This window comes from Onychomys torridus, chromosome 11 (assembly GCF_903995425.1).
Source record: "Onychomys torridus chromosome 11, mOncTor1.1, whole genome shotgun sequence".
Taxonomy (NCBI): Eukaryota; Metazoa; Chordata; class Mammalia; order Rodentia; family Cricetidae; genus Onychomys; species Onychomys torridus.
Genome location: NC_050453.1, coordinates 85425823 through 85570001, shown reverse-complemented (window position 1 = coordinate 85570001; position 144179 = coordinate 85425823). Strand labels below are relative to the sequence as shown.

The 144179-nt window shown below is 37.4% G+C and overlaps 1 pseudogene; it reads left to right on the top strand.

The window, feature by feature from the left end:
• Positions 1-140683: 140683 nt before the first annotated feature.
• LOC118593427 lies at positions 140684-141652 on the top strand (annotated as a pseudogene).
• The last annotated feature ends 2527 nt before the right edge of the window (positions 141653-144179 follow it).

Genomic DNA, 144179 nt, shown 5'->3' with positions numbered 1-144179 from the left:
CTGTATAGACATTGTTAGTTTAGTCTTCACAATGATAAACAAAATTATTTGTAGTCATTTACAAGTGATAAACTTTCACTAGAAAGAATATACAAATGAGATGCTCTGAAGTACACAGATAAACTTAGAAAATTCATTGACAAGTCTGGGATTTATGATCCCAGTGTCACTCCACCTACTTATACTCCACCATATTCCAAGGGTGGCCCCAGTGACACTTCATTGAGATTTAATTTATGAATAAACATTCCTAAGCAGTTGTGTTATCTGTCTCTTGGCATTATTTATCTCTCTATAAATTAAATAAAAATACATAATATTTTTGATGAAAACTGTATTCTTATGCATTCTTTAGGCATACTATTTATAAATATCTTCCTCATTGCATAACTCAGAGAAAACAGCAATTAAATATGTATCAAATTAAAAGTCAGTGTTTAGTAGAAGGGGAAATGGGGTGACATTTGTCAAAACATTGCAAGTTTCAGATATGCAAGGTAAAAAGCTCTAGAATTCCAATGCACAATATTTTTGTAAAGTTTATAGCACTCCAGTGTATACCTGAAATTGTTAAAATGATAGCTTTTGAATTAAATACTACACACAGACAATGCTAACTATGTAAAGTCATGGATTTGTCAAGAAGTTGTCAGTGATAATCTGTACATAATTTGTAAATACACACAAATATGAAGTTGTGTATCTTTGAGCAAATGAAACTTTATATAACACTATCTCAAGATTTTCAAAAGCATCCCTGGTTGGTGGGAAAATAGCTAGCTAAGCACAGGGAACTGAGTCCAACCCCAGAGTACAAAAAGAAAGAAGGCGAACATGATGGTGTGCTCTTGTAGTCCCATGGCCCAGAAGACTAGCAGATTCCTGGACTCATGTTCCAGGCAGCATTACCTACATGATGAGTTCAAGTAAGAAATTTTCCCTTTAAAATACAAACTAAACAGTGTCTGAGAAAGGATAACTGAGATTGTCTTCTGTATTCCACATTTGTGAACAGACATGTGCATATGTAACACCCAACACATGTACACACACAAAGCATCTAGAAAACTAAACAGCGTTTCCAGATTTGTCTCCTAATTTACTGAAACACATCAATTCACACACAAAGGTACCTCTTGTTCAATACAGATTTTCACAGTTTACACAAATCTTGATGATGTATCACAAAAAATAAATTTGTAGCACAGTAATTCTTTTTTGTTTCAGTTTTGCTAGTTGTCAACTTCCTCCTGACAAGCAGCATAGTAAAGAATTTTGAAATGTTTGGGTGATTTCACTCAATGTTCTTACTGTGTTTGACATTTTCTTTGATCACCTTGGTGGATTTTCAAACTTGAATGAGAGGAAACTGAAAAGACAGAAAGGATAAGAACTCCACAAGCGATACAATCAACTGTCAGAACAGGGATAAGAAGCTAAAATAACTTTTCTATAAACCAACTCTTATCACAGAAGATTCTAACCACATAATTCAATGGAAAATAATCTAGTATAGAAATGTTTTCTTACTGAGATTTTTAAACATTTATAACAATCAGTAAAATGAAATTATTAAATGAATTTCATATGTTATAATGCACAAATTTCTCATGAACACCACCATTAATGATAAGGGTTATTTTAATTTTGAATTTAGAGAAACTATGGCCTCAAGACATGGCAGGGAACTATAATGGGCAAATGAATCATCAAACTGGAGCTTGGGTATTGATTTAAAGGCCACCCAGCTGACTCTAGTATTTATTTATGTTACCCTTATAAAGGTCATGTCTAGAAGCTTTAGCATATTCTTTATATAAATACTTTATTCAAATAAAATGCAGCTATCTGTGAAGATAATGATGCTCATAAACTAACATTCAATAACATGCTTATAAAATAACACTCAGCTTATACTGAAAAAAGGTTATTTCAATCTTCTTGTTATATTTTTGTTTCTTTTCTTTTTTGTTTCTTTTATTTGTTGAGATTATAATAATGTAATTTACATCTTTCCTTTCCACCCTTTAAACCTATATCCCTCCTTTCTATTTCTTAAAATTCATAGCCTCTTTTTACTAAGTGTTGTTATATTCATATATTACATACTATACATTCCTAAATATATAAATTCAACCTGATCAATCTGTAGAATGTTACTTGAATACGTGTTTTCAGGGTTGACCATGTGAACAAGAACAACAGTATTAGACATCCTAACACAGACAGTAGAAAGTCCATAGGAAGCATTACTTTGTCTTTTCAATTAAAAACCTAGAGTCAGATTATCAGGGTGAGAGTCAGATTATCAGTCACTAGGAGACTTCTTACCTGCACAACATCTCAGACCAAATGAGGCAGATGCTGTCTCTATGAATCCTTAGACTGTATGGGGTCAAGGTCCTGTCTCTATCTGCCTTATATTCCTGTCTCTATCTCCCAATGCTTGGATCAAAGGCATGAGCCACCTCCACCTGGCTGTTTCTCTTTTAGACTGGTTTAATCTTGTGTAGCCCAGAGTGGCCTTGAATTCCTGTTCTACTTGTTTCTGCCTTCCAAATGCTGGGATTAAATGTGAGTGCCACCATTGCTTGACCTCTATGCTTAACCAGTGGCTAGCTCTGCCCTCTGATCTCAAGGCAAGCTTTATTTGTCAGAACACGAACAAAATATCATACAATACCCACAAGGCCCCAGTCCTACACAAAGTACTATAGGCAGTTAAGGAATTCCCAGAGCAAGAGAAATAGTTTTTCACAGCAAAGAGCACATCAATGAGTAATTTTAATCTTGAAGACTAGAGACGCCAAAATGCAAAACATTATAGACCAGTGAACTGACCAATGTAGTCTGAAGTTTTCCTGTGACCTACCCAGCCCACAGTAGGGACAAATCTCTCCCACTCACATTCCAAAGCTGCATAGTCCCAAGTAAACACACAAAGGCTTATATTATTTACAAAGTGGATGGTGTATGGCTCAAGCTTCGCTCTAGCCAGCTCTTATCATTTAATCCCTTTCTATTTGTTTAGAAGTTGCCACGTGGCTTCATGGCTTACTGGTACTTTCACATCTTCCTTCTCCTGGCAGCCGTTTACAACATCTTTTCCCTGTCTCCTTTCCTCTTTCTCTCTCTCCAGTTGGAATGTACCACCTAACTTTATTCTGCTTCACCATTGGCCAAATAGCTTTATTTATCAACAATCAGAGCAACACATATTCACAGCATTCAGAAAGACATCCCACAGCAGACAAATAGTGAGAAAGCTCTGTCTTTCAAATCTTCAGGTTGATTAGATTATTTAAATAATTTTGAGAATAATGATGATCCATGAATTCTCAATGTTTGAGGTTTTTAATAGATAAAAAGAGAATAATGCAATTATTAATTCCATGGTTTCAAAAATAATAAAACAATTGAACAATTGAGATCTCCTGTGTAATCATTTTGCTATACACATTACTTGATAATGGAGGTTGGCTTATAGATGTTTTAGGTGTCGTTTTATATTCCTTCTTGACAAACTAGTGCAAGGCAAGTAGTTTAATACAGCACACTAATTATGTGCTAAATTCAGTGGTAAAGGATTTAGGCCTACAAGGTCCCCCAGAGGTAGATGAAAAGTGAACATCTAGTTGTGTTCCTTTTTGGTACACAGATACCTCCTTCATAGCTTGCCCCTTGTTAGAAAAACCCATTCCTATTCAAGCTTTATGACTTAGGAACTTTATGGTAACTGTCTTATGGAAGCCAGGCCTAGCTCCACAGTAAATCTCTTCTCTTCCAATGATTCTCTCATTGTATGTCAGGAAGCCATGTGCTTTTATGAAGAGTCTTATGTGATGTCACTCACTCCTACATCTTTGCTGTCTTATTTCAATTAGGAGCAAAGCACAGATTCCCCTCCCAATCAAAGGGAAGGTATAAAACAGTGTTGCAATTCACATATATTCTGCTTCAGTGGATTTCTATCCTGTTAGGAAGAAAGAAATCTGAAGATAGAAACCTTGGATTTTGCTTTTCAATTTCAATGTACAATTTCTATTATTCACGTAAGCAACCTTAATAAAACTTATTTTTGGGGTAAACTATTGTCACAGGGATCATCTGAAAATGCCTATGACATAAATGACTAATTTCACGATGTAAAATTGCAAGCAGATTAGCCCCAATAGCTCAAGTTATTGCTTTCTGAGACTCTGTAACATTGGTGAACATTTTCCCCCACTCCAAAAGAGAGTCATGTTAACAGATAGACAGTGTTAAGGGAGCAAGGGTGGGAAGAAGACCTACATAATTTCACCTACCTTTTTCTTTGTTGCCCAGGCCTGTCTATGATAGTGTTGCACAGAAGAATTTTTGTAAGATTTCCATATTGAACCCTGGCCATGTCCATGTACAAGTGTAGTATAGTCTATATTTTTAAATAAAAACAACCTGGGCTTATTTGGGGACACTTTGCTCAGTCTGGAAGGAGGGGACTGGACTTGTCTGTACTGAATCTACCAGGTTGAGCTGAACCCCCAGGGGAGTCTTTGCCCTGGAGGAATGGGAATGGTGGGGGGGAGGCTGGGGGAAGGCAGGGGCAGGAGGGGGGAGGACAGGGGAACCCATGGCTGATATGTCAAATTGAAACACAAATATCCGTATTTAAAAAACAAAACAAAACAAAACAAAACAAAAAAAACTTAATTTCGTTATCCCAGTGCCAGGTACAAGTCATGTCTTTTGGAGCTGGAGGACAGTGAAGTCCTAAAGACTGCCTTCTTAAACATTGGAGGCAATTGCTATTTCTCTTGGTTACCCTGTAGAACTAGATTCTCAGACATTATTGTTGACGAAAACATGATTGAATCCTAGGGCACAGAGAGATCTAATTGGTTCAGATGTGGAAGATTCATACCAACTCCCTGATTTCATAGAGCTAGATGTTCAATACAAACTATCAGAGGTGATACATAATTTACAGTCTTACCTGGCTGTGAACTCTGCTAGGTACAATAGTAACAGGACTGGCAAGACATGCTAACTGATGCAATTGTGGCACAAATGTAGAAGTAACTAAGAGTTTCTTCTTGGATTTATAGCTCACTACAGAAAATGTAATTCATGTCTAGTTAACAGAATGAAATAAAATATGGTTGGATAGTATATAAGTGCTATGGAAGAATCTAATATTATTTTGAGTTCACTTATTTCAGCTCCACAGAGAAAGAGATCTCCCAGCCCTCATTGGAGAAGCTTTTATTTGCACTAGGTGATGACTATTATAGAGACTAGCAACTGTTTGACATGAACAGAAGAAAAAACTGTAGAGTTCTCTGCTCTAATTGGAACAGCTATGTTGCATTCCCACCTTCCAAAGCTCAAGGATCAATGGTGATGGAGCCAAAGGACTGTAATAACTAGAGGTAGCAGACATCTGCACTCACACACCATTTGCCAGAAAATGTTTAAGATGACCAAAAGTGTCACGACCGCCTAGACCAGCAAGGAAGACGAAACCCCGAGCTCTTCTTTCAGCAGTTTACTCAGGAACCTTGAACAATCTTCTGACCCCGGCGAAGGCCCGCCCACGACCTAAATAGTCCCTGGGTGGCCAACCCCAGCCTGCTACGTGGGCACTTCGGATAGGTCCAGGTTCACAGAAGCAAGCCAGATCCTAGGACTAAGCCAAATATGGAGTTGTTTACTCCTGAGAGCACTCACCATCGGAAAGGTGGGGGCGGAAGCCAGCACCATCTTATGGGTGTGGCTGTGCACAGCTCTCTACACAAAAGTTTTGAATAAGAATAATGTACACTCTATTCTCCATATATCTTTTAATTAGCATTGATAATGGAACACATGTGATATTTACTCATTTCAAAATCCACATTTTGTTCTAATAATACTGGTTTTCATCTTCAAGGATCACTTACTTTTAAGAGCTTCATTGGCTTTAGAGTTTTATCAACCTTTTTGCTTTAAAAAGATGATAAAATTAGTGCATTTATAGTAAAATCCCATTTATTATTAAATCCCATTTTATATTAAAATCCCAAAACATTTATTAGAATTTTACTTTCTGAATTAAAAAATACAGTTCCAAAATTGGAATTTCCTTTATGTATGATGTGCTTTAAAAAGGTGTCAATGAGCTCTTCTTCATCTCTTCTGGACACAGCAGTATGATAAAAGTGTAAAAATTAACACAAGAGTTTCTGCCTTGATGCCCATCTAAGATGACATTTATAGGACAAAAACGTTTAGATGCAACTAGCACAGAATTATTTCTGGGGTTAAGACAGGGAGATGCTTCAACTCAGTAACCTCACAAGGTTAGGAATTGGAAAGTAACATCTCATGCTGCTTTAAACATAACTCAGTTTTATGACCTTGTAAGTCATTCAGTTTTTTCTGGATCCTATTTCTTTCTACTACAAATTAAACGACAAAAATGGAAATTCCTGTAATACCTGTAGATGGCAAAATTAAAATAGGTCATGCTAGACTCTATGTGATACTATTGCTGTTACCTTTCTCAAAAATGACACTGACTTTAAAAGAAGTTAGGCTATTGAGGATTATGAAAGTGAAAGCCAAATCTCACAGTACCTTCTTTTGGTTATCCTTAGAAAATAACACAAAGTCTGGGGAATAGTTCAGTAGCAGAGTGCTCGCTCAGCATCCTCGGTACAAAAAGGAAGGAGAAAAAAAAGGTGGAAGAGGAGGAGTCGTCATTGAACTTTTGGGCCATCAATATATATATCATTTACAAAGTGTATGTGTCTGCATGCTAAATACAGTGAATAGTGGGAATGTGGGTAGAGAATACAAATAAAGACAGAAAATATAAGGTAAGCACAATGCCTCATTATTCTCTTGCAGGTACAGTGAAGCAGTTGAGAATGCATGGGCTCTTGTAAAGACTGAAGTTCAAATTCCAGTATCCATATCAGGCAGATATAGCTCCAGTTCCAGAAGATCCACTGCCCTCTTTTAGACTCTGAGGTACAGAGTGCACATTTGCCTACATACATGGAAACACATGTCCTCTTAAATAAAATTAACATTCTTTTACAAAAAAGAAAAGACACAAAGAAAATGAAACTGGGCTGCTATAATTCATTATATGCCAAGGTAAGATAGATAAGTTTTTTTTCAAAGTCAAATCTTTCCTCTTAGTTTTCCTTCAAAATATTGAGTAAATTGAATCCACTTTTGGTTTTAATTAATCCTAGGCTCAACATTTCAGGGATGATGAGAAAGATTCCCACGTGAAAAGGCTTTTCCATCCCCAGGATATCTTACAAGGAGAATGCAATGGGATTAATTTCTGAACAAAGCCAAGGCAGGTCTCTGACCTCTCTCCTCGAGGGTCAGATGACAGGCCTTTTTCCTGCCTCTTTCTTAAGAAAGCACTGATTAAACCACTCTCAAGGAGCCAGATTCAGACATTATTATACATCAAGACTTCCCTTCCACATCACAGTCTCTTTCTTTGTTTTCCTGATTCATTTTTTCACCTAGAGAAAACTATCAAGAGGCAGCGTTACCTTCAGCTAGACTCTCTGCAGTTCCCTGATCTTTAGTTGGGTTTCAGACCTGTACTTGCAGTTCCTTATTCTTGGCTTTGACTCTGCAAACTCCAGGGAGTAGCTACTGCAGTTATTACTGAATGCAGAAGTAAAACTTTCTTTCAAATATCCGCTAAAAGATGAAAGGCATGTTCATAAACATGTTGTACCATTGAATCTAGTGATCTTGGTAACAATTAGAACAAAATGATGACTTAAAGATGATTATGACTTTCATTAAACTATTTCACAGGTGATGCTAGCCTTTATCTTCCTTATGCCTCTATAAGGAGACAAAATCATTATTTCAATATTTTGTAAAGATAGGAACTAATTCAAAAGGATTAAGTGAATTTCCTAAGTTCTCATTTTCAGAAAGTGTCAGAATTGAGAAGAATTTTTCAGACTCTCATGTCCTCAACCTCCTTACTTATGCAGTTCCCTCAACCTTCAACTTCAATGGACAGCCACACAAGCTTGTGTTTCCAAACTGCCTACTCATTCAAATACTTTCTATGGGGAATTTTCAGCACTTTTCAACTTTTGCATTTTACTTCAGGAGAATGTTTAACCATTATTCTTCATTGCTGGTTTATAAGATTTGCCCTAAATATTATTGGGCATCTCCGTCAGTAAGTAATATGCTCTGGTTTACTTGTAAATGTAGAGCAGATACATATCTGAGTGTATGAAACATAGTAGATAAGTAAATAACCAGAATACATTTACTGGAAGACATTCTGAGTATTTCTCTATTCTATTTTAAAATATTTTGATGAGGTTATAATATTATTGCATCATTTCCCCCTTCCACTCCAAACTCTCCATGTATACACCTATTGCTCTATTTCCAATTACTGTCTTATTTTCTTTAATTTATTTAAAAAAATTTTATTGTATATATAATGAGACCTAACAATCCTCTACGTTTGTCTGTTTACTTTAAAATAATACAGACTCCTCACTTTTGATAGTGCATTCTCAAACCTCATAAGCTAACCTTTAATTAGTTATTTATAACCTCTCTTATTAGACCATCTTTTTATGATTTTGTTTTTAAGTTTATATTCTAGTGCAATTTAAAATATTAATTCATGAGCTGGGCTGTGGTGGTGCATGTCTTTAATCCCAGCACTCAGGAGGCAGAGGCAGGTGGACCTCTGTGAGTTCAAGACCAACCTGGGCTACAGAGTGAGTTCCAGGAAAGGCACCAAAGCTACACAGAGAAACCCTGTCTTAAAAAAAAAAGGAAAGGAAAGGAAAAAATTATTTATGTTTCTTGTTTAATGGTCTTACGTTTAAGATTATAATATAATTATATTTTCCTTTCTTTTTTCTTTCCATATACACCCATAAGCCACACTTTGCTCTCCTTCAAATTCATGATCTCATTTATATTGTTATTGCATGCATACACACACACACACACACACACACACACACACATATATATACCTAAATAAAACTTAATTAATTAATATAATAATATAGACTAGACAAACGTATGTCCATATAGGTCTAGGTACCCAAGGAGACTGGGGAACATTTGATCCTCTGGAGCTGAAGTTTGGGGTGATTGCGAGCCACCTGATGTGGGTCCTGGGACCAAATTGGGGTCTGTGCAAGAGTAGTACATGTTTTGAACTATCCATACCCTCAGATTCCTTCTTCTGAATTTTTTAATAAAGATTCTTAAAGAACAGTATACCTTCATGTTTTCCAGCATTAGTCACTCATTAGGGGCTTTTTTTTTTTTTTTTTTTTTTTTTTGATTTTCGAGACAGGGTTTCTCTGTGTAGCTTTGCACCTTTCCTGGAACTCATTTTGGAGACCAGGTTGGCCTCGAACTCACAGAGATCCACCTGGCTCTGCCTCCTGAGTGCTGGGATTAAAGTTGTGTGTCACCACCGCCCGGCAGGGGCTTTTAAGATTGATAAAACAAAGTATTCTATGCATTAGTTGAAAAATTGTTGTTTTGAGTGTTAGAAACGTTCAAGTACTAGAGGAACGTTCTTCCCCTTGTGTTGTGATTGCTTGATATCAAATGCCTTTTCTATTTAGGATAAATATGAAATTTAAAAATGTCAATATGGGGGTTGGGGATTTAGCTCAGTGGTAGAGCACTTGCCTGGCAAGTGCAAGGCCCCGGTTTCGATCCTCAGCTCAAAAAAAAAAAAAAAAAAAAAAAAAAAAAAAAAAAAAAAAAAAAAATGTCAATATGAAGAGAAGGAAGGGAAAGAGGAAGGAAGAAAGGAGGAAAGGAGAAGAGAAGGAAGTGAGCATAAGGGTGTTGTACCATCAGGCATTGATATTGGGAAAAATATTTGATAATCCCCAGTGCTTAGAGGTTCTTGGTTTGATTCTGGCAAAAAATAATAAAACAAATATTTACAGATCAAGGTAGTCATTCATTCTATTGGCATGAGGATGTGTGTAGAGCACAGTTTGTGAAAATGAAAGAGTAATTCCTGTTCATGTATTTCAAGGTAATTACAGAGAAATATTCTATTCTTTTACATTTTAAGTTTGGCCATCTTTCAGTCTTTATTTTAAGACATTTTATGCATCACATATTTTGTAAGGCACGTTTAATTGTTCTAATAAATGTCATCTAGTAAAGTAAAAAGTATTTACAGAACTTCAAATGACCCAGAAGATCAAGCAGAGGACTGACATATCAGAACTCGATTTGTTAAAACTGTCATGGTTGATCTGTTCTTTTTTTTTGGGGGGGGGGGGGATTGAGACAGGGAATTTTTAATTTAAGACTGGTATAAACTTTGATAGTGCAGAGCATGCTAATGATAACCAATAAAAGTGAGAAAGATATAAGGGTAAATGCAGATTCATTATATTTATAACTTTCATTTTAATGTTCTTTATCTTTTAATGATGAAATAAATCCACAGGGAAATATTTATAAAACATAAAATATCTACTTTGTATTTTAAACTGAATCGTGTAACAAAAGATGGGATCTGTGTATGAAGAAGAAGGAGAAGAAGCATGTTTGCACAATCTCATTGTTAACTTCTTTCACATAGAAAATGCTAATGATACATTATTATCGAATGCTGTTTAGTGAGGATGTCTCTAAGTGCTGCAACAGTCAAGACTGGTTTCCCCTTTGCTTTTGTCATTAATCATTGCTGTATGTGAAGTTCATTATGTGAGAAATGTAAGGCTAATCCATTCACTTTTATTATTTTATAATCATTAATGAACTAAAATTATCTCAAGTAATTTATCTATAACAATGTTGATGGAGATATGTTCCCAATTTCAGATGATTCCAATTTTCTTTCTTTTTTTTTTTTGGTTTTTTGAAACAGGGTTTCTCTATGTAGCTTTGCACCTTTCCTGGAACTTTCTTTATAGACCAGGCTGGCCTCCAACTCACGGAGATCTGCCTGTCTCTGCGTCCCGAGTGCTGGGATTAAAGGTGTGCGACACCACCGCCTGGCTGATTTCAAAAATCTTGAAGGAGAAATTTGTATATCTTAGTGAAAACACAAAAGCATCATGAAGTCATTCTGTGCAAGGAAAGCAGTAATCAACATTAAAAAAAAATCTCACTGAGCAACTCATAAGTAAGACAAACTATACATTGGATTTAGTAAAAGGAAATCATTGATAATTTTTGAGTCAATAAACTCAATAGTGTGAGCACAGATGGCATTCAGTGTAGTTGATGAAGAATGAGGAATGTGACTAGAGAGCAGCCAGGAAAGAAAGATAATAATTTCATGAAAGTGTGAGTGTGAGGATACAAGACAAACAAAAGAGCACATCTCCTCAAGTGACACAAACAGGCAAAGAAATCCCAACACTACTTCTAACAGAGACTTCCTTAGTCATTTGTTTTCTCTTTATTTATTCTTCAACTTCATTCTTTCATCAGCATTTGGTCAGTACTTACTGTGCATGTGCATGTATGGATGTGAATGCATGATGTATGCACTATGTGCATATGGAGGTCAGACATTTGTTGGGTGTACTTATTTATAGCTTTTGCCTTAATTTTTGGGAGACAGGGTCTTTCTCTGAACTTGGAACTCAGTGAATGTTAGGATGTCTGATAAATGAGATCCAGTGTTTCCACACCTGCATTAAGCATTGGGGTTATAAATTTGTGCCTCTATGTCTTTTGTGTGTGCCTGATACCTGAACTGGTGTACACATGCTTGCATGGGGGGAGGGGGGAATCTTACTGATTCACATCTTGTGAACACATGGTATTCTCACATCTTAAAAACTCCTTTCTCAAATGCTAATACTTTGTCTAGACTTACAAATCCCTTTCTTATATGGACTTAACTGATCTAATGTCTCTATATACTCTTAACATAATGATTCATGTTCAATAGAACTATCACCTTTCAGCTCTTCAAATATACCAAGCTTAGTTCTTCTTCAAACACTCTGATCTCAGAACTTTCCCTTCTATAGATAATTGTATCCATGCTTCAGGTTTATATCTAGATATTACTTTCTATGAAAAATATTCCAAATCTAATGAGAATTTTTGTAAATGTGGAGTTTGTGTCTACTTATGTACAAGTGTGTGTGTGTGTGTGTGTGTGTGTGTGTGTGTGTGTGTGTGTTGTATAAACAAAGACTGGGATAATGTTTTCAAAATTACACTATGATATGAAATAATCCTACACATTATCCCTTCTCTCTTCCTAAATGAGAGATTTAGCATTATTCATAGTAATTTAATCAATGTCATTGAATTAGAATCAGTGTTTTAAGTTGTTATAATGGTTTCCCACTCAATGGCTTGTGAATCACATTTTAAAACTCAGTGGTGGCTGAGAGTTTGTTGAAGTTTCTAACCAACTTGAGGCATAGGCCTTGAGAGGGATCCCATTCCCATTGCTGCCTGTATGGATGGTCCAGAGACAAAGATAGAGCCAAACATGTCTGACCTAAAAGAAAAACAAAAGTCACTAAAACATGAGGTTATTCTTAATATGCTGTACTCATATTAATAAAAATTGTAAAACTTGATTGTATTTCTTGTTTTCAGAAATCATAATCTAGAGATACTCTAAAGAAAAAAAAACTAAATTCTATGATGTCACCATTTCAAAGAACAGGAATTTTAGAATGTCAAAGTAGGTGTAGGAAAGTATACACTAAATGAGCCTAAAATAAATAGATTTATGACTAAATACTTTCTGAAAGTGGCAGTGATTTGTCAGAGCAGTCATCTCCCAAAGGCTAAGGTTGAATTCATATTATTGTGCTTTCATATTCTGGGAAAGAGCCAGAAGTAAGTTTGTGAAAACTTAAGTGATAATAGAACATTGTTTACATGCACTGTGATTATATTGGTTTTGGCGTCTTTATTTCATAATGGAAGCTCCTACTAATAAAGATCAAGCATGAAGACTGACACTGAGGATATCTTAATGGTACAGAGAAAATGAAAGTCACTCTTGATCCTCATCTCATATTGAGAAAAAATATTTCACACCTGTCATGTTGATTTCATGATTCATTCTTTCTTAATTTCTAAATCTTTGTAACTTCACACTCATACATATAAAATTGTTATTCTGAGAAGAAAATGACAGATGAAATTGTAAAAAGAAAAGTCGTCTAGATTGTTCTGTTCTCCTTTAACTATTTGTTTTATATGACCAAGGTTAATTGATACCTGCAAAGCATGAAATTTTTTAAAAAATTTTTGAAGCTTGAAGCTAGGTGAAGCATCTAACATATTGTCAACATTTGGGAAACAGATTCCTTGGGAAGAACTCCACATCGCCAAATGGTTAAAAGTGTTTGAAACATGTTTCTATGTTCCGCATAAGATTTTTATACATATTAAGAATCCCAATATTATTGTTTAAATAATAGCTTTAAATTAAATGGACCTCATGGTGTATTGAATAAATCTATTTAATTGTGCAAAATAAATACATTTAATGTAAGAGAACCTGTGTATACCTACATAATGGATCTATTTAGAGTGACATTATTAATACAATTAGATATTTATTTTATTTTTTATGCATGTTTGTGGGGGGCAAGATTTTATGTGCCACATGAGCCTGCAATTTCAATGCAGAGTCCAGAAAAAAGCATTGTATCACTTGAGTACTAGAACCCAAACCCAGGTTCTCAAAAAGAGCAAGTGCTGTTAACCACCAAGTCTTCTCACTAACTAAATGGATCACTTAAAGTAAAGGTGGTTATGTACTATATGTATTTCACATTCAGTATTATAATATGTAACATTCAACTCATCTGAATCATCACTAAAGAGGTAAATACAAAAAAGAACTAAGTTACCATCTATAGAGCAGATGGGCATTGTAGTCTACATTTAGTCCACAAACACTTTAGTGGCAGATATATACATTGTCTACTGAGTTTGTATGGCATCTGTGTGTTTTTGGCATCACATTATGAAAGAAACTGTCCCCTCTTCTCCTTCCCTTCCCATTTTTCTCACCCCTACCATATCTTAGTTTCTTCTTGACTCTACTCACTTTTTAAATAGTATGTAGCAATGGCTGCTATAATACTATATTTATGTAGTGATTCTTTTTTTCTCCTGTTTTTTATTTAGTTTTGTTTACTTTGAGACAGGGTCAAATAATGCAGCCTACACAGATAATAAACTCATTATGTAGCCAGACTTTAGCATAAACTCATACCAACCCAGCCTCTGATGCCCAAGTTCTAGTATTAAACCCATGAGCTACCATGTTTGCTTCTGAACTGTTCTCTAATCTTTGGGAACTTGGTGAGTAGTAGTTCTTCCCAGGTAAAACAGGACTTTTGGAGGGGAGCTTTGTAGTGGATAGCCATCCCAGCATTGGCCTGGAAGTTCCAACCCCCATTGAGGCTTCGTTAATGGTAACGCCCACAAGGCAGGGCTGGGGAGGAAGCTGAAGATGGAGGATCCAGAGGAAGTCTCTCTCTTGGTTCGGGGATTCTGGAAACAGGAGGTAGACTGAGCAGAGTTCTCCAGAGAACACCGCCAGACTGTGCCATACCTTTGCTAGACCCTACAACGTATCCCTTCATTTGTAAGTTACCCCACAAAATAAACCTCCCTTTTAACTACAATAATTTCACCAATAGAGCTTGTCGAGAAACATGATGTCAAAAGGGAGATAAAATATTCCTTTCTGTGGGCGTGCTTCTTAATCTCAAGTATTGTACATATCAGAAGCTTCAGGGAGTCCCAGAAACTGAAGAGAGACACTAGGTACCTCATCCTAAAACATGTAAGTACTGAAGATTTCAGAGAGTCTTCTCTCAGACAAGCTTTGATGCCTAAAACAGACTCAGACATGGTGAGCCACCTGAAAGAAACACAGACTGGTCAAGCAGCATGTAGGAAGCAGAAACCAGCTGAGACTCTAGAAAGATGCAGAGGTCAGCTAAGTCACCGGAAAGAAGCTGTCACCTGTGCTGTCTGAAAAAGACACTCTCTAACTGTGGGAGTTTCCTGCAAGTTGAACAGTGTGTTCAAGATTCCCTGGTTTAAATAAATAAATAAATAAATAAATAAATAAATAAATAAAAACAACAACCAAAAACCTGGGATAAATGCAACTCTCCTTGAGTTATTCCTACTCCTGTAATTAACCCCTCATTCCTTTAAGTAATCAAGAAACCCATATTCATTTGAATAATCAATAAAACTCATTCATCAAGTTGGACTTTCATGGTATATGTCCTCTGGTCTGTCATCAGTTTGTTACTTGAGATAAACAAACATTTTTTTTTTCATCTACCAAAAAGTAAAGTCATGCAGAATCAAGCTCAACAAGATATTATGAAGGAATACATTTTCTATAGGATGAGGTTTTGTAAGTTAATTTTCTAAGGTTTTGTTTTTAATTATAATCATTTTCTTTCAGTCTGTTTAGATAGTGAATTATATTGACAGATTATCATATGTTGAACCATTTCTGCATCTCTGGGACAAAGTCTCCTTGATCATAGTGGGTGGTGATCTTTTTGATGTGTTCTTTGATTTGGTTTGCAAGTATTTTACTGAGTATTTTTACATCATTGTTCATGAGGGATATGGTCTGTAATTCTCTTTCTTTGTTGATGTTTGTATTGTTCAGGTATCCATGGCCTCATAAATGAAGTTGGCAATAATTCCTTCTGTTTCTATTTTGTAGATAATTTGAGAAGTATCGGCTCTTCTTTAAAAGTATATTGGAATTCTGCATTAAAATCATCTGGCCCAGGACTTGTTTTAGTTGGAGACTTTTAATGACTTCTATTTCCTTAGGTGTTATAGTTGTATTTAAATTGTTTATCTGACTTTGATTTAACTTTGACAAGTGGTATCTATTGAGAGACTTTTCTTTTAGATTTTCCAATTTTGTCGAGTAAGAATTTTTTTTAAAGTATGATCCAAAAATATTTTATGAAATATGATACTCTTACAGAGAAAACCCAAGTTGTCATAGAAAATTGGCTTAAAGTATTAAAAAATTCATTTAATATGATTCAAACATTGACATTATCTCATCTTCAAAGTATGAGAGAGGCATTTATGGATGAGAAAGGGATTATTGATGTATGCCAGGCTTCATGCAATGTGACTGAAAACTGCTTTGAAATGTTTGAAATCAGGAAGAGAAAATTCTGGAAAAGTCAATCAGTGGAGATAGCTGGACCAGCTTTCACCATGAAGGCTCAGTATAACTGCATTTGACTGGCAACAGAATGCAGTAGAGAGGAAGCATATCTAACTGTTTGTCTTATTGGCTATTTGACTGACAGTCTGTCATGTCCATTAAAAATATATATTTGCCAGTGAATAAGCTCAAAACTGCATTCATTTGCTTTTATATAATGACTAAAAATTTAAAATGTACATATCCAGAATATCCTTAGTAAATGACTTTGGGTGAAGTTAGCATTCCATCTGGGCTATAAATATCTATATATTTTCCTTAACATCTTTGAGGGATGTTCAGAATTAGTATTTAATGTTAGGATAGATCTTAGATACAGCGAATACTATATATTATTTATTTATTTATTTATTTCCTTCCTTCCTTCCTTCCTTCCTTCCTTCCTTCCTTCCTTCCTCCCTTCCTTATTTATTTAGAATTTTTGGGACAGGGTTTTTCTGTGTAGTTTTGGTACCTGTCCTGGCTCTCGCTCAGTAGACCAGGCTGGCCTCGAACTCATGGAGTTCTACCTGTCTCTGCATCCTTAGTGATGGCATTAAAAGGATGCATCACCACTAACCAGCTTCTTTTTCACAAATATAATTTAAACCGTATGTTTATTTTTGATGAACTAGTAGTGTTTTCAGAGCTGAATTTACATGCATATATATTTATCATAAACTTAAAAAAATACCTGCAAACCTCATAATGTCAATGTTTTTCTCTGCTGAGTAGTACTCTATTGTGTATATATACCATATTTTCTTTACCCATTCTTCAGTTGAAGGGCATCTAGGTTGTTTCCAGGTTCTAGCTATTACAAACAATGCTGATATGAACATAGCTGAGCAAATGCCCTTGTGGTATGATTGAGCATTCCTTGGGTATATGCTCAAGAGTGCTACAGCTGGGTCTTGGGGGAGATGGATTCCCAATTTTCTAAGGAAGTGCCATATTGATTTCCGAAGTGGCTGTACAAGCTTGCATTCCCACCAGCACTGGAGGAGAGTTCCCCATGCTTCACATCCTCTCTAGCATAAACTGTCTTCTGTGCTTTTGATCTTAGCCATTCTGACAGGTGCAAGGTGGTATCTCAGAGTCATTGTGATTTGCATTTCCCAGATAACTAGGGATGTTGAGCAATTCCTTAAATATCTTTCAGCCATTTGAATTTCCCCTGTTGAGAATTCTCTGTTTAGTTCTATAGCCCATTTCTTAATTGGACTTTTGGGCATTTTGATGTCTAATTTCTTGAGTTCTTTATATATTCTGGATATCAGCGCTCTGTCAGATGTGGGGTTGGTGAAGACCTTTTCCCATTCTGTAGGCTGTCGCTTTGTCTTGTTGACCCTGTCATTTGCTCTACAAAAGCTTCTCAGTTTCAACAGGTCCCATTGATTGATTGTTTCTCTCAGTGTCTGTGCTACTGGTGTTATATTTAGAAAGTGATCTCTGGTGCCAATGCATTCAAGACTACTTCCTACTTTTTCTTCTATCAGGTTCACAGTAACTAGATTTATGTTGAGATCTTTGATCCACTTGGACTTAAGTTTTGTGCATGGTGGTGGTGACAGATATGGATCCATTTGCAGCCTTCTACACATTGACATCCAGTTATGCCCGCACCATTTGTTGAAGAAGCTTTCTTTTTTCCATTGTACATTTTTGGCTTCTTTGTCAAAAATTATATGTTCATAGGTGTGCGGGTTAATGTCAGGGTCTTCAATTTGATTCCATTGGTCCACATGTTGGTTTTTATGCCAGTACCAAGCTGTTTTCATTACTGTATCTCTATAGAAGAGCTTCAGGTTGGGATAATAAGCAATTACATCATGAGGTTTGCAGGCAAATGGATGGATCATCCTGAAAAAATCATCCTGAGTGAGGTAACCCAGACTCAGGAAGACAAACATGGTATATACTCACTTATAGGAGGATACTAGATGTAAAACAAAGATGACTAGAGTGCTACTCATAACTCCAAGGAGGCTACCTAGAAAACAGGACCCCAAGAAAGACTCAGGGATCACCCAATGACAGAGAAATGGATAAGATCTACATGAACAACCTGGACATGAGTGGGGGTAATTAAGGGCAAGGTTCAAGGGAAAGCGCTTAGAGGAGCTGGAGAGGCCAGCTGGATCAAGAACAGAGAGGGGGAACAAGGAATAAGAGACCATGACAAATGAAGACCACATGAGAATAGGAAGAAGCAAAGTGCTAGAGAGGTCCCCAGAAATCTAAAGATACCTCCACTGTACACTACTGGCAATGGTCAAGAGAAAGCCTGAACTGACCTACTCTGATGATAGGATGGCCAAACACCCTAACTGTCATGCTAGAAATCTCATCAAATGACTGAGGGAAACAGATGCCAGGCTCCAGGTGGAGCTCCAGGAGTCCAATTGGCAAGAAAGAGGAGGGATTGTATGGGTGAGAATTGTTGAGACCAAGATTGGCAAAAGCATAGGTACAAACAGGCAAACTATTGGAAACACATGAACTATGAACCAAGAGCTGTGGAGCCCCCAACTGGATCAGGCCCTCTGGATAAGTGAGACAGTTGATTAGCTTGAACTGTTTGGGAGGCACCCAAGCAGTGGGACCCTGACCTGTCCTTAGTGCATGAGCTGGCTGTTTAGAGCCTGGGACTTATGCAGGGACACTTTGCTCAGCCTGGAAGAAGAGGACTGGACCTGCCTATACTGAATCCACCAGGTTGAGCTGAATCCCCAGGGGAGTCTTTGCCATGGAGGAGATGGGAATGAGGGGTGGGCAGAGGGGAAGTTGGGGGTGGAGGCGGGAGGGGGGAGGACAGGGGAACCCATGGCTGATATGTAAAATTAAATTAAATTATAAAATAAAAATATTTAAAAAAGAAAAAATACAATTTCCTGTAAATAGTATTTTATTGATTGCAGACTGAAAGTTATTTTACAACTTGTAGTTTATGGCAATGTTATGACTATGTTATACTACATACATAAAATAATACATAAATGCATATGTATACATGTGTGTGTTCTGTATCTCTGTGTGTAAGCATGTTTGTGTATACACACATATATTGTGTACTTAAAGTTAATTCATATATAGCTATTTATTCATATAGTTAGACTATATAGTAAGTGTATTATACCCAATTTGAAAAATTTACATACATATGCAATTCTCATCTTGATTTGGCAATGATAATTTCTGCAGTGATTAACATCATGTGGTTAATTGTCTTTTCAATATGGCTATGTTATGAAAAAATGCATGAAACAATCTGGCACTTTATGATCTTTGTGCATACCCTTCTCATAGATAAAAGATGAGAACAGAAATAGAATGTGCACCAAGATTCTAGCTCAGAGTGCTCTGTGACTATTTCTTATTTTAGGCTTGGTTTTAGTGATTACTAGTTGCATATCAGGGGAAATATGTATGTGTAAGCACATAGAGCATAACTATTCTTAACAGATTGCCATTGCAGTGTAGAATCACTTGGTTATTTTCCTATATAGTCACATCATATTGTGAATATTTTCTCCTTGTACATTTTGATTTTGTCTTTTGCAATATGTTGAGGAATTTATCAGAAGTTTCCAGATAAGAAATAAAATTCTCTTGTTACTGAAATAGTAGATTAACAATATTATTTTTTATTTGGCTGGTTTATTGTTTATTTCTTTTATTTAGTGCACTATTAGTAACATATGTACAATAAAGAACTGAAGCCAGGCGCACACCTTTAATCCCAGCACTTGGGAGGCAGAGGTAGGTAGATCTTTGTGAGTTTGAGGCCAGCCTGGCCCACAGAGCGAGATGCAGGAAAGGCGCAAAGCTCCACAGAGAAACCCTGTCTCACAAAACCAAATAAATTTTAAAAATTAAAAAAAAAAATAAAGAACTGTGCTGTGGATATCACTCTGTGTAAATAAAGTTCTGATTGGCCAGTGGCCAGGCAAGGAAGTATAGGTGGGACAAGAGAGAAGAGAATTCTGGGAAGTAGAAGGTTGGAGGGAGACACCGCCAGCCACCGCCATGAGAAGCAACATGTAAAGACACTGGTAAGCCACAAGCCATGTGGCAAAGTATAGATAAGCAGAAATGGGTTAATTTAAGATAGAAAAAGTAGATAACAAGAAGCCTGCCATGGCCATACAGTTTGTAAACAATGTAAGTTTCTGTGTGCTTTCTTGGTTGGGTCTGAGTGACTGTGGGACTGGCTGGTAAGAGAGATTTGTCCTGACTGGGCCAGGCAGGAAAACTCTAACTACAGAACTGCACAATTTATTAAACAAACCAAGGCATTTTGAAAATTTTAGTGTCTGTTGCACACACACACACACACACACACACACACACACACACACACACCTCAGTCAAATGATTAACTGAAAAAACATTTCTGGCAAAAATAAATGTGATTGTTTTGTGTGCTACAGTGAGTGTTGAAACACTGGTATCCCAGAGACCTGGGCACTTACACTCTCTAGTATATAAGACTCAGGGGCCCTATTCATTTTCATACCCAGGATCATAGCTACACTGAATTTTGTGTATATGGGATAGGTAGAAAATACAAAGTGCTTTGTACTTGTTAGAGTGTCAATAAATGTTAGCTATTTATATGCAGAATGAATAATGCATAATATAATGTGTACTTAAAACTCTACCACTCCTGTTTTAATATGAAAATTTCTAGTCTGGGAAGGAAGACATCTGTATATGTTGCTTCAATGATAATCCTTGCTTTCATTTGGTTTATAGACTTAAATCTCCATTTTGTAATTTTAGAATATTCCTTCAAATAAGATGTATTTTGTATTATATTTAAGTAGTACATAATATAGAGTAGTATATAATTTATTTTTTCACCTTTTTTATTTATTATATTTGTGTTTTAATTCTATACATCAGCCATGGGTTCCCCTGTCTTCCCCCCTCCTGCCGCCAACCCCACCTTCCCCCCAGACCCTCCCCTCCATTCCCATCTCCTCCAGGGCCAAGACTTCACAGGGGATTCATTTAAACCTGGTGGATTCACTACAGGCAGGCCCAGTCCCCTTCTTCCAGGCTGAGCAAAGTGTCCCTGTGTAAGCTCAAGGTTCCAAACAGCCAGCTCATGCACTGAGGACAGGTCTGGGTCCCACTGCTTGGGTGCCACCCAAACAGTACAAGCTATTCAATTGTCTCATTTATCCAGAGGGCCTGCTTCAGCTGGGGGCTCCACAGCTTTTGTTTCATAATTCATGTGCTTCCATTTGTTTGGCTGTTTGTCCCTGTGCTTTTCCAGTCTTGGTCTCAACAATTCACACTCTTACACTCCCACCTATTTCTGGATAATTGGACTCCTGGAGCTCCACTTGGGGCTTGGCAGAGGATCTCTGTATCCACTTCCATCAGTTATTGGATGAGAGTTCCAGCACGACCATTAGGGTGTTTGGCCCTCTGATCACCAGACCAGGTCAGATCAGGATTTCTTCCGCTATTGCTAGCAGTCTACTAAGGATATATCATTGTGGATATCTGGGGATCCCTCCAGCACTCTGCCTATTCCTTTTCTCATGTGGTCTTCATTTATCATGGTCTGTTATTCCTTGTTAACCCTTTCTGTTCTTGATCCAGCTGGGATCTCCTGCTCCCCTAAGCTTTCTTTCCCTCGAAACTTGCCATTGATTACGCCCACAGTCTTCCAGGTTATTCATGTAGATCTCATCCATTTCTCTGTCATTGGGTGATCCCTGTATCTTTTCTAGGGTCCCCTTTTCTAGGTAGTCTCCCATGTGTAGCAGTCTAGTCATCTTTGTTTTACATCTAGTATCCTCCCATGAGTGAGCACATACCATGTTTGTCTTTCTGAGTATGGGTTACCTCACTCAGGATGATTTTTTTCTAGATCCATCCATTTGCCTGCAAACCTCATGATGTCATTGTTTCTCTCTGCTGAGTAGTACTCCATTGTGTAAATGTATATAAGATGCTTTTTTTTCCAATGTACAGTTTTGGCTTCTTTGTCAAAAATTATATGTTCATAGGTGTGCGGGTTAATGTCAGGGTCTTCAATTTGATTCCATTGGTCCACATGGTGGTTTTTATGCCAGTACCAAGCTTTTTTTATTATGGTAGTTCTATAGTAAAGCTTGAGGTTGTGTATAATGAAGTCTCCAGAGGTTGTTTTATTGTATAGGATTCTTTTGGCTATCCTGGGTTTTTTGTTTTGCATATGAAGCTGAGTATTATTCTTTCAAGATCTGTGAAGAATTATGTTGGTATTTTGATGGGGATTGCATTGAATCAGTAGATTGCTTTTGGTAAGATCACCATTTTTAAAATGTTAATCCTGCCAATCCATGAGCTTGGGAGATCATTCCATTTTCTGACATCTTCTTCAATTTCTTTTTTCAGGGACTTAAAGTTCTTGTCATATAGGTCCTTCACATGCTTAGTTAGAGTAACCCCAAGGTATTTTATATCATTTGTGGCTATTGTAAAGGGTGATGTGTCTCTGATTTTCTTCTCAGCCTGTTTGTCTATTGTATATAGGAGGGCTATTGATTTTTTTTTTAGTTGATCTTGTATCCTGCTATGTTGCTGAAGGTTTTTATTAGCTGTATCAGTTCCTTGGTTGAGTTTTTGGGGTCACTCATGTATACTATCATGTCATCTGCAAATAGGGAGAGCTGACTTCTTCCTTTCCAATTTGTATCCCCTTCATCTCCTTATGTTGTCTTATTGCTCTGGCTAGAACTTCAAGTACTATATTGAATAAGTATGGGGAGAGGGGACAGCCTTGCCTTGTTCCTGACTTTAGTAGTATTGCTTTGAGTTTCTCTCCATTTAACTTGATGTTGTCTGCTGGCTTGATGTAGATTGCCTTATTAAGTTTAGGTATGTTCCCTGTATTCTTGATTGCTCCAAGACCTTTATCATGAAGGGGTGGTTGATTTTGTCAAATGTCTTTTCTGCATCTAGTGAGATGATCATGTGCTTTTCTTCTTTGAGTTCATTTATAAGGTATATTACATTACAGACTTTCGTGTTTTGAAGCACCCTTGCATCCCTGGGATGAAGCCGAATTGATCATGGTGGATAATTGTTTTGATGTGTTCTTGGAGTCTGTTTGCCAGTATTTTATTGAGTATTTTTGCATCAATGTTTATGAGGGAGTTCAGTCTGTAGTTCTCTTTCTTTGTTGCATCTTTGTTTCATTTAGGAATCAGGGTAATTGTATCCTCATAGAAGGAGTATGGTAATATACCTTGTGCTTCTATTGTGTGGAACAATTTAAAGAGTATTGGTATTAAGTCTTCTTTGAAGATCTGGTAGAATTCTGCAGTGAAACCATCTGGTCCTGGGCTGTTTTTGGTTGGGAGACTTTTAATGACTGATCCTATTTCCTTAGGGGTTATTGGACTATTTACTTGGTTTATCTGGTCTTGATTTAACTTAGGTATGTGGTACCTATCCAGAAAATATCCATTTCTTTTAGATTTTCCAGTTTTGTGGAGCAGAGGTTTTTGAAGTATGATCTGATGATTCTCTGGATTTCCTCATTATCTGTTGTTATGTCCCCTTTTTCATTTCTGATATTGTTAATTTGGATATCTAGCTCTCTCTGTCTTTTGGTTAGTTTGGATAAGGGCTTGTCTATCTTGTTGATCTTCTCAAAGAACCAACTCTTTGTTTCATTAATCCTTTGTATTGTTCTCTTTATTTCTATTTCATTGATTTCAGCTCTCAATTTGATAATTTCCTGGCGTCTGTTCCTCCTGGGAGACTTTCCTTCTTTCTGTTCAAGAGCTTTCAGGTTTGCTGTCAAGTCACTAGAGTGAGATTTCTCCATCTTCTTTATGTGGTCATTTAGGGCTATGATTTTCCCTCTTAGCACTGCTTTCATAGTATCTCATAAGTTTGGGCATGTGGTATATTCATTTTCATTGATCTCTATGAAGTCTTTAATTTCTTTCTTTATTTCCTCCTTAACCCATTGGTAATTCAGTTGAGGATTATTCAGTTTCCATGAGATTGTAGGTTTTCTGTAGGGTTTTTTTGTTTTTGTTTTTTGTGTTTTTTTTTTTTTTTTTTTGACATCTAACTTTAAACCTTGGTGGTCCGATAGAACACAGGAGGTTATTCCAATTGTTTTTTTATGTGTTGAGTTTTGCTTTGTGGCCAAGTATGTGATCGATTTTAGAGAAGGTTCCATGGGGTGCTGAGAAGAAGGTATATTCTTTTTTGTTCGGGTGGAATGTTCTGTAGACATCGATTAAGTCCATTTGAGTCATAACATCAGTTAAGTCCATTATTTCTCTGTTAAGTTTCAATTTGGCTGATCTGTCCAGAGGTGAAATTGGGGTGTTGAAGTCTCCCACTATTAATGTGTGGGGTTTTACATGATTTAAGCTTTAGTAATGTTTCTTTTACATATGTGAGTGCCTTTGTGTTTGGGGCATAAATGTTCCAAATTGAAACTTCATCTTAGTGGATCTTTCCTGCAATGAGTATGTAATGTCCTTCATCATCTCTTTTGATTGATTTTAGTTTGAAGTACATTTTACTGGATATTAGGATGGCTACACCAGCTTATTTCTTAAGACCATTTGATTGGAAATTCTCTTCCCAGCCTTTTATTCTTAGGAGGTGTCTGTCTATCTTTGAATTTGAGGTGTGTTTCTTTTATGCGGCAGAAAGATATGTCCTGTTTTCGTGTCCATTCTTTTAGTCTGTGTCTTTTTATAGGTGAATTAAGTCCATTGATATTAAGGGGTATTAATGACCAGTGATTGTTCGTTCCTGTTATTATTTTTATTTTTTGGTGGTAGTGTGTGTGTACTTCTCTTCTTTGGGGTTTACTGCTGTGGTGTTATCTTTTGCCTGTGTTTTGAGGGTGTGTCTGACTTCCTTTGGTTGGAATTTTCCTTCTAGTGCTCTCTGTAGGGCTGGGTTTGTGGATAAGTACTGTTTAAATCTGGTTTTGTCTAGGAAGGTCTTGTTCACTCCATCTATGATGATTGAAAGTTTTGCTGGGTATGTTAGTCTAGACTGGCATCCATGGTCTCTTAGTGTCGGCATTATATCTGTCCAGGTTCTTCTGGCTTTCAAAGTCTCCACTGAGAAATCTGGTGTTATTCTGATGAGTTTGCCTTTATAAATCATTTGGCCTTTTTCCTTTGCTGCCCTTAATATTCTTTCTTTATTCTGTACATTTAGTTGTTTAATTATTATGTGGTAAGGGGACTTTTTTGGGGGGGTCTAGTCTGTTTGGTGTTCTATAGGCTTCTTGTATCTTCATAGGCATTTCCTTTCTTGGGAAAGATCTTGTTAAATATATTTCCTGTGCCTTTGAGTTGGTATTCTTCTCCTTCCTCTATCCCTATTATTGGTAGGTTTGGTCTTTTCATGATGTCCCAAATTTCTTGGACATTTTGGGTCATGACTTTGTTGGTTTTAGTGTTTTCCTTGACCGATGAATCTATTTCTTCTAATGTATCTTCAACACCAGAGGTCCTCTCTTCCATCTCTTGCATTCTGTTGGTTATACTTGCCTCTGAAGTTCCTGTTTGTTTACTCAGATTTTATATTTCTAGCATTCCTTCTGCGAGTGTCTTCTTCATTTTTTCTATTTCCCTCTTCAGGTCTTGGACTGTTTCCCTGCTTTTTCATGATTTTCTTTCAGGGACTTATTGTTTTCTTCTGCTTTATTTGTCCTTTCCTCTAATTTTTTTATAGTGTTCTTCCCATTTTTTTTTTGTGTGTGTGTGTGTTCCTCCATTTTATTTTTGATTTCTTCTATATAAGGTTCTAGCCTCTTTGTGATCTTACTTACAAGGCTGTTTTCTTCTGCTTCTTCTATTCTGTGATGTTCAGGTCTAGCTGTTGGAGAAGGGCTAGGTTCTGGTGATGCTGTATTGCTCTTTTTTTTGTTGTTGTTGTATATACTTCTGCTTTGATGTCTGCCCATCTCCTCACGGGTTCATTCTTGGTCTTATCAGTGCAGTTGGTCCAGACAGAGCTGACAGATTTATGGAGCCTCTCTCTGGTCCAGATGAGAGTGCTGGCTGGATAGGAGCTGGGGGGCTGGACTCTGAGTCTCAGGAAGTCCCTGGGGTCTCCTTATCTTGTCCAGATGGGAGCTCCTCTTGTCCAGATGGGACGTCAGGGGCAGGATGGAAGCTCTGGTCCAGATGTGAGTTCCTGGCTGATGGTAGCTGGGGGCTCTGGTTCAGATGGGAGTTAAGGGGCAGAATGGAAGCTGGGCGCTGGTTTCTATGTCTCTGGAAGTGACTGGTGTCTCTCTGGTCCAGATGGGAGTTCCTGGGTAGAAATTGAAGCTGGGGGCTGGTTTCTATGTCGCTGGAAGTGACTGGGGTCTCTGTGGTCCAGATGGGAGTTCTTGGATGGATTGGAACTGGGGGCTGGTCTCTGAGTCTCAGAAAGTGGCTGGGGTCTCCAGCAGATGGGTGTCATGGCAGGGTGTGGAGATTGCAGGATCTGCCTGCAGTTTTGGAAAAGGAGAACCTTCCTTCAGGGCCTGATGAATGTCCGGAAACTGGGGCCAAGTTGGGCAGGTCTTTTCGTTTTGGCTGGTCCCCAGGGGTGGGACCTAGAGGCAGGTACCTCTCTGACTATAATCCCAGGCACTCACTTCTGGTCCAGATGGGAGTTCTGGGGCAAGATGGAAGCTGGGGGCTGGTTTCTAAGTCTCCAGAAGTGGCTGTGGTCTCTGCCAGATGGGTGTGTGGGCAGGGCATAGATGTTGTAGGGTTCACTGAAGAGTCTTGGAGAGGGAGAGCCTTCCCAGTGGGCATGGGGGGTCCTGCCCTATGGACAGAACCTGGGGCCCAGTTGGGCAGGTCTTCCCTGGAATGGCTGGTGCCTAGAGGCGGGTTAAAAACAAAATTCAAAATAAAATTTAATTTTTAATTAGCACATGCTCGATATTTAAAAGTCTTATTTAAACACTCATTACATAACACATACTCATAAAATCCAAATATGGCAGATTTTAATTACTTTACATAGATAAATGTCTCCTCATACTCAATCATAAATATTTGTTTATTGAGTGCTTTCATGTAAATGATTTTCTTCTGTAAGCTCATGGATAAGTATCCCCCTATGGTTATGGGGTCATTTTATTGCTGGTTTTTGTTTTTGTTTTGTTTTGTTTTCAGCAGAAAGTGAGTTTTTGGATTTCCCCTAGGCCTTTGGCTTATCTAGTCTCAGGTTCTTGGCCACCTAAGCACTGTCAGGCATGGGGCCCATCTCATAGAGTGGGATTTCAATCCAATTTTATAGTCGTAGGATATTCCCACAAGGTTTGTGCCACCATTTCACCAGTGCATCATAGACACAGGTCACTGTTGTGACCATGGCTTCTGGGCTTGTGGCTATCTTTTCCTCTGTAGTGTGCTAAGTACTTTCTAGGACACTAGTCAATAGGGGTGAAGGTCTCACTTTTCTTTGTTCAAGATATATAAGCATTGTCTTCACCAAGAGGGTCTTACCATCCGTTTTTGAAAAGCAACCAAAACCTCATATCCAGAGTTGTTTGAAGGTTTCCAAGGGTTCTCTTGAGCAAAGGATTCAATTACATGGAACACATCCTTGGCGCTGGAAGTTTCACTTGATGCCAAAATATGTCTGTTTGGGGGACGGTCTCCCCAAATATCTGGTGATTCCATTTAGATTTCATATATGTATATATTTTAAGAATTAACAGATTTCTATGTGACCTCTTCCTTCAATGGAGGTTGAGCCTTCCTCTATTCCTTCCCTGTCCCCTCTTTCCTTCCTTTCCTTATTTAATCCCGCTGCTTCTATTTCCCCTTCCCAAGAGATCCCTGTCCAGTATTTTACTGTGTACCTCATTTCTGGGGTTATATGCACTATGGCCTGCTTTTAGAAGACTTGAAAGCTAATATCTGTGTATAAACATACATACCATACTTGTCTTTTGGGGTCTTTGTCTCTTCACTGAGGTTCAGGTTTTCTAGCTCTATCTGTTTACCTGTGAATTTCAAGATTTTTTTAAAAATAACAGCTGAGTAATATTCCACTGTATAAATGTACCACATTTTCTTTATCCATTCACACACTGACAGACTTTTATGATATTATTCCAACTTCTGGCTATTATGACTAGAGCGATGATGACCCTGGATGAGAAGTGTCTCTATAATAGGATGTATAATCTTTTGAGTATATGTGCATAAGGAGTTTAGCTGGTGCCTGAGGCAGATCTATTCTCAGCTTCCTCAGGAACGGCTACACTGATTTCCATAATAGCCATACTAGTTTGTACTTCAGCCACTAATGTATAGTATTACCCCTTCCCTATGTCCTCCCCATTATGAGTTGTCATTTGTTTTATTGATTTTGGCCATTCAGACTGGGGTAAGATGAAATATCGTAATAGTTTTCATTTGCTTTTCTCTGAAGACTAAGGATGTTGACCGTTTCCTTTAAGTGTGTCTCACCATTTGTGTCTCATATTTTGAGTATCGTGTTTAGTACTTCCTTTGGGTAGCAGATGCTGAGTAGATAGCATGGAAATTATTCTTATTTGAAGAATAATCAATGCTAAGAAAGTGATTCAGGATACTGATAAAGGTTTCCTTGGAGAGAACTTCCATTATTTAGATGAAGAGATAAGTAAGGCTGTGCTATTCAAAGTATAATGTTAATAGGCTATGGATATTTAAAGGTATTACCCAGATAAAAGTGAAAGTATTAAAAGAGCAAATTCCTAGACAAGAAAACATTTAGAGGAACATATTGTCTCAGAAAAAGGAATGACCATGTAAACAGGCTTCAGAAATGCTGTCAAATGCTCCATTAATGGCTAAGCACTTACTGTTCTTCCAGAAGACTTGGTTGGATTCCCAGCACATGGATTTTCACAACTCTTGGAACAATAGGTTCAAAGCACCAAATACCCTTTTCTGGCATCTGTGGGCACTTATGTGGTACACAGACTTGCATACAGACAAAATAACAATATAAAATTTCATATATATATATATATATATATATATATATATATATATATATATATGTATATATGTGTGTGTATATGTATGTATGCATGTATGTATGTATATATGTTTGTATGTATATAATGCTGTTGTGTGTGGGAAGCAAACGGAAGCATGGGATTGTGTGGGGAAAAGGTTAGTATGTTTGTAGGTAAAGAATATGCAAGGTTTCATCATTAAGCACTTTTCTTTATCTCATGAACAATATAGGGTCTGTCATTTTAAAAAGGTATACCTTGAATATAAGTTGTTTGTTATTTACTGTAATCAGTTCTCCCATGTTTTTCCTTTTACTCTTTTAATATTGGCATTGTAATGAAATTTAATTTATCACTTTTACTCTGTATGGAAACTGAAAGCTTAGGTTATGTAACATTTTCAAAACCATGTTCTTGACTGGTTATCTTCAATCTTCAAGTAGCACATTCCATATATTTTGTTTTGTGTTATACACAATGACTCATGCATACTTATAGACCCTCACATACGTTCATATACAAATATATAAATATATATATATATATATATATATATATATATATATATATATACACATATGCTTATATGCCTGTCATAGACATGTATGTGCTTACATGTTTATTCACATATTCCAAAACCTATTCACATAAAACGCAAATACCACAAGTATACACACACACACACACACACACACACACACATATATATATATATATATACACACACACGTTTTATCTTGATTTAAAGCAACTAACAGCCAGGCGGTGGTGGTGCACGTCTGTAATCCCAGCACTCAGGATACAGAGGCAGGTGGATCTCTATAAGTTTGAGGCTAGCCTGGTCTACAGAGCTAGTCCAGGACAGGCTCCAAAGCTACAGAGTAACTCTGTCTCGAAAAACAAAACAAAACAAAACAAAAAAAGCAACTAACAATTTATTGTTGCTTGACAATGTTTTTATTTTTCTCTTAGCAAATTTTTCAAGGTCCATTTATACTCATGAAATGATGATTTTTGAAACTGTTTTTCTATAGGAAGACTTAGCATTGCCTTCTGCCTTGTTTCTGCTGACATGGCAAGAGGAGCTAATGTCTCAAGTGTCAGATGGTTCCTTTCTGAAATAGCATCTTGTTCTGGGGCAGAGTATTATTAGGAAGTGAGGCAAAAGTCAAGAGGTATTGTTATGAAGTAAATCTGTTACAAATGGGTAAAATTGAATTATTAGGGCAATTTATATCATGAATTTAATATACTACTAGTACTGATAAGTCCTGGAAAATGAACATTTTAAATACAGAAAAAAATATCATGAATTTCAATGAAACAACTTTAAAGTACACTTTTATATATGGAATAAACATCTTGAAAGAATAGACTTTTGTCTCACAAATACTAAATATCGATCAGAACTACTTATTATCATTCTGGCTTCCATATTAATGAGAAAGTTTGTATTTAAAGTGAAACAGGCATTTCTTTAAAGGAAAACTGATTAGCAAATGCAAAAAAGAAAGGGTGAAAAGGTATAAAAACAAGGAATATGCTGAAACTGAGAAAAGACTGTGTCATTCCTCATTTCTCACACATCCATGCGTTCGTGTATCTGCCTGGTCTCATGAAATTTCTATATGAATTTCATGACTGGTGTAAACTGCAAGGTTAAGCAGGGGGTAACAACCTAGCTTGTGTTTCACAGTAGATTGTTCCAGGAATGTTTGCCTTTGTTCTGTTATTTGCTTTGGGTTAAGAGTTAGGCCCTTGAGGTTTTCAGAAATATGCCTTACAGTATATTGTCTTTCTAATGTTTCACCTGACAAGGCTGATTGTGCATTGTAATTAAAAGTCAAAACTAGCTTTTGGGATGTATGTCCTAATGAAGAAGCCACGTTAAATAAGGACTTAAATAATAACACATTCAGAAACATGGAGGGTGATATTTGTTATGCATTTTAATAACAGAACTTGGAAGTTAATTGGATGGTAACTAAATCTCTTGGACACATTTCAAGTCACATCAGTGATTTTTCTTGTTTTCCCTAAAGGAACCTGATAGGACATTCGGCTTAGTACTGCTTATTTCTATCTTAATTACCACATTGAGTTGTGCTAATACACAGTGACTTGGAGACAGGTTCCATGATTATAACCAGGCAAACACTGCTGGCATTTGTTTTCAATTTTGCTAGCATTATATACTAATTCAACATTTTAAAATTATTATCACTTTAAAGGTAAATTTTATATATTGTTTGAATGATTTGAACATTATAAGCATACAGTAACTGCAAATTTATATTTATTGACTACTGAGGAAATAACAAAATCTGTAAGTAATACCTACAACAAAACTTTAAAATTATATTGGAACTGCTCTGGAATTTGACATGATTTTCCAGTGCTCGAGAAAGTTAACGATTAGCTGCATTCTGATCAGCACCAACAGCCATGTTTTGAGTAGATTTCCAGGGAAGAGATAGTGTGAATTTTATTGGATAAATTGAAATTTCTAAGGCATTTTGTTGAAAAAAGCAGTAAGTTACACAAGCTAACAATATGAAGCAAAGCCTGCAGGCTGTCCAAAATGAACATTTTCATTAAGGGACTAAATTATATCTTCTTCTTCTTGAAGAATATTTCGTAACATTGTTTTTACTAAGTACCCATCATTTCTGAAAGTTTGTGTTTTCACTTAGCATGCTTTGTGTTGTGTCCATTATAAAAATAAAACTTTTACTTTTGAATTATATTAAATTCATTGTTGACCTAAATAAGCTGGGTTTTGCTACATATTGGTAATGTAGTAATGTAATATTTCATTGGAAATGTCCCAAAGGCAAGACACTTTATCTCCTTTCCTTTTGACTTATTATTATTGTTTTTCCTTAGTTAATCTCTGATGCCGTATATGGGTTAGGCAAAGGTGATTACTCTCAGAAGTCTTGGATATTCTGAGGGTTTGGAGTTGAACACATTACTTCAAAGTTCTTCATTTTCTTTCCTTACTTCCAAAATATACTAAAGCAAGACTTATGTAGAAAATTAAGTCTTTTAGATCTCAGACCCTCATCCATTGTTCTCTCCTTAGCCATTGCTGCCCCATAACCATTATCAACTGACACTTTGGTGTTCTTTTAATATGGCTGAGGTAACCCTTGACCCTAAAAATATTAAAAATAAATTGAATAGCTTATTTTTAATTCTAAGTTTAAAGAAAATGCCAGAGATCTTTTTCTAAACTACTGTTATCAGGTGTATCCATCAAATTGCTCACAGTAAAACCACAACAACACTACACACAGAATGTGAAGGAATAGTGAGTTCAGAAAACAAAACATGGGCTTTAATACATCTTTTTTGTTTGAGAGAGATAATTAGGTTATACTTTTTGCTTTTTTATCTAAAATGTGCTTTTAAAACAAACAAACAGAAACTCCTGTATTTTAGAACTTTAATGGGATGATCCTGAAGAACCAGTTTAGAAGAATGTTTTTCCTCAAATAGCAATTGTATCTAATATTGTCTTACAGAGAAAAAAATTCACACTCTACAGAATGTTGTAAATGTTTATTCTTACAGTGGCTGTTTTTCAAAGATCTGGCCTTAATTTTTTCCACAAAATTCTAACAAGTATATTTTTTTTTTGAAAATTGAGGATTTCTATCATAGTGCTTTGCTCGAGGCACTGCCTTGCTTGACCCCCTTGCAAATAACTGAATCATCTTGAACTAAGTTTCTGACATAAATCTAGGTTTTTGACTCATTATGTTTATTTTTATTAAGAAATCTGATAGCACTTTTTTGTAGTTTGATCTAAAGGACCCTTTGGTGTCCTCAGGGGTGATGGGCTCTGTGTCCAGTAAGGGGATGCTGGGAATTCTGTGGTCTGCACTCGTAAATGGCCATGGCCAGGAGGCCAGCAACTCAAGAGACCTGTGGCACCTTCCCTCCTTTAGGTCAAGGCCATGTTCAGCTTGAGCTACTAGATTGTGAAGTCCAATGGCAAGAAGCCTGATGAGGTCAAGTCAGATATCTCTCAGGCACTGCTGAAGCTGGAGATGATGTTTCTCGAAATTTATTTGAAATGATTATTTACAGTACACAGTTGTAGACTTAGTCTGGTAAAACAGCGCAGGAGGTGAATTTTGATATCTGGAACCGATGTACAATTGGAAGGAAATATTTTCTTCCTCAAAACTGTCTTCTGTCCATTACATGTACTATGTGGCAAACATCCCCTACACACACACACACACACACACACACACACACACACACACACACACACCAATGTCAAATGCACACCTAAAATAATAATTTAAAAGTTATCAAGTCTGCAGTTATGCACTGAGACAATGTAAAGCTAAATAAATAATTTTGTTGCTGGTGTTTCTGTTTTGTTTTTTATCAGACTAATGTTGACAAAGTGAAAAGCAGGATTGAATTGCTCTAATAAATTTTAAATTTTCATTTGAATATTTTTACAGTTCAGGGGTAATTTTTACTTTCTGTTGTTTGTTGAGAATAATTAGGTCTTTTAAACGTTTCCTTATTTGGAGGATTCTCATCATTTACACATGTGATGTGATCATATTTATTCCTCACTTCACCTACTCTTTCACACCACTCACATTAAGAATGTGATTCATTTTTTGAGAGAATTTTCACCTCCAGCAAATGTTGGTAGATTGTAAACAATCATGAGTTGACTCTCTATTGTGCCCCTCTAGAGAGGCTTTAAATTAATCAAACAAGGATTAGTTGCTTTGTGGATTATATTCCCTCTGTACAGTGTAGAGTCCTGTACCTTCTATTTTCTTTGTTAGTCCTCTGTCTGTACCATCCAGAATGCATCAACCCCTGAGAAGCAGATAAAAATAAGCCTTTTCTGGCATTACTTCCTTACTCCACAGAAAATAATCACCAATATAGCCATGAGTTCTCTGCCTTCTGAAATCTCTTTAACTTTGGGGGTATTTTTCAATGCTCCTTTAGTGTGTAACCCCATGTTCCAGTTCCCTTTATGTTGCCAGGGCTACACAGAGAAAATATGCCTCAAAAAAAAAAAAAATGACCAAAAGCTACTTGAGGAAGAAAAGGATTTATTTTACTTACATTTCTGGGTTATAATCCACCACTGTAGGAATTCTAGGCAGGAACTCAAGGCAGAAAGTTGAAGCAAATCCCTGGTGAGACATGGATTGCTGGCTCAGTTCCTAGCTGATTCTCTCCTTCATAAGTTTATGCTTACCTAACTTTGCTACATAGTCCAACACCACCTCTCGAGATATGGTGTATCATATCTAGATATAGGTGGTCTGGGACCTCCTGTATCAATTAATATTCAAGATAATCCCATATAGACATTCCTGGAGGTATTCTGTCAAAGAGAATTACTCATATGGGATTTGATTCTAGGCTGTCTAGGTAACAGTTCATGACAAGTCATGTCTTTTTTTAAAATTATTCTTTGTATAGATTTTTTTCTTTACTTTACTTTACATACCAACCACAGTTTCCCCTCCCTCGTCTTCTCCCATTCCCTCCCACTCCTCCCTTCTACCCCCCATCCACTCCTCCTCTCTCTCCATTCAGATGGCGGTAAAGTCTCCCTTGGGATTAAACAAAGCCTTACCCCATCTGAAAAAATTCATTTCTTTAAAAAGAAAAATTCACATATACCTAACACAGAATTCCAAATGCATGCATGAGTAGTAGGAAATAAAAGTTTAGTTGAAAGAACTTACAAGAATAATGTACTAACAACTTGTTAGGTGTGAGAAAGGCAGAGCAAAAAAGGAAGAACTGAGAGTTTAGATTTGATCCACAAGAGGGAAACAGACATAGAGAGACACTTTGGATGTGCTAAGCCTCTGAAATCTTCAAAGCACCCCAAATGAACACTTCTTCCACATTTCCTCATCCATCTCAATCAGCTCCATCAACTGTAGATCAAGTATTCTAACCTATGAACCATTTTGCTAGCCATTCTCATACAAACCTCCACACTGCAATCAGATCTGGGAATTGCAAAGGATTATGAACATTCCCTATGTCAATTTCATGTAAAATATTTTTTGCTGCCTGAAAGATCAGCTCTCAGAACTGCACCCAGGATTATTAAGAGAATGTTTTTCAGAGTACCAAGGCTTAGAAAATTTATCTATAAGAAAACCCACACATGAACTCTTTGGGTCATGTTCTTTACTCTTTTTCAGCTCTAATTCTCTTCATTCTCTTTATTCTATTCTGCTCTGATTTTCCTCAGGTTGTATACATATTCAACAGCAAACTTTTTGCTATATCAGAGGGGAGTAACTATGGAAATGCCCTGCTTCAAGGTCCCTAGTGGACAGACTGTTACCTGAGGCTTGGAGGCACAGTGCCCAGTGAGGTAAGCCACTGAAGAATTTGCCCAAGAAGTAGGTCTTTGTCAGTCAGGCTTGGCAAAAGAGGCTGACATAGTATTTTAAATTACTTTGTGTTAATAACCTTGGTTAGACATCTGCAACTCTGTCCTTGTACATATCTGTAAAATTTTTAACTTATGATATGTTTACAGAGACATCCACTTTAGTTTGAAATTGCTTTGAGATTTCAAATCAGCTAAATGTTTGTAGCTTGTCTCAGACTAGGGAGAAATTGTTGTTTTCTTGTGTTACTCTGACTTAAAGACACAAAACGGGCTGTTAAGTGTCTTATAGTCCTTGTGGGACAATAGATCTAGTTTTGAAGCATATCTTAGTATATTTTCTGTTTATTAAAATTGTATAGCTTAATGAGAAGTCATCTCCATGACCACCCAAAGATATATGTGCTCATAAGATTGAGATGTAATCATAAGATTACATATACACATCATTTGAGTTTACACATTACAGTGCAGGTATTGGGTAGATACCAAACCTCTTGCTGCACATGTGCAATCACAAACAAAAGCAGTAGTTTTCAGAGTCTGTGGTCCCATAAGCCATACTTGAATGAGTTCTCTTCCAACAGAGAATTATTCATCTGATGGGTTGACATCTAAATTATCATTGCTATTTGCTGTGTTTACATCATGGCCTGCAACAGCTCATGACAAATATTCCAAGAAAATTCATTACCTGTCATGAACCTCTGTGGAATAGAATCAACAGGTGATAATCTATGGACAGTCATGAATGAGTATTCATTTGAGAGTATAAGAGTTTATCATGGAGAAAGAATAAAATTATATTATATATTTGACCAGGAACCATGGAGAAAAAAATGTGTAGAAGGAAATCCAAAATTAACATTTTTGTATCTGTCTGTGTGTGTAGAGGCATGTGAGACTTTGAACACTGTACTGCAGACAAGATCCAGTTGGATAGCATAGCAATATTGGGATTATTACCCATAATGCAAAAGTTCAAACTCAATGTTGATTTATACAGTTTGTTAAATTGCTAATGTCACTGATTCAAATTCACAGGATCACATCACATGAGGCTTATTTTCAGGAAGACCATGAGAGCTTTTCTCCTGAAAAGATATTTATAAAAACTACAGGGTATTTCACTGAATTATTTTCCATTTGATTTGTATTAATGTGAGATATCCTTCAATTGTCTTGAGTATAGTCTATATTCAACAAATACTGTATCTGAAGCACAGGAAAGTGATTTTCTCATTGAGTCATGGCATGATGCTGATGGAATGGAACCAAATATGTTTTGAGGAAAAAAGGACATACACCTATTCAGGTAGGTTCAAGATTATTTTTTTTTATTCTTTTTAAGAATTTTGAAGTTAGCCAGGCATTGGTGGCACGCGCCTTTAATACCAGCACTCAGGAGACAGAGCCAGGCAGATCTCTGTGAGTTCAAGGCCAGCATCAGTTACCAAGTGAGTTCCAAGAGAGGCGCAGAGCTACACAGAGAAACCCTGTCTCAAAAAACCAATATATATTTACAGGAGAAGAAATTATCAGGATCTCAAATAACTTGGTTGGTATAAAAAAGATATTATTTCACTTTGCCCCCCCAATATACCCAGGCTCACCTAGAACATATTTCCCCTCAGCTTCCTTAGTACTAGAATTTCAGACATGTGCCACACAATGTCTAGCACTAAACAAGAAATCTTTATATATTTTCTCAACAGCATATATGTGTTACTATTTTACTTTGTCTATAAAGAAAAAGGTAAGTCATTTTTCCAAGACTGCAGGCAGACCCTGCAGTCTCCACATCCTGCCCCCACATCCATTTGCCTGAGACACCAGTCACTTTCTGAGAATCAGAGACCAGCCCCCAGCTTCCATCCTGCTTTGGAACTCCCACCTGTACCACAGATGAGTGCCTGGGGTCACACCCAGAGAGGCCTGCACCTGGGTCACAGCCCAGGGCACCAGCCACTCCAGGGAAGACCTGCCCAACTGGGACCCAGGTTCTGGCCATAGGGCAGGACTCCCCCATCCCCACCAGGAAGGTTCCCCCTCTCCAAGACCCTCTGATGAACCCTATAAACAACACACCATGTAACCACACATATCTGCCAGAGACCCCAGACACTTCATGAGACTTAGAAACCAGCCCCCAGCTTCCATGCTGCCCCAGAACTCCCATCTGGACCAGAGGTGAGTGCCTGGGGTTGTAGTCCAAGAGGAAACCACCTCTGGGTCCCACCCCTGGGCACCAGCCATCCCGAGAGGACATGCCCAACTTAGCCCCAGTTTCCGGCCACTCCATTCGTCAGGACATGCAGGAAGGCACCCCTTTTCCAAGACTGCAGGCAGACCCTGAAGTCTCTACACCCTGCCCCCATAAACATATGCCTGAGACCCCAGCCACTTTCTGAGACTCAGACTCAAAGACCAGCCCCCAGCTCCCATCTGCCCCAGAACTCCCATCTGGACCAGAGAGCCCCCAGCTACCATCTGCCCAGGAAACCCCTTCTGGAGCAGCACTTTCATACTGTCCCGGAATTCCCATCTGAAAAAGAGGGGATCCCATCTGGACAAGATAAGGAGACCCCAGGGACTTCTTGAGACTCAGAGTCCAGCCCCCCAGCTCCTAACCGGCCAGCACTCTCATCTGGACCAGAGCTGTCATCTGGCCCAGAGATTTCATCTGGACCAGAGAGAGGCTCCCTAAATCTGTCAGCTCTGTCTGACCAAGTACACTGATAAGACCAAGAACTAACCCAAGAGGAGATGGGCAAACATCAAGCAGAAGTACATACAACAAAATAAAGAGCAATACAGCATCACCAGAACCTAGCCCTTCTCCAACAGCTAGACCTGAACATCATAGAAAGGAAGAAGAAGAAGAAAACAGCCTTATAAGTAACATCATGAAGAGACTAGAGCCTTATATAGAAGAAATCAAAAATAAAGTGGAGGAACAGACAAACAAAAAAATGGAAAGAACACTATTAAAAACTAGAGGAAAGGACAATTAAAGCAGAAGAAAGCAATAAGTCCCTGAAAGAAAATCATAAAAAAGCAAGGGAAACAGTCCAAGACATGAAGAGGGAAATAGAAAAAAACATGAAGAAGACACTAACAGAAGGAATGCTGGAAATATAAAATCTGAGTAAACAAACAGGAACTTCAGATGCAAGTATAAACAACAGAATAGAGGATCTCTGGTGTTGAAGATATGGTAGAAGAAATAGATTCATCAATCAAAGCAAACACTAAAACCAACAAAGTCATGACTTAAAATATCCAAGAAATTTGGGACACCATGAAAAGACCAAACCTACCAATAATAGGGATAGAGGAAGGAGAAGAATACCAACTCAAAGGCACAGAAAATATATGTAACAAGATCATAGATGAAAACTTTCCCAACTTAAAGAAGGGAATGCCTATGCAGATACAAGAAGCCTATAGAACACCAAACAGACTAGACCCCCCAAAAAAGTCCCCTTGCCACATAATAAATAAACAACTAAGTATACAGAATAAAGAAAGAATATTAATAGCAGCAAAGGAAAAAGGCCAAGTGACTTATAAAGGCAAACCTATCAGAACAAAAAGCCAGAAGGACCTGGACAGTTATAATGCAGACACTAAGAGACCATGGATGCCAGTCTAGACTAATATAACCAGCAAAACGTTCAATCATCATAGATGGAGTGAACAAGACCTTCCAAGACAAAACCAGATTTAAACAGTACTTATCCACAAACCCAGCCCTACAGAAAGCACTAGAAGGAAAATTCCAACCTAAGGAAGTCAGACACACCCTCAAAACATAGGCAAAAGATAACACCACAGCAGTAAACCCCAAAGAAGAGAAGTACACACACACTACCACCAAAAAATAAAAATAATAACAGGAACAAACAATCACTGGTCATTAATATCCCTTAATATCAATGGACTTAATTCACATATAAAAAGACACAGACTAACAGAATGGATACAAAAGCAGGACCCATCTTTCCACTGCATACAAGAAACACACCTCAAATTCAAAGACAAGCACCTCCTAAGAATAAAAGGCTGGGAAAAGTCTTTCCAATCAGATGGTCTTAAGAAGCAAGCTGGTGTAGCCATCCTAATATCCAGCAAAATAGACTTCAAACTAAAATCAATCAAAAGAGATGATGAAGGACATTACATACTCATTGCAGGAAAGATCCACCAAGATGAAGTCTCAATTCTGAACATTTATGCCCCAAATACAAGGGTACCCACATATGTAAAAGAAACAATACTAAAGCATAAATCACATATAAAACCCCACACATTAATAGTAGATGACTTCAACACCCCACATTCACCTCTGGACAGATCAGCCAAATTGAAACTTAACAGAGACATTATGGTTTAAACTGATGTTATGGCTCAAGTGGACTCCTTAATAGTTATCTACAGAACATTCCACCCAAACAAAAAAGAATATACCTTCTTCTCAGCACCCCATGGAACCTTCTCTAAAATTGATCACATACTTGGCCATATAGCAAATCTCAACAGACAGAAAACAATTGGAAGAACCTCCTGTGTTCTATTGGACCACCATGGTGCAAAGTTAGATGTCAACAACAGAAAAAACTACAGAAATCCTACAACCTCATGGAAACTGAAAAATGCCCAACTGAATCACCAATAGGTTAAGGAAGAAATAAAGAAAGAAATTAAGACTTCCTAGAGATCAAGGAAAATGAATACACCACATACCCAAACTTAAGGGATACTATGAAAGAGGTGCTAAGAGGGAAATTCATAGCACTGAATGCACACATAAATTATTTGGAGAAATCTCGCACTAGTGACTTGACAGCACACCTGAAAGCCCTTGAACAGAAAGAAGCAAAGTCTGCCAGGAGAAACAGATGCCAAGAAATTATCAAATTGAGAGCTGAAATCAATAAAAAAGAAACAAAGAGAACAATACAAAGGATTAATGAAACAAAGAGTTGGTTCTTTGAGAAGATCAACAAGATAGACAAGCCCTTATCCAAACTAACCAAAAGACAAAGAGAGAGCATCCAAATTAACAAAACCAGAAATGAAAAGGGGGACATAACAACAGACAATGAGGAAATCCAGAGAATCATCAGGTCAATAGTTCAAAAACTTCTACTCCACAAAACTGGAAAATCTAAAAGAAATGGATAATTTTCTGGATAGGTATCACATACCTAAGTTAAATCAAGACCAGATAAACCATTTAAATAGTCCAATAATGCCTAAGGAAATAGGATCAGTCATTAAAAGTCTCCCAACCAAAAAAAAAAAAAAAAAAAAAAAAAGCCCAGGACCAGATGTTTCAGTGCAGTATTCTACCAGATCTTCAAAGAAGACTTAATACCAATACTCTTTAAATTGTTCCACACAATAGAAGCAGAAGGTATATTACCAAACTCCTGCTATGAGGCTACAATTACCCTGATTCCTAAACCAAACAAAGATGCAACAAAGTAAGAGAACTACAGACCGATCTCCCTCATGAACATTGATGCAAAAATACTTAATAAAATACTGGCAAACAGACTCCAGGAACACATCAAAACAATTATCCACCATGATCAATTCGGCTTCATCCCAGGGATGCAAGGGTGGTTCAACATACGAAAGTCCATCACTGTAATACACCATATAAACAAACTCAAAGAAAAAAACCACATGGTCATCTCACTAGATGCAGAAAAGACATTTGACAAAATCCAACACCCCTTCATGATAAAGGTCTTGGAGCGATCAGGAATACAGTGAACATACCTAAACATAATAAAGGCAATCAACAGAAAGCCAAAGCCAACATCAAATTAAATGGAGAAAAACTCAAAGCCATACCACTAAAATCAGGAACAAGGCAAGGATGTGCCCTCTCCCCATACTTATTCAATATAGTACTTGAAGTTCTATCCAGACCTATAAGACAACGTAAGGAGATTAAGGGGATACAAATTGGAAAGGAAGAAGTCAACCTCTCCCTATTTGCAGATGACATGATATTATACATGAATGACCCCAAAAATTCAACCAAGGAACTGATACAGCTTATAAACACCTTCAGCAACATAGCAGGATACAAGATCAACTCAAAATATCAGTAGCCTTCTTTTATACAATAGACAAACATGCTGAGAACGAAATCAGAGATACATCACCCTTTACAACAGCCACAAATTATATAAAATACCTTGGGGTTACTCTATCTAAGTATGTTGAAGGACCTATATGACAAGAACTTTAAGTCCCTGAAAAAAGAAATTGAAGAAGATGTCAGAAAATGGAAAGATCTCCCATGCTCTTGAATACGCAGGATTAACATATTAAAAATGGTGATCTTACTAAAAGCAGTCTACAGATTCAATGCGATCCCCAGCATATCACCAATATAATTCTTCACAGAACTGGAAAGAAAAATACTCAACTTCATATGGAAAAGCAAAAAAACCCAGGATTGCCAAAAAAATCCTGTACAATAAAACAACCTCTAGAGACATCACAATCCCAGATCTCAAGTTCTCCTATAGAGCTACCATAATAAAAACAGCTTGGTACTGGCATAAAAACCAACATGTGGACGATTGGATTCAAATTGAAGACCCTGACATTAACCCGCACACCTATGAACATAGAATTTTTGACAAAGAAGCCAAAAATGTACAATGGAAAAAAGAAAGCATCTTCAACAAATGGTGCTGTCAATATGTCAAAGGTTGCAAATAGATCCATATCTATCACCGTGCATAAAACTTAAGTCCAAGTGAATCAAAGACATCAACATAAATCCAGTTACTCTGAACCTGATAGAAGAGAAAGTAGGAAGTAGTCTTGAATGCATTGGCACCAGAGATCACTTTGTAAATATAACACCAGTAGCACAGACACTGAGAGAAACAATCAATCAATGGGACCTGTTGAAACTGAGAAGCTTTTGTAGAGCAAATGACAGGGTCAACAAGACAAAGCGACAGCCTACAGAATGGGAAAAGGTCTTCACCAACCCCACATCTGACAGAGGGCTGATATCTAGAATATATAAAGAACTCAAGAAATTAGACATCAAAATGCCCAAAAGTCCAATTAAGAAATGGGCTATAGAACTAAACAGAGAATTCTCCACAGAGGAAGTTCAAATGGCTGAAAGATATTTAAGGAATTGCTCAACATCCCTAATTATCCAGGAAATGCAAATCCAAATGACTCTGTGATACCACCTTACACCTGTCAGAATGGCTAAGATCAAAAACACAGAAGACAGCTTATGCTGGAATGATTGTGGAGCAAGGGGAACTCTCCACTGCTGGTGGGTATGCAAGCTTGTACAGCCACTTTGGAAATCAATATGGTGGTTCCTTAGAAAATTGGGAATCAATCTCCCACACGACCCAGCTGTAGCACTCTTGGGCATATACCCAAGGAATGCTCAATCATACCACAAGGGCATTTACACAGCTATGTTCATAACAGCATTGTTTGTAATAGCCAGAACCTGGGAACAACCTAGATGCCCTTCAACTGAAGAATGGATAAAGAAAATATGATACATATATACAATGGAGTACTACTCAGCAGAGAAAAACAATGACATCATGAGGTTTGCAGGCAAATGGATGGATCTAGGAAAAATCATCCTGAGTGAGGTAACTCAGACTCAGAAAGACAAACATAGTATGGACTCACTTATTGGAGGATACTAGATGTAAAACAAAGATGACTAGACTGCTACACAACTCCAGGGAGGCTACCTAGAAATCAGGACCCTAAGAAAGTCACAGGGATCGCCCAATGACAGAGAAGTGGATGAGATCTACATGAACAACCTGGAAGACAGTGGGAGTAATCAAGGGCAAGGTTTGAGGGAAAGAAATCTTAGGGGATCAGGAGATCCCAGCTGGATGAAGAACATAAAGGGAGAACAAGGAATAACAGACCATGATAAATGTAGACCACATGAGAACAGGAATAGCCAGAGTGCTGGAGAGGTCCCCAGAAATCCACAATGATACATCCTCTGTAGACTGCTGGCAATGGTCGAGAGAAAGCCTGATCTCACCTAATCTGGTGATCAGATGGCCAAACACCCTAACAGTCATGCTGGAACTCTCATCCAATAACTGATGGAAGTGGATGCAGAGATCCTCAGCCAGGCCCCAGGTGGAGCTCCAGGAGACCAATTGTTGAGAAAGAGGAGGGACTGTAAGAGTGTGAAATGTTGAGACCAAGATTGCAAAAAGCACAGGGACAAATAGCCAATCAAATGGAAGCACATGAATTATGAACCAAAGGCTGTTGAGCCCCCATTGGGATGAGGCCCTCTGGATAAGTGAAACAATTGAATAGCTTGAACTGTTTGGGAGGCACCCAGGCTGTGGGACCAGGACCTGTCCTTAGTGCATGAGCTGGCTGTTTGGAACCTTGGGCTCAGCCTGGAAGGAGGGGATTGGACCTGCCTGTACTGAATCCACCAGGTTTAAATGAATCCCTAGGGGAGTCTTAGCCCTGAGGCAATGGGAATGGAGGGGAGGGCATTGGGGGATTTTGGATGGGGGCTTGAGGAGAGAGGACAGGCGAACCCATGACTGATGTGTAAAGTTAAAACACAAATATAATAATAATAAAAAATAAAAAAAAATTTTAAAAAGATAAGTCATCTGGATAGCAATAGGTCTATAACAACTTGAGTGTTGTAGAATATTATTGCCTCCATCTTCTAAAATGCTGTTATTAAGATGTATATATTCGTATATATCTTGCTTTCCCAATTTCTATTTGCCTGTCTCCTCTCTTCCTATCTTTCTGTCTGTCTGTCTGTCTATCTTTCTTTCTATCTACCTATCTTTCTAACTTCTATCTATCTATCTATCTATCTATCTATCTATCTACTATCTATCTATCTACTATCTATCTATCCATCTACCTATCTATCTATCTACCTATCTATCTATCTATCTATCTATCTATGTACCTACCTACCTACCTATCTATCTTTTATCATCTATTTAACTTTATCTTTTTTCTATAATTCTTTAGCAGTCATTTATCTACATTTATTTTAAATTTAACAGGAAAGCCGGTACTTGTCTATACATTTCCATATCCTTCACTTGAACAGACAATAAACTGTACATCTAGAATGACAGAAGACCAAGTTAAGTAAAAATATCTGCTTCATTCCTTCTAGATGGCAGAGAACCTAAAGTTGGAATCTGGTAAATACACTGGCTTGAGTGATTTATGGAGCCCATTGGTCCTCTATTTTCCTTTATTTGTCCAGTTTTCACACCAGCCCTCAAGCCTTACCACCACTTCTCCTTGTGATTTTTTCTGAGCTAAACAAACCATATGGAAACCTGCTTTTGCTTTCTTAGCATACCCATGTCCCTCTACTTCTACTTAATATACATTTATTACTTTGTATTATTATCAAGTTGTGTGTGTTCCAATAGTATACATTTAGATAATAAAAGGATAGTAGAACATACAATGTAGACAAAATTTTGAACACTTAACTTAATAGACTTTTTGTACAACTCTTTTCAATCACTTTCAATAACAGAAACATACTCAGATCTCATATTTCTCAATCTCAATTTAGGAAAGGCCCAGGTAGATCTAATCTCCTAATGTACTGAAATACCTATAAGTTTCCACCTTGAAGGTATACCAGTAGAAGGGATCTTATTACCAAAGCAAATATTTCTGGGCAAGTTCTCCTCTCTTCTCACACATGATTTAGATACTGGGTGAGATTAGGAGATTTAGATACTGGGTGTGATTAGGGATTTCCTGATTCTTCCAGAACAGTATGCTCCATCCTTGACGTTATATAGTTCCTTTCTCAGAAAGAGACCAGGAGACAGTTCAGGATGCCATCACAGTCAGCAGGAAAGGCAGGATCTAGATTTAAGTAAAAGTTCAATGACTCAGCAAAAGTGACAAAATATCCTGACCAGCAATCAATACGCTATTGATTATAGCAAAAACAGAAATCACTGTATTTTTACATATGTATGTATGTATATATATATATGAATATATCATACATAATACACACACACATATATGTATATAATCACATACACATCTTTATATACACATATTCTCAGAAAACATGCAAATCAAGATAAAGTTTTAAAACATGCTTCGATAACACATGAGTATATAAAAATAATAAGAAGATATAGAAATATACTTAGAAAATGAGCAAAATGACAAATTTCAATACAAAGATAGCTATTAAGTAATTTGTGATTATGTAATACTTAATTGAATTAAATACTACAATTAAGAAAAGATTGGAAGATAAATTTATTAAAATGGTTAACATATATATTCTAAAATATATTGAAAATACATGTTATAGATAAATAGCACAAGGGAAATAATATGTATCATATGCCTTTTTCACATGAAGAAAATCATACAATTGCTAATTTAAAAATAAAAGAGTTTCATTTTTCATAGATATAGATAAGTATATTATCGATGTACTGGTATCCATAGTAAGGAACTTTAGCTGTGTCACAATATGATAGACATTATCAAAATGTTCAAAATGGGAGAGAACGTGCATCCCATAGTGGGAATAGCAGAGATAAAAAGCATGAAAGAACATATTTCTTTTTTAATTCTGATTAAACTTTTGTTGTATATACAATTCTGACACGTCCCCAAAGTTTCTTTCTAGCAATGAATTCATGCCTCCTTTCAATTATTCAGTCTTGCAATAATCTATGCACTTTTTTGAAGTGTTTCATAGATATTGTCACAAATAAATCAGCCTTAGGAATGAACAGTACTCTTCACAAGCTCTGGGTATCAAGAGGCAGTATGTACACAAAATTTTTCTTGCAAAGAGAATTGAAGAATCTTCTACCTAAGGGTGATTCTCTTTTGTTGAATTCAGTATGACCATAGCATGCAATGATGGTCTCTCTTTTAATGAAGTAGCCTCTGGCCAAGAGCCAGTATTCAACATAGTCTTCAGGCCCATGTCATACAGTACTAAGTTTTGCAATCACTTAAATTAAAAAGCAAATCTTAATCAATTGATATGATCATACTTCCTACCAAAAACCTGAATGTACCTGAAGGATGATAACACTGCCTACAAAAAGAAATATTCTGGAAGAACTGTTTTTGTACTGTGAAATAATTGTAGAATTCAATCATGAACTCATTTTCATGATATGTGAGAATATTAACAGTTAATTGCTCATTGCTCATTAGATCAAATTTCAGAGCCACATGACTTTAATACATATCCTCATTTCAGAATTGCCCATTCATATGATATTGGGGAAGTTAATTCCATTCTCTACCTAAAATAGTGGCTATAGAAGTACTGACATTCAAAATCATAATCCCATCTACACTGCAAAGATGCAGTGCTAAAAATCAGGAACAAAAACTAATTTAAATTTAAGCTTAAGTAACCCTGGGAAGTATGTAAATGCTTGTTTTATAAAGATTTTCCATTTAGTCCAAAGAGGAAAACTGTTTTTATTTTAAATTTATTTTATTAGCATTATGCAGTATGTGTGCAGGAAGAAGGAGAGAACTACCTATGGGAATCAGCTCTTGCCCTTTCATCATGGGTCCTGGGCTTGGAACTTAGGTCATCAGGTTTCTGTGGAAAGGATAGGTTGTACCTGATGAGCCATCTTCAGTGGCTGGAAAACTGTCTTAAAGGAGGGAATAGTCCAAAATTCTTTCTAGTACATTAAAATGTTTAAGTTAAGATACACTATAGAGGAGAAAAAGCAGCTCAATTATGTTTATTATACTTTGAAAATATTGATGCTATATAATCAGAAATCATAATTTGTGTATATATACTAATATATATGTACCCATACATATACAATTTTGAATAATACAAATCATTTATATACACATTAGAAAAATTAATGATAAGAAATATTACCTAGCAGTAACTTACTAGGTTCTGAAGTCAGAATGATCATTTCAACATTTTCATACTTTAAACTTTTACCTTTTCACAGGCATATATTTTTTAACATTAAGGGAAATATTTTTAAGAGGAGCTAACACTGAGAGGTTCTTCACAACCTACACAATGTCAATCTTTTCAATTGATTTCCTCTCACTCCATTAGTTCCATGATTCAGATATGTCATGAAAGTGTTTTTACATGAGTCAATGGTTAGAACCAAGGAATCACTGTAGCTACATTAAGTAGGGTGAAAATAATGTGTAGAACAATTTATAAAAGTCATCAGAAGGCACTTGAGGAGAACTGTCACATCAGAAGAACCACTGTGTCCACAGCTACTTCAAGGTCAATCACTATAATATTAACAACTGGAGATCATATGTACAACGTTTGAACCAAGGTCAGAGAGTACAGTGATTCACAGGAAACCAGCCCCAAAGCTGCATATAGCTGAAAGTTTTCCTGTGCCCCACCTGGCCCATGGTCAGGACAAATCTCTCTCACCCATCAGTCCCACAGCCATTTGGACACAAATAAACACACACAGGCTTATATCATGTTTAAACTATGGCCATGGCAGGCTTCTTGCTATCTAGTTCTTATATCTCAAATTAACCCATTTCTATAGATCTATACTTTAACACATGGCTTATGGCTTACCAGTACTTTAACATCTTGCTTCTCATGGTGGCAGCTGGCAGCATCTTCTCTGTTCTGTCTTTCTCCTTCCTCTCTGTTTGGATTTTTCCACCTACCTCTAAGCTGCCTTGCCATAGGCCAAATGGCTTTACTTATCAAACAATCAGAGCAGCATATTTTCACAGCATACAGAAAGACATTCCCCCATCAGCTGCAGAAAGGGTATCCATAGGATTTTCTTGACCAGTATGAAATGTTTTTTCCCTAAAGTTTTGCTATACTTAAGTCAATTTTAAATTATCATTTTTTTATTTTTAAAGATTTAATTTTATTATTAATTTTATTTATGTATATGTGTGTTTGTTTTCACATGTGGGTATATACATGTGAGTGCAGGTCCCCATGCAAGCCAGATGTACCAGATCTGCTGATATGGATTATGAAAGCTAAGCTTAAGTCCTCTGGAAGAGCAAATGCTCTTAACCATGGAACCATCTTGCTAGCCCAAATTTTAAATTATTATTTTGGTGAAAATATTTTTAAGAGAAGCCCAAAGCATTAGGTCAATACAAAAAAAATGACATCATGAAATATTCAGAAATTCAGAAATATCCATAAATTAAGGCACAAGTTCTTTTAAAGTAAGTTTGTGGTAGAATATATCTGTTACAGTAAACAGTATCTTATCAGGTATAATTGATTCAAAAGTTAGGACTAGCCAATTTGGCAAAAATCATTTAAAATATTTGCAAATTTATTACTTATTGCTAATTTATTTATAGATTGTGTTAGTCTTTCCCAATATTCCACACTTTTATATATTGTCTCCATACTTCTCTATATGGAGTGCCCCACAAAAAATAATTTAAGTTTGCCCAAGATTTCAAGAATTTATACTTCATTGTTAACACCATTCAGTTGCACACAAGTGTTTTAGATGGCTTCGTCAACTCCCATACCCTGTGAGCTTTCCTATGGGAATGCTGTTATTCTGTCAAGACTGTCTCCTCAGAAAGGAAGCTTGACACTCAGGAGCAGAACACTCACCTCCCACAGTACACTAATGTTTCACATGCTAATTGAGGTGTCAGCTCTTCAATATCATCCTAACTCTGGACAGAAGGCGATACAAATGACACTGCATGCTTTTCAAGGCTAGTTCGAGTGGCCCACCAAATATGAAGGTGGCTTTCTCCCCTCTCCATTGTTTCCTGTGTGCACATGAGGACAAGAAAGCAGACTTTCTGTCAACATGCCATCTTCTTCAGGCCCTCACCTTGATAACTGAGATCATATGGAGGAGTGTCTAAATGGTACTATAGTATTGTAATAAACTTTACAATAGTACACAAGGAGAAAATTGAATAATTTCCTGTTTACTAAGAAAAATCATTCCTTTTTCATTAATTATAAATATCTCCTAAATATCTATAATATAATTCATGGATATGTGTGCCTGCTTCAACTATTCTTGGCATAAATATGTCCTCAAATGCTTCAACTATTCTTAGCATAAATATGTCCTCAAATCTTTAAACTTCTGTTTTCTCATAAAGAAATTCTATAGTCTTATCAGCAGTTTTATGAACAATTTCTAAATATTCAAAAAGTTTATTTAATTCTGCCTCAATGACTTTGGTTTTTTCTATCCCATAAATACTTCTGTTTTATAATAAATTTTATAGGAACTGATTTTAGTTCTACATGTTTTTTGTTTGAAATCAAGCTGTGTTCATGTCTTGACTGCCTATGGAGTCTTATCTGTATGCTGATACTTTCATCTCCAAAGTCCATCTCACAACTCTAGCAACGTTGTCATGTTTCTTTTTATGATTTATAATGTTCTGACATTCTCATGGAGTATAGGTATTTGTAAAGAAAATGTTATTGCATAGCATACCATTTCTTTGAGTTTTGTTTCACATTGCCTTCCATATGCTATTTCTCAATACTCTGAGTCAACAGTTGGTTAATGTTACCAACCTTTCACAAGAAAGTTTCACTCCATGGAACAGACACTATAACAGTAGAAACAAGAATTGTCTTTATGTGAATAACAATGAAGTATGGTGTTACAGTGTTAATAACCTTCTTAAGAATATTTAAGGGCTACCAGCTTGCCATTAAATGCAAAGATTTATAAACCTTTTTCCTAAATTTTCTTTCTTTTTTTATTTATTAATTTACTTGAGGAGGAAAAGCTCCATGGGTTATCTGATAAATTAGTTCAATTATTTTAATCCAATCTCTGTAATGATCAACAAGGGATCAAAGCTGTTTATGCATTGTGGCCCTAAGCAGGAGCAGCATTCCCGCCAGCAGTCTGGTGATCAGGACATACAGAGCTGCAGCTTGGAAATTTGTTTATTTATCCCTCTTGTAGACATTTTTCATTAAACATAAAGGTTTTTTTTTTGTTTTTTGTTTGTTTGTTTGTTTGTTTTTTGCTTCACATGGTGTTTTGAAACTGGCATCTCATCATTTTCTGTGTTGCTGGCACTAGCTCTGGGTTACTTAGTATTTATTAATAATTTCCATTTTGACCTTTCCTGGGTTTGCTATTTATTAGCTGTTTTTTGCACTTTTGCAAAGATGACTACACAGAACTGGATAATTTTCTTTTTGGCTCCTTCTCAAATTTCATCCCTTAAATTATTTTTACATTGACCTTTAAAGTTAGGCTATGGCTAAGATTTGAAAACCCTGTTTAAAAATCTACCCTGCTGGGACATAAGACAGTCCCTTGGGTTTACAACAGACCAGTTTATCAGTAGCTGAATGCTGCAGAGAGCTGGAGGCAGAGGGACAAAGTGTGAGGAAGTAAAAGATGTCCCAGGAGAGAGAACTTTTAAACACTCATGATAGCAATTTTACTTTGGAAACATTCAGTGACTGAAGGAACAGAAATTCTCAATAAATGTTACTTTGGGTCAACAGCTTTCTGAGCATACTGTGTGAATGAAGAATGAGCTTTGTGTTTTGCCATGCTCACTTATGCGTGTATTTGCATATGCCCAAGTGGTGTGTTTACTCTCGTGCAGTGTGTGTGTATAGTTAGAGTTTTCCTGCCTGGCCCACAGTCAGGACAAATCTCTCTCACCCACCAGGTCCATAGAAGCTCAGAACCAACCAAGTAAACACACAGAAACTTACATTGTTTAGAAACTGTATGGCTGTGGCAGGCTTCTTGTTATCTACTTCTTCTACCTTAAATTAACCCATTTCTGTTAGTCTATACTTTGCCACATGGCTTGTGGCTTACCAGTGTCTTTACATGTTGCTCTTCATGGAGGCTGGCAGTGTCTCCTCTGAGCCTTCCTGTTCCCAGCCTTCTCCTCTTCCTTGTCCCGCCTATACTTCCTGCCTGGCCACTGGTCAATCAGAACTTTATTTACACAGAGCGATATCCACAGCACTTCCCCTTTTCTTTTTTGTTAAAGGAAGGTTTTAACTTTTACATAGTACAATTACATATAACAAAACAATTATCAAGCAAGAATTACAGTTACATTATTAAAGAAGATATCCTGTCTATCTTATATTTGTGAGTCTAAGGTTTTATATCTAACTTATCTTTTATCATAATTGAGGAAATTATAACTATCTAGTCTTCAACCACATCAAAGACCTCAGAAGGATATAATATTACCTGAGAACTGGGAGAAGGATGCAAGGATTTTTCGGGAGTCTTGCAGGGTAGACAGAGACAGCTGGCAGCCTTATGTTCCTTTGTAAAGCTGGGGCATTTGTCTTCAGCTGACAGGGCTAGAGTCTCTCAGTCACTTCTCTCAATGTCCTGTAGAATGTCTGGCAGTTTCCTCTGCAAAGCAGGAACCCAAAGGACCATTTTGTCAAGCAAAGTTTAGTGGTCACCTTTCTATGGGTCCTGCATGTCCAGTCGATCAAGCAGTCCAGGCAAGAACAGTTTCTTGCCCAAATGGCTATTTTTGCCAAGTTGAAGATAAGATATGACGTGTCATCAATGTCCATCCTCCTCTCTGAAGTAAATCGGTGCTGCCAGGAGCAGACATGTCTCACTGTCCAGAAAGTCTAAATTTTAAAAGTATTTTAAATGTCATATTCTGTAGGTCTTTGAAGTGTTTGAAGATTACCTATCTATCTGAAATATCTCTATGTATACCTAGAAGACTTAACTAACATGGCTATGAGTATGATTATCATAGATGACTAATTATTAATCTATTTTTAATTATCCATTACAATTTAAATGAGCTATACAAACATAATACCTTAAACATGAGTAGAAATATGCACATAGTATAACAAAATTAACTTTTAGTTTGTATCAATAGACTAAAGTCTATACCAATGTAAAACATTTTAAACAAGTTGTTGCTCTTTAGAAGTAAGTTCCTTAAACTACCCTTTTATCCTATTATATCTATATCGTATCCCCTTTTCTTCTTTAGAAAGAGATGTCATTTATAATCAACCTGCTTTAAAGAAAAATATTGTTTTTTCTCTGTCCCACACCAGAGGGCTCTTCTGATTTGGGACACAAGGATCTCTTAACCTTTTCTTTTAGCAGTATGTCTGGGTTTAGAGAAGGAGTGAGCCAATTCCATCTCCAAAGCCAGCTTGATAATTTTGGGAATGTGGGCGTAGTTTTTCTTACTACTTCCTGCTGGAGGGGGGCGCTGTATCTTATGGGGACACAAAGAAAGTTTTAGGATTATGGAGTAGTCCATTAGGGTGAACCTCTGAGCCAGTTGCCTTGAAACCATTCTGGATGTCAGATCATCTGGGCCATGGTGTCATCCATCAGAGACCTTTCAGGTGGTCTTGGCTGATCAAACCTGATGTATCTTAATCTGGAACAAATCCACAGCCTCTGGTTTTCTGTGGAAACAAAAGCAGAGACTCCTTTCCAAAGCAACATATCCTTATATCCAAATTTTAAAGTCAAGGTACCTTTAAAATTTACATATTTGTTTAACTCAACAGCTTTTACGATCAAATGTTTTTCTGCAGTTAAAAATCCCAAAGACAACATAAACCAGATTCTCTGTGTAATATCCATCTTTGTAAGACTGAAACGCTGCTGTGGCTGCTGGCTCTGCCCACCTCTGCTTCCCAACATGGCGGTGGAACAGTTTACTGCCAGCTCTGGGTCTGGAGCCATGTGTACCATCAACTATCATAAGCAGTTCTATCAAAGCAGTACATAGCCCAGAAACCCTTTTTTGTTTTTTGTTTGTTTGTTTTTAACTTGCAAAGGCTAAATCCACCATGCAGCAGAGCAAAGTGTTGCTTGTAGACTCCTCATTCCTGCCACACTGCAGGTCAGACACACAAGCCAGAAACCCGCCACAGTAGCTCAAACAGGTAGGCTACCGCTAACTTGAGGGAGACAACTAGGAAGCTGTTTTTAGCTCCGTCTTAGAATCTTTTTTCTCAGGTTTTAGGTGGAAACTCTTGCCACCACGTTGGACGCCATTTGTAGTTAGAGTTTTCCTGCCTGGCCCACAGTCAGGACAAATCTCTCTCACCCACCAGGCCCATAGACGCTCAGAACCAACCAAGTAAACACACAGAAACTTACATTGTTTAGAAACTGTATGGCTGTGGCAGGCTTCTTGTTATCTACTTCTTCTACCTTAAATTAACCCATTTCTGTTAGTCTATACTTTGCCACATGGCTTGTGGCTTACCAGTGTCTTTACATGTTGCTCTTCATGGAGGCTGGCAGTGTCTCCTCTGAGCCTTCTTGTTCCCAGCCTTCTCCTCTTCCTTGTCCTGCCTATACTTCCTGCCTGGCCACTGGCCAATCAGAACTTTATTTACACAGAGTGATATCCACAGCATGTGTGTGTGTGTGTGTGTGTGTGTGTGTACATGTAGAAGCTGTGAGACAGATTTGTCACCTCACCTGCCACTCACTAAGCTTGCTGGCCTGACTGGCTAGTACTGAAGCCCAGGGATCTGTCCATTCTGGGCCTTAAAGCCAAGGTTCAAAGTGCACAGTACCAGGCCTGGAGATTTACATGAGTTCCGAGGAGCAAATTCTTATATTTAGCAAGTATGCTGGCATAGCCATCTCCCCACTCACAAAAAGGGACTTTTATTTTTCTGTTTGCTTTTGTACCTGGAATGTCTAATTATATTCTGATTTAATCTCCTAGATTTGACTTTTTTTTTTCACTTAAATCAGAAGGGTCATGACCTTTGTAGCTGTGGCCACTGACTAGTTTATATTTTATACTTAATTCCTTTTCGGAACTCATATGATCACTGAAAAAAAATCACAGCTACCTGATATGGAGAAAAAAATAATTCTTTTATTGCCATGTAAAAAAAAGTCACTCATGGGAGTAATGGCTGCATTCAGAAGAATTCTACACAATGTTGAGTAAAGTTGTTTCATGAAAGCTCCTATTTCATTACGGCCTTGGCAACTAGAAGAAAACTCTTTGTTACTCATGTTTTCTAATGGAAAATTATGTTCTTTTTGTCTTCATTAAAGTGTCATCTGGTGAAAGATAAAATCTCAGAGATTGTTAATTTGATATTTTGGTGAAGAATGTGGCTACATTTTATCCTTGTCTGAAGAATCTGCCTGAGATTAAAATAAAGAGATTTTATTAATTACTTAGGCTGAGGAAACCTCAAAACAGCTTTGTATAGACTCTGTTGTATGGTTATTAGTGATAACACTAATGAAGAGTTATAATGAAAAGAAGCAAGCTGAGAAAAATAAATCCTGTGTTCAGTGAGATAAATGGATTAGGAAATGGAATAATGGGAGTAGTGACCACAGGGCAAGATCCCACCCAGCTAAATTTTCAACTTGTGAAAAGGAATTAAAGAAAATCTTAGGGTAGGGTGTGATTGTGTATGCCTTTAATCCCAGCACTGGAAAGGCAGGGGCGGACAGATCTCTGAGGCTGAGGCCAACCTGGTCTACACAACAGGTTTCAGGACAGCCAAGGTTAGGTGATGAAAGACAGAAAGCTGATAAAGATGTAATTGAACAAGAGGGTATCTTCCATTCCTAGCAAGCAACATAAGTTGGCAGCTTTGGCCATGTTGTTCTGGCTTTAGAGTCAAGGGTAGAAAAAAAAAATGGGTTATGGAATTTGACTCTGTGCATAATAAAAAGCCACTGGGGCCAGGCATATGTCAAGGGTATCACTGAATGGAGGTCTAGAGAGGCCATTGTGTTTGGCTTTAGGTGGAAGCCTGGATTACCTTGGAGACGCAAAGATGTTAGAGATGCCAGAGTATGGGATGACTTCTGAGAAAAGCTGTTAACAGGGAGTGAAAGGAGCCCAAGAGAAAGAAGCGTGTTGAAGTCGACAAAGCTGAACAGAGTTTGAGAACTGAAGAACGTTTTGACGCAGATATGCAGAGTTTATACTTTGTCCAGCTGGTTTTTGGTCTTCTTTGGGCCAAAATTTCCTCACTATGCTCCCTTCCCTACATTTGGAAAGGTGTCATTATATGTTGGAAGTATATGATCTGCTTTTTTATTTTGATTTTTCATAGGGGCATGGCAGGTAAGATATTGCCATTAGTCTCAAAAGAGGCTTTGGACTTTTAAACAATGTTGAGACATTGAGAATATGGGGACTTTTGAATTTGGACAAAATGTATTTTTGTATTATGATACAGCTAAAAGCTCTTGGGGGATCAATGAATGTAATGTGGTGGTTTGAAAGAAAATGGCCCCCAAATGGAGTGGCACTATTGGGGGTGTAGCTTTGTTGGAGTAGGTATGGCCTTGTTGAAGGAAGAGTTTCATTGTAGAGGTAAGCTTTGAGGTTTCCTATGCTGAAGGTTCTCCCAGTGTCAGGCATCATTTCCTTTTCTCTACAAGATAAGATGTAGCCATCCTAGTCTGCCTGCATGCCACTATGTCCCACCATGATGACAATGGACTAAATCTCTGACTTTAAGCAAGCCACCACAATTAAATGTTTTCATTTACAAGAATTGTCATGGTCATGTTGTCTCTTTACAGCCATAGAAACTCTAAATAAGACAGTGTCATTTATTAATTGTTGTTCTTTGTACCTATGCTAACTATATTCTGTTCAGAACGTCTTCTTCTCTGCCAATGAGTTCAAGACTATTTCTCACTTTCTCTTCTAACAGATTCAGTGTTTCTGGTTTTATGTTTTGGCCATTTTTTACACTTGGAATTGAGTTTTGTGCAGGGTGATATGTATGGATCTATTTGAATTCTTCTACATGAAGTTGTCATATTAGATCAGCATCATTTGTTGAACAGGCTATCTGTTTTTCCAGTGTGTATTCTGCTTATTTATTTAAAAAATCGATGTTGAAAGCTGTGTGGATTTATGTCTATGTCTTCAGTTACATTGATCAAGTGTCTGTTTTTATGTAAATACCATGCTTTTTTTATTATTGTAGTTCTTTAATACCACTTGAAATCAAGAATATTGATTCTCCTGTCAATCTTTAATATTCAGGCTCCTGTTTTCTTATTGTTTTTTCGTGATTCTAGATGCAACTGAAGATTGTCTCTTCAAGGTCTGTTAAGAATTGTCTTGGAATTTTGATTGGGATTGCATCAAATCTGTGGATGGCTTCCGGTAAGATGGCCACTTTTAATCTATCAATTAATCCTACCAATTGATGAACATGGGGGATCTTTCCACCTACTATTTTTTTCAATGTCTTAAAGCTTTTATTGAACAAGTTTTTTACTTGTTTGGCTAGAATTACCCCCAAGGTAGTTTATATTATTTATAGCTATTGTGAAAGGTGTTTCCCTGATATTTATTTAAGGGTTTATTCATTTCCTCTCTAAGGACCTCTATCATATTCGTAAATGGTGCTTTGAGGTCTCTGTTTTGTGTTTTAAATCTTGGGCTTCTGTGGTGAGGCTGCGGGGCTTTGTTGGAGACATGTTATTCTGGCTTCTACTGATTGTGTTTTTTAATGGTATCTAGGCATCAGAGTTTAGAAAGATTATAATTTTTGCTGTAGACACTGTGTTTTTTGGTGAGTATTTTGTCTTCAGTTTCTGTTGTCTTTTCTGGTTTTTAGGAGAGTGTTGTGGCTGTGTGTTGAATGATAGGAAATTCTTCTGGGATCTTCACAGGTGTGGCCACTGGGGGTCCTGAGTAAAAGATATTCCCAGGTATTGAGAGCTGATATTTAGAAATGGGGATAAATTTAGGGGATTTAGAAGGTATAAATTATAGAGGAAAGCATGATGTTCACCATAATCTGCTTTTCCCCTTGAGAATAGGGGCAGAAAGTGAAAAGGGACCACGACTGGCAGTCTGCTACATATCCAGGGATAAGGGGTAAGGGAGAGAGGATATGGAGGAGAGGATGGCGAATGAAGATCTGAAGCAAGCCTCCCTGCCTCCCTGGACTACTGATTCTCTGGCAGAAAGGCTGCTGGAGTTCGGGACTATGAGAAGAAGAGGAGTGGGCAGGAAGACTGGAGTGAAAATGTGTAATCGTTTGGAGATCGGGGCAGAGAGGAGGTAGAGGCCTCAGCAGATGATCTGCTCCAGAAATGGGCATAAAACTTCAGGACTGAATTTGGAGAAGAAGGAACAGTAAGGATCCAAAGTTAGAGGCTACCTGCTTTGCTGGCTGTTTCCCCCAATATGTGCTAGAGCTGGTGACTGAGATAAAGCCATGAGTAGGGGAAGGCAAGTTTGAAGGGAAAGATCTGCATGATCCACTGGCGATGGGGGAAGACTGCAGCAGGTAGTGTGCTGTATGTTTTGGGATAAGACTGGGCACTGGCTTTGAATAGCAGAGGGAGTAGGGAAATATGCAATGGTGGAATTAGCCCCTTCCCCTCTGGCTCCTGTACAGCATCTTATCACTCTATCCATCTAATTCCATTTATTAGTGACACATTTGGAAACTGAATTCACTGCACACCTTTGGGCATGATAATCTTCCTGTAATAAATTTTGTCTAGAATTCCCAAGAAACCCTCACAAGTAAGTGAAATACATTCTCTCATACTGTTTATAATTATCTAATATGACTTCTTTCTGTCTCTATCTACTTTTTTATTTCTTTCCCTCTCCAGTTCCCTCCATTTTTCCTCAGAACAACAACAATAATAAAACACTTTAACTTTACTATATCTGCAATTAAATAATTTCTCAATTACCTTTGGATGGAATTTAATTTCTACAGAATAAATTATCATAATTACTATATTAAAATCATTTTTCCTTTTTGAATAATTAAAATTTGAAATAAGCTTACATATAACTATGGTATATTTATTATTAGAATTTTTCAAAACAGCACAGCTTTAGATTTTATTTCTAAAACACAAATAATATCATGCAATGTGACTGAATACACATAGTAATATAAATGAAGTGTGTTATATCTTCCATATGTATTCAGCAGATGCATATATATACCAAAAATATATCAATTTGTTCCCTGGAAGAGCATTTTAAATATTCCATATCAAGGTTCATTAAACTGTATATAATTATAAAATGTGTGTGTCAGTTTAAAGCAATACTCCAAAAGACAATTAATCCTAAAATTAAAATGTTGGTATGCTTATTATGCATATGTCAGTTGTCCAAAAATTATTCAAAGGTTAGTTTTCAAATAATTTCACAGTTTTAAGATTAAGGTCATCACAATTCTACAGAGTTGAAAAAAAAAAATCTGTTAGCTAGCCTTGACTGATACAGAGGAAAAATAAAGGAACCACCTTAAAAATTACATAAATACAAATTAAGATGAAATAAATTATCTTTACTAATGATAAGTAAAGAACAAAGATCACTTTTCCTGTCACAGTAAGGAAGAAAATATTGATAAGAGTTAATCTGTGCAGTTTAATTATAGCTAAATATGTTCTTTTCTCATTTTCATAAAACAAATAAGATAGAAAGCACGTGATTGGAGTCTGAGGTAGAGTAACAGTAAAGAGAGATTTATCAGTCTGTAGAATGGTGTCATGACCTAACGTTTTAAGAACAAGGAGAATGTTAATATAAGAATTTGAAGGAAAATGCTAATGCTGTAATGAAATTGTCCCTAAATTACAGATTATGCCATAATTCCTAGAGTGTGTGACAGCTGCATCATCGATAGAGCCCCATCATAATCACCAGGTGGAAGAAAAACATGCTGCCTACAGTGATTGTGCATGAGAAGCCACTTAAATTCCCGTGTGGTCTACCTTCTGCTTGTTAACCTTGTAGTGAGAGCTGACATGCATAATACCAAATGAATGCAACCCTCAGTAATTACTGTAATTCACAGAGAAATGCGTTCATTCGAGGCAGCCTTTCTACCCCCACAATCAACCTTCTGAAACTCCAAAGAAACACAAGCATGGCTTTGCCCTGACAAATTTGGCATGACAAATGTTTCAAATAAACTGAGTTAAAGTACCTTGCTGAAAATCACAAGAGCTGCTTAGAAAAGTAACAGATGCCATTATAGAAAAATAGGTTTAACAACAAGCAGCGTGTTAGAGATTCCTATGTAGTTTCAATATGTTGACCACTTACTGAAAATGGCCTGTGACCAGAGGTATTAGCCTATCCCAGGAAGGCCAAGGAACACAGGTTTCTCCAGAGGTGACATCAAAGCCCAGAATTGGAAGCTGCTGCGATCTCTGATATAGGACAAGAAAACAGAATGCTGCTAATGAATAACCTCAAGTAATTTTCTTACCAAAAACAAGCAAGGAACCAAGTCTGTTTATTTCTTGGTGATTAAAACCTCTCTATTTTTCAGTCAATATTTGATTAAATTAACAACTGTTTATTACAGGTGAAATGTGTGGGTATGCACATACAGCCCAAAATATTTACAGACTAAGATAGGAATATAGATAAGGGTTAATAATATCTTGATGGAACATATCATTTTAATGTGCTTTTTTCCAGCCTTCTGATTCACTAGGAGTTGGGTTACAGATTCTTTAAGCACTAGCAGCCAGGCAGCGCTGCTATTTCCTCTGCTTTGGAGATAATGTCATTCATAGGAAATGTTGCCTCCACTTTGTAGTATTTTTTAACTGCTTGTTGCACTATGAAATAGTGCACAGATTTATTCAAGTTCATTGAATTTTACAAAAAAAGGAAGTGGAAAGAAAAATAACCTATGGAACATATAAGGATAAATATGTAGTTGATAGAAGGGTTTATCAGAAAATGAAGTCAGTAGGGCCTGAGTCATTCACCAACATTTTAAATATAAGCCAACCAATATCACCCTATGTTTGGCAGGTATTCATTAGGGGATTCTATTTCTGGGAGAAAATGGTTCACAGACTTAATACTATTCTTTGTTTTTAATTTAAAAGGAGACTCCTTGATAATTTAGGTCTCATAGTTACATGTTAGAAAAATGTTCTGATGGCTATTGGATGAGAAAAAAGTGGGAAAAATGAAGAATACTTATAGAAGGTGTGATTTCACTGATTTGATTGTGTATAAATTCTCTCAGCATGTATTTATGCATGCTTTCTTTGAGGTACTATGGACTCTCTTTTTCTGTTTTCATACTGTAGCTAAAATTCTCTGTATGTTAAATGTTGAATTTATCTCTTAATGAAATATTGACTATATCACTAAGAGTTATTTGAAATCAGCTATCAAAACAAGCAATTCCTACACACTCAGAAACATACTGATGGTATATTAATAGTAGAATTACTACAAATTGTAGGCTCCATTTAAAAATCTTTCATAGGAGTTGAAAAAGCACATTAGTAAATGTTAACATTGAACTACTCTTGACATTATGAAATGAAGATAACACATTGAACTTTAGAAAAGCTTCCTTCCATTTTGATCAACATAGGAAGTATTTGGAGATGTGAAGTAATGAGCATGTTAAACTCTTGTTTTTCCGAGGATTGTAGTTCTTCTTTATGGCTAGAACAAGGGGTTTCAGTTTAGGTTACACTACACTGGACCCATCTACACTACACTGGATCCATCTACAGTCTTTAATTCAGACAAGGTCACTTTCACTAATGCTGTAGAACTGTCTATCCAAAGCGGTGGAGGCCTGCACATGTTAGTTCAGGGTAGTGTTTGGTCTTTTCTCAGGGGAAATATCTCCTTCTGTCCTGATGAGGCACTTTGTTTTACAGAGTACACAGAAGGTTAGTGCAGTACATATAAAAGCCTTTGTTCTATGGATTTATCTTGCAGTAAATGATGATGAGCGTGAAGATGACAATGATGGTAGTAATAGTTTTGTTGTTTAATCCGTCTTCATAAAACTTTTGACTGTATTTTCATTCTCTTTGTTATTTCCTAGAATTTTTATGGCCTGTTTCCTGTGGAAGAAATGAAACAGAACTCTAATATAAAACTTCTACCTCTGCATTTATATAGAGTTGTTTTTGCATTTAGTATTTTTTAATTCAGTAAAAATTACAATGCATTCAGCTGGTACTCTCTATAGATTCTGGTTGAAGTTGTAATGAAATAATGATTTCCTTCCCCACAATTCCAATGTTTTATAAAATTTTTTGACAATTAGAGAACAGGATTGTTGTAAAATATTTCTTCCCTAGGTTGTAAAATTAAAAAGGAGATCTCTCGATAACATCTGAATTTGCTGCTAACATTAGCAGTTCAATAATTTTTATGAAGTAATAATTATAGTTTGTGATATGTTAAATGCATAAACTAACTCTTAATCCACATTAAATATAAAATTATTCTTAAAAAGAGGAAAGCATGTTTTATTTTCCCCTATCATATATGTGAAAACCTTAATATTAGGAGACTAAGTAGGCTAGTAGTAATTCCAATAATAATGAAGAAACATTGAACTAATAAATAGGAAGCTTCTAGACTTTCCTAAAGTCTATTTGCTTGAACTTCCATTCACCTTCTAACATGCTTTATTCACTCAATATAATAAGTAAAAGAAGTTCTTTCACAGGTTATTTTCCATAATATCTGACCTTACTTGGCATCTAATGAATACCAGGCAACATTAGCTGGAAATTTTCCTCTTGTCCTATATGTCTCACAATTTTAAAAACACACCCAAAGCCTCCTTTAGAGTATTGATCACACATAGCTAAGTTTTTTCTTAACTGATATCATGATGCATCATTCCTCTTGTATAGTAATTTGTTTGGGTTTGACTAGCAATATTTATATAATGATAGACATTTCAGTTTTTGGGTCATTTTGATTGTTCTGCTGAAACCCTTGGAAATTTTTTATTAATTTAATCTGCTAATTGAACAATGGCAACTTAGTTATATTTTAATAGTTTAATTGTATCCCTCTAATAGTTCTTTGAGGGGTGGAAATTTCTATTTCTTATTGCGGGAACTTTCTTCTCTTTGTTTTCTAACTTTGTTCTTTAATATCAATATCTTGACTGTTTAATAAATTCTGTCTTTGCTAAGAGAGAAGATGGGGTTTGAAACTGTTTTGCATTGGTGTTTGCCATCTAAACACAGAATTTGAAATCAAGATGTTGTGTGACTGTTGTGAGTTAACTTCACCCTCTTGCTTACACAACAGAAATAAGTACAGAAGGTACTTGGTATGAGGAAGAGAGGAACTTGGTAGTAAGCATGTGGTGCCCTGAAGATGCAGCTAGGTGGAAGTGAAATAATCTGTCTTCATGGTGTGTATACATTACAAGAGAAGAAAACTACAACAAAGAACAATGACTTTAGTAATGTGTTTAAAAGCTTTATAAAGTGACTCTTCAATGATTTCTAGCATTTGACTTTCAAATCACAAAATCTGCTTCGTAGGTATTAGATGTCTTTGTTAAATTAAGAGCTATGGGATCCTCCTGTAAATCTTGAGTTCCAGAGATCTCTATGTAACTATTAAGCATCTATGATTCAGAATGATTACATTTTATAGCACAATACACATTAAGAAATACCTCTCCCAATACCAAGCTGTTCTTATTACTATAGTTCTATAGCAGAGCTTGAAGTCAAGGATGGTAACGCCTCCAGAGGTTCCTTTATTGTATAAAGTTGTTTTAGCTATTTTGGGTTTTTTGTTTTTCCATATAAAGTTGAGTATTGTTGTTTCAAGGTCTGTAAGAATTATGTTGAGATTTTCATGGAGATTGAATTCAATCTGTAGATGGCTTTTGGTAAGACTGCCATTTTTATTATGTTGATCTTATCTATCCATGAGCATGGGAGAACTTTCCATTTTCTGACATCTTCTTCAATTTCTTTCTTCAAAGACTTAAAGTTCTTGTCATGCAGGTCTTTCACTTGTTTGGTTAGAGTTACCCAAGAAGTGTTATATTATTTGTGGCTATTGTAAAGGATAATGTTTCTCTAGTTTCTTTCTCAGCCCATTTATCATTTGAACATATGAGAACTACTGATTTTTTTAAGTGAAACTTGTATCCCAACACATTGCTGAAGGTGTTTATCAGCTGTAGGAGTTCCCTGGTAGAATTTTTGGAGTCATTTACACATAAAGACCTCAACATAAATCCAGTTACACTGATCTTGATAAAAGAGTGAGTGGGAAGTAGCCTTGCATCCATTGGCACTGGGGACCACTTCTAAATATAACACCAGTATTACAAACACTGAGAGCAGCAACCAATAAATGGGACCTCCTGAAACTGAGAAGCTTTTTAGAGCAAAGGATATGGTCAATAAGACAAAATGACTACAGAAAGGGAAAAGATAAACCTACATCTGACTGATAAATAAATATATAAAGAACTCAAGAAACTGGACTCAAAATACCAAATAATCCAATTAAAAAGTGAGGTACAGATCTAAACAGAGAATTTGCAACAGAAAAATCTCAAATGGCTGAAAGACATTTAAGGAATTGCTCAACATCCTTAGTCATCAGGGAAATGCAAATCAAAATGACTCTGAGATACCATCTTATACTTGTCAGAATGGTTAAGATAAAAAATACTGAGGACAGCTTATGTTGGAGAGGATGTGGAGCAATGGGAACACTCTTCCACTGTTTGTGGGAGTGCAAACTTGTACAGCCACTTTGGAAGTTAGTATGATGGTTTCTCAGAAACTTGGGAATCAATCTTCTCAAGACCTACCTATACCACTCTTGGATATATACCCAAGGAATAATCAATCATACCACAAGGACACTTGCTCAACTTTGTTCATAGCAGCATTATTCATAATAGCCAGAACTTAGAACAACCTCTCAAATGAAGAATGGATAAAGAAACTGTGGTACATATACACAATGGAGTATTACTCAGCTATTAAAAAAATTGATATCATGAAATTTGCAGACAAATGAATGGAACTAGAAAACATCATCCTGAGTGAGGTAACGCAGACTCAGAAACACAAATATAGTATATACTCAGTCATAAGTGGATACTACATATAAGGCAAAGAATAAGCAGACTATAACCTACAGATCTAGAGAAGCTAGGTAACAAGGAGAACCCTAAGAGGCACCCATGGATCACCCTTGGAAATGGAAATAGATGAGGTCTCTTGGTTAAATTAGGAGTGGGGATGGTTGAATGGAGGGGATGGGGCATGAAAATGTGAGGAAACAGGATTGTGGTGATATTTGTAATTTAAGAAATAAAGCTTGCCTGAAGATCCAAGGACAGAGCCAACCATGGAGGTCAGGCAGTGGTGGCACACAACTTCAACACCAGTATTTGGGAAACACACAAGCCATTAATCCCAGCACTAGGGAAGTTGAGATAAGAAGTGAAATGGCTGGGTGAAGAAAGGCATGTAAGATATAAGGAGGCAAGAACTAGAAAGCCTTTCAGCTGAAAACTCAAGAGAATTCAGCCTGAGTATTCATGGAGACAGGATCTTCTTTTTTTTTTTTTCAGCTAAGGAATTGGCAAGGTGAGAAGTGGCTGTGGCTTGTTCCTTTGTTTTTCTGATCTTTCAGCATTTACCTCAATATCTGCCTCCGGGTTTTTATTATAAGTCCATTTAAGATTCATGCAACACAGGATGGTTGACCTGGGGGAGGGGTGGAGTGGGAGAGCAATGAAAGTGATACCTTGCTAGAGCAAGACATTGTGGAGCCAGGGAGAAACCCGGTGCTAGGGAAATTACCAAGAATCCACAAGGATGACCCCAGCTAACACTACTAACAATAGTGAAGAGGGTCCCTGGATTGGCCTTCTTCTATAATCAGATCGGTGAATACCATAACTGTCATCACAGAGACTTTATCAAGTAACTGATGAAAGCAGATGCAGAAATCCACAGCCAAGCACCAGACTGAGCTCAGGGAGTCCAGTCAAAGAAAGGGATGAAGGATTACATGAGCAAGAAGTGTCAAGATCATGATGGGGAAATCTATGGGGGGTGGGGGACTTAGTCCTGTCTCAACTTAATGTACCAGACTTTGTTGGCTACCCATGGGAGGCCTTATGCTTTTGGAGAAGTGGATAGAGGATTGGCCTGAGGGGGAGGAGGAGTAGGAGGAGGGAGAGGAAGAAGTGTAGTTGGTATGTAAAATTAATAAAAATAACACACACACACACACACACACACACACACACACAGAAAGAGAGAGAGAGAGAGAGAGAGAGAGAGAGAGAGAGAGAGAGAGAGAGAGAGAAATCCCTCTGTACCCATTGTACCCACCAGTAGAAGGCAATAATGTTAAGATAATTCAACTGACAAAAATAAGTCAAACAATGATTTATCTTAGAAATCTGAGCTGATAAAACTGATGTTAGAATTGATGAAGTAGGAGAAAGGATGACAGTCTTTCAAGGGGAAGCAAAAAGAGAATGAGGAAAGGAAGACCAAATTGGAGTTAGGCATAGCACAGAACCATGCTGTAAGTAAAGAGTTTCAGATCTTATCTGAACAGTGCTAAAAGGTAATGGGACCTAACGAAGGAAGACTATTTTTACTGCTGAAAAAAACTATGAAATTTTCTAATATCCACAATTTTAGACTCTAAAAGATTGTCATCAAATTAATAGTTAAGATAAATCCTCCTCCTTCTTCCATTTTCCAAGACATCCCTCTTATATTCTGCCTTCATATTTACAAGGTTTAAAAAGCATGAAATTAGATTTTCAACAAAGCCAAAATTATACAATTGAAAAAAAAAAAAAAAGAAGTTTCAACAAATGGTGCTGGTATAACTAGATGCAGTATGCAGAAGAATGCAAATAGATCCACATCTATCACCTGCACAAAACTCAAGTTCAAGTGAATCAAAGACCTGAACCTAATGGAAGAGAAAATGGGAAGTAGCCACGATTACATTGGCACAGGAGACAACTTCCGGAACAGGATACTAATAGTGCAGACTCTGAGATCAATAATTAATAAGTGGGAACTCAAGAAACTGAAAAGCCTCTGTAAGGCAAAGGACACTGTCTAGCAGCCTACAGATTGGGAAAAGATCTTTATCAAACCCATATACAACAGAAGGCTGATTTTCAAAATATATAAAGAACTAATGAAAGTAGAAATCAACAAACCAAATAATCCAATTACAAAATACGGTACAGATCTAAACAGAGAGTTCTCAACAGGAGAATCTCAAATGGTTGAGAATCAGGAAAATACAAATGAAAAAGACTCTGAGATTGCATCTTACACTTGTCAGAAAGGCTAAGAGTGAAAAGACAAGTGACAGCTCATTCTAAAAAGGATATGGAACAAGGGGTAAACTCCTCTATTGCTGGGAATCCAAACTTGCACAGTGACTTTGTAAATCAGTGTGGTGATTTCTCAGAAAACTAGGAATCAATCTACCACAAGACCCAGCTATACTACTCTTGGACATATACCCAAAGGATGCTCAATCATACCACAAGGGTACTTGCTCAACTATGTTTACAGCAGCGTTACTTGTTACTTCTTTTTTTTTTTCTCCTTTTTTAATTTATTATATTTGTGTTTTAATTTTACACATCAGCCATGGGTTCCCCTGTCCTCCCCCGCTCCTGGCCCCGCACCTACCTTCCCCCCAGCCCCTCCCCTCCATTCCCATCTCCTCCAGGGCCAAGACTCCACTGGGGATTCAATTCAACCTGGTGGATTCAGTACAGGCAGGTCCAGTCCCCTCCTTCCAGACTGAGCAAAGTGTCCCTGTGTAAGCCCAAGGTTCCAAACAGCCAGCTCATGGACATATCTGGGTCCCAATGCCTGGGTGCCTCCCAAACAGTTCAAACTATTCAATTGTTTCACTTATCCAGAGGGCCTGATCCAGTTGGGGGCTCCACAGCTTTTGATTCATAATTCAGGTGTTTCCATTAGTTTGGCTATTTGTCCCTGTGCTTTTTGCAATCTTGGTCTCAACAATTCACACTCTTACAGTCCCTCCTCTTTCTCAACTATTGGATACCTGGAGCTCCACCTGGGGCCTGGCTGAGGATCTCTGCATCCACTTCCATCAGTTATTGGATGAGAGTTCCAAGACGACTGTTACGGTGTTTAGTCATCTGATCACCAGACTAGGTCAGATCAAGCTTTCTCTTGACCATTACCAGCAGTCTACAGAGGATATATCATTGTGGATTTCTGGGGACCTCTCAAGCACTCTGCCTATTTCTGTTCTCATGTGGTCTTCATTTATCATGGTCTGTTATTCCTCATTCTCCCTTTCTGTTCTTGATCCAGCTGGGATCTCCTACTCCCCTATGCTCTCTTTCCCTTAAACCTTGCCCTTCATTACCCCCATTCACGTCCAGGTTGTTCATGTAGATCTCATCCATTTCTCTGTTATTGGGCAATCCCTGTGACTTTCCTAGGGTCCCATTTTCTAGGTAGCCTCCCTGGAGTTGTGTAGCAGTCTAGTCATCTTTGTTTTACATCTAGTATCCTACTATGAGTAAGTACATACCATGTTTGTCCTTCTGAGTCTGGGTTATCTCACTCAGGATGATTTTTTTCTAGATCCGTCCAATTGCCTGCAAACCTCATAATGTCATTGTTTTTCTCATAGCCAGAAACAGAAACAATGTAGATGTCCCTCAAGCTAGGAATGGATAATGAAACCATGGTATAATGAAGCATTACTCCACTGTCAAAAACAATGACAACTGGAAAGTTGAAGGCAAATGGATGGAACAAGAAAAAAAAATCGTCCTGAGTGAGATAACCCAGTCCAAGACAGACAAACATGGTATGTTCTCACTCATAAGTGGATATTGGCTTCCTCATAAAGAATAACTATGCTATAATTCACAGACACCAGAAGTCCAGCTAATAACAATGGTTCAAGGGAGGATTTCTGGATATCCCTAGGAGGGAGAAATTAAAGAGATTTTGTGAGTGGATTATGAGCAGGTGGGGATAGGAAAGCAAGCAATCAGGTTGGGGGGCAGAAAGGGAGAGCACTGAAAGACACTACTGGAAGATATTAGGTATTTTGGAGTTAGGTGAAAATCTGGTGCAAAGGAATCTCTCAGGAATCTAAAAATATATCCTGCCAAAGACTGCTAGAAATAGCAGATATAGAGCCTGAACTGTCCATCTCCTGCAACCAAGAAGTACTTCAAAAGGAGGGAGTGAGAAACCAACCCAGTCACATAACTTTTGTCCTACAGTCTGTCCTGCCTATGGGATGTAATAGGATAAGGGTGGCCTAGAGATTGAAGAAGTGGACAACCAATGGCTGTTCTCACCTAAAACCCATGCCAGGAGAGTTACCTCACCCCTGACATTGCCCAAAGCACCAGGCCCACAGGCTGGATGACCCTGACACCCAAGATAGAACCAAACACAACTGGAGAAAAAAATTCAATGTAATGATGCCTAATGATGTTATGCTACACTCATAGATTGGTGCTTAGCCTTATTGTCATCAGAGAAGCTTAATCCAGCAACTGATGAAAAAAGATGCAAACTCAAACCTGAACATTAAGTGGATCTAGGGGAATTTTGTAAAAGATGGTGTGAAAAGATTGTAGGAGCCAGAGGGATCAAGGATACCACAAGAAAACTCACAGAATCAACTAACCTGGGCTCATAGAGGCTCACAGAAATTGGACCAACAACCAGGGACCCTGCATGGCATCAATCTAGGCTCTCTGCATATATGTTATAGTAATGTATTTTAGTTCTCTTGTTGGACTTCTAACAGTGGGATCAGAAGCTGTCTCTGATTCTTTGACTAGGTTTTGGGACCCTAATTCTCATACTGGTTTGCCTTTCCCAGCCTTAACACATAGGCAAGTGCTTACTATTACTGCAACTTGATATACCATGCATTGTTGATATTCATAGAAGAACTGTTCTTTCCTAAACAGAAATGGAAGAGAAGTGGAACAGGGGGTGAGAACAGAGGGGTGGTGGGAGGGAGGGACTAGGAGGAGAAGAAAGGGGAAACTGCAGCCAAGATATAAAAATAAATAAATTTAAAATGAAAACAAGAAAAGTGCAACTGTCATATTAATTTTATATTCATGAAACATTTGCTTTACAAAATGAATATAATATTGCAAATAGTTCCCAAACTATATTTTCCTAATATAAACAGCTGAATAATTATATGTATGCATAATATATATGTAATATATACATATTCTAGGATAGAAAATGTTACATTAATGCATCCTATTTATAATATGTTTATATAACACAAAAACCTATCTCATAGTAAGATGAATATTTCTTCTGAACTTTGTTAAAAGTGCTGTCTTCATAAAATGTATTTCTCTAAAAACCATACCTTTTTTAAAAAAAAATGCTATATTCTATATCATACATAAACATCATTAGTGGAGATAAACAACTTGGATAGATTAATCTCAGATCAAAAATGCAACTTATGTGCTATGCTGCACATAAGTTAAAGCTAATTGACTTATCCTTCTATTTACAGTGATGTGAGCACCAAACGAACTCACTATTGGAGACTACAGACACTACAATGAGACTTTAGTGTATTTCCTACAAAACTACAGACAGGACAACAAGCAGAAATGGCTTATGACTGGGTAGAGGAAAACAGAGCAGAAGCATTAAAATTTTAGGGTAGGGGATAAGGCTCAGTGTATGAACCTGTCACCAAGCCTAATAACCTGAGCTCCATTCCCCAGAGTGCACATGGTAGAAGGGGAGAACTGACTCCCACAAGTTGTTCTCTCTGTCCCTCCCTCCCTCCCTTCCTCTCTCCCTCCTTTTGTCCCTCCATCCAACACAGAGATAAATAAACAAATAATTAAAAATAAAAGAACAAGAGAGCATGCAAATAGGAGAGCTGGCCCTACTCTTCATCTGTCTTGTGGCACCATGGGTGTGAGAGAGATACCACTCCCTTGTCCCTTGCCACCCATGGCAGGCAGGAGAGCTGGCCTTGTAGTCATGAGTGGAAGAGCTGGCCCTGGACCTCACCTGGCCACCACATTTGAGCTGAACCTATAGGTGGTGGTATGAGTGGGCTTTCCCTAATGGCATGAGAGCTGGAGAGATGACTCCTGTGTTGGCATGGGCAAAGGGCCTTCCTCCTCTCCCCTTGACACCTGCAGCAGGTGAGAGAGCTTGTCTTTGGGTCATGAGAGCAATCTGGAGAGGTAGCCTTGCTCCCCACAAGATGCAGCACTTGGGAGAGTGGGCTTTGCAATTTGCCCAGGCAATACAATAAAACTTTGCCCTGGTGGTGTGGGTGCAGGTGAGCCTGACTCCAGGGCATGAGAACAGAAGAACAGGCCCACCCCTTACTGCCTGCTGCACTGGGTAAGCTAGGCAGCTAGGCAGTATTGGAGAGCTTGCACTGGTGGTGAGGATGAGGGGAGCTGGTTGGCTGACCAACCTAGCCACTACTCAGGCCCCCAACAAGGGCTATGAGTTATCCTACCCCAATATCCATCCTATCTATGAACTGCATGAGCATATCAAGATGCCATTCCTGTAGATCAAAAGCTGATGGGTCTCTAGGACACAGAGCAACAACATGATATCCAAAAGGAGTCCTAATGAGGGCCCCATATGGATAGTTTAGCAGAAGCCATAGGCCTCAAACCAGATCAATGACTTATTGCAATGAACACTTAAAAGTAAAGATGCGTGGACTAAAGGGTCTACTGTGTGACTCACTGAGTCATACTGCAGATTCTGCAAGTTATTTTTTCTTTCCTTTAAATTTTATTTCATTTAATTTTGGGAGGTATGTTGCAAGGTCAGAGCACAGATATGAAGGGACAGGGAGATGAATAGGATTGGGATGTATTATGTGAAATTCTCAAAGAATCAATAAAAAGGTTTGTGAAAATTCACCATCAAAAAAGAAAAAATGAATATCATTGCTGGGCAACCTATAATAATATGTTCATGAGGGGAGGTTTAAACAATAAGAATAACTTTCTTGACAGTTTTGAATCAAAATTGAATTTGTTCTCAATACATAGAACTTTTAAAATAATAATAATATTAACTCTAACAAATATGGAGAATAAGGTACATTTGCAAAATTTTCAGATTTTGAAAACTATTGATACTATAAAGTACTGAACATTAAAACCTTCAAGTTCATCTACCAGAAGCCATTAAGAATATACAGCAGATGACAAATGATATCCAACAAGTCAACCTATCAAATGAATGATTCTCTGATGCAAGGCTCCGCTTGGAAAAGACCATGGGGGTCACTGACTCGGAATCCATTTGTTTCTCTCTGTAATTTTTCTCATATGCCACTACATTTCTTCCCTAGAAAACCAGCTATGGGTATTTTCCCACTGCTTGTGTGTTTATATATTCTATCTATTGTACACACATATCTGTGGATGGCCAGGAAGATGATTTTTACTTAAGCTGTATAATTCTGATGAGTAGAAATAATACTAGGATATTTTTCATATTCAGGCTGACATAGGAAAATTCTCAGTTGCAAAGACAGGCTTTTACACATTTAGCTAAGCCCTCAAAACAAATTCAAAACAGACTAGTTGCCTCGGCATAACATGCACAAAAACATGTTCTACCATGATGATAATGGACTGAACCAAGGTCAGGCACAGAACAACTTTAGTAGACATAATTCTCTCTGCAATTGGCTTTCTGCAGGTACTCCTAGGCTCAAGACACAGCCAACTATTTTTTAAGTCCTAAATTTCAATGTCACTTTCTGTCTGAGAATCCTGACCACTTAAAGCTGTGTGCATGGCCAAGCATTACTCACTGGCTGGTCAGTGAGACCTCCCTAACCTGAGAGAAACTGTGTGACTTATCATGTTTTGTGACAATGGGTTAAACCCTGTATAAGTAACTTATAATTGTCCAGAGTTGGACTGTGGAAGGTGTGTATAAGTGTGCTGAAAGGAAGATATAGATGAGTGTATAGAGATAGAATGTGTGGAGATATGTGCTATGTGGAGACAGGTGGAAGAGAGAGCTATGTAAATGAGATGTATAGCTATGTAGAAGAAGTAATTGGCTGTATGGAGAATATAACTATGTGGAATGTAACTAAGTGGAGAAAGAGAGATTTTCAGAAAGAGATTAGAGATGCAGCTGAGTAGATAGAGAGATATAGGAAGATGGAGCTGTGTAGAAAAGAGATGCAACTGTGTGTAGAGATGTATGGCTGTGCAGGAGAGAGATGTATGTATATAAAGAAAGATGTGTATCTGTATGTAAGAATGTAGCTGTGTGGTGACAGATTTTCAGAAAGAAGTTTTCAGATGAAGTAAAAGAGAAAGTTACCACCAGAAAGCACATGTTTCCTTATTTTCCCCTCAGATAGAAAAGTCTAGCCCTCACCGGGTGGTGGTGGTGGCAGTGGTGGCGGCGGCGGCGGCGGCAGCCGAGGCTCATGCCTTTAATCCCAGCACTCGGGAGGGAGGCAGAGGCAGGCAGATCTCTGTGAGTTTGAGGCCAGCCTGGGCTACCAAGTGAGTTCCAGGAAAGGCGCAAAGTTACACAGAGAAACCCTGTCTCGAAAAACAAAACAAAACAAAACAAAAACAAAGAAAATCTAGGCCTCAATGCACTCAAGGATATTTTTTGCATACCCTGGGCTTCTGGAGGCTGGCCCTCAAGTTAACAATATACATCTAACTGCTAACTAAATGAAAAAGTAGAACAGTAGAACAATGTATGTTAAACACCCATTCTCACCTAATGAAGACCTTACCAAAAAGAAGCAAATAAATGACCATTAGCACAAATAAAGGGGTAGAAGCAAAACCAAATTTAAAATTAAAGTCATGATACTTACAATTTTAAAGAATTTAATGTAAAATTTTAAACAAAACACTGCTTAAATTAATAAAAATAATAGGCAGAAAGTATAAGAAAGGGGTCAACAGAATATAGTCATTGAAAGACAAATATTACAATTAAGTGAAACGTTTTTTGTTGTTTTTACATCCCAATCAAAGTTATCCCCCCTCCCCTCTTCCTAGTCCACCTTCTGCAATCCACTCTTCCTCAACTGTTTCTCTTCAGATACATGGAAGCCTCCCATGGATATCAGCCAGCCATGGGATATCAAGTTGCAATGAGACTAGACACCTCCTCTTCTACTAAGGCTAGATGAGGCAGTATGGTAGGAGGAATGAGTCCCCAAAACAAGTAACAGAGTCAGAGACAGCTCCTATTTCTACTGTTAAGAGTCACACAGGAAGACCTATCAGGGACTATGGGGGTCCAGCCCCTTTATAGTCCCCTCCCCGGGTCCAGGAAGAATCTATAACCAGCTGATAATGTAATCTTTGATTAAAAGAAATGAATCTAGGTACACAAAACTCCTCAGCCAATATACTTTATTATTCTGTGTCTGTTCTCACTCAACACAGCTTCTATTCTGCTCTCATGCCTAGCTCCTTCCTTGCCTGATTTCTTCACCTTTATCTGCTGTCCCCTCTAGGTTCTAACTTAATTCATTTTAGTTTTGCCTCATCTAGGTCCTTCTTATCTTGTTCTTACTCATCTAGTACTTTTCCATCTGGCTCTTCCTCATCTTCCATCTCATCCTCAAGTTCTTCACTCCTATCTTCTCCACCATCTCTTTATACCTCTAAATCTTATCTGAGGTTTTCAGTTATAAACCTAAGCAGTAGTGATCTTCAGCCAGAGTAAGGTCACCAGGCTTGAATTCTTATGGGGTCATAAAGGCAGATAAGAATTTTCCTCAGGTAGTGGCTGGGAGGCTTCCTTTTACAACCTGAAACTGGAGTGGTTAAAGGAAGTGGTCACTTGAGAGCTAGTGATCAGGTAGTGTATCAAGAAGGGGATCTGTGTGTTTAGTCTACATTCCTAGAAGTGGTTAGGTAAGAAGTTAGTGGTCTATAATGAAAGGAGGGTCTCAGATTGCACAAGAAATAATGCTGTCTGCCTGACCTAGGGAATAGGTGTTGTTTCCACAAGGGTGTTACCTTAGTTTAAGAAATCAGTTGGCCTTGGATGCTTGATAGGTATTTTAGATAAATACACTATTAGGAGTTCTTGAAAGCACACAAGAAAATTATTTTAGGAACCAGTTGATTAATATATATATATATATATATATATATATATATATATATATATATATATAAAAGCTAAAATATCACCAAGACTTCTTAAGCCATGGCTTGACCTTCAGAAAAGTCCTTGACTTTTCTAAGTAGTAGCTTTTATGATAGTAGCTGGGTTCTGTTATATTTTCCTACAGCTTACATCAAAGACCAACTTTAACACACAGGCAAAGTGCCTAGGTCAGTCCCATGCAGGCTTCATGGTTGATGGTTCAGTCTCTGAGAACCACTGTGAGCCCAGGCTAGTTGATTATGTGAGTTTTCTTGTGATATCCATGACCCCTCTGGCTCATATAATCCTTCCTCCCCCTCTTCCATAGGATTCCCTGAGCTCCTCCTAATGTTTGGCTATGGATCTATGCTCATGTTTCCATTAGTTGCTAGATGAATCCTCTCTGATGACAGTTCAGCTAGGCATCAATTTATGAGCACTGAAAATTATCATTAGGGATCACTTAACTGATTATTTTTTGTGCGGGGGTGGGGGGGTGGGGTGGGGGGGTGGGGGGTGGGGGGGTGGGAATTCCTGTTTGGTTCTATCATAGGTCTCTGGTGTATTTCATCCTTGAGTCCCAGCCGTCAGGGGTGAACTCCCTCTCAAAGTATGGGTCTCCAGCTGTGCCAGTCATTAGTTTCTCACTCCCACAACTTCTGACCCATCTTTACCCCAGCTAATTTTGTAGGCAGGACAAATTTTAGATCGATTTTGTGGCAAGGTCGACATTCCAGTCTCTCCACTAGAAGTCTGGCCTGGTTATAGCAGATGGCTGGTTCAGGCTCTTTACACCCTACTGCTAGGGTTCTTAGCTAGGGTCATCCTCATAGGTTGCTGTGAGTTTCCATTGCTCTAGGTTTCTAGCTCATCCCAGAGATGTCCGATTCCAGTTGTCTCTCCTAGTACTCTCTGCCTCCATCCTTCCCCTTCCTAATCTTTCCTGTTCCCATCCCATTCCCCCTTCCAAGCCCTTCCCCATTCCACTAATAATGTTCATTCTATTTCCCCTTCAGAGTGAGATTCATATACAACATCCTTGAGCCTTTCTTGTTAATTTGCTTCTCAAGGACTGTAGTTTGTAGCATGATTCTCCTTTAATTTATGGATAATATTCCCTTTGAGTGAGTACATACCATGTTTGTGTTTTGGATATAGGTTACCTCACTCAGAATGATCTTTTCTAGTTTGTCCATTTGCCTTCAAATTTCCTGATGTTATTGTTTTTAACAGTTGAATGATAGTCCATTGTATAAATGAACTACATTTTTTTAAATTCATTCTTTAATTGAAGGACATCTAGTTTATTTCTAGGTTCTGGCTATTACAAATAAAACTTATATCATCATTGTTGTGCAAGTGTCCTTGTGGTATGGTAGAGTATATGGGTATATACAAATGAGTGTCGTAACTAGTTCTTAAGGTAGATCAATTTCCACTTTTCTGAGAAACTGCCATATTGTTTTCCATTGTGGCTGTGCAAGTTTGCACTCCCATCATCAGTGGAGGAGTTCTCACCGTGGTTCACATCCTCTCCAGCAAGAGCTCTCACTTGTGTTTCTGATATTAGCCATTCAAATAGGTACAAGATGAAATCTCAGTGTTGTTTTGATTTGTATTTCCCTGATGGCTAAGGATATTAAACATTTCTTAAATGATTCTTGGCCATTTGAGATTCCTCTGTTGAAAATTCTGTTTAGATCTTGTCTTATGATGTTTATTGCTGTGAAGAGACACTATGATCAAGACACCTCTTATAAGGAAAACATTAATTGGGGGAGACTCACAGTTTCAGCAGTTCAGTCATTATTTTCATAATGAGGAGTATAACAGCATGAAGGCAGACATTGTGCTGGAGGATTAGCTGAGATTCCTACATCTTGCAAGCAACAACAAGTCAACTGAGACTCTGGGCTCAAAGTGCACCCCCACAGTGACACACATCCTCCAACAAGGTCATACCCACTGCAACAAAGCCAGATTCCCTATGATACAAAATGCATTTAGTTCAATTTCAAAAGTCCCCATAGTCTATCACAGTCTCAAAATGTTTTAAAGTTCAAAGTCTCTTCTGAGATTCATGAAATCTCTCAACTGTAATCACCTGTAAAATAAAAATTAAAATGCAGATCACATACTTCCAACAAATAATGGCACAGGATATACATTATCATTCCAAACGGCAAGGAAAGGAGCATAAGGAGGAAATACTGGACCAAAGCAAGACTGAAAACCAACTGGGCAAACTCCAAACTCTGAACCTCCATGTCTGTTGTCAAAACTCTTTTCAAATCTCCAACTCCATTTAGTTTTGTTGATTGCAACACACTTCTTTCTCTTGGGCTGTTTCCACTCCCTGTTAGCAGCTTTGCTGGACAGGTATCCTATGACTCTGGCATCTCTAACATCTTAGGTTTGAAGAACCAAAGCACCCCCATTTCAAGTAAGCCCAGCTTGAAACAGGCCTGAGTTTCAAAATTCTCAGAGCTGCTGACATAGGTCCCAGGAGAAAGTCAAGTTGTTTTAAGAGCCCTCTGGTAGCAACTGATTAACCATGGAATGACCCAAAATACAAAGTCCTGATGTTTGAAGGATTATCTAGTAACAATTGATTAACCACAGAATGCCCCAATGCCAGAGGTAATCTATAAAGTTTGACAAACAACCTGTTAAAACTACAAAGTAAGATAACACACAAATTCTGAAAAGCCCCTAAAACTTGAGCCAATCAGAATTGTACCCATACTGTACACCTAAATGATGTAACCTTATGGTTTTTTTCCTTTAAAAACTGAGCTTGCAGGGGGGCGGGGGCTCCTCTAGCTTCTGCTGTGTCAGGGTGCTTGACTGAAGTTCCTGCTTTGTGGCTTGAACTGCTTCAATAAACCTTGCTTTTGCATTTCCGTGAGTTCGTGTCTCTGGTGGTCTCTTTGGGGGTCTTGTGCCCAGGTCACAACAAGGTTATTGAAGATAATCCAGGCTTAAACTTCACAGCTTCATGCAATGGTCTCCCTACTAGGCCTTCATTCAGGGACACCTTGACACATGTGCGGCCTCAATGACTTTATTCCATAATTCTTTTCTTCTAACCTGAACTCTAAAATCAGAACCCCTGTCCAGTTTTGCTGCTTACTGGAGCTAAAACATGGCCCTTTCATTCAATACACCTTCACCAGCTTTCTGTTTTTCATTGTCTGATCTTGGCTGTCCTGAAACTTTAGCAGTAGACCAGGCTGGCCTCAAACTCTGCTTTTCCAGTGCTGGGACTGGATGTGCTCCACCAAGCCTGGTTCTTAGCTTTTCTTTAGTTCCTTTTTACAACTTAGAAATTTAGCTGGGTGAGATCTTGCCCTTAGGACACCATTCCCTTTATTCCATTTATCTTAGTCATTCTATCTCCTTGAGCATAGGACTTAGCTCCAATCCACTTCCTGGTGCTCTTTTTTTCTCCTCAAATTTACTTTTTGTAATTTACCCTGTTCAGCTTGATCCTTTTCATTATAAATCTTCTTAGAGTAATCACTAACAACCACAAAACAGAGTCTACACTAGCCTGTTTTGAGACTTCTTTTGCCACTGGAATTAATCTATTACTCCTCACTTTAATTTCAGGTACAGCCTTCAGACAAGGGCAAAAAGCAGCCATTTTCTTCACCCAGATATCATAACAATGATTTCTATACAAAATACTAAAATTCTTCTATTCTGAACCCTCTTGAGCCAGCTCACCAGAGTTCATAAAACCACATTTAGTACTACTGTCTTCCATGTTCCTACTAGTGTGGCCCCTTAACCAATGCTTAAAGCATTCTACTGCTTTCATAACCCAAATTTCCAAAGTCTAAATTCCTTCAAAGAAACACATGTGATCGGTCAGGCCTATCTCAAAAAATGTCCCAGTTCCTGGTATGTCAGGACCAGCCAACCTGCCAAGCAGTACTGTAATAGGGGAGTGAGTGTTAAGAAAAGACAGAAACATAGGATAAAATTAGGAGGACTCTCAGTGAGTACTGCAGCAGCCAAGAATTTATTTCTTATAACCTTTTCCTACCCAAAGCAAGGGAGGCAAAAACTTCCTTACCAGGGTTCAAAAACAAACAAGCATAAACACCTACTTAATTCTCAAAACATCTTTGGCCTTTGGCCAAACTTCCTGTTATTTGGCCTTGAGGAACAAAACATCTAGTCACCATACCTTTGGCTATCAACCTGTTATTCAGAAGAAGCAAAAAACAAGCTTAAATTCTCTCACCTTAAGTCAAGATGGAATCAAGCCACAAGTTGGAGTCACTGTGGGCTCCCACACTGGTACCAACTTCTGTCTTTGTTAGGGGTTCTAACAGTTTCAGCAGTCTAGTCCATTATCAGCACTTTGGGGAGCATGATGGAGTATATGCTGACCAGATGCTAGAATTGAGAGTGCTAGATATTGCAGGCAACAAAAACATCATCAGACTCTCACACTGAGGGAAGCTTGAGCAAAGAAACCTCAAAGCTCACCAACATAGTGACACACTTCCTTTAACAAAGCCACACTTCCAAATAGTGTCACTCCCTTTGGAGTCATTTTCTTTCAGACCACCACAGGATTTTTTTTTCTTCTTGTATCTGTTGAGATTTGCTTTGTGACTGAGTAGATGTCAGTTCTGGAGAAGGTTTCACATAGCGCTGAGAAGATAAATTCTTTTGTGTTTGGGTGAAATGTTTTGTAGATATGTTAGGTCCATTAGAGTTTTAAATGTCTGGTAATTCCATTGTTTCTCTCTTCAGTTTCTGTCTGGATACCCTGTCCACTGGTGAGAGTGGGGTGTTAAAGTCTCCAGATATTAGTGTGCTGGGATTAATGTGTGATTTAAGCTTTGGTAATGTTTCTTTCACAAATGTGGGTGCCCTTATATTTGGGGAAAAAATGTTAAGAATTGAGATATCACCCTGGTGGGTTTGATGAAGATGGAATGTCTTTCTCAATATCTTTGGATATTGTTTGGTTTGAAGTCTATTTTTGTAGATATTGGGATGCCTACACCAGATTGCTTGTTAGGTCTATTTGATTGGAAAATGTTTTTTTAACATTTTACCCTGAGGTAATGACTCTCTTTGATGCTGAGGTGTTTCCTATTTGCAGCAGAAGAGTGGATCCTGTTTTCATGTCCATTTTGTTAACCTATGTTTGTTTTTTTAATAGGTGAACTGATTTCTTTGAGATTAGGTGATATTAATGACCACTGATTGTTAATTCCTGTTACTACACTGTTGGTGGTGGTAATGGTAATAGTGTACATGTGTGTGTGCTGTGTGTGTGTATGTGTGTGTGTGTATATATATATATATGTTTCCATTCATTAGATTTTGCCAGTAAGATCTATTGCCTATGTTTTCATGAGTTTAGTTAACTCCCTTAGGTTAGAGTTTTTCTTCTAGTACATTCCATAGGGCTGGATTTATGAAGAGATACTGTTTAAATATGACTTTGTCATGAAATATCTGGTTTTCTCTATCTAAGGTGATTGAAAGTTTTGTGGGTATATTAGTCTGACCGGGCATCCACAGTCCCTTAGAGTCTGCTAGACATATGTCCAGGCCCTTCTGGCTTTTAGAGTTTCCTTTGAGAAGTCAGATGTAATACTAATAGGTCGGCCTTTATACATTACTTGGCATATTCCCCTTGTAGCTATGGTATTCTTTCTTTGTTCTGTATGTTTATTGTTTTGAGTACTGTGTGACATGTGGACTTTCTTTTCTGATTCAATCTCTTTGGTATTCTGTAAGCTTCTTGTTCCTTTATAGTCATGTCCTTTTTTGGTTAGGGAATATTTCTTTTATGATTTTGTTATATATATTTTCAGGGTTCTTGTGCTGATATTCTTCTCCTTCTTCTATTATTATTATTATTATTATTGTTAGGTTTGGATTTAGGATGGTGTCCCTGATTTCATGGATGATTTGTGTTAGGAGTTTTTGTTGTTATTGTTTTACAATTAACATTTTCTTATGTTTTTTATTTTTTAATCCCAGATTTTATTCCTTTACTTTATTTATTATTATTATTATAATTATTATTATTATTATTATTATGTGTTTTAATTTTATACATCAGCCAAGGGTTCCACTGTCCTCCCTGCTCCCGCCCCCCCCCCCACTTCCCCCCAGCACCTCCCCTCCATTCCTATGTCTTCCAGGACCAAGACACCCCTGGGGACTCATTTAAACATGGTGGATTCAGTACAGGCAGGTCCTGTCACCTCCTTCCAAACTGAGCAAAGTGTCCCTGTGTAAGCCTAAGGACCAAACAACCAGCTCATGCACTAATGACAGGTCCCAGTTCCACAGACTGGGTGCTTCCCAAACAGATCAAGCTATTCAACTGTCTTACTTATCCAGAGACCCTGATCAAGCTGGGGGCTCCTCAGCCTTTGGTTCATAATTCATGTGCTTCCATTCGTTTGGCTATTTGTCCCTGTGCTTTTTGCAATCTTGGATTCAACAATTCACACTCTTACAGTCCCTCCTCTTTCTCAACAGTTGGACACCTGGAGCTCCACTTGGGGCCTGGCTGGGGATCTCTGCATCCACTTCCATAAGTTATTGGATGAGAGTTCCAAGACGACTATTAGGGTGTTTAGTCATCTGATCACCAGAATAGGTCAGATCAGGCTTTCTCTTGACCATTGCCAGCAGTCTATAGAGGATATATCATTGTGGATTTCTGGGGAACTCTTGAGCACTCTGCCTATTCCTGTTCTTATGTGGTCTTCATTTATCATGATCTGTTATTCATCATTCTCCCTTTCTGTTATTCATCCAGCTGGGATCTCCTGCTCCCCTAAGTTTTCTTCCCCTCAAATCATGCCCTTCATTACACCACTGTTGTCGAGGTTGTTCATGTAGATCTCATCCATTTCTCTGTCATTGGGCAATCCCTGTGACTTTCCTAGGGTCCTGTTTTCTAGGTAGCCTCCCTGGAGTTGTGTAGTAGTCGAGTCATATTTGTTTTACATCTAGGAACCTCCTATGAGTGAGTACAAACCATATTTGTCCTTCTGAGTCTGGGTTACCTCACTCAGGATGATTTTTTCAAGATCCATCCATTTGCCTGCAAACTTCATAATGTCATTGTTTTTCTCTGCTGAGTAGTACTCCATTGTGTATATGCACTACATTATCTTTATCCATTCTTCAGTAGAAGGGCATCTAGGTTGTTTCCAGGTTCTAGCTATTACAAACAATGCTGATATGAATATAACTGAGCAAATGCCCTTGCGGTATGATTTAGCATTCCTTGGGTATATACAGCTGTGTCTTGGGGGAGATTGATTCCCCATTTTCTAAGGAAGCACCATATTGAATTCCAAAGTGCCTGTACAAGCTTGCATACCCACCAGCAGTGGAGGACACTTCCCCTTGCTCCACATCCTATCCACCATAAGCTGTTTTCTGTGTTTTTGATCTTAGCCATTCTGACAGGTGTAAGGTAGTATCACAGAGTCATTTGGATTTGCATTTCCCGGATAATTAGGGATGTTGAGCAATTCATTAAATGTTTTTCAGACATTTGAACTTCCTCTGTTGAGAACTCTCTGTTTAGTTCTATAGCCCATTTCTTAATTGGACTGTTGGGCATTTTGATGACTAATTTCTTCAGTTCTTTATATATTCTGGATATCAGCCCTCTGTCAGATGTGGGGTTGTTGAAGAACTTTTCCCATTCTGTATGCTGTCGATTTGTCTTATTGTCCGTGTCCTTTGCTCTACAAAAGCTTCTCAGTCTCAACAGGTCCCATTGATTGATTGTTTCTCTCAGTGTCTGTGCTACTGGTGTTATATTTAGAAAGTGATCTCCAGTGCCAATGAGTTCAAGAGTAATTCCTACTTTCTCTTCTATCAGGTTCAGAGTAACTGGATTTATGTTGAGGTCTTTGATCCACTTGGACTTAAGTTTTGTGCACAGGGACAGATATGGATCTATTTGCAGCCTTCTACACATTGACATCCAGTTATGCCCGCACCATTTGTTGAAGAAGCTTTCAATTTTCCATTGTACATTTTTGGCTTCTTTGTCAAAAATTATATGTTCATAGGTGTGCAGGTTAATGTCAGGGTCTTCAATTTGATTCCATTGCTCCACATGTCAGTTTTGATGCCAGTACCGAGCTGTTTTTATTACAGTAGCTCTATAGTAGAGCATGAGGTCGGGGATTGTGATGCCTCCAGAGGTTGTTTTATTGTTCAGGATTCTTTTGGCTATCCTGGGTTTTTCGTTTTTCCATATGAAGTTGAGTATTATTCTTTCTAGATCTGTGAAGAATTGTGTTGGTAATTTGATGGGAATTGTGTTGAATCTGTAGATTGCTTTTGGAAAGATCTCCATTTGTACCATGTTAATCCTGCCTATCCATGAGCATGGGAGATTTTCCATTTTCTGTCATCTTCTTCAATTTCTTTTTTCAGGGACTTAAAGTTCTTGTCATATAGGTCCTTCACATGCTTAGTTAGTATAACCCCAAGGTAGTTTATATCATTTGTGGCTATTGTAAAGGGTGATGTATCTCTGATTTCCTTCTCAGCCTGTTTTTCTATTGTATATAGGAGGGCTACTGATTTTTTGAGTTGATCTTGTATCCTGCTATGTTGCTGAAGGTTTTATTAGCTGTATCAGTTCCTTGGTTGAATTTTTGGGGTCACTCATGTATACTGACATGTCATCTGCAAATAGGGAGAGCTTGACCATCTTCCTTTCCAATTTGTATCTACTTAATCTCTTTATGTTGTCTTATAGCTCTGGCTAGAACTTCAAGTACTGTATTGAATTCGTATGGGGAGAGGGGACAGCCTTGCCTTGTTGCTGACTTTAGTGGTATTCATGTGAGTTTCTCTCCATTTAATTTGATGTTGGCTGTTTGTAGTGGATAGCCATCCCAGCATTGCCTTGGAATTTACAACCCCCATTGAGGCTTCGGTAATGATCACGCCCACAAGGCAGGGCAGAGGAGGGAGCAGGAGACTGAGGATCAAGAGGAGGTCTCGCTCTTGGTTCAGGGTCCCTGGACACTGGAGGTAGACCGAGCAGAGTTCTCCAGAGAACACCACCGGACTGCGCTATACCTTTGCCAGACCCTGCAACCTACCCCTTCATTTGTAAGTTACCCCACAAAATAAACCTCCCTTTTAACTACATGGAGTGGCCTTAATAATTTCACCAATAGCTGTTGGCTTGCTGTAGATTGCCTTTATTATGTTTAGGTATGCTCCCTATATTCCTGATCACTCCAAGACCTTTATCATGAAGGGGTGTTGGATTTTGTCAAATGCCTTTTCTGTGTCTAGTGAGATGATCATGTGGTTTTTTTTCTTTGAGTTTGTTGATATGGTGTATTACATTGGCAGACTTTCCTATGTTGAACCACCCTTGCATCCCTGGGATGAAGCCTACTTGATCATGATGGATAATTGTTTTGATGTGTTCCTGGAGTCTGTTTGCCATATTTATTGAGTATTTTTGCATCAATGTTCATGAGGGAGATCCGTCGGTAGTTCTCTTACTTTGTTTTGGAATCAGGGTAATTGTAGCCTCATAGAAGGAGTTTGGTAATATACCTTCTGCTTCTATTGTGTGGATCAATTTAAAGAGTACTGGTATTAAGTCTTCTTTGAAGATCTGGTAGAATTCTGCAGTGAAACCATCAGGTCCAGGGCTTTTTTTGCTTGGTAGACTTTTAATGACTGATTCTACTTCTTCAGGGGTTATTGGACTATTTAATGATTTATCTGGTCTTGATTTAACTTAGGTATGTGATACCTATCCAAAAAATTATCCATTTCTTTTAGATTTTCCAGTTTTGTGGAGTAGATGTTTTTGAAGTATGACCTGATGATACTCTAGATTTCCTCATTGTCTGTTGTTATGTCACCGTTTTCATTTCTGATTTTGTTAATTTGGATGCTTTCTCTCTGTCTTTTGGTTAGTTTGGAAAAGGGCTTGTCTATCTTATTGATCTTCTCAAAGAACCAACTCTTTATTTCATTAATCCTTTGTATTGTTCTCTTTATTTCTATTTTATTGATTTCAGCTCTCAATTTGATAAATTCTTGGTGTCTGTTTCTCCTGGGAGACTTTGCTTCTTCCTGTTCATGGGCTTTCAGGTGTGCTGTCCAGTCACTACTGTGAGATTTTTCCAGCTTCTTTATGTGGGCATTCAGTGCTATGAATTTCCCTCTTAGCACTGCTTTCATAGTATCCCATAAGTTTGGGTATGTGGTGTATTCATTTTCATTGATCTCTAGGAAGTTTTTAATTTCTTTCTTTATTTCTTCCTTAACCCCTTGGTGATTCATTTGAACATTATTCAGTTTCCATGAGATTGTAGGATTTCTGTAGTTTTTTCTGTTGTTGAAATCTAACTTTAAATTATGGTGGTCTGATAGAACACAGGAGGTTATTCCAATTGTTTTGTTTCTGTTGAGATTTGCTTTGTGGCCAAGTATGTGGTCGATTTTAGAGAAGGTTCTGTGGGGTGCTGAAAAGAAGGTATATTCTTTTTTGTTTGGGTGGAATGTTCTGTAGATATTGATTAAGTCCATTTGAGCCATAACATCAATTAAGTCCATTATGTCTCTGTTAAGTTTCAATTTGGCCTATCTGTCCAGAGATGAAAGTGGGGTGTTGAAGTCTCCCACTATTAAGGTGTGGGGTTTTTTATGTGATTTAAGCTTTAGTAATGCTTCTTTTACATATGTGGGTGCCCTTGTGTTTGGCGCATAAATGTTCAGAATTGAAACTTCGTCTTGGTGGATCTTTCCTGTGATGAGTATGTAATGTCCTTCATCATCTCTTTTGATTTATTTTAGTTTGAAGTCTATTTTGCTGGATATTAGGATGGCTACACCAGCTTGCTTCTTAAGACCATTTGATTGGAAAGACTTTTACCAGTCTTTTATTCTTAGGAGGTTTCTGTCTTTGAATTTGAGGTGTGTTTCTTGTGTGCAACAGAAATACGGGTCCTATTTTTGTGTCCATTCTGTTAGTCTGTGTCTTTTGATAGGTGAATTAAGTCCATTGATATTAAGGGATATTAATGAACAGTGATTGTTCGTTCCTGTTATTATTTTTATTTTTTGGTGGTTGTGTGTGTGTTGTACTTCTCTTCTTTGGGGTTTACTGCTGTGGTGTTTTCTTTTGCCTGTGTTTTGAGGGTGTGTCTGACTTCCTTAGGTTGGAATTTTCCTTCTTGTGCTTTCTGTAGGGCTGGATTTGTGGATAAGTACTGTTTAAATCTGGTTTTGTCTTGGAATATCTTGTTCACTCCATCTATGATGATTGAACGTTTTGCTGGGTCTATTAGTCTAGGCTGGCATCCATGGTCTCTTAGTGTCTGCATTATATCTGTCCAGGTCCTTCTGGCTTTCCAAGTCTCCATTGAGAATTCGGGTGTTATTCTGATGGGTTTGCCTTTATAAGTCATTTGGCCTTTTTCCTTTGCTGCCCTTAATATTCTTTCTTTATTCTGTATGTTTAGTTGTTTAATTATTGTGTGGCGAGGGAACTTTTTTGGGGGGTCTAGTCTGTTTGGTGTTCCATAGGCTTCTTGTATCTTCATAGGCATTTCCTTCTTTAAGTTGGGAAAGTTTTTATCTATAATCTTGTTACATATATTTTCTGTGCCTTTGAGTTGGTATTCTTCTCCTTCCTCTATCCCTATTATTCATAAGTTTGGTCTTTTCATGGTGTCTCAAATTTCTTAGACATTTTGGGTCATGACTTTGTTGGTTTTAGTGTTTTCTTTGACTGATGAATCTATTTCTGCTAATGTATCTTCAACACTAGAGATCCTCTCTTCCATCTCTTGCATTCTGTTAGTTATACTTGCCTCTGAAGTTCCTGTTTGTTTACTCAGATTTTATATTTTCTGACTGGTGTGGCCTGCACTTATTCTTCTGACTGGTGTGGCCTGCACCTATTCTTCTGCCTGATGTGGTTGGCACCTGAGCAGCTGGAGTCTGATCAAGCTAATGTGGCTTGTACCTGTTCTGACTGTTGTGGCTTGTGCCTAAGTGGCAGAAGTCCACTGGGGTTGAGGGCGGAGTCCAGCAGAGAGCCAGTGATGAGCTGGGATGTTGTGGGCCTGGGGAATAGTCTTGGAATACCTAATCTAGGGAATGGGTCAGTTTGACCAGCAGGAGGGACCCTTACCAGTTCTGACTTGTATGGACATCCCCTAAATGGCAGAGGTCCATTGAGGTTTGGGGCAGGGCCCAATAGTGGGGTTAGAGAGATGCTGGGAAGGTATGAGCCTGGGGAAGGGTTCCAGGGATTCAGAATCCAGGGACAGGGAAGCAGAATTGGCAGGTGGATCACTCATCTGTACTGACTGGTGCGGCCTGTGCCTGAGTGGCAGAAGTCTGCTGGGGTTCTGGGTGAGGTCCAGCAGCAAAGACAGTAGGGTGTAGTGGATAGCCATCCCAGCATTGGCCTGGATGAGGCTTCTGTAATGGTCACGCCCACAAGGCGGGGCAGAGGAGGAAGCGGAAGACCCAGAACCAAGAGAGAGAGATCTGAATGTTTTAAATTTAACATAGTAAATTATATATAACAAAACAATTACCAAGCAAGAATTATAGTTATAATATCTAGTCTATTTGTATTTTGCAAAATTAAAGATATCCTATTTATGCTATATTTGTGAGTCTAAGGTTTTATATCTAACTTATCTCTTATCATAACTAAGGAAATTATAACTATCTAGTCTTTAACTATATCAAAGACCTCAGAAGGATATAATAGTACCTAAGTAAGCAGGAAGTGCATTATAAGCAATTTTCAAAAATCTAGTATGACAGAGACAGCTGTCTGCCTGGACAGTCATCCAAAGTTCCTCTGTAAAGTTGGGGCATCTGTATTCAGCCCACAGGTCTAGAGTCTCTCAGTCAAATTTTCTGTGTCCTGTAGACTGTCTGGCAGTTTCCTCTGTGAAGAAGGAACCTGAAGGACCATTTTGCAAAGCAAAGTTCAGTGGTCACCTTCCTATGGGTCCTGCATGTCTAGTTGATACATAATTTTGTCAAGAAGTCCAGGCAAGAACAGTTTCTTGCCCAAATGGCTATTTTTGCCAAGAAGAAGATACACTCCATATACAGTGTCTTTGATGCCCATCCTCCTCTCTGAAGTAAATCAGTGTTGCCAAGAGCAGACATATCTCACTGTCCAGAATGTCTAAATTTTTAAAACATTTTAAATGGCACATTCTGTAGGACTTTGAAGTATTTGAAGATTACCTACCTAATTGAATTATATCTATGCATACCTAGAAAACTTAACATGACTATATGTTTGACTATCATAGAAGACTAATTATGAATCTATATTTTTAATTATCCATTACAATCTAAATGAATTACATACCATAATACCTCAAATGAGAGTAGAAATATATATATATATAGATAGATATATATATACAAAATTAAGTTTAAACTTGTATCAATAAACTAAAATCATAATGTAAAACATTTTTTATTATTATTATGTGTTTTAATTTTATACATCAGCCATGGGTTCCCCTGTCCTCCCCCTCCCGCCCCTACACCCACATTCCCCATAGCCCCTCCCCTCCATTCCCATGTCCTCCAGGACCAAGACACCCCTGGGGACTCATTTAAACCTGGTGGATTCAGTACAGGCAGGTCCAGTGCCCTCCATCCAGGCTGAGCATGTGTCCCTGTTTAAGCCCAAGGTTCCAAACAGCCAACTCATGCACCAAGGACAGGTCCCGGTCCCACAGCCTGGGTGCCTCCCAAACAGATCAAGCTATTCAATTGTCTCACTTATCCAGAGGGCCTGATCCAGTTGGGGGCTCCACAGCCTTTGGTTCATAATTCATGTGCTTCCATTCGATTGGCTATTTGTCCCTGTGCTTTTTGCAATCTTGGATTCAACAATTCACACTCTTGCAGTCCCTCCTCTTTCTCGACAGTTGGACACCTGGAGCTCCACCTGGGGCCTGGCTGAGGATCTCTGCATCCACTTCCATCAGTTATTGGATGAGAGTTCCAAGATGACTGTTAGGGTGTTTAGTCATCTGATCACCAGACTAGGTCAGAACAGGCCCTCCCTTGTAAAACATTTCTAAACTAGTTGTTGCTCTTTAAAAGTAGGTTCATTAATCTACCCTTTCATCCCATCATATCTATACTATGCCTTTTTGCTTCATTAGAAAGAGATTGTACTTATAATCAACCTGCTTAAATGAAAATATTGGTTTTCCTCTGTCCCAAGCTACCAATGGAGAAAAGCATTTAATAGTCTTATCTATCTATAAAGCCTATGACCCAATACCACTGATACAAAGCTTCAGACCCTTAAAATATACGTATATATGTATGTATGTATGTATGTATGTATGTATGTACATACAAATATATAGGCACATATTACATTAGCTTATAAGTCACCTTGGTTAAAATTTATAGAAAAATATGGACATAGTTATCAAGTGCTAAGAAGCAAATGTTTAAATACTATCATATCTGATGATCACATAGAAAAAGAAGTGAGTATAAAAGTATGTGTTTTAAATATCCTGTCAATAAGTGATGGGGTAGGGTGCTTGGAGGAGTAGAGGAAGGGAAAAGTATGGCTGGAATATATTGTAAGAAAGAAGAATCTATTTTCAATAAAAATAAAAAAAGAAAAGAAAAGAAGCAACTGATTAAAAAAGAAGCAGATGCATTTATGTAAATAGTACATTACTATTTTTATGTCATCTATTTTTATGACAATATACATTGAAGAGTTATTTAAATATATCTCACATATTTGGGCATATATATGGAGAAATATAACTCAGAAAGAGAAGAAATTACATTTTAGCAAAAGCAATATTTCAGAGTAACTATTTCTTTTAGGTTTCCAAGAGTAGAGAACCATGTAAAAACATTTTAATGAAGTATTTCACAGTAAGATGCATGTGAAAGATTTAAAAACACAATACACTCCACTTTTGTGCAGAAGCCATCAAGAGTAATTTTATTGTTGTATAGGAAGAGGGATATCAAAGCAAAACAATAACAGTGAACTTTAGTGTAAATAAGGATAGCTTTACAGTCACTCGAAGGACACAATGGGAGGAAACAAAGAGTTTGGAGACACACCCACAGTGCTTAGGGGATTTGAGAAGGGATGCTCATGTGGCTCTAAGAAATAAAAGAGTAGATCAGACTGTCTACAGAGGGTCCCAAGACAACAGATAATTTTAAAGGTTTTATTTAAAAGCATGAAAAAGAAAGACAGAAAAATACCTGTGGATTGGGGCCAGGAACTCAGTAAAGGATGAAGTATTACAAAGTGATAAGGAGAAAGTACAGCTTCAGAGATGAACATCTTTATCAGTTGGTGAAAACATAGGAATAATTTTCATTTTGTAATGTTCTTTAATAGTCTGAATGTGCTTTAACTTTATGTACAAATAGCTGAGGGGACATAAAAAGAAACAACCCATAAATTGCAACAAGAGTATTTCATAAATGAGTGAAAAGTAACACTGTCAAACATAAAATGAGGGGTTGCATAGTATAACTGTCATAGTCATCCAGGGATTTAAGAACAATATGGAGCAATGCACTCACTATGACAATTACCAGAACTATAATTGTATGTGTAGTGTATATAATAAGAGGATACACAGTGATTGAAATTCACTTGTCACTATTCTAAAGTCTTCATAAATACCCAATTAACTTTCTAGATGTTATTTGCTGATAATAGGACAATTAGTATTCTCCTTGCTCAGTAGGAAATGAGAGTGAGGAAAAATAAGCACCATGTCTGCTGCTACAAAGGACCCATATGCACTAGATCTAGAACGATGATGTTATTCATAATTTTAGTCTGTTATTGAAAGAAGTGTGGAAGACAGTGATTGGGCAGGTAATGGAAAAATTAGGATGTGGGAGATTTCTTACTACAGTTTTTCAAAACCCATTAAGGATCTTCTTGTCACTGTACACTGTTGACATGTATTTGCTTTTTTGAGAGCATTTTACAGAGTAAATGATGTTTTAAATCACACTTTCATGTTCTGTACACATGGTTTCATGTTTACATATCACTACTTGCTTCTGGTACATCTGTTTGGATAATTTTGTCCTGCCAGGATTGGAATTAAAAGGGTCCCTCAGTTCCCTACCCCTGAATTACTAGGATTATAGCAAACCTCACCACAGTTAGCTTTTTCCATGGATACTGGGCACCCAGTCTCTACCCCTAAGGTTTGTACAGATAACATGATGCAGAACCATCTCCCCAGGGCCTAAGGTATTTAAGTGTTTTGAAAAGACTAATTTTTTATGTATGTGAGTATTTTGCCTATGTGTGTGTGTGTGTGTGTGTGTGTGTGTGTGTGTGTGTGTGTAATTTGTGATACCTGGTGCCCCTGGAGGCCAGAAAAGGGCACTGGGTTTCCTGGAATTGGAGTTACTAAGTGTTCTGAACATTCTATCTATGCTCATGAACTGGAAAATTAGTAAGTTGTAGTCAAGTTGATAAGTAACTTGCAATCACATAATAATCAATGATCTATACGTCAGTACACATACACACACACACACACACACACACACACACACACACACCGTACATGCACACATATATACATCACTGTGGTGGTATTGTGTTCCCTGAAATATTGTGTGTTCCCCAAAATAAACTTATCTGAGGTCAGAGAACAGGATGGCCACAATATTAAACAGAATAGGCAGTGGTAGCACACAGCTTTAATCCTAGCATTCCAGAGACATAAATCCCTGTGGATCTCTGTGAGTTCAAGGCTACATTAGAAACAGCCAGGCATGGTGACACACGCCTTTAATCCCAGAAATCCAGCGTTTAATACCAGGGAGTGATGGTAGAAAGTAGAAAGATATATAAGGTGTGAAGACGAGAAACTAGCAGCATTTGGCTGGTTAAGCTTTTAGGCTTTGGAGCAGCACAGTTAAGCTGAGATCCATTCTGGATGAGGACCCAGAGGCATGCAATCTGAGGAAACAAGACCAGCTGAGGAACTGGCGAGGTGAGGAAGCTGTAGCATTATCTGTCTCTCTGATCTTCCAGCATTCAGCCACAAACACATGCACACATACACACACACACACACACACACACACACACACACACACACACACTCACGCACACACTTATGCCATTTAAAATAAAAAAAAATGTATATCCACTTATCAGATGTCTGTTGAAGCAAAGAGGAAATTGGTCAGTAACTGCAGTCCTCCTCAGACGAAAGTAAGCAGTCCACACCCTCCTCTGCCTTCCAGGACTGACAGAGAGGACAGTGCAGTCACTCAGCTTGCTTGACAGTACATATGACTTCACAATTCTTCTACCTCCACAAAATGTACAACTAATTCCTTCCTATCTCCATGTTGTCATTGCTTCATAAGACCTTATGTGAAGAGGTTAATAAGGAAAATTGTGTTTTCTGAAATGATTATGTTAGAGGCATCCACAGAATAGAAATAAGTGCTCCCATTGTTCCAAATATAGCTGACTCAACACAGTTTCTAAAATGTTAAGACAAATAATTTTAGTACAACAATCTAAAGACTCAAAGAGAAAAATGAATATAAAGAGGGAAAAGAACCTAGGAATTTCTAGCAGTCTTTTTTTCTAACTGTGTCTCTGTTGAAAACTTAAAATACTGTAGCATGTGTGTATGGTGTGTGTGTTTTTGTGTGTGTACTAATGTATAGATTGTTGATTATTATGTAATTGCAAATTACTTATCAACTTGACTTCAACTTACTAATTTTCTAGTCCATGAGCATAGAATGTTCAGAACCCTCAGTAACTCCAATTCCATGGAACTTAATGCCCTCAGAGGAGAAGTGGTCAACCCTGAAAACATAATAAAGTAATAATATATGGACTGAACAAGTTATATTTAGAATAATATATGTATATACATAAAATACATGCTTGCAACAATATTTAGTAAAAAAAAAAGAGGCTATAAATTTGAAGAAGAACAGGAGAGGATTATGGGGGTGGAGGGGGGAAAGGGAATGGAGAAATTTAATTATACATCTCTCAAAAATACTTGGAAATGTGAGTTATTTTCTTTTAATACTGTACAGAAATTTTCCATTTATTCATTTGTTTTCTTACAGTTTAGATTTTTATCTAATCAACATTTTTGTTTATATTATCTGTACACTTTGCTGAAGAGGAAATGGTAAGCACAAAAGAAGAGCATATTTCTCTTCATTTCGTTTTGCCTTTTCCTAATATTTTGCCCAGAAAACAATGACATACATGTTAGTTTTCCTATAGAATATTATGTTTTTAAGAATAGGTTCTGAATTGTGTAAGTCTATATTCTATTCATGGATTTACCTGAGAGTAAGCATAAGCTTCCCCAAAGGATGTTTTCATCTGCACTCTTGTTAGAAGATTTTTTTCTCCTGAGCTTAGAAAACAGCCAGAGAATAAGGGCTAGATTTGCATATCTGCCCATACAATGTTGTCAGCTGGACGGGATGTAGACACGATCTCAGAGACAGACATGTGGGTATGTTTCCTAAAATGTAACTGAACTGGGAAAGCCTACCTTTAGTTTTGGTACCATTCCATGCACTGGGTGCTGACTGAGGAGATGAGAAAGTCAGTCAGCACAGCATGTATCTTATTTGCTTACTGACTTATCTCTCTTTACTCACTGACATGTATGGTGCCCAGCCGCCTTACAGTGCTAGCATGATCCTTATGAAGATGGTGAGCAAAAATAAACCCTTACTACCTTAACTTGCTTTCATGAGATATTTTATCATATGAATAAAAAGCATTAACTAGTAAAGGAGATTGGTATCAAGAACTAGTTCAAATGTACGAGAAACTTGATCATTGAATTTCAGGTCTTGAGACTGGTTTGCTGGAATATTGTAGAAGAGATTTGAGTTGTGGGCTAGGGAATCACTAGAAAGCTGAACCAGCTATGACAGAAAAATAGTTAGAGGTTTATCTTCTGGAGTTTCAGAAGGAAACAAGAACTCTTTCTAGATCCAGCCTAGAGAGTACATGTTACACACTGGTATTAATCTAGCCAGGTGGTGGTGGCCCACTCGGGAGGCAGAGGCAGGGGGATCTCTGTGAGTTCGAGGCCAGCCTGGGATACAAAGTGAGTTCCAGGAAAGGCTCAAAGCTACACAGAGAAACCCTGTCCCGAAAAACATAACAAAACAAAACAAAAGAATTAATCTATATTCTTCCAAGGTCCCAAGAACATTAGTGAGGCTGAATTAAACATTCATCGTTAGAATTCCTAGCTACTCCCCCATGACTATGCATGCACTTATTATAAGATGCTTAGTCATCCCAGGGCCTTATGTCCTACATAATCTGTGTTTTGAATGATCACATAATCTATACGCATGTGTGGAGTAGCTATGTAAGCCCATATGCATATATGCAGGGAAATCTATAAAAGTGGGTTACACTTACCACTCCCCTCTCTTCTTGCATGGTCTTTCCATAGGCTTAAGCACCCCTTCTATTCCCTTCCCTTAATAAACTATTATAGTGAGTTTTGTTGTAGCTCGTGGCTTTTCTCACACAGTAAGCAGTGCTGCTTAATGAGTAACATTGTGCCTGGGACCCTGTACTGAGGTTTTACTCTATCCACATTTGCCCACTTTTTCATTTGTCTAGCTGTTGTATGGCTTTGCACAACACTGGATGCTTAAATTGGTGAGTTTTCCCTTTCCAGCAGTCATAAACAGTTTCCTGGACCCATGGGAATGATTGTAGATTGTCTGGCATCCCTCTGGTGTTCTGGGGACTGGGAGAACACCTACCCACAGCCTTCGTTGGCTACAGTCAGCCCCCATCACCGGCTTCAGTCTCTAGCCATTTCCTAGGTCTGCAGTCTGAGATACCATTCTTGATGTCAGAACTGTGTCCTTTCCTCAGGCTGTGTCCCTGGGCTGTGTGTGTAAGCCCTGGCCTCATTCTCTCACTTGACAAAGTATTGAATGACTTGTGTCAATCGCCGAGCATCACTTGATCTCTGAGATTGCAGTCTTAGAGCATGTTTGTCTTTTTATTTATTTATTTTCTCTCTGCCGAGGTCATGGGAAATAAGACTTCCTCCTATTAGTCCCACTCCTCCTCTAAGAAATGGCCCAAATATCCCTGAGATAGCAATAAAAAATGGCCACATAACAGCTGTGATATTTTATGGGAATTATCTAACATCTGCCATCGGATGGGCAAATGAAATGAGTTACCTTATATCCAAGCTTTCTTACCTAAGCTCTAAACCTTGCTTTCTTGATTCCTTCTCTCCTGCCCATGTGCAAATGAAGTTCATCAAACTAATGCTGCCCACCCACCTGTGGCTGAGATGGTTCCTGATAATTCAAGATGAGGAAGAAAATCCATCTCGTTTTTTAGAAGAGCTTGCAAAGGCTCTCTTACAATACACTAGCCTCGATCCTGACAGCCTAGAGGGCAGACAGCTCCTTATGACCCACTTTGTCTCACATAGCTTCCCCTACATCAGGGCTGAACTTAAGCTCTGGAGAAAGGGCCTCTGACACTGCAGGCAGAAGTCTTAGCGGTGGCATTTCAGGTGTACCATGGAAGAGATGAGAAAGCCCATAAACAGAACTGCCAAATGCTGGCACACACTATCTGACCAGCCACCCAAAGGCCTCTAGGTCCCCGTTTTAAGTGTCCTAGAGAAGACCACTGGGCTTGTGCATGCCCTGTCCCATGCTGACCACCATTTGGGTCTTGTCCCAAGTGCCACCAAGAGGGACACTGGTTGGCTGACTGCCCCTGTGCACCTTGTGGCATTGGGACATCAAATGAAGACCACCCTCCAGTCCATCTCCTAGGCTTGGTGTTGGGTGGGGATTGAAGGTGCCCTGTGCCTGGATCGACCACAACTATTTCTCACATTTCCTTTCTTTTGGTCACTGGAGTCACTTTCTCAGGCCTGAGGGAGTTTTGGGGTCCCACCTCTCCTTCTGATCTCCCTATTGTCAGGGTAGGAGGATAGCCTTACCTAACTCACCAGACCTCACCACTTAATTGTATTTTCCAGGGGTATCCCTCTCACCCACACATTTTTAGTTGTGCCAACCTGCCCCATGCCTCTAATGGGAAAAGATTTTGTAGCTGAGGTAGGAGCTTTTATTTCATTTGCTCTCCCCATGTGCTTTACCCCAGACTGATCAGCAGCTCTGCTCCTCCTCCTCCTCCTCCTCCTCCTCCTCCTCCTCCTCCTCCTCGCCACCCAGTCTACTAGCTCTAACATTTCCTTTCTCTTGCCACCCTCTCAGGTGGACCCCAAAGTCTGGGACACCCAGAACCCTTCTATTGCTAGGCACCATCCCTCTATTAATATTCAATTGTACTACCACAACAGAGCCAGAGGCCAAGGACCATCAAGTATACTCAGGTGGTAAGGAAAAGTAACAGTCCAGAGATATTTATACCCCCAGACTCAAAAGGGTGTGGACTCTGCAAAAAAAAAACAAAAAAAAAAAACAAAAAAAAAAACAGACTTCAAGTTAACAATCTATTACTATCAAATATCCTCAGAAATTGATCACCTGTGTCTCCTAGATGCTAAGCTACTAAAGAAAACAGGTGCCTCAAGGTTTGTCTTAGATAAGTCTTGTCTCAGGTGAAAATTGAAAGCATGTTCCAGGCCCTTCTCTCTCTGTCTCTGTCTCTCTGTCTCTGTCTCTCTGTCTCTGTCTCTCTGTCTGTCTGTCTGTCTCTCTCTCTCTCACTAATCAATAAAATTCTGATAGCAGAGTACTAAACATTATAATATATATATATATATATATATATATATATATATATATATATATATTAATATATTATACTATACCAGCTCAAAATTTTAAATTCCCTGTGTCTGCTTCTTAATATGTTTAAAAACTCTTCCAAGCTCCAGAGCCAGCTTGAATCCACCTGGACAGGTCAGATTCACTTCAAAGAAGTATAATTCAAACTTTCCTAGTCCAAGGACTCCCCTTCCCTCACCCTTGGACCCTATGGTGACCCTCCCCAGCTAATTTTTTTTTCTAAACTCCCTTTTCTGTCTCTCTAGAACCTTGTCAGACCAAAACAGTCACAGAACCTACAGCAGCCAAAGGTGGTGGACGATTCCCAAAGCAGCAAACAATCCACTATCTCAGGACACCCGGCTACCCAAAAGACCTTCCCTATACCCAAGAGTTAACTGACACCCACCAAGTCAGCTGGAAGCAATTTTGGGAGGCACAGGCACCCCCATTTCCATTCACCACCATTTTTGTAATAAACAAAGAGTCTGAAATGTTAGAATTCCTAACCACTCCCCCATGACTGTGCATGTGTTGGCAAGATGCTTAGTCATTCCAGGGCCTTATGTCCTATGTAATCCATGTACTATGTGATTACTTAATCTATGCACATGTGTGGTTTTGCTATGTAAACCCATATGATCATGTGGGGAAATCTATACAACCAGGTTACACTTACCCCTCCCCTCTCTTCCTGCACAGTCTTTCCATAGGCCTAAGCACCCCTCCTATTCCTTTCCCCTAATAAACTCTTATAGTGGGTTTTGTTGTATCTCATGACTTTTTGCACACAGAAGCTGAAAGGATGAACAGTGCTGGTTGTCGGCTGTAGAGTCACGGCCATGGCTACCAAGGTTAGAATGGGCTTTATTAGAGAGGGAGGAGCCAGTCCTGCTGGAGGGAACAGGAGGAAAAGAGAGAGGAAACACTGGAATAGAAGTGCAGAGAGAGAGTGTGGAGGTCCATATCCAGCTTTTTAAGGCAGGGACACAGTCGCCCATGCCCCCTGATAATGTACGATGTTAGATCCAGAACAGTGAGTGCAGAATCCTAACAGAAGCTGTGTCTGGGCCTGTCATGGCAGCTGTGTGGTAAAGCTGTTATGCTCCCCCCAACACCCACAAAAGTTTATTTGGATTACAGTTCCAGAGAAAAGACCTGACCTTGGCAAGGAAATGTGTCAGCAAGCAACAGACAGGGGCCTGGAGCAACAAGCTAAGAGGTTAACTGCACCATGCACCAAAATCACCAAGTAAAGAGAGTAAACGTGTGAAATCCCACCTCCAGTAACAGAATTTTTCCCACAAGGCCTTGCTTCCTAATCCTCCTCTGATAATACCACCAACCAGGGACTAAGTATTTAAATGATTAAGACAATGAGTGTCATTCTTATCAAAACACCACATCAATATCCAATACACTAAACAGTTTTCTACTGTAAGACTTATATATAGAACACATAGGACAAATGAAGTTAATATCTGAATTTGAAAAAGGATTATACATCTTCTGTGTTTGATAATAAGGGGAGGAAAATTAAATACAAATCATAGTACTGAACATATCCTACAAGAATCTAAAGTTACCATATGAGAAATATTTTTCTTTTTTCCCAGAAAGTGAAATGTACACTTTTTTTGTTGACTAGTTTCACTAAAATGATCTAAAGGTGGTGAGAGCCTGCATCTGCACGGGAGAAATCTACTGATCAGTAACTGTAGTCTATGACTCACTCTGTGAAGCGTACCAGAGCAACACAGTAAGCAGCTCTGAACTGTGTTACCACGCACAATATGGCCAGGTGCTAGGACACTACTCAGGGAAGCTCTGCCTTCACTGCCAGGTTTTTCTTTCTTTCTTTCTTTCTTTTTTTTAAATCACATTTGATGCTTCTGAAAAGGGTTCTTCTCTTACTCCCCTAGGGAAAGGCAGACTTCCAATAGTCTTACAAAAGAAAATTGCTCAAAAACTCATTGTTTTACCATTATCTAGTCAATCAATTATTTCAGAATACTTGTTCAAATGATTTCCTATTTGCTTCTAGAAAAGTAATGTGAGTTAAATACTATAAGCTGTAAAGTACATATGAGAATGGATGTTGTCCAAAATTAAATAATACAACACTGAATTGCTTCACTTGATACAGTATGCCAAATAATCCAATGAAACAGAAATTTAAAGTATTATATAAAATTTCCAAACTTTTTTTTTTCCAAGACAGGGTTTCTCTGTGTAGCTTTGTGCCTTTCCTGGAACTCACTTGGTAGCCCAGGCTGGCTTCGAACTCACAAAGATCTGCCTGGCTCTGCCTTCTGAGTGCTGGGATTAAAGGCATGCACCACCACCGCCCAGCTCAAATTTCCAAACTTTAATCAGAAAGCAAATAATTTTTAATTGATAAGATACTGAATTGGTAATGATTTTTAATTTGTAAATTTATTTAGTTATTAATATTTTTAAGAGTTAAGTGGTGGTGGCACACACCTTTAATCCCAGCACTCAGGAGGCAGAGTCAAGTGGATCTCTGTGAGTTTGAGGCCAGCCTGGTCTACAGAGCAAGATCCAGGACAGGCACTAAAACTATACAGAGAAACCCTGTCTCAAAAAACAAAAACAACAAAAAAATTTTTTTAAGTAGTATTATTCTATAAATCATCTGATGAACTGCTACTACTTGTTTCATAGATATAATATAGACAGATATGCATATGTGTATTTATGTGAATAAAAATGACTATATTTATACAAGCATACACATGTAATTGTTGGCTTGGGTGTTTATATGTCTTCAATTTTACTAGGTTATGCGCAATTGCCTTTTAATGTGTTTGTATCACTTTATACAGCTCTGAAATGTACATGAGGGAGTCCATGAGTACCCATACTTGAAAACACTCATTATTATCAGATGTTTAATTTTTGGACCATATGGTATGTAAAAATATTATTTTATCTTTTCTTGATCACTAAAGAAAATGAGAATGATTACCTTCTGTTTGGTAGGCTTTCGCCTTCTCATTTCTGTAAAATTATATTTGCACCTCTATTTATTTTTCCTTTAGGAAACTATCTTTTCTTCCTCACACAAGGCATCAGATTATGTTTTGTATCCCTCTACTCCTCTCAGTCCCTCCTCTCCTCCTTTCCGTCTGAATCTTGGGTCCACCCATTTTCTGTCTCATTAAAAAAAAAAAAACAAAGAAAGAAAGAAAGAAAGAAAAAGGACAAAACAAAACAGAAAAAGGAAAAAATAAACAAACAGCAATAACAATAACAGAAACAGCTTCTAAAGGGTGGTAATAAGGAGGCAGAAGTTGGCAGATTTCTATGAGTTCGAGGCCCACCTGGTCCATAGCCAGGGCTGTTACACAGGGAAACCCAGTCTCAAGAAACCAAAACCAAAACCAAAATCAAAACCCAAAATGGATAATAATAATAAAATAAAACAAAATCTATCACATTGGACTAAGACAAAACAAACAAACAGAAGAAAGGGAGCCACACAAAGGCACAAGAAAAAGATATAGATGCAGAGACACACTCATTTGCACACTCAGAAATCTTATTAAAAATAATAACAAGCTGTATGCCATAATATAAGCACAAAGGACCTATGGGATAAAAGAGAGAATATATATACATGTATATAATATACACTTATGCATGTATATATTTATATATATATATTTATATTATATAATAAAAATTAAAAAATTAAATTTTAATTAAAAAAAGGAAAAGACATGATATGATATTACAAGACAAGGAACCTCCAAAGATGGAACCTCTGATATTGCTATTGAGTGTGTTTTTTGTTGAGCATCTACTGCTGGGCATGAGACCACTCTTAAGACTTCCTTGAAGAATACTAAAATTTTATTTGAAAACAAATTGGGGGAAAAAAAGATTATTTGGCTTAAAATTTTTGATCATAGTCTTCACTGAAGAAAGTTGGGGGAAGGTATTAAGAACAAAACTGAGAATGGGAATGGAAGCAGAGGCCATGGAGGACACTGCTTTTGTCTTGCTCCTCAGGGCTTGCAGCTTTCTCATACTATCCAGGACTACAGGCTCTTGGGTGGCAATTTCAGCAATGCCCTAGACCCTTCTGCATCAATCATGAATCAAGGAAATGTCCTACAGAATTGCTTGTAGGCAATCTAATGGAGGCAATTATTCAACATAAGTCCCCTTTGCCAGATGACTCTAGCTTATATTGAGTCAACAAAGATGACTTAAACAATATGTCGATATGTTTTCAAATGTTTCTGGATAGTAAAAGATTTCAGAGTTCCTGACTTCCATAACATAATAAAATTTCTTATTTTTTATGATTAAAATATATTATTCTTTAATAATTTAATACATGAGTAGTAATATCACTTCCACTTTCTGTCTCCCCCTCCTTACTCTTCCTATTACTCTGTCCCCAACCCTCCTTGAAATCATATACTCCTTTTCTTTTTCCAGTTCCTTATTTATTTATTTATTTGTGTGTTTATTTGTTTGTTTGTTTGTTTGTCTACCTATTTATCTATCTATCTACTTATTTATTTATTTATAAATGGTGTCTCACTAAATTGCCCAGGATGGTTTAAACTCATAATCCTTGGTTTAAGCCTCTGGTGGATCCCTTGTTACAGGCATAAAGAATGGGTTCATTTCTCCACCCTCATATAGGTTCCAAGGCATCAGAGCATGGAGATAATTGTCACTTACCAGTCTGCCCTATGATGCAATGGCTCAGCACAGAAACTCTGGAAACAATACAGGCTGCCAGAGATAGTGCTGAGGCAAGAGGCAGCTGATAGGTGAGAAAGCAGTCCCTTCCTGAGGCAGGGTCATGCAGGACAAAGGGGCCACTTCACGAGTGGTAGAACACAGGGCTTCTGCCTACAAGCCGTTCTCAGACTGAGCCTGACCAGCAGAATAGCCTCACTAACACATGGCTCAGGTCAACAGTGTCATTTTAAGGGGCACATTTGCAGGTACTAATTAAAAAAAATCAGAGACAGGCATGGTAGCACATGTCTGTAATCCCAGCTGTAGGAACACTGAATCAGGAAAACAGTGAGTTTGAGGCAACCTAAGGAAACATTGTCTCAAATTAAAATGCAAAAATACAAGATCACGGATATAACTTAGTGATGGGGTATCGACCTGGCTGAGCAAGGCCACGATACCACAAAACAACAACAAACTCAATGACATTTAATGCTAAAGTTAAACATCACCACATTACAGACAGTACCCCAGAAGCTGTACTGTAGCTATGTACCCACATGGTAGCCATCTCCCCTCTTCATGTTTCCCACCTGATCTCAGCCAACATCAGTGTGAATAAGGCCTAACAAAAGCTGCCTGCAGTTTAGAATGTCTGATATCTAACACCCAGGTAGATTGTGCTTCTAGCTAATATAGAGTTGTTGTCTTCTGGGCACTTGTGCTCTAGGGAGCAACTGGCATAGAGAAATGGGTGTCGAAATGGGAATCCTCAAAAGACAGAGCATATTCAAGTCTAAAGTCAATGATCTAATGATTGTTCACATTATCAATACAACAACAAAAAAATGCAGTAACATATAATTACAGTTTCTAAGAGAAGCTCTTCTAACTATTTGAACATCTTTAGATCCATTTATGTGTTTATTATTTGTTCATTTATCTTGTGATTATAAGCTTTGTTTGGATCTTAACATTCCTCTAAAATCAAAGGGTTGAAGACATGGACTTCAAGTTCGAGTACCTGATGGAGCAAACCATTCTCCTTGTGCCTAGGAACTGAAAGAACAAGAGGAAGAGGCTAAGGCCCCCATGCCCTCCAAGAACCACAAACTTCTCATCAGGGCTCACCTTTCAGCATTTCCACCACTGCCAGCGACACTCTTTTGCTTTAATTTTTAGTTTCACATGTTGGGAACTGACTGTGTGGGACAAGTTAATTGATCAGGGTTCTTATCCCAAGAGAAAGCTAATTCTCCCTCTCTCAGGAGCCATTAACTGTCTGTGGTTCTCTTCATCTCAGAAAGTGATCTTGAAGAATTTCTCCTATGCAGATTGTCACATGTGAGTAGTTTGGTTTTGTGCAGGTCTTCTTTAAGCAATTTGGGCTTTCTACTTAGATTATGTAATGCCAAACCCAGTTGCTACCATTAACTGCTGCAAATGCTATTTATAAAAGAGGATGTATTTTTCTGCATTTGCTATTCCTTTTAGTCTCATTATTTCATACATTAAAAATTTCCTTCATTTTCATCAACACTTGATTTCTAAAAGCATAGAAATAAAACATGATTAAAATACATTATAAGAAAGACTTTTATTTTCCTTTGGTTTTTCGAGACAGGGTTTCTCTGTATAGTTCTGGTGCCTGTACTGGATTAACTTATTTTTAATAAAATATATAAATATAAAATAAAGATAGGATTGTTTACAAGGTGGAAATGTGAATTTGCAAATGGTTTTATAAATATTTTTCATTTTGATGATAAAAAAGGAAAATAAAATGCTAGAGTTTTAGTGTTTCTCAAAATAGACATCCATTGTATGTTAAATTCAAGTTTACCCATGATATGTGTGTGTGTGTGTGTGTGTGTGAGTGTGAGTGCACGCATGCCTGGGTATGTTTGTAAGGATAGGTTTCTTGTGATTTCTTTGTTATTTTAAATTTTATTCTATGTTTTATTTATTTGACTGTTTTCTAAAGAGAAAGAAAGAATGCGTGGAGTTGCATGGGTAGTAGGTGGGAAGGATCTGATTCTAGAACCCTGGAAAGGGAAAAATACAGTCAAATGTTCACTCTCCTTTTATCTTTCACTGTGTCTGAATTCTATATTTATTTTTTAAAAGTCATATCACACACACAGTCCATAATAATCACAGAATCAAAAAACATAATATACATGCAAATTATGAATAAGACCAAAAACAAAAAACAAAAAAAGGAAAAGAAAAAATGCCCAAACAAACACACATGATTCAAAAAAATCTACAAAAGTATCATTGACTTCATTTTGTGTTGGTCATCCATAAGTGGACAGGGGTCCTACTTTTAAGTGTGATTAATATACCCAGTGATACTCCATTGGAGAAAACAAATTATTCCTTTGCAAACTGATGCCAATTGGAGCTTGCTTTGGGGTTAGGGATAGGAGATTATGTCTACTTCTGCTTCTCACTGGTGGGATCTCATCTGCCTTTAGCCTGTGCAGGCCCTGTCCATGCTGTCACAGACTCTGTGCATTCACAGGTACCTTAGTCCTGCATTTTAAAAGCAATGTTTGACACACATACACCAGAGAATAACAAGAATTCCAGTTCTAGTCATGGGGATCTGCTACTGAATGGTAAGACAGGGCATTCCAAGGGACTCCCAAAACAATACAGATTATTGAGGCAGCTCATGGTTGCCTGTCAAAGGCTGAAAAAGTCAAGCCAGGTTGCTGAAGACATTACACACTTAGGATGCAGGATTGCATGGTTTGTGCTGGATCTAAGTAGGAAAGCGCCCTTCCTGCAGTGTCATTCCCATGGTTCCAGAAAATACACTGCAAGCTGTCAGGGCAGGAAGGTGATTAACAGTTTCACCAAGCTGTAACACACCTAAACCACAGCAATGACAAGCAAGGCAAGACAGCCGTAAGGGTGCAACAACTAGGACTCATATGTTGGGGCAGCCAATGACAGTCACATTTACCTTAGGTCCCATTCAACAGAAGGGAAGTCATGTCTTGTGCTGGAAACCTGGCCAAATTCCAGGGCAAGTGAAGTCATGTACCTTAGAAAATAATCTACTCTCCCACTTTGAAAAATCATTACTATTCCTTACTATATTCTAAATTATATCTTTATGCCCACAGAAAAGTGTAACTTCCACTATTTACCAACAAAGCTTCTCTTTACAGCAGATTGAGACAATCACAAACACAAACCATAACAAGAGACTGCAGAGACCAAGGGAACTTGAGGAGCCCAGTCCCTTTGGATACATGTACACCACAGTACTGTATCTATGGCACAGGGAACATCATAGAAAAGAATGAAGAAAAAGGGGAAAAAAGAAAGATTAGAAAGAACAGAATACCAGGAAATCTTCTGTGAAACACTGTCTCCTAGTAATATCTGCATAGACAAGACAACTACAATAGCCATATCAATAGACAGGCTGATGTGGAAGGAGAAAATTATAAGGATTCCCTGCTCTGAAACAAAGGACTTTACAGAATTGTTGACTGCTAGGAGAGAGAGAATTAGCCACTCCTTGGCTGATTGTCCAATACAAAGTGGTAAGCCATGAAATCGCATACACACAGACATCAGAATAGACTTAGAAGGTTGTAGCCACACATTTGTGCATATGTATGTGACAATAACATTCAGAGAAAAAAGAAGCTATCAATCTGTGAGGGCCTTATCAAGTTTTGGAGAGAGGATACCAGGGAGGGCTGGCTGGAGGCAGGAAAGGGAAAAGTGTCAGTTATTCAATTTTGAAAGTATTTAAAAATTAAATAACTACAGAAAAGTCCTTCAGAAAGGTTTAGTATTTAAGGTAGCATTTCACACAGATTAGCTGATACTTTTAAAAAGAAAAATTACTTAAATATTTAGCCAAATGCACTACAAGATTGTTGGGAAATATCCATGTGCCTGACCGGGGAATAATGGCAGTGATATGTGAATATAAATTATTATAAAACTTGTTAAAGATATCAGTTAAAAAAACAATGAAGTTAGGTTAATGATGTGAAGAAAGAAAACACATCATTAAACCTGGGAACAAAGAACTCAGAAAATGATTCCTCCTCTATGTGGCTTCTGTCCACAGACCCTCTGGTGTAAATACTCTGTACTTTCCATTCTCTTACAAACCTTCCTTTTCTACCCTGTTATAGCTCATGCAAATACCTACACTGAAAGAGTGTTACTACATATTTACATCTTTTACATATTTACATAAACATGTCTCTACTGCTAAATTATAAAACCCCCAGAGAGGAGGTATGTATCTTAAACTTTTTCCCTCATCAATATATTTTAGCTTCTAAATCATATCCTTATACCCACAGATAAGTGTAGCTACTATTTACCTGATGAAGTATGTCTGTAATTTGATGTACTATTGCTGTCCCTAACAGAGACATAAACTAATGACTGAATAGTTGATTTTATATGAGACCTGAAATGAATTCTACAAAAATAAAATGGGGGAAAATGGTAATAACTTGTACATCATTTACTCAGATCAATAATGAAACTTTTTTCTATAAAAGATAACAAAATTATCATAATATATCACTTCAGTATCACAGTTCATCTTAATAAATTCCACACTATGTACCACGTTCTGTACTATATAGAATTTAAAAGAAAAGTTATAACACACCATCACAAACCATAGTAGGATTTTAAATTTAAAATAAGAGAATATTTTTAGACTTTTTATAAGGTCTGGATAAATGACTCAGCACATTAGACCTTTGTTTTTGCAGAGGACCTGAGTTTGTTTCCTAGCACCTACATAGTGGCTTCTGTAATTCCAGAGCAAGGGATTCAGAAGCCTGTTGGTCTCTACCGAAACAAGACATCCAAGCAGTCCACTTACATACACGGGGGCAAACACTCACATGCAAAACAAAAACAAGTCTTTTAAAAAGAAAAAGAACACTTCACAAGCTATTGTCAATTTCCTAATATGAAAAGACATCACAGATTTGCGTCACTCTCTGATACTTTGACAATAGTTATCCTTGTGACAGAATTCTCCAAAGAAGTTCAAACTTATGAAGATAGTCTAATCAATTGTCTCATGAGTAGTACATGGCTGAGTTTTCCAAAGACATCTTCGTGCTCAATGTACAACATGTTCTATGTTGCATTATCCAAAGGAAACATAATCAAATCTTATTCTGCTTTGCTAAAGCCAGTACAACTGCAAATGATAATTCCTAATAAATACAAGTAAAGGGAAAGCCTCCTCCTGCTTCCTGGTTGTTGATGTTCCTTTAATTACATCATACAAATAGCAGCCATTTGGAAAAAAATCAAAATGGTGACCTTTTCTACTCCCCCCCCCCCGCCGCAACATTTAGGTTGTTCAACATGGCAAGATGAGTGGGGATTATGAAGCAAAGCAAATGACCTTCCGGTAGCCTCTGGGAATTATCCACGAACATGTAAACACTGGAACATCATCAATATATCCAGAAAACACTGGACTTGAGAATACTCAAACACTCAGGAAGATCTGGTGTGTGAAAGTAAAACAACTTGCTGAATATTTGATAACCTATTACAAAGCACATCCCAACAGCAAACACTCTTGAAAGTGGTTTTTGTTTTCTTGTTTTTTCCATGAATACCTGGCTTTCCTGTGCTGTCTGTCATAACTCTTACTGATTTCTTTAGTTCACAATGACTATTGATTTTGAGGCCTAAAAAAAAAAAATTAGCTATGTTAAAATGCCACTCACATGTGACATTCAGAAGGAAGAGAGTTGAAAGCTAAACATTTCTCATGGGAAAAAGTAACATTCTTTTAATTTTCCACCCACTAATGTGTTGCCATCCCAAGACATTTTAATATGCACTTAACCAGACGATGGAAATGTTATGATTTATCATGATGGGGTAAATAAAGCAGTAAGAGCAAATCTAATTTAAGCATGCTTCACTGAGTATGCCTGTTCACTCCCTCTTGATAGCTACCAGAATCATCCAGGGAAAAAGGAAATGCATTAAAATGGGAGACTGGAAGTCTGTTGTGTATTTCAGGGCTCTGCAAATTTCCCCTTAATCACTGACTGCTGGCTGAGATCTGGGAAAGGCATATCCTGATCTTTCCAGATGTCCCACTTCCTGCTGCTCTTTGAATGTCATATAGAAGCTGATTCTTGTACAAAGCACCTGAGACTTTAAATCTGTCTCTACCATTTATCACCTGGGGTTACTGAACACGTTTTCTCATAAGGTTTTCTTTCTTCTTTTATAATAACAACAAAGACCTTTTGATTGTCAAAGAAATCATGCTAATAAAGTATATTCAGACTGGTCATACAGTACTTTTAAGACCTCATTTATTATTATTATACCTAATCATCAGAAAAACATAAATATAATTCAAAGAATTCCTTATGTAAATGGAGTAACTGTAGCATCATGCTCTAAAATGAACAAAACAGATTATCTTTCAAGCTTTTCATAACTAGATTTGTGTGATAATTAAAATGTACTGTCATTGTTAGTTGTATGAAACACTGGTGATCCCTTACTCTCAATCTTTTTATCTTTCCCCGTTCCTCTTCTTCTTCCTGTCTCTTTTCCTCCTCCACTTCCCCACACTCCCCTCCTCTCCCACCCTTTGTCCTCTGTCTTCCACTTTCTCTTTGTTTCTGTGATTGTTTCACTGTGTAAAGCTGAACAACCTGGAAATTGCTAAATAGACAATTGAACCAGGTGGCCAGATCTAATCTCATAGGAACCTGTCTGCCTCAGCCTCCTGAGTGCTGAGTTGAAAGGTGCACATGCTCACACACAGTTCACAGTGTCCTGCAATCTCTCTTCAGGTTATCCAATGAGGCCTCTAGATTTCCCTTCTGTTTGCCTTTCCTCTTCTTATCTCTCCTGTACAAAAGAATATTTTTCCAGTGTTTTTCTCTAGTCATAATTTATAATATCAGTGACATCAGAGAAAGAGTCACATAAAAAGGACACCAGAGGTAAGAAAGGAGAAGCAGGGAGGGTTAAAAAGACAGAAGGGGAGACCAGCATTTATATAGGACTTTTTATTTCTGTGCCAAAACATTTAAACCTTGTTAATATTTTTAATAATCATAGTATATTTCCTCCAATGCAAAAGACATTTTTTTTATGAATGCAAAATGTGAACTACAAAGAGTACTTTTTGATATAGGCCAATGTACAGACTTGGTTTGTTCTTATTTTTGATGTCGTATTTTATAAATGACTGGAAATTGTGATAAACTGGTGGCACCATGAAAACCCATGACATTACTGGTATACTGTGAGCACAAAAACAGCTCAAGGAAAGATTAATGATAGCTGACACAATGGTCTCACCAACTGCACAGTACTCTGTGAAGTAGTTTATAACTTCAGTATTTTGTCAATATTCATTTAAGATAATGGCCCAATGAGTGATAACATTAAATGTACTGTAAATAGAGTTAGAGGCTAAGAAATTTGACCAAGTACATAAAAAATTAAGTAGATCTGGGGCTTGGGGTTGAAATTGTCATTTCCTGTGGTATCTATATTTTTTCCTTTGAAAAGCATATGTTGCTTAAAGACAGACCACCACAGAAGTATATACAACACTTGTTTGATTGGCTGAAATGAGAGATGCTAGACATTAAAAAACAAGAAGAAGAAGAAGAAGAAGAAGAAGAAGAAGAAGAAGAAGAAGAAGAAGAAGAAGAAGAAGAAGAATCTGACAATATCCAGCCTTTCTAGATACCCTGCCATAAATTCTTCCCATGTGCTACCCACACTCAAATTGACAGCCTCTTTTGCTTTGATTATCATTATTTGATTATTCATCTGCTGAGTCAGTTTTTGTTGTTTCTGTGTGCATTCTCTTAAAGCCAATGACACTTCAGTGGACAATCAACACCCGAGTTCATTGCTGGGAAAAAGGAATTCTCCTTCAGCCAGCAATCATTATTTATGTACTTCTTGGTCCTGGAGTGGGGCCACACAAAAATATGTCCCTTACACTTTAGATTGTCAGTTTACATTGTCATTATCCACTCTGTTTTTGCAGCCATTTCTGGGACAGTCTTTCACAGCAGATTTCCTGGTATTCTTACTCTTAGAATCTTTCTGCTCCCTCTTCCACAATGTTCCCTGAGCCATAGATGTGGGAGCAGTGATGCAGATATGTCCAGGCTGGAGCTGTGTTACAGATGTGTCCATCGGCTTGGAGCTGTAATGTGGGGATGCAGATGTGTCCATCGGGCTGGAGCTGTGGTGCAGATGTATCTATCAGGCTGGTTCCTCGTGCTCTGTTGATCTCTTCATTGTGTCCAGCTGTGGTTTTCTGTGGTGGTCTCCATCTACTGAAAAGGGAGGTGTAAGGGATGGTTGGCTAGTTAAGCCAGCAGCTGACTTTTATAAATCTCTCATCTTCTGAAAATATATTGTTCCATTAACTGTCTTGTTTTAGTTCAACACAAATTTATATAAAATTATGGGGTTTGTTTTTATTTTATTGTTTTGTTTTTTGGTTTTTTGAGACAGGGTTTCTCTGTGTAGCTTTGCGCCTTTCCTGGATCTTGCTCTGAACTCATAGGGATCTGTCTGGCTCTGCCCCTCCAGTGCTGGGATTAAAGGTGTGTGCCACCACCGCCCAACGGGGTTTGTTTTTAATTTTTTTTAACTGCATTCCTTTTTATTTATTTTGTGTGCATGAGTGGCCAGGTGCACAAAAGTGCCACAACAGATGTGGAGTTCCAAGGACAACTTGTGTGACTTGTTTCTTTTTTTCTACTATATAAGTCCCTAGGATTAAAATGTGGCTGCCAAACTTGACTGCAGGCATCTTCAGCTAAGCAATCTCTAAGTTATCTGACTCACTTAATTTCTTGGCAATTTCCTAATAATACAAATGGACTAAAATCCTGTCTTTATCATATTTATCATCAGTCTTTAAAAGTTATAATGTTAAGTCTTATATTAAATGTGACTAAATTCCAAAGTAAAACTTGAAAACCATTCTTTTCCTAAATAGAAAGATAAAATAAAGTATGAATTATATTGATGACGAGTGAGCTATGATGATTTGTACTTGTAGTAGTTATGGTGATGCTCATCAGTCTTTGAAAAGTAAATAGCTTGTAAGAGAAAATGAGACTATCTACAATGCACTGTTGTAATTTTTAAGCAGGTAGTTTTCCAAAATGTGAAGGAGAAGCATACATTTTTAAGCTAGGCATTCTACTTTTGAATGAGATGATTATGTTTATGTCTCAATAGAGTCCACACTTAATTGAATGTGGAGGATGAAATTTTATTTTTAGAGAAGCCTTCTACTATTATAAGCATGTTTATGCTATAACCCAGTTGAATCTACACTTTAGTGAATGTGAAACAGTGGCTAGTCATTTTAAGTACAGAATTTTTCAATTACATGGCTAGTTCTTCAAGCATCTTAATGAAATAAATACATAGTTAACATGCAAATTACTTATTTCTGGATGGCATGATTGACTCAATATATTTTATTTTACTTTTTCATATTTTCCTCATTTCTGCCACTAATCACATACTGCTTTAGCTATAACAATACATTTAAATGGTTCTTTGATTTGGAGTGTAAGGACAGGAATAAGTGCTAGGGTAATCCAGTTAATCCCACACACTTCAAACAGAAAAATGGCTATACTTGGTAATTCTGTTAGGGCAGTTTGAAGCCAAAATTTCCTCTTTAGCATTCCAGAGTGGAGATATAACATGGAGGACAATGTCTTCCTTTCTAACAAAACCATTAAAAATAACAGACATGAAAAAACAATCAGAAAGAAAACATCCTTATGACAAGAATTGCCCTCAACTATAGTTCTGATCCCAACAAATTGATTTAAGAAAAATTACAAAAATATCCACAAATGTGTATCTAAGACCACCTTCTTTCTGTAGGGCATTTATTGGTAAATACAAGATTTTTCCTAGGATAATTCTAAAAGTTAAAGTTACAATGTCACAAAGAATGTAACATAAAAGGCCTTCTATATTTGTATACTCAATTCTAAATTTCTAAAAAAAAATGGAATTGAATTCTGGGGGCATATTACCATAATTAAATATATAAAATTAAAAATACAATAATTTTCTATAAACAGTGAGATTAATAATTTTCTCAGTGCCACAGAGCTAGAAATTTTCAGAGTTCTGACCACAAGTGTGCTGCTATAACTCCAAAATCAGTTCTCTGTAGTAGTTAATGCCTAGTTTATTGGCTATTTGATGTTGGTTATACTATACTAAAAATAGCTTAGAATATATTATTTCAATTAGTAATTTAAAAAAAAACATTTTATTAATTCTTTGAGAATTTCATGTCATATAATTTGATCATGTCAACCTTATATACTGAACTCCTACCAAATTCATCTCTGAATTCCTACCCAGTCAATTTCCTGTTTTCTCTTTCCTGTTCCCTCTTTCCCTCTCCCACACTCTTCCCTCTCCCACCTCTTTTCCTCCCTCCCCTTTCCCTCTCCCTCCCACTTCCCTCACTCTCCCCTTTCCCTCTCCCTCCTCTATATAGTACAGTTTATGTGGTTAAACTATTCATGATAATAAGTCTTCAGCTTAGGGTGGGAATGATCACCCAGTCAGGATGGGATTTGTTCAGGGTTGAACAAAGTGTTGTGCATGCTGGTACAGTCACTGAGTTCATATCTGCATCTGCTCTGTCCTGTGCAGGAAACATTCTTACCTTAAGTGAGCCTTGGGCATCTGAATCTTTCCCACTCTTTTGAAAGGATTCCTGGACCTTGAGTGGAGGGGTATGATACTGATGTCTCTTTTAGGCTGAATACTTTAAGTCCAATATATTCTGTATATTTACTAGTGCTAATTACTGTGTGCTAATTGCCATATATTACAAGAAGAAGATTCTCTGATGCGGATTCAGAGATGCTCTGATCTATGGGTATAGAGATAATTCATTAAATGCTATTTTAAAGACATATTCATCTAGCAAAATAATAGTAGTTGCCGGGCGGTGGTGGCACACACCTTTAATCCCAGCACTGGGGAGGCAGAGCCAGGCGGATCTCTGCCAGTTCGAGGCCAGCCTGGGCTACAGAGTGAGTATTTACAATCTAGTAAGAAATTATAGTGGCTCAGGAAAATAGTAGTGTTTGGTGGAGTTCTTAGGTCTGTGGTCACTGCAGCCATGTATAGTTGCTAGGTTTGTGATGCCTGGCGTAATTCATTCCTATGGAGCAGGACTTAGGTCCAATTACACAGCTGTTGCTTAGTCCCAAAATAAAAGTGCCATTATTTTGCCATTAGGGATATCTCACAGGGCCAGTTACTGCTTTGGTTCATAGATTTTGCAGCTGGGTAGGCCTTATCTGTTGCTTTTTCTCCCTTGGTGGCTTGCATAGCATCTTCAGATATTTGAGAGACACATCTCAGGAACAAGTCTTTATGGTTAGTTTCTGAATGACTCCACTGAATCCTGTGTCCAAAGTGTACAGCGATAGGGACTTACCTTTAGGTTCTATCAGGTAACAGAGGGCAACTGTAACACTTAACATTGTTTGGGGAGTCCCTTGATGAACAACTCAAAGGGCGTTTTCCCATTCCTGGTACTGGGGGTTTCATTAAGTAGTCTGTGGACTTTTGGGGGAGAATTATGAACTATGACCATATATAATGTAACCCCATTTGAAGTATGTGCACATGCATATACATGTGTATGTTGTGTGTGGGCATGTGTGTGTGTGTGTGTGTGTGTGTGTGTGTGTTTATAAAATAATGTCTTCCTCATGGATGGAGAAATGGCTCAGCAGTGAAGCGCACTGGCTACTTTTCCAGAGGACCCAGGTTCAATTTCCAGCACCCATATGGCAGTTCACAACTGTCTGTAGCTCCTGTTCTAGGTGATCTGACAACTCATGGACGTACATGTAGGCAGAAATGCCCACACAAAGAAAAGTCTTCCTATGGGCTTTTCAAACATTCTTAGTGCTATCCATTTCTCCTTTCCCCAACTCTTTCTCTATTATTCTCCCTCTCTACTCCTCAGTTAAAGCCTCATACCTCATTTTTACAATTTCCCCATCATGCCTGTGTCATATTACTACCATCTCTAGGCCTCTTCCCTGTTATATCTCCCCTATGGTCTCATTTTCCTTTCTGGGTCAGTGATCTTATTTAAGATTATATCTTTATCACATATAAAGATTTGAAGCTAGGATTTACAACAAAGGGAACATGTCATGTTTGTCTTTCTGGGTCTGCATTAACTCACCCAGTAAGATATTTTACAAAAGTTAAAATTAATGTTGAAAATGTTTTTGGGGTCAATAAAGGAGATATTTAAATTCCAACATTTGGAGATCTAAATTTGCTTTACACATAATCCAAACAAAAACATATCGTTTTCTATGTAGATACAATATGATGAGTTTGGTGTATTAAAATGTTTATAGACGATGTGGTTGGGGAATATGGTTTGAGCACTGTCTTGAATAATTACATGAACAATGAATTCTCGCATTGGCTTCTCAAATTTTTATGTTAAAGTATGTACTTCCATAATTCCAATATTTTCTGAAATCAAGTGATATTTCACTGTCACCTTAGGAGCTGCAGTCCATATTTGACAAAAATAATGGTGTAGAAAACAAGAATATGACGAGGATGAGATAAAATTGGTCTTCTATATTATTGGGGGACCATTGTGTTTTGTGATCCTTATTTTAATATCTTCTCTCTTGTTTTGTTGTATTTAGTATTTATTTTATGTCACCTGTGTATATACTCAGCCAATACAGCGTTGACATACCCCATTGGTTTATTTGTTTCCTCAGAAGCCAAATTTTCCTGTTCAATATTTAAATTGAATGAGAGTAAAAAAACTATGAATCCAGCGACAGCATCTCAGACATTTTGACAGGTGCACAGGACAGCTCAGAGCTTCATACTACAGATACATTTTCCTCTTTAAAGCCTCGCAGCTTACTGTTGAAAAAGGAGTTTCATTGTGGTTAAGTTACAGAAGGCATGGTGTCTGTCTTCAACTGGAGTTCCTGCTGAATGTAATACTTATTTCATGATGATTAGAGGCACTGGAAAGAAACCTGAAGCTGGAGAATTTGTGTCCTAAACCCGGAGTCAAACCTAGCTTTTTGAATGTTTGCACAATCAAAACTCAAAATTCAAGATTTGAACTTGATTTACTAAGCTAAATACACATGTTTCTATTAGTGGGTTCATCAGACTGAAACGCCCAGGGATTCCCGAATGTATTCACAGAGAAGAGGTTTTTAAAGGTTTCCACCTTGAAGGATCCCTCTGATTATCTGTGGATGACTTTCTTTCTTGACATTTATGCTTTCCTAAACTCCATAATTCTGATATTTACACTTCATATAGACCCACCAACATTCACATTAAATTAAATTAAAAAATTAATAGATACTGCCCTACAGATTTGAAGTTGGCCATTTGCCAGTGATTTACAGGATGAAAAATAGCTACAAAAATTAGACAAAAATTACTTAAAAAATATCTTCTTGAAATAATTGTGGCCCAAATATTTAGAACAACTAGACCATATTGTGTATTCTATTTTATCTCTATAAGTTTTATCTTATTTAATGGGAAAACCAAATAATGATGAGCATTCATTTAACATGATTCTGAAAGTCATGACAGACTATGTAACAAACATAAAGTTTTATAAAATATGTTTTCAGTATTACAGATAATTTTTATTTGCTTATCTCTTCTCTCTTTCTGCAAAAATTCAAGATGACTTATGAAATATTTCAATAAGGTTTATAAATTTTAATTATACATAAAATGAAGAATAATGTTATGTTGTTAAATCAAAGATCAATTAATTATCACAATTAATAGGAATATAAACAGAAATAAATGGATCAACTTTACTTTTTCATTTACAAATGCATTTTGTATGCTTTTCTTTGGTATTATTTAACATTATATATCCATAGAACTGGATATTCTATAATATACTTAAAGGATAAAACATTTAAGTAGAAATTTGTGTTTAAGTATATTCAATAATATACTTAAAGATAAAACATTTAAATGGAAATTTCTATTTTCTTCAGGAAATTTTTTCTTAGTGGGACAGCTATTGGAAGTATAACTTTTATTCTTTCAAATCTGAATATTTGAAATGTATGATAAGATAGAGGTCATTATAAATTTCAATAATATAGCATCTAAAATCATGAGCAAAGCATAAACTATAAACATCTCAGTGCCTGAATCTTATACTATTTTGTTAATACATTTCTACAATTGCATGCATTTTTCCATAAATGTGAGAACTGAAGGGAATGTAAATGAGAGTTAAAAGAAAACCAACACATAGCAGATGTTAGCATGATTTTCCCCCTATTTAGAACATTATAAACATATTGAACAGCCTATCAGGCACAATTGCTAAGGAAATACAAAAGAATCATTCAAAAAACAATTGCATTCTATTCTAAAGAAAGAGAATATTTCAAAAGGATGAGTCTTGTTGGGCCTATAGTCTTGATGAGCAAATAGCTCCAGCTAAATAAACCCTTTGTGATCATATCTTCATTCGAATGTAAATATCAGCGCATTGTGTTCATAGGAAGGCAAGTTCTCTCCTCCACAGCAGAGTTTAGCAGTGTTTCTCATCTAGATTGTAAAATGGACATATTTGGTGACTTTGTTTTGTTGTCTTTGATATTTAAAAGGAAGGTTTTATTATTTTCATTTCTTCCATACTTTGGATAAGGGTAGATAGATGTCAACAGAATATTTTTAAGCATTTAAATAAATTTTGGATGTAAAAATGTTTTAGGAAGTAAATTATAAAAAATAAATAAAAATAGGCAGGGCACAGCATAGCAGCATATACAAAAGCTAAAAGAAATGGCCTAAGAATTCTGTGCTACCTTTATAATGACTATTATTATTATTATTATTATTATTATTATTATTATTACCACTACTACTGGTAATTATTTTCACAGCCCTATCCCCTTCCATGTCTCCTCCTCATGTATTAGTTAATGGAAAAGCCACACCCAAGGCTGAAGAGAGGAGCTAAGCTATTTCACTTCTTAACAAAAGATACAATTACAGATTCTCCAAGAAAGAAGAGGGTAGAGGGTATGGTTCTGGAAGAATAGAATGCTGTCGAAAAAGGCCAACACCACCTTCCTCAGCTTTCACAAGCTCTCCTTTCCCTCAAACATCTGTGACTGTGTTTGGATTGCGAATGGATGTGGAGTTTGCCCCAGAAGCAGCACGTTTCCTGGTTGGTCACAGTTGACAGACAGGATGTAATCTTTGTTGTACCATCCTTCCCTTAAGGCTGAGCACCTAACAGCGGGGGGCCAGCCATCTTTCTCTTAACACTTAAGATATATGTACATACACTGCTGATATATTAACATAGACTAGAGTTGTAGGAATATCTTGAAAATAGTATTGTCAGAAAAAGAATGTTATTTAAGAAATTATAACAATCTATTTTAAAGTTTTGAGTATATTATATACCAGTTATATATTAAGTACTTCATCTCAAAAATTTACATATTCTGTGTCTTTATTGGTTTATTGTTTAGTGATCACTGACCAGAGAACAAATATATGCATTAGGAAAATCTGAATTATATTTTGTAAGTGGTTTTTAAATTAACCTACTATGTTGTGTTCATGAGCAATATTAAAGAAGAACAGGAAGAAGATTTATTTATAATATGTTCAACAAAAATGACATCTTTGTATGTGGTTTTCCCTACAAAAAGTTAATCTCCTTAGGGAGGAGACTATGTCATAATTAACTTTGTACCAGTAGCTGATGGCACATTATCATGAAATGTCTTTGAACTAGAAATTAAATGTTGATGCAAATTTGTCTGATTTACTGATAAATCCTGCTGAAGCATGTATCTTCATCTTATTAAGTTTCTCTAAAGTAGATACTAGCTCTAAAATGACAAATATTTAGGACTGTCCTTGAACATTTTCTTGTAACAAGTTAGATCTCATGTAGCCAATGAAATACAGTCCTTTAAGCCTCCTCATTTCTCCCACATGGACTCAGCAACTTGATGCACCTTTACTTCTAATTGCATTATATTATCTTCATCACTTTCTGTGCATGGTTGCTTTAATAAAACAATACACACATACACACAGTCAAGATTAAACTATTTTGAAAATTGTATATTTCTATTCATGAAGTCTTACATAATAAAAATATTCTGATACCAAACATTACTTTGCCTCATGCATATACCTTTACCATTATATTTATATCAATTCCAGTGTCATGAACTCAAATCTATAGAGATAATATGAAATTATACCAATTCCCTCAAATATGATTAAGTTACAGGGTGCACAATAGGAGCTTGGGCCTTCTGTGGTAACATGGAACTTGAGAAGAGACTATTCACTGTACTACCTCAAACTACAATGTAGTTTATTCTCCACAGCAGAAGTCGGTCTTGGCTCTCTAGAGAAGAATGGTTGATTGCCGCAGGTAAAAACATATTTCTTTCTCCTACCTCTTCAGAAAGCAGAAAATCCTATCTATAGTCCAAAGAAGCCCCCATGTACTGAACTGAGAAATTTATTATATCAAAAAAAGAAATGTGAGAAGAGTATAATGTTTATTAGGGTTAGCATTTTTTTCTCATACATATACTAGAGTATATTTTCTTTTGAGAACATTGAAATCATTAAGCAGCTTCTACATTGGGAAAATATTCATTAAGAAAAAAGAGAAAGAGGCATGCAAATGACCATCTTCTTTTAGGACATATGATATGTATTCTAAGAATTTGATATATATATATATATATATATATATATATATATATATATATATATATATATATATATATATATATATATATATATATATATATATATTCCAAAGATTTCCATTGTAACCTTTGAATGTAGACAAATAACCTCTGCAGTTTAAATGACCTACATTGTCATGCTTTTCTCAGCTTATCAGAAGTCAACTCATTCGTTTCCTTCTCTGCAAACATCTCATTCCTTCAGGCAGCAGAACATCTCAACTCTGCAATACAGCTTCCCTTCTTGCACGGAGTGTGATCTGCTGCCTATATCACGGATGAGGCTTTTCTAAGTGAGCACACTTTTCTTTATTGATATATTGTGTTTAGGAGTCTGTAGTTTTTTGTTAGAAACAGAATGGGACACAACTGAAGGCCACACTGCCACAAGGGGCCATGTGTCATCGAGCCTGGGCTGCTGCTGTGGACCTTGTCTATGTCCGTGATCCTATCACAGTCAGGATCTGTGGTGCTACTATATGCCACACGGATGCCCAGGGTCTAGGTCACGTTCTGTGGCCATGTTGATGTCTAGAGGGCCGTGCTGCCCATGGGACCATGGTGTCATCTGGGCCAAGGCTGCTGCTGAGGGCCATGTCTTGGGTCCATGGCCCTACTTCAGCCAGGGTCTGTGTTTATGTCCATGGCTCCTGATACCATTTAAGGAAATGCATACGCCAGGGGTCTGGGCTGCCACCTGTGGCCATGTTTGTGTGTGAGGAGGGCTTTGCTGCTACAGAGGCCATGCCAATTCACGCAGCCTGCACAGCCACACAGGGCCTGGCCAGGGCTGCTCGGGCGGGCCATGTCTGGGTCCATGGCCCAGCAGTAGTCAGGGTCTGGGCTGATGTACATGGCTTGTGTTACCACAGGGGGTATTGGAAACAAGCATCTTGAAATCTGAGGACTATGCTGAGCCAGCCTTGTCTCTCACTGGCCCCAGGATAGCTGGCCCTGCCCTTTCCTGGACACTGCAGTAGGAGAGCTCACTCCCACTCCCCATGGGAGAGCTGGTCTTGTACTCAGGAAAGATGGCCTTAACCCTCACAACAGGCATCAGAAAGCTGTCCCAGATAGCATGGGTGGAGGAGAGCTGGCTCTGCCCCTCACCTGAGGATGTGGTGCCAGTGGACAGACTTACCAGCTCAGCTACCACCCAGATCCACATCCTGGGCCTTGGGTTGGTCCACCCTAACAGTTGCCCCATCCATGACCTGCGGAAATGCACAAAAGGTCTGGTCCTACTGAATGATAACTGCAGGGTCTGCATGGCTTGGGGCAACAATGGGCTATCTGAGAGAAATTGTAATGAGGGCCCAGCCCAGTAACGATGGTGTATCAGAAACCAGAGGCCTTGAATCAGACAGAAGACTCATTACAATGAACATTATGCAGGTGGGGATCATTGGATTAAAGGGTGTACTGTATGACACACCACAGCTCCAAATACCACTAGGATGAACAAAGAGGTGTTGAAAAGATGAAGGAGTGAGGTGGGTTTTTTTTTTTTTTTTTGCTTTGTTTTGTTTTGAATTATTTCTTTGGTGTGGCATATTACAGGGGTAAGTGGCAGATATGGAGGGACTGGGAAGTAAGTGGCATTGAGGTGCATGATGTGAAATTTCCAAAGAATCAATAACGAATTCTGTTTAAAATAACAAAAAAGAAATGGGGCATATTTATGCAGGTTTTCTAGTTTATTTTCACCATCAGAGAAATAATTCACAGATCAGACAAGAAAGGAATATCAAGAAAGTTTTATTGCATAATGAAAATACAATCAGGAGGAAGGTCAGCCTTCTCAAAGTGAGTGGACTTCTCCAGATCATCTCAACAACTGATATTAAGTAGGAGGAGAATTTGACTTTTTATGAAAGGTTCAGAAATGAGCCAGGATTTCCTGACTGTACTTTCCTCTTCATCATTATAGGATGTTATTTTGAATGTCTCATGATATCAGTTGCATGATTAGAACAGACAATTCCATAAGGTAATGGTGAGCAGAAGGCAAAATGAATCAAAGAGAAGTCAGTGGTTTTCTTGATAAAAGTCACACTGATCTAATCCAATTTTGAACTGTTACGGTAAATACTTAGTGGTCAGATGATAGTTGGTCTACTACATACAGCCTTGAGATGACATCAGCCTCCACACACCATGCAGTTTGCCTCTTTCATGATTCACTTTTCCTGTGCCTATATGGCCTGTGCAAGAAGCCAAGAATTTAACTCAGCATCATTCTAAAGCAGAAGAGCTGATAGGCTCATCATTAAGGAAGGCTTGATGATGTGTAGTTATTTGAGTTATTTGCCCTGGATTGAAACATTTACTCTTGGAGGAAGAAGGGAGGCTCACAAGACTTGAGAAACTTGATATAACTCATGACAGTCAGGTGGTCCAGAGACTAACTCACAAGACCTCTCCAGTTTCTAAAAGCTGTAAATAACTACTGGGAGAAGTGAGGCTTCTCTTTCTTTATTTTAAAAAAATCAAAACATATTTTTAAAATACTTGTTATTTGCTTCTTCAACTAGATCATAAAACAATTTCTATTCATTAACCAAATTTTATATAGTAATAAATATTTGCTATTTGGCATCCACAAAACAAAACCAAAATTTCTCCTACATTAGATTTCTTTTCTTTTGTAAATTAATTTTATTTGTGTGTGTGTGTGTGTGTGTGTGTGTGTGTGTGTGTGTGTGTGTGTGTTATGTGTGATGTCAGAGGTACAAAGAGGACATCAGATCATCTTGAGTTGAATTGTAGGGGTTATGTTTTCTTTAATGTGTGTGCTGGAATTGGAATTCAGGGCCTCTGGAAAAGCAGCAGGTGTTCATACCCACTGAGCCATCTCTCCATGTCCTACATTAGTTTCCTTAAGGTGATATTCCTTAATGGGATATTTGGGTTTGAACATGACTTATTATGATGAAAATGAAGCAGCCAGATGACAACAATGTTGGAAATGTTATTTAAAAAGGGAGTCAGACGTGGTGTCTGAGCTTCAGTGGGAGTTGGACCACCTTCTTCAGCTGCCTTCTCTAACTCAGCAAACACCTAATGGTGAGACAAAATGGGACATTTGCTTTTCCTTAGACAGGGCACATTACAGAATCCAGGTAGCCTAAAATACAATATCAGCTCTTAAAGGCACTTCAAACTTCTCTCGTCATTGAGCTTCTACAAATTTCTACTTTGTGGGTGTTTCTCCCCAGTGTTGGGTGGAAGATTTAAATGAAGCAGCCTCTGCCTTTTCTAACCTTTTTCTTTGTGTAGCTTTTACACTAAGCATGAAATGTCAATACATAATTCAGCAAATGTTTTCCTTTGTGTTTTATTTCTACTCAAATATGATTGCCCACAGAAAGGCTTAAAGAAAGTTTAGTTTTTAATAAAGGAAACTAAAAATTAAGATTTTAATTAAGTTATAGACAAGTATAACAGATACTTGGAAATTGCTTTCACTAAACCAATATTTGTGTCCCCAGAGTACCTCAAAGCAAGATAAAAATTCATCTTCTGTTGAATGTGGTGGCAAAGGCTTTAATCTCAGCATTGGGTGGGCAGCAGCAGGAGGATCTCTGTGAGACTCAGGCTACTCTGGTGCACATGTTTTTTTTTCAAGCCAGTAGGGCTATATCATGTGACTCTGCCAAACAAAATCTAGCATTTATGCCTTCATTTTTCAACTTTCTTCCAAATCTCAAAACTTTGAGTCTCATTTCTGCTTGTTTTTATATGTATGTATGTATGTATGTATGTATGTATGTATGTATGCTAATTTCACAAGTAGTATCTATGTAAAACCCATTGAGAACTGTACTATCTTGCCCTGCTTCAAGGGTGATGACCAGATGAGAATAACTTAGGTGTCTGGTTAAAAGCTTTTACAGTGCCCTACTGGCAATCTTCAAAAGACTCCAGCTAGGCTCCAATCATTCACCTTAACCTTTGATCACCTCCTTGCATTCCAGGAACAACAGAAACCTTCAGAAAGTTATAACTATGATGAGTTCACCAACAGCCAGAAACAATCATTTCACTTGAAGATGTTCTTTCAGACAATAAGAATTTTTAGAACCATCTTGTTAGAAACAGAACATACCTCATTTTAGTCAGTTCTTTTTAAGTATGAATAACATTTATCATTTGCCCCAATTTTTTTCCTCCATTTAAACTTAAATCTGATGTCAATATCTTAAAGATTGGTAATATATTTAAATGCCTTCATCTCCCAAGACATAAAATTGGACCTTTAGCCTAGTATTTCAGTTATACCAACACTTGTGCTAGGAACTGTATTTGATAAGTATGTTAAACCTTAATATTAAACTAACTGGTATATTAGGTATAAAGAAAATGAAAACACTAATCCTAAATTTGAAACATTAATATGATTAACATAATGTGACATTTAAATCTGACCCAATGTAAACAAGGCTAGAGACATACCTCAGTTGGTAAAGTGTCTATGTAGCATTCAGAAAATCCTGGGGTTCAATCATTTGTACTACATAAACTGTGTATGGTAGCTGACAATTATAATTCAGCAATTAGGCAATCAGTGTAAGGGTCAGAAGTTTAAGAACATTATCAGATACAATGGGAAGTCAATCTGGAATACATGAGACTGTGTCTAAAACAGAACAACAAACTCCAAACAAAGGAAAAATTAAAAACTATCCTGTCAGGTTTAGTCAAAAGAACTCAGTGTTTTGTTTTGTTTTCTGAATTGTCAGGCTTATCGTACCTGACAATATAAAGTATGCCATAATTTTTCATGCCCCTTATGTATTGGTACTTTTACAAAATGTGCTGTGAGACTCCTCAAGCTTCATTTGACATAATGACATAACTTGTCTAAATTTAATTCTATTGTTTTCTTCTACAGAATGTGTATGAGGCAGGATAATGTTCCTGATACAAATCCAGCTGAAAAATCCACCATTGAAATTCTATGATGGTTCTTAGAAATACCTCAGCCAACCAAACTGTAAGTGCAAGGTCATTCTTTCTCTAGAGTCTGCATCATGCTTGACCTTATCAAAGAGCTAGTCAAACTGGGAAGTGTGAATTTACTGTCTTTCTTTTTATAAACTTATCTATCATCTATCTATCTACCTATCATCTATAATATATATATATATATATATATATATATATATATATATATACCTAGCATCTATCTATCTATTTATCTGTCATCTATCTATCATTTATCATCACTTTCATCTATCATCAATACATTCTGTCACCTATCTACTATATATATATATATATATATATATATATATATATATATATATATATGGGAAAGTAAAGACAAAATAATTTCTTAGAGAAAAGTAACTAAATCTTCAAATACAAAATAAAAAATACCAATAAAAAAAGGCCCTGTATACTTTCACTTAAGAAAAAAAATCAGTGTTTTTGATAGCTGACAGGTGTAAGGTGTTATCTCAGAGTCGTTTTGATTTCCATTTGTCTGATGACTAAGGATGTTGAGCATTTTTTTAAATATCTTTCAGCCATTTGAGTTTTTTTTTTTTGAGAATTCTCTGTTTAGCTCTTTAGCCCATTTTTTAATTGGTTTGTTCAGTATTTTGATGTCTAGTTTCTCAAATTCTTTATATACTTTGGAGATCAGTTCTCTATCAGATGTGGGGTTGGTGAAGGTCTTTTCCTATTCTGTAGGTTGCTTTTTGTTTTATTGGCCATATCTTTTGCCCTGAAAAAGCTTCTCAGTTTCAAGAGGTCCCATTTATTAATTGTTGTTTTCAGTGTTGGTGCTACTGGTGTTATAGTTAGGAAGTCTATGTTAGAGAGGATGCAGAGCAAAGGGAACACTCCTCCACTGTTGGTGGGAGTACAAACTTGTGCAACCACAGTGGAAATCAGTATTGCAGTTTCTCAGAAAATTGGGAATCAATCTACCTCAAGACCCAGCCATACCATTCTTGGGCATATACCCAAGGATTGCCCAATCATACCACAAAGATACATGCTCAACTATGTTTATAGCAGCACTATTCATAATAGCCAGAACCTGGAAACAACCTAGATGCCCATCAACTGAATAATGGATTAAGGAAATGTGGTACATATATACAATGGAATACTACTCAGCAGAAAAAAAAATGACAGCATGAAATTTGCAGGCAAATGGATGGAACTAGAAAATATCATCCTGTGTGAGGTAACCCAAATCCAGAAGAACAAAAAAGGCATGTACTGTGCTGTGAATGATTGATAAATAAAACACTGATTGACCAGTAGCCAGGCAAGAGGTATAGGCGGGACTAATAGAAAGGAGAATTGAGAGAACCGGAATGCTGAGAGGAGGAGACGCCAGCCTGCCATCCAGGGAGCATCATGTAAAGGCAGCAGGTAAAGCCATGGAACACGTGGTGACATATAGATTAACAGAAATGGGCTGAGTATAAGAGTAAGAGCTAGACAAAGGTAAGCCTGAGCTAATGGCTGAGCAGTTTAAATAATATAACCATCTTTATGTTTATTTTATACATGGGCTATAGGACTGCTGGGGCTTGGTGGGACCTAGAGAGAAAAACTGTAGCTACAGTACTCACTCATAAGTGGAGGGGTTGGGGATTTAGCTCAGTGGTAGAGTGCTTGCCTAGCAAGCGCAAGGCCCTGGGTTCGATCTTCAGCTCAAAAAAAAAAAAAAAAAAAAAAAAAGTGGGTACTAGATATAAAGCAAAGAACAATCAGATTGCAACCCACAGAACCAAGGAGGATACATAGCAAGGGACTACTGTGGCTTATAATAAGTTTTGGTTTTGCTCAATCACTGGGCAAGCCTCAGTGAAACATTTCACTATTAGGATAAGAATTTGTACTATATCAAGCTGATAACAGAAAAAAATAAATAAGATTTTAAAAAAAGAAAAAAGTAAAAGTTCTAACATGTTTGTCCTGTTGTAGTCCAACATCTGCACAATGTGTGTACCATCTCAAGGTCCTATGTTGTTGATTAATATGAATTTTGATAGTTTAGTACTGATTCAGAGTAGTACACATATAAAAATAATACATTCCTAATAACTTTAATAAATTGACCTCATTTGTGCAATGAGTATTCAGATCAAAGAAAAGGACACAAAAAATATTGAAACGCCACTCCTAGTAATCAACCAGGATGTTGTTTCTACCAAAATCCAAGAAGGTCAAAAGGTTTCTTTTATCATTTCATTCATTCATCTTATAAACTTTATATCTAATATAACAAAGCATACATAATGTTTTCTTACTCCTAGATTACACATTCTATGTTTATAATTCTGTAGAATTATTATAATTTGTTACTTCTCATTGTTCAGTAGTATCTGATAAAAAGCTGATAGCCTGATACTTTAGTTGTTCTATTAGGACATCCACTAGGGGATCTCTTTATTCATCTATGGGCATTGTGTTACTTTCTTCCTTAGATTAGTCCTCCGGTGGGCTTGTAGAAGTTTAGTTTGTTATTCATTTTTTATTACAATGTCATATGAGTATTATATTTAGAATATTTGCACTGCCTTTTTCCTTTCAAATTCCTCCCTTGTGCCTGACTCCCTCTCAATTTACAAATATATAACATATCACTCATATGATAGATATAGAGAAAAATAATAGGCATTAGAGAAAGACATACTAGATATAGAGAGATGGGATATATGTAAAGATTAGATAGTTAGATAGATAGATAGATAGATAGATACATAGATACATACATAGATACATAGATACATAGATAGATAGATAGGCAGATAGGCAGATAGACAAACAGATAGGTACCTTATAGACAGAAAGATGGATGTGACCTACTGAGTCCATTTGAAGTTGATTTTATGCATATGGATTTTGGGCTTACCTCTTGGAATTAGAAAACCTATTAGAAGGATTTCCCTTTTGCTTTCTACAAATTTAATTATATCTTAAAAGTTCAAATTTGTTACAAAAAGCTTCAGAAGTCATCATTTTCTGTCTTTTGTGCAGACATTTATTTAATGATATGTTTCAAAATTATAATTCCTAATGTGGTCCAGTGTCTGTCTTTCCCCTTCATTTCCCCTTCCCTTTTCTCTTTCTCTCTCTTCCCATTTTGCTAATGGTGATTGGAACATATCTTAGGCAAGCACTGTACATTTGAGATCCACCACAATTTATAAATTTTCTGTCTTATGTTGTCATAGCTAACCTAGTTCATTTGATAATTTGTTCTGCCATTCATGACTTGTTCAGTACTACATGGTAAGTCTTCTGAGAACTAGAATTTTCTAAAGTAATTTGTATTAATATAGGAAAAATATTCTGAAATACACCAATTCTTGGAACTGATTAAGACTTCCTCTGTATCTTAGCAAAGTCACTATTTTTGGTTTGTTTTTTATTTTTATTTTTATATTTTTTTGCATTTTTAATTAAGAAATTTTCTATTCACTTTGCATACCAACCACAGATGCCCCCTCTGCCCTTTTCCTGCCCCCAGCCTTCCCCACCAACCTACCCCCATTCCCACATTTTCCAAATCAAGGTCTCCCATGGGGAGTCAACAGAGCATGGCACACTCAGCTGAGGCAGGTCCCAAGCCACTCTCCCCTGCACTAAGGCTGAGCAAAGTGTCGCATCCTAGGCACTGGGCTCCAAAAAGCCTGCCCATGGCCCATGCATCAGGAACAGACCCTGATCCCTCTGACTGGGGACTCCTCAATGAGATAAACAACTATCTCCCATAACCAGAGGGCTTAGTCTAGTTATATTGGGGCTCCATAGCTAGTAGTCCACAGTTCATGGGTTTCCACTAGCGTGGCTTGTCATCTCTACATGTTTTCCCATCATGATCTTGGTGTCCCCTGCCTACAGAATCCCTCCTCTCTCTCACTAGTTGGATTCAAAGTCACTGTTTTAAGATATCTGCTTGATAACTGACTTATTTACATTGTTAATTACAAACATATTATGATGGTGGGAAAGAATATTTTTCCCTTAGCAGATAATATAATACACCTATGATAGTATAGCTATTTAACTCAATGTGAGTTAGTATGTAGAGAGCCGCGTGTAGCCACACCCTAAAGATGGCTCTGGCTTCTACCCTCTGCCTTCCCGATGGCAAACACTCTTTAGGGTAAACAGCTCCTTATTTGGCTGTGGCTGGATTCGTGTGTTGCTGGCATATGCGTGAACCTGTGGACAGTGCCCACATGGCTGCTTGGGGTTGGCAGCCCAGCCCTACTTAGGTGCTGGGAGAGGCTTGCCCCAGCGAGAGAGACACAATGCAACTAATCAAAGGTCTGAATAAACTGTAATGAGAAGGATCCCGGTGTCGCGTTTTCCTTGCTGGTCGAGGCGGGCGTGACATTAGTAAGGTCAGGGAAGAACTTCATTGTTTTCATTTGGGTCTTTTTGGTACTTTCAAAGTATAATTTTCTATTGTTTAATTATTTTAACATTCTTTGGGTTTGGAGTGTTTTACCCAATTGCCTTTAATATAATTCCTGATAAATTCAAACATATTAATATTAACAAAATATTCTATTTGTGTTTGTGTGTTAATGTAGGGTTATTTCCAGTTGAAGACAGGTGTCCACAGAGGCCATCAGGGATTCTGGAGGTCGAATTACACGTAGGTGTGAGCGACCTGACAGGGATGCCAGAACTGAACATGGACTCTCTGGAAGATCAGCACATGTTGGTAGTCACCAAGTAATCTTTCCTGTCCCCTAATTAATTTGTTCTTAATGTCTTCTAATTTTTGTAATTATAGTAAAATTGCATAGTTTCATCATTCCCTTTACTTTCTATAAATAATCCTGTAATAATCCTGTATCTTCCTTGCTTTCTTTTTAATCTATGGCCTTTTTTTCAATAGTTATATATTTACATAGATATATTTCAACATTCCTAAAACACAACCTTCTCAGTCTTTACAGTATTACTTGCATGTATATTTTCATGCCTGATAATTTGGTATTGGCTACCCAATTAATATGCTCTTCCCTGGGAAAAATAATTTCTTCCACACTAAGTATTCTTTAGGTACATGAAAAAGTCCTTACGGTAGGGCTGAAGCTTTCTAGGAGTTATTCTATCTGACCAGCATAACACGGTAGCCCTGGCAGTGCAGCAGTGGCACACAAACATTGTCAACAATTAGACTTCAGACCTGTTCAACCTCATGTAGATTATGCCTGATACAGGAAAAATAGTCAATCACCCCAGTCTAGTGAAATCATCAGTCATGGAAGAGAATCTACAAGCACCATTTTACCAAGCCAGCACGATTCCTAACTACATTCTAAATATTTGTTTGTATACCCACAGATAACTGTAGTCCTTATCCACCGTTAGGGAAACTTCTCTTTTTAACACAAGGACATTATTACAGAAAAATACCACCAGGAGCCACATTCCAACTGATACATCTTTGAAATAACTCTTTCACCTAAGTCTCAGGAAACATAGCAGAAGAGAAGAAATGTTAGAAGATGACTATAAGGCATGAGCACCAGGAATTTGACAGCTTGGGAGTGGTGAAGAGAGGACAGCTGTGGAGTCATGTGACTTGTGGAGGGGTGAGGCCTCATAGAGAGTTGGGGGGGGGCAGGTAAAGGCTCCTGTGCAACCTATGGATATCCAGCAAGTTGATACCCAGGCTTGCTTTACATATATATCATAGTGACCTTCTTATAAGATGGCCTGGTGATGAACAGATGGACAGCCTGTTACTGAATTTGTTAGTTGCTTATAGTTTCACATTTACTGTGGTAGGATGTTTCTCATGAGTATTGGTTTTGTTTTATGTTAGAGATTTTTCTTTAGTCTTTAAAAATGTAGTGTACCATTTTATGATATGTAAATGTTGTTGTTTTTCTACTTGTTTTTTTCCAAATGATTTTGTTAATCTTCCAAACAATTTTTATACTCCACACAGAGAGTTTTTCTATCTCCTGGCTGTTTTGCTGTAATTTTACTTAAAAAAAAAAAAAAGTCCTAGGGATTTCACTTTCTTATAGTGCTTTGGATTCAATAAATTTGTTCATCTGTTTGGTTGCTATATTACAGACCATCTTAACATTTTCTGTTTAAACTAATAACTATCTTTCTTATTAAGTTACCTGTCAATGGATTGGTTACAGTGACCTACAGATGTTTACACCAGTTGTAGCTAGGGCTTCTGATGTTAATTCAGTTAGTGAGCAAGTAGGGAGTCTGTTCTTGTTAGAACATCCAACAGCTCATCCATTCATGTACAAAAGGTTTGCTGCACCTCTGTGAATTCATTTATTTATTTGTTTGTATTTATTTATTTATTGCCTGTGATTGCTTGTCTCCCAACACCTCTTTCCATGTGGATATCAAGGATGCTTTCTCTTGTGGTCTCTTAGGACTTAGCTCAAATTATAGGTATGCCAGGATATTTTAGGATCAGTCTGATTGTTGTCACAATGTCCCTCTTGTCCTATTTTCTTGTATAAAACATGGCACAGTGATAGTTCATGATGAATGTAGGGAGGTCTGCACGGAAGATGAACAGGAAGTCCATATTTGGGAATGGTTACTACCAAGTCTTTCTTGACTTTCTCTCTGTCATCATGTCCTTAAATGTTCCTGTTACACACTTACAAGCTATTAGAACTTTTGTTAAACTTTTTGCATTGTTTGCGTAGTTACATTTGATTTTCTAACTATTCTTCAGTTTGGTTATTATTTACTGATGTATTCCAGACCATTCGTTGGAAGATGAATTGCTAAATGCTTTCATTAATGAAAAAAAATAGCCAGATATTGGGGTGAAACCTGAGAGGTCAGAGGAATATAACAAGCCACAGTCCACCTCACCTTACCAAATCCTCAGCCTCCAGGGAGAGCTAATTCCTGTATACTGATGCCTAAATACCTTCCTGTCCCTGCCATCACACCTCCTCTCTCTGCCCAGCTACATTACTTCCTCTTTCCACTCAGCTCTATCACTTCCTGTTTGTCTGTACAGACCTCCAGACCTCTAAGGTTAACTAGTGCTGGCATTAAAGGTGTGTGCCACCACACCTGGCTCTCTTTCTGATGAATCCCTGTCTCCCAAATGGTAGCATTAAAGGCATGTGCTACCACTGCCTGACCTCTATGTTTAATACAGTGGCTGGCTTTTTCCTCTGATCCCCAGATAAGCTTAATGGGGTGCACAAATAAAATATCACAACAATTCATACTTGGTTGTTCCATCAGCTCTTTTATGCAATTACTTCTAGATTTTTTTCTATTTTTCTTTTAAATAGTTAAAATTTTAGGACCATATTATATACACTTCTGTCACTTCCCCTATTTATATAGCAGGTTAGTTGAAAATGTTTTAATGTCATGCTTTATCTTTATATCTTTAAATTCTGAAGGCATCATATGTTCTTCACTATCTCTGTAGCATGAGACAGATATCGGCCATTATAGCACTGCTTACTTACTCTGCTTATTTGTTTTGAGTTGTCTTGTTCATCCATTTTGCTTCCTCTACTCCCATATTGCCTGCAGAAGTAAACAACAATATTCAACAACCATCACACCTCCATTTTCTCTTTCCAGTCCCAAAAGACCAATACCAGCTCTGCTAATTCTTTTCTTCTTAGAAGCAGTCCTCTTCTGAGGCATAACCTACATTCTCAGCCTCCTCCACAAGGCAGACTCAGCCAGTCTCCTCAGGGAAAACACTTCTAGAAGTGTCAGCTCTGTACTCAGAGGTTGTCTCTCTCTGGAGTTACTTGGGTCCTCATTATCCTTCTCTTGGTACTTCCCTGATGCTTCAGATTCACTTTTTATATTTTGTCAAAATGTTTAAGTGGGTTCATACAAAGGCAGGAATCTGCCCACAATTAACTCTTCTTTACTCCAAGATTGAAGTGTTATATATTCATGACTATGTGTGCCTCTATAAGTTCTATAATTACATCTGTACTTTAATACACTAATTACATTGAAGGAGATTTGATTTTCCCATGTATAGTATTAACTATATGTTTTTATTTAGATAATTCCAGTGTTATTCATAGTTAGGTTATTTGATATAAGAATGAGTAAAAAGCTTTTCTCTTTAATATATATTTTTGGTTACCTTCAAAGCTTGTATATATATATATATATATACACTAATAAGACAAAATACTTAGGACATCAAAGTGGCGATAAATAAAAATGCCATCACGATGTTCATTAACTTAAATTGTGCCCTCATCCAAAGTAAATACTTCACAATTGTCAAAGCATCCACAGCTCCTCATTATGTACCTCAGGATCAGCTTGGACTTACTTTGTATCTGAGAATGGACTCAAACAGAATCCTCTTGCTGTAGCTTCCAGGATGAATGTATTGTAAGGCTGAGCTATTCGTCCATCTCAAGGCTGAGCAATTAGCTCATCTCTAACCCTGTATTTTCCTTTATTTTAATACTGAATATTAAACTCAGGACATTGTACAGGGTAAACATCTCTAGTCCTTTAAAATTTAACTATAACTTCCTATAAAATGAGGAAGCATTTCTTCTCTAGATTCCACAGTAATGCTGTTCATGTTTGGTGTCCCGTTCCTGATTATTTCTGTCTACATGAAGGATTCAATACTCATGAGATATTTTATTTGATTTTATTCAACATATATAAAGTTTTATAAAATACAGAAGTGTAAACACCATATTATATTCATCTAAATAAAATATTGATATATGTGACAAATTATTTAACTGTTTTCATGTAGAATATTCAGATATATATTTAAATATACAGTAATTGTCAAAACACATTTGTGAAACAAATAAAATTACATTAGTACTGAAGCTGAAAAATCTACACATATTTGCTTCTAACCCTTGAGAAGAATTTGAAAACTAATTTCAGTTGTTCAACTACATTATTTCATTTGTATGTAGACAAATGGACAAAATAATCTTACTTTTTTGTTTTAATATTTGCATTTCTTAATATACTTCACTTTTTAAGGCAAGGTCAATTATTTCTACCTGGCTGAAATAAAACAAGGATAAATTTTATGAGAGATGGGAGACAGATTTCCATTAGATATGTATGGCCACAGTTTTTAAGACTCATCTTTTGGAAACTTTGTATTTATGAGTGTAATATTACAATTTACATAGTGTGGTGTGGAAGAGCACAGTTTTAATCATAAATTCTTTAGATTTGATTATGGTGAGCTTTTATCTAGCTGTTTGTATCTGATCTTATTTTGCATATTACTAGTAAGCCTAAATTAGATACATATTTTATATAAGATAACGTACTTTTAATGCTAAACATTACATAAAGAAAATGTCATTGCCTTTTCATCTTTATTTCTTGGATAAATCTGCCTTGATTATTGTGAGAGCATGTACAGAATTATCAAATGTAGTTTACTCACCTGTTTTTAAATTCTGCTAAAAATTCTTCAAAGAAAAATGTGACAGATGCACTTTAATGAAAGAATACAATTAAAAAAAAAACATAAAAGTTGCTTGTGACATGCTTGATACCTGTAGTTTTCAAAGGAGAAAAAAAGCTTACATTTTAGCTTTTTATATTATAACTGTTTGCTCATGCTCTAATGAGAATATGGCATATTTTCTAACAGGTTATGGGGAAACAATAGCTTTAGACACTATCTTTGACACTCAGACTATAGAGAGAGTATGAATGATGATAAACCAAGGGCAGAGAGCATTTACAATAGCCTAATATGCCTTATGTTGGGGTAGTCAACTGTTAGTGCTAAGAATAAATTCTAATTTTGAAATACCTAGCAAATATCCAGTATAAGTCATAACTTAAAATGGTCTATTTTATACTCTCAGAATAATTTCAAATTTCAAATTACAAACTCACATTGTAACATGTTAGTCCAATCATAGACTTAGCAGAAGATAAAATTAGGCCTGGGATATGACATCTCACTGATGTGCTAATCAAAAGCCTAGACTTATGCCATCATTCCCTGTCTCACTGAGCCACTTACCTTCTGCTTCACCGAGTTTTGTGCATATCTCTCTCCAAAAGAAATCAACTGGAGAATATTGATGAAATTATTAAGGCCACTCCACGTAGTTAAAAGGGAGGTTTATTTTGTGGGGTAACTTACAAATGAAGGGGTAGGTTGCAGGGTCTGGCAAAGGTATAGCGCAGTCCGGTGGTGTTCTCTGGAGAACTCTGCTCGGTCCACCTGCAGCGTCCAGGGTCCCTGAACCAAGAGAGCGACCTCCTCTTGATCCTCGGTCTTCCGCTCCCTCCTCTGCCCTGCCTTGTAGGCATGATCATTACCGAAGCCTCAATGGGGGTTGGAACTTTCAGGCCAATGCTGGGATGGCTATCCACTACATCTCCCCCTTTTGTCTAAATAAGAAAGTTCTAACCTAATACAAGACTATATACAAAGAGATGGTTATCAAATATTGTCCAGGAGTAATGAGGGATAATGACTTAGATAAGTTGGAATTACAATAAGTGCAAACAATATCAAGCAAAAAGCACATAGTAAAATCCAGGGAAGTCTAGGGCATGGGTAGGTGGCATGTTACAAGGATCATTCCAAAAGGTGTCCTATCCTAAAGAACCTGAGTCTAATACTTAATATATTCTATCTAAGATATTATATATGTATATATACTAAGTTGTAACTATAACTGTTAATCTCCAACCTCATCATATATAAATGGTGCCCAACGTGGGGCAAGAGTTTCCACCTAAAACCTGAGAAAAAAAGATTCTAAAATGGAGCTAAAAAGAGCTTCCTAGTTGTCTCACTCAAGTTAGCGGCAGCCTGACGATTTGAGCTACTATGGCAGGTTCCTGGAGTGTGCATCTGACCTGCAGTGTGGCGGGAATGAGGAGTCTACAAGCGGCACTTTACTCTGCTGCATGGTGGATTTAGCCTTTGCTAGTTTTTAAAAAAAAAAGGTTTCTGGGCTATGCACTGCTTTGATAGAACTGCTTCTGATAGTTGATGGTACACATGGCTCCAGACCCAGAGCTGGCAGTAAACTGTACCACCGCCATGTTGGGAAGCTGAGGTGGGCAGAGCCAGCAGCCACAGAGGTGTTTCAATCTTACAAAGATGGATATTACACAGAGAATCTGGTTTATGTTGTCTTTGGGATGTTTAACTGCAGAAAAACATTTGATCGTAAAAGCTGTTGAGTTAAACAAATATGTAAATTTTTAAGGTACCTTGACTTCAAAATTTGGATATAAGGATATGTTGCTTTGGAAAGGAATCTCTGCTTTTGTTTCCACAGAAAACCAGAGGCTGTGGATTTGTTCCAGATTAAGATACATCAGGTTTGATCAGCCAAGACCACCTGAAAGGTCTCCAATGACACAATGGCCCAGATGATCCGACATCCAGAAGGGTTTAAAGGCAACTGGCTCAGAGGTTCACCCTAGTGGACTACTCCATAATCCTAAAACTTTCTTTGTGTCCCCATAAGATACAGCGCCCCCCTCCAGCAGGAAGTAGTAAGAAAAACTACGCCCACATTCCCAAAATTATCAAGCTGGCTTTGGAGATGGAACTGGCTCACTCCTTCTCTAAACCCAGACATATTGCTAAAAGAAAAGGTTAAGAGATTCTTGTGTCCCAAATCAGAAGAGCCCTCTGGTATGGGATGAAGAAAAAACAAAATTTTTATTTAAAACAGGTTGATTATAAATGTGATCTCTTTCTAAAGAAGAAAAGGGGATATTATATAGATTTAACAGGATTAAAGGGTAGATTAAGGAACTTACTTCTAAAGAGCAACAACTTGTTTAAAATGTTTTACATTAGTATAGATTTTAGTCTATTGATACAAGCTTAAAGTTAATTTTGTTATACTGTGTGTATATTTCTACTCTTGTTTAAGGTATTATGTTTGTACAGCTCATTTAAAATTATAATGGATTAATAAAAATAGATTAATAATTAGTCATCTGTGATAATCATACTCGTAGCCATGTTAGTCAAGTCTTCTAGATATACATAGAGATATTTCAGATAGATAGGTAATCTTCAAACACTTCAAAGGTCTACAGAATATGGTATTTAAAATATTTTTAAAATTTAGACTTTCTAGACAGTGAGACATGTATGCTCCTGGCAGCACCAATTTACTTCAGAGAGGAGGATGGGCGTTGAAGACACTTCATATGGAGTTTGTCTTCACCTTGGCAAAAATAGCCATTTGGGCAAGAAACTGTTCTTGCCTGGACTGCTTGATTGACTGGACATGCAGGACCCATAGAAAGATGACCACTGAACTTTGCTTGACAAAATGGTCCTTCAGGTTCCTGCTTCGCAGAGGAAACTGCCAGACATTCTACAGGACACTGAGAAAGGTGACCAAGAGACTCTAGCCCTGTGGGCTGAAGACAAATGCCCCAACTTTACAAAGGAATATTAGGTGACTCTCCAGGCTGCCAGCTGTCTCTGTCTACGTTACAAGACTCCCAAAAGTTGCTTGCATCCTTCTCCTGATTCTCAGGTAATATTATATCCTTCTGAGGACTTTGTTGTGGTTGAAGACTAGATAGTTATAATTTCCTCAATTATGATAAAAGATAAGTTAGATATAAAACCTTAGACTCACAAATATAAGATAGATAGGATATCTTCTTTAATATTGTAACTGTAATTCTTGCTTGATAATTGTTTTGTTATATGTAATTGTACTATGTAAAAGTTAAAACCTTTCCTAAAAAAAAAAGAAAAGGGGAAGTGCTGTGGATATCGCTCTGTGTAAATAAAGTTCTGATTGGCCAGTGGCCAGGCAGGAAGTATAGGCGGGACAAGAGAGTAGAGAATTCTGGGAAGTAGAAGACTGGAGGGAGACACTGCCAGCCACTGCCATGAGAAGCAACATGTAAAGACACCGGTAAGACACAAGCCATGTGGCAAAGTATAGACAAACAGAAATGGGTTAATTTAAGGTAGAAAAAGTAAATAACAAGCAGACTGCCATGGCCATACAGTTTATAAGCAATATAAGTTTCTGTGTGTTTACTTGGTTGGGTCTGAGTGACTGTGGGACTGGCGGGTAAGAGAGATTTGTCCTGACTGTGGGCCGGGCAGGAAAACTCCAACTACAGGAGAATACATTTATGGTGATCTCGTTTGTCTACACAGTCGTGCACAGGACAACTTCTTATAACTAAAAAGCCATGTCTTCTAGATACTTTGACAAAGGTTATCTAATCAATACAACATTCTCAGTGGGATGTATGAAAACTTCTCTACCACATTGCAGCAGTGAATCTGTCACCCAGAACAAACATGTAGCCTTGAAATCACTCTGCTTCCAGTGAATAAACTAGTCCCAAGAGGATCCCAGTTAAACTGAAGACAGCTCTCTAAAATTCTAGTGATTAATTACTTCTGAGTTTGAGTCCTTTCTTATGGATTAACATAGAAGTTCTTAAAGAAATATTAGATATAAAATATTTTGCTGCTTCAAAGGAAAAATATTTTCCTAAGAGGAAAAGAAATTTTCAGTACTCTTACATTTTTGTTTTTAGAAAATATGCTATAAAATATCATCTTAGAATTTAAAAATTAAATATGTTAAGTGAGGTATGATTAAAATTGTGTATTATCATATTATTTGTATTATTTTAATCAGTTAACATCTAAATTATTTTATTAGCAACCTTACTTTGACCAATAAATTGCAACTGTATAAATGATAATTGTATATGCAGCATACTTATGCATGTGGATATACAAATACATATATTATGGCCTTTTTTAGGGGGAGTGGAATTATAATGGCTACCTTGAAGAAAATATCAGTACTTAGGGTGGTGAGATGGCTTTGCAGATAAGGTGCTTACCATACAAGCCTTATACTTGAGTTGGATACCCAGAACCCAAATAAAGGTAGGACAGATCCATGCTTTAAATTGTCTTCTGGGCCCTCATGTCTACTGTGCCATGTACACATGCTTCTAGCAATAATAAGTAAGCATCTAATATATATGCATTTTATTATTATTTATTCTTAGCTTTTAGAGGATTAAATACATATAATGAAACTTGAAATAAAACCTCAGATTTGAATATGTGCTTTTTGTCACTCTTATCTAAGCATATGAGACAGTAAATATATTTTTTAGAAGTGTATGACCTATAAAGCTTAGAAGCAAAATGTTTACTTTTACTGTATTATAGATTTAGTATACTTATTTGACATAAAAATTCCCTTATAATTTTAAATTTTCTTCAATCACTTGCTAATGAATGAAAATACACATAAAGGTCAATAGAAAAAACTCAGTTCATAAATAACATAGAAAAAATAAGACTCTATGAATAAACCACTATCATATGTTCCAAGGATAAGAAGAATAGTTTAATGCTTGTCTTCAATATTTCAATAAAATATTTAATATTATTATAAATATTGTGTATTAAATTACTTTTCTCCTTAACACACACCAAACTTTTCAATATGCATAGAAGAAAACTGTTTCTGAAATCCAATTTCCACTAGGTTATTCACAGAGTTTTGTGTATACTGTTGTCCCTAGTTCTCTGTTTATAGCTGTTATAAATACCAGCCCCAAAAGCAACTTAATAAAGTTTTAGGTTTTTTTTTTTCCATTTTTCATATGATAGCTTATAGGGCAGCATGAAGGAAGCCAAGGTAAAACTCAAATTAGGAACAGATTCAGACCCCATGAGGGCTTGCTTCCTGTGGCTTTCTCAGCCCACCTTCTTATATTACCTATGACTAGCTGCCCAAGAATGGCACCATTCACACTGGCTTGAGTTCCCCATCATCAATCATGAATCAGTAAAATGACAAAAAGACACACCACAGGCTGTCCTAATTGAGGAAATCCAATTCAGATTCCCTCTTATCAAGAAATTCTATCCTCTTTCAAGAGAACAAAACAAAACAAAACAAAAAACACAAAACCCAACCAAACTAAGCAGCACACTAGTCAGTCTTACCACCAGCTCATAGGTACTTCATAAGAAAGATGAGTTCCTTGCTTTTGCTAGTCTCTTATGATCAAACTCAGTAAGCTCATTGGTTTTTGCGTGCATGTGTGCAATGTGTTTTGTTTCCTCTAGAAAATTCTCACACTTACCCAATGGCAGATCACATAACATCCTTCTGAAGCAGGTAACATGTTCCATGAAACTACTATCCTATTATACTCCGTGAAAGACTATGAAAGTTATATGATAAAATCTGATTTGTATAGTCACTCTGTCACATTTCCTGCATTGACTTCATTATCCAACTTCTAACAAAAAATTGGACCATTTATTTAAAAATTCTATAAGTCTGGGTAGTAGTATTTCTTTTTAAATGATCTTGATACAAGACTTGTACAAGTTACTGATTATCTCTGTTTAAATATACTAGTTCATGTTACTGTCTGAAGTTATTAATTTACATAATTGCATTTCAAAAAGAAATCCTTTATGAAAAATCCATAAAATGTAGTATAATTCTGTATATTTAAATACACATTGTTCTTCTCAAGGATGGCTCATTAACTCATAATTATCATGTACAGTGAGATTACATGTAGTAATTACCTTGCATTCACAAGTAACAATGGGCAAAAATGACAACACTTAAATTTTTAACTCTTAATAAAATAAACTCTTCATATTTTATGACTTCCAATAACATGGATATATGAAATTCAAGTCAGGAATCATGAAATGTTTGATACACTTTGAAAATGTTTCATCATTAAGAAAATATTATTGTATATATTATTCTCTGGACAGACATGCTACTCAAATATTTCTATACCTCAACATCCTGAATGAAAACTAATTTGACTCTAGAGTGCCTCTCACTTTTCACACTCTACCCTTTTCCTGTTGGACTGATGAATTTACCTTGTTGGACTCTTGACTATGTTGTTTTAACAGGATGTTAACAGAGACAGCTGACATGGTAAAGGAGCTATCCTACTGATGGTCGGTGTGAGATAGAGAGCTGTAATAATCCAAGAGGAATTCTTAGAGAGCAAGAGAGCAAGAAATTTGCCACTCTAACATGAATTCCAAAAAGACAATGATCTTTACAATATCAGAGAGACATTTCAGAATTAGCATTTCTGATATAACATATATCAATGTAAGGTAGCATTAATGTTTGCTATTACACAGTTTACTGAAATATAAAACATCTCAAAGCCACGCTGATTAGAAGACAAATACCGTCTGTTTTCACAGATGCTAAGCACCTAGTGATTTAGTTTTACCTGCTAATGGTCATTAAGGACTAAAAAATTGTGACCACAACACCATAAATCATCCTCATGCTGAAACATTGATGAAGCACCTTTGTTTACAGGAAGACATTTATTGCAAGCAGATGAAGTGAATCCTGTACAATCATGAACATGTGGCAGATGAGAAGACATCAGTTCTAATGAGATGCAGACACAGATAAGAGCCTGCTCCAGTATCCACATCTCACCCTAATGTGACTGGAAGAAGGCCTCAGATGTTCTTTTCCTTTAAAAGTTTTGTATTATTGGAGAGTATCAAGCACATATATAATTAATTGTAGTTGTTTCACATCCATTGCCCTCTCTTATCTCCCCAGCCACTGAAAACATCCCTCCTTCCCCCAAATTTTCCATATCCCTTTTACACCCTTACTAAAGAAAGTAATACCCCATTCTCACAGCCATTATTAACTTCCAATAGGCCCTCGAAGATGGGAAGACCTCATGACCCTACTCCATCCACAGTGAACTGTTGAAAGCCCTGATGCACTGTAGTTCTTGGGTGGCCATAAAAAAGTTTCCAAGTGTTTGTAAGTACACCAGTTAGCTGTGCCATGTTCAGATGTCCTTTTGAAACAAAGATCTCCATAATTTAACTCTTCAATTCTTCCCACCCATCCTTAATGATATTCTGTGGGACTTGGATCAGGTGATATAGATGGCAGAGTTAGAGCATAGCTCTTCACTTCCTTTTATTCCCACCACTTCAACCAACAATGGCACTCTGAACTAACTGTCATCCACCAAAGTCAAAAGCTTCTCTGATGAAGGAAGTAGTACTTCATGAACATTTAAAGGGCAATTTGACTGTCTCTATGTTTAGCAGTCTTACAGTAGTGGGTTCCTCCTATGGCCTATGAGTTTCCTAGCCACCCCATATTGACCACATTTACAGTACCAGACATGAGTCCTCTCCTGTAAAATCTACCTCAAACCAAGGAGAAAGCAATTAATTACCCACATAGCGTTCATAACATTATTGCCACGAATCTTGTCAGGTAAATCATTACTGTTGTTTGCAGGTTTCTGATGTAATATTCTTCCATATAGAATTTACCCCAGTGTGCCTTCCATATGGTGCGCATCATTTCTTTAATGTGTCTTTAACTAGTTTGTCCATCTGAAGAGAACATTTTAGAAACACATTTAGGAGACGGCGAGCAAATGGTCATGAGCTGCTTGCTTGCTGTAGCTTTGGCGTCTCAGCAACGAACTGCAGTAGGCGAGGCAATCTCTTCTCTCTCCATCTTCTCGTGAGATTTTTTTCTTTTTTTTTTTTTTTAATCTTCTACATTTTCAGCTTTGTGAGAAACCTTGTAATCAAAGGATATGGCTAACAATGTTACCAACAAAACAGACCCTCAATCCATGAATTCCCATGTATTCATTGGGAATCTCAATACACTTGTGGTCAAGAAGTATGATGTGGAGGCAATCTTTTCAAAGTATGGCAAAATTGTGTGTTGCTCAGTGCATAAGGGCTTTGCCTTCATCCAATATGTTAACGAAAGAAATGCCTGAGCTGCTGTAGCTGGAGAGGATGGCAGAATGGTTGCTGGCCAGGTTTTAGATATTAATCTGGCTGCAGAGCCAAAAGTGAACCGAGGAAAAGCAGGTGTGAAACGATCTGCAGTGGAGATGTACGGGTCAGTACCAGAACACCCTTCTCTGTCCCCTCTACTCACTTCCTCGTTTGATTTGGACTATGGCTTTCAACGGGATTATTATGACAGGATGTACAGTTATCCAGCACGTGTTCCTCCTCCTCCTCCTCCTCCTCCTCCTCCTCCTCCTCCTCCTCCTCCTCCTGCTCCTCCTCCTCTTGCCCGAGCTGTGGTGCCTTCTAAATGCCAGGGTGTTTCTGGAAACAGCCCTCAAAGGGGGAAAAGTGGATTCAATTTGAAGAGTGGACAACGGGGATCTTCATCCAAGTCTGGAAAGGTGAAAGGTGATGACCTTCAGGCTATTAAGAAGGAGCTGACTCATAAAGCAAAAAGTGGATTCTCTGCTGGAAAGCCTGGAAAAAAATTGAAAAAGAGCAATGCAAGCAAGCAATAGAGATGAAGAATGAGAAGTCTGAAGAAGAGCAGAGCAGTGCTCTGTGAAAACAGATGAGACTAATGTGAAGATGGAGTGTGAGGCAGGAGCAGATGATTCTGCTGAGGACGGTGATAACAATGAAGATGGGGGGATGACCAGCTGGAGTTGATCAAGGGTGATGGAAAAGAGGCTGAGGAAGGAGAGGATGACAGAGACAGCACCAATGGAGAGGGTGACTCTTAAGCATATAGCAGAGTTTAGAAATCTTATCCCATTATTCATTTGCCTAGGTGCTTGTGAGAGATCCAAGTCACAGCAGATCCTCTCCCCTAGAACTTCAGCACATTCTCACTGTTCACCCTCTCCTTATCCTCCTGTTTCATTGAGTCATAATTGCCCTGTGCCTAGTTCCATTTTCACTTCCTTTGTTGCTCCTTAGTAGTTTTGTTAAGTCTTACCTTGTAAGTTTTGCTTTTAATTTTGATACATCTTTGACTTAACAATAAAAAGATGTATGGTTAAAAAAAAAGAAACACATTTAATTTATTTTTGTCCCTCTTGATGATTTAGGGGAAAAAAGCTTAATTCTGAAAGTGAAACACTATTTATTTTAGTTTTGCTTTATTTATAATCTTTAAAGAGACTTGAGTGTAGTGAAATTCTTAGTTTCCATGTAGTCACAGAGATAGATTGAATCATCTGTTAATATAGTAGGTGATCAGTTAGAATAGAATTATAATTACCTCCCAGTTTTTAAGGTGGTTGGCATAAAATTCAAAACAAAGAGTGCAAAATATCTTCCCTGTCTTATTATGTACATTTTCTCCTTTACTTGCACAATAAATGTCCATTATGTTGCTAAGTGATTAAAAACAAAATAAGCCAAGCCACCACCATCAACAAAACTGCTCCTCTCATGTGTTTTTGAAGAGCACAGCAGCCCCTCCCCACTCTGTTCCCTTGGTGACCAGCTCCTCTCCACAGCAGCCCCTCCCCTTCCACTCTGCTTTCTCGGTGACTAGCTCCAGGCCACTCATTTTGGAGCTGATTCAGCAGAACAGAAATGAGACTACCTTCTCAGAGAATCAGAGTCTGGCTTTAGACTACAGCTAAGAACAGTTGTGAGCTTCCTGAAACAGAAGTTAAACATGAAACCCTCAGTGATGAGAAGGAGACAGCCCTATGTGAGGGAATGGAAATTCTAAGAAGGAGCCCTCACCTATTCACTGACTCAGACATGAAAACAAAAGCTCAATTGGGGTCTGCAGGAAACATTTGTAATGAATACTAAAGGAAATACACAGATTTAAGTGAAAATATGAATGAAAACTTTACATAGTATCACACCCACTTCCCTCAAAAATGTCTGAAAGTGTGACTTCATTGAGGAGCAGCAGAACTCATCATAAACTGCCAGGTGATTGGAAGAGTATGTCAACTTCCATGTTTAAACAAATTAAGGGCTAGAATCTTATGCTCTTTCTTCATCTAAAATATATATATATTATTTGCTAGAAAGTAACAGCAATAGTTTACATGTTTATTCGTTTAAAGACAGACTTAATTGCAATTACATTTAAAGGTATTAAGCTAGACAATGAGGGTGTAAACATCTTAGGCGCCTTTTTTTTCTGAAATGAAGATGTGTATGGTCTTCAAGAAGTGCTAAATTAGCAATATTCAGACTATAATCAGCAAACTTTATTTTTAAGTTTATTTACTTACTAGTTCATCATGTAAGAGCACTTACTGCTCTTCCAGAAGATTTGGGTTTGATCCCTAGCACCTACAATATATATAACTATAGTTCCTTAGGATCTGATGTCCTCTTCTGGCCTCCACAGGTATCAGGTGCACAGATGATACACAGACTACATGTAAGTAAAGCATATGTATGTACAAAAATAAAATAAAATAATTCTGTAATTTCTAGGATTCCTAGATACTTCCTCTAACAAAACATGGAATGTGCTGAATTGTCAAAAATGGTCATAGTGAGTTTGTGTGTTTGTCCACTTGTGTGAGTTACCTGGGGAGATGTCCCTGATACCACTACATAGCCACAAAGTGCTGTAAAATAGAAGAGACTATTTCACATAAGTAGTAAGGAATGCAGAAAAGGAATACTTTGTAAAGGTGTGAGTGCCTTTCTCTCTTTGTGATAGAAAGTGCCGGCGACTAAGCACAGGGAGTTGCTGTGGTTGATGAGTGCCTCAGCACTGTGACACACTCCAGTTTCAATGATCTTTTCTATATAGATGGGTTATATGACCAGTAAGTGTATTTTCAGAGTCTCAACCAATACATAAGCTGGCTTCTTTTCTGTACAAAGAATATAAGCCAAGATTTAAGTATATTCCTGTAATTAAAGATAAAGCTGTTTCTTATATCTATAAGAATAATTTTATATCAAACAGCTAATACAAGCATACAAGTTAACTTAAAGTGTATAAATCTGTAGCAAACTAAAAATATTTACCAAAAGGAATTTAATCTTAACGCAAAATTATTGCCTGAAATGAAGTTATTTAGAGTTACTCTTCAGAGAAACAAATATTCAAGTTGAATATGTCTCCTCTTATGCTTTAGGCCTTATTCTATGCTATACTGATTTTATTGAAATCCTTTTTTAAAAGATCACATACCAGTGTAGCATGAGATCATGTTGTTCAAAGTTTTCTCTTGGTGAAGGTAAAAATCAAGTTCTGTTCAATTATTTTAAAAATGAAAAATTATATTATTGAATCAAACTTGAAATGGAGTGAGATTC